The 117932-nt window shown below is 41.0% G+C and overlaps 3 protein-coding genes across 7 annotated transcripts; 1 reads left to right on the top strand and 2 right to left on the bottom strand.

Moving 5' to 3' along the window:
* Positions 1–27100: 27100 nt before the first annotated feature.
* On the bottom strand, positions 27101–32658 carry CALCB (calcitonin related polypeptide beta). Of its 3 annotated transcripts, none has more exons than XM_053448367.1 (5): positions 32620–32658; positions 31679–31770; positions 31227–31358; positions 28584–28771; positions 27101–27150 (listed from the first exon to the last, which is right to left on the bottom strand). In XM_053448367.1, exons 2-4 carry the CDS (start codon positions 31762–31764, stop codon positions 28609–28611), a joined length of 381 nt encoding a protein of 126 aa, XP_053304342.1. In that variant the 5' UTR covers positions 31765–31770; positions 32620–32658; the 3' UTR covers positions 27101–27150; positions 28584–28608. The 3 variants fall into 3 exon arrangements, with proteins under 3 accessions (XP_053304342.1, XP_053304343.1, XP_053304341.1); XM_053448368.1 differs by having other exon boundaries at positions 28584–28768; XM_053448366.1 differs by lacking the exons at positions 27101–27150; positions 28584–28771 and adding an exon at positions 29456–30055.
* Positions 32659–49733: 17075 nt separating this feature from the next.
* On the top strand, positions 49734–57286 carry LOC128466910 (vitamin D 25-hydroxylase). 3 transcript variants are annotated; one of them, XM_053448365.1, is made up of 5 exons: positions 49734–49752; positions 53272–53413; positions 54806–55438; positions 55609–55938; positions 56726–57286. In XM_053448365.1, the coding sequence occupies exons 2-5, from the start codon at positions 53407–53409 to the stop codon at positions 56899–56901; spliced, it is 1146 nt and encodes a 381-aa protein (XP_053304340.1). In that variant the 5' UTR covers positions 49734–49752; positions 53272–53406; the 3' UTR covers positions 56902–57286. The 3 variants fall into 3 exon arrangements, with proteins under 3 accessions (XP_053304340.1, XP_053304338.1, XP_053304339.1); XM_053448363.1 differs by lacking the exon at positions 49734–49752 and adding an exon at positions 51134–51434; XM_053448364.1 differs by lacking the exon at positions 49734–49752 and adding an exon at positions 51281–51417.
* Positions 57287–61946: 4660 nt separating this feature from the next.
* Positions 61947–117717, bottom strand: PDE3B (phosphodiesterase 3B). Its single transcript, XM_053448360.1, has 16 exons — positions 116800–117717; positions 77443–77493; positions 76400–76648; positions 75678–75820; positions 74563–74669; positions 73840–74038; positions 73171–73262; positions 72609–72745; positions 72324–72458; positions 70196–70307; positions 69556–69654; positions 66865–67061; positions 64384–64587; positions 63359–63520; positions 62886–63132; positions 61947–62673 (listed from the first exon to the last, which is right to left on the bottom strand). Exons 1-16 carry the CDS (start codon positions 117565–117567, stop codon positions 62444–62446), a joined length of 3132 nt encoding a protein of 1043 aa, XP_053304335.1. The 5' UTR covers positions 117568–117717; the 3' UTR covers positions 61947–62443.
* Between the last annotated feature and the right edge of the window lie 215 nt (positions 117718–117932).

The following is a 117932-nucleotide window of genomic DNA, read 5'->3' as shown; positions in this document are numbered from 1 at the left end:
CCTTTTTATCAGGTTCCCAAAATGGTTTGCTCCGTTTGTATCAATTAAGTCCTTGTAACTTGTTTTATAGCTAAAGCAGAAAAATGAGAAATGGGAAGTAGGTTGGGTGAGTGCCCAAAATGCCCTTAACATAATAATCTCAGGAGCACTAAAATTAAAATGACATTTTAAAAATATCTTTAAAAAAAAAGAGCTACACCATTTTAGAGCATTTTTAACATATTGCGCAATATTGATTGACAGTTAGTTTTCTCTAAGGTGACAGATCCTCAGCCAGCTTATCTTAGTAAAGAGTTGATGACAGAAGCATGTAAGTGAAAACATGAGTCCTAATGATTGCAAAAAATACCTTTGTTGGATAGAACCATTCTAATGGATAATGGGTCCAAAAAGTAAAAGTATGGACAGCTTCCAATACGCAGAAATCACACCATGGAATCCCTCCAACTGTTAGAAGCTGAGATCGGAGCTGTGACCTTTCCAAATGAAGTTAACGATTCAACAACACGGCTAATTAAATTCTATTAATTTTTTTTTTGTCTTTCTCCCAGACACCACAAAATAAATCTAAAAACTACAAATCATCTCTTTCGTTCTAGAACAGAATGTTCTTGAAATATCTCTAGCTGGGTTTCTGTCTTCTATGAACTCAATGAAGCTTGGTTCTGAATCTCTTTATTTTCGCCTAATATCGATTCGTTAAATCAAACATAAGTACAATGTGACCAAGGGGCATCACGGAATGGACGTGTATCGGATCAAAGTCTGTTTGTTTTCATAATCCGACCTCCCAAACTCTCTAGAAGTCCACTTGGAGTTCAGTGATTACGTCTCCTATCCTTACATTGGTCTTCTGTTCTTCTCTTTAGTTTGAGGCTTGTAGAGTAACATTTATAGATCTTTAAGTAATTTACACTCCTTTATATGATCGCTCTTAAATTTGATTTGTTAAATATTTGTTAAATAGTTGGTTTCCATTAGCTGGTCAACTCACATCAACTCACAAAGACCAACAACTTTTAATTCTAAACTTCAATAAAAAAAAAGTTGGCATCTCTTCTTTTTTCTATCAGAATCTACTCTTTTATATTTATGTTTTAAAGACGTCAGCCCCCGTTCCCCCCATTGTTAATTCATTCTTCGTCAGGTTGACATCTTGTACAAGGTTGGTCAAGCCTTCGTGTTAATATCACTCCATGAAAGTGTTCTTTGGGACATCTGAATTTCTTTATTTTCGTTTTTTTTTCTAAATTACCACAATGATAAAATTGTTATAATATAATATAATTACCACTCATGAAAATGAAAAGGGTGGTTTATATGCGCGCACTCCGCGGCACTGAGGTCACTGACATTTGGCAACAAACTGTATGGATAATTAGTTGGTTAATCTGGGAACTAATTTGAATTTACTAGTACGGAAGGTCGCTGACGTTCCATTGTTCTTGGGCCTTAATTATGCATTTGTTAAATTGGCACAAATAATATCATTATCTAGAATATAAATATGGTTCTATTTAGCCCAGAAAAAAAAAACGTATTATCTGAAATTGTGATGCGATACGACCAAGCGGTATCTCCCCAAATATCTGTCATTGGCTAATCGGTGATAACGTCCAATCTTTCACTAAACACTCATCTGAACCAATAATTCTAACGTTAAAGGGTTAAAATGGGTAATCAGTGAATAGTCAGGTTGTAATGTATTTAGATAAAAGAAGTCAAAAGATGGCCTTTCTGGGAGAGAAACCTTGAGGGTAGAAAAAAACATCTTTATATATTTTGCATTCTCTGTTAACTTTTTGTGAGTCTTATCAACACAAACTGAATTGGAATGGCCTCTTCAACACATTAACATAGTAATTAAGTAACATAGTAATTTAGTAACATTAGTAACAGTAAAATAGTAACATAGTTACACAGTAACATTAGTAACATAATAATAACAACATTAGAAACATGGCAACTTAGTAATTGTGTAACAAACAGTAGTAACATTAGTAACAGTAATATAGTAACATAATATAACATAGTAATATAGTAATTAGGTAAAATAGTAATTTAGTAACTTTAGTAACCTAGTAACCTAGTAACATAGTAATAAATCAATTAGGTAACATAGTAATTTAGTAAAATAGTAACATAGTAACTTAGTAACATTAGTAACATAGTAATATAGTAACTTAGTAATATAGCAATATAGTAATTAGGTAATATAGTAATTTAGTAACTTTAGTAACCTAGTAACATAGTAATAAATCAATTAGGTAACAGTAATTTAGTAAAACAGTAACATAGTAACTCAGTAACATTAGCAACATAGTAATATAGTAACTTAGTAACTTAGTAATATAGTAATATAGTAATTAGGTAATATGGTAATTTAGGAACTTTAGTAACCTAGTGACATAGTAATAAATTAATTAGGTAACCTAGTAATTTAGTGACATAGTAACATAGTAACTTAGTAACATTAGTAACATAGTCATATAGTAACATAGTAATATTAGTAACATAGTAATATTAGTAACATATTATTATTAGTAGCATAGTAATATAGTATTAATATTAGTAGCATAGTAACAGTAACATAGTAACTTAGTAACATTAGTAACATAGTAACATTAGTAACATAGTAACATTAGTAACATAGTAATATTAGTAGCATAGTAGTATAGCATTAATTAAGTGACATAGTAGCATAGTAACATAGTAACTTAGTAACATTAGTAACAAAATAACATTAGTAACATAGTAATTAGGTAACAGCAATTTAGTAATATAGTTGCATAGTAACTTAGTAATATAATAACAGTGATATAGTAACATAGTGATATAGTAACATAGTAATATAGTAACAAAGTAATATAGTAACATAGTAATATACTATCATAGTAATATAGTAACATAGTAATATAGTAACATGGTGATATAGTAACAAAGTAATATAGTAACATAGTAATATACTATCATAGTAATATAGTAACATAGTAATATAGTAACAAAGTAATATAGTAACATAGTAATATAGTAACAAAGTAATATAGTAACATAGTAATGTAGTAACATAGTAATGTAGTAACATAGTAATATAGTAACATAGTAATATAGTAATATAGTGATATCGTAACATAGTGATATAGTAACATAGTAATATAGTAACAAAGTAATATCGTAACTTAGCAATATAGTAACAGTAATATAGTAACATAGTAATATAGTAACATAGTAATATAGTAACATTTTGGTTGAAAAGTCCATCAAATTAAACCTTCTACCAATCCTTCCTGTATTTGAGCCAAAAAGATGGAAAAACATCCTCCCCAGGATAAAAAACTCCTTCCTTTCTCCAAAAGGCGATCAGATTTCTTCTTGGATCCAGAAGCTCTAAACGCCGATTGGAAGGATTTATTCTGAATTTCAATTACGAAATCAATATTTAGTGTTGTGATATTTGGAGTGTTTGTGCTGTTTTGTGCTCTGTCGTTGAAGCTGGAGGTCACGTGATGCTATTGTCTGGCCATTTCATAAATCCAGAAAATCAAATAAAATCAGAAGTATCACAAATATCATTTACCCGAGGAGAGCAGCCCCTGTCCTCATCACGCGGATGCTCCTAACGGTGCGTTGGAAATGACCCAGGTGAGGCACTTTAACGCTTTCAGAATAAAGTTTAATCCAATCCATTTGGCAAATGGCCCTTTATTACCCGGGGAAGTAATGATAGCCATTTACTGTAAATTACTCAATTAGATACAAGTAAGAGTAACACGCGTGTTGCCTTTTGTGACATGTCAAAGCAAATCCAGCTACACGCCGGGGGTCAAACGGCCCTAATTGTCTTATTTATGGTTGCGATGTTTGCTTTGATACTTTTTGATAGGTTGATTCTAAACCAAAAAACATTGGGGTAAATTGTTACATTTACTCTGATGGTGACCCTAGAAACATACAATCTGCCGGCAGATCGGCCCTATTCGGCCCTCATCTGGTCTCCCATTTCTCCTGCTGTAAAGACTCAAACCTTAATCAGTCGTTGGTCTCGTCTTAGATTCAGGAGCCGTATGTCTATCCCATGCATGTTTAATACCAGCACTGTATTACCCTCTACCACCTCTGCTGGGAGGCTGATCCACATATCTACCACCCTCTCAGCAAAGTAAAAAAAAAGTTGCACTATGGGAGGAAAAAATGGGCCGGTCAAACTAAACAGGGAAACTTGGAAGATATGACCTCCATGCCTTGGTATAAGCAGCCAAAATCTAAATGAAAAGCAACATTTCATCAGCATTTACAACAAATATAAACCTATTTTAAATCAAATGTATAAATTATCAGTGACAGTACGGAGGTCAAGCTACTCATGCGTTTGTCCACTTCCGTTACATACTCATATTTATAAATAGAACCCGTCGGAGGTTTCGCGCAAGTTCACCAAATTCTTCCCGGACAGAAAACATCAGAGATTTTACGTTTCGTTTCTTTAGTGCAGACGTGAGGCTTAACGATAAATGTTTCAAGAGTATTTATACTTTCTGTAATTTATTCCAATCGGTCTGACATCGCTGATGGGCGGCCGCTGTCACAAATCTAAAAAGGGTAATCGGTTCGCTGGAGCAGAGGGGTTTTAATGGCTCTTTTTGCTCAAAAAGACAAATTCACGGTAAGTAAAAAAGACAAGTTCTGTATTATACCCGTCTCATCGAAAAATACTATCCGGATCTAACCACGCGGGGGGGGGGGTTGGATAGAGCCGCTGATGTCATTTCAATAGCCCAAAATATCCAATTCCTATGTAACTAAAGAAATGGAGTTATGGGCATCTAAATCGAAACAGAAACAATAATAATTCATCGTCTTGAAGCATAAGACCCAAAAATGATTTTATTAATAGAACCCCATAAGCTTTTGCTCATTCCTTCACATATTGCGCATGGCCATTTCCAAAACACGGACAAAAGACAATCCTTGCTTGGGGATCCCCACCAACAAGCAGAAAGTTATCTACCTACACGAAATTTTAGGACCTCGTGAAGCTCTTAAAGTATAAAACTCTAGAAAAGTAACTTTCTAGACATTTTCATTCAAATTCGTGCGGAATTCATTCTTAAAATATGTGGGCAAAATGGGCATGGGCCGCCAATAGAAAGAGAAAGAGAGACAAAACAAAAAAATGTCTCTAAATCGATTTCAGATAATGATGTCAGAGTAAAGAAACTGACGGTTTCTACCCAATTTTAGGCTCGTCAATGCTTCATAGAGGCTACCAGTGATGTTATTTATCCTGTTTTAACAGTAAGGATGTCTCCCACTTTCCTTCTCATCTCATTTTTCGAGCCTCTCTCCCTTTTTCATATAATTATTTCTTCATTTTCTCCTCCTTTGGTTGCAGAGCCCTCTCCAAAACGCCGGACAGGTGTTGGTTTGTGCTTCTCGATGCCGAGGATCCAACAATAAATAATAAATAATAAATAATAAACTATTTCACGGCCGACAAACAGACAAGTCTGACAGCTAACGTCTCACGCGACATCTCTTTGCTGAAACGATATTCCTTGGGTGATTCTTGTGGTTTAATCCACTTTGGAAAACACATTCTGGACAAATATCAAATGCAGTCCGACAGCCGAGTACAAATGACAGCGGAAACGTCAACGTGAGTCAACACTCAATGTTTAACGTCAACATTCCAAGGTGAGACCGGGTTGGGTTTGTCTTCTCTTTCTATATAGAAACTTGAGAAGAATCAAAGATCGCCGGGTTCCTTGGGGGGGTAGAATTATTTTGACCTATACACTGTGCTAGACAAACTGTTTGAAAATCAAAAGGCAGTTTTTGGCCTTTTTACTGTTTTTTTTTTTAGTAGATCTCGGTTATATTTTAAAAAATAGGTGAACTTAGGATGTTTTTTACAGCAGAACTCATTTCCATTCTTCAAACTATCATTTTCATGTAATATTGTTTCCAATAATAGAAGCATAGGAAAGGCTGAAAAATATTTTTTTTAATTTTCTAATTTTCTGGTTTAAATTTCAAAATTTCAACACTTTTAGATTCATGAATTTATGATTTATTTGCACTCGCTATTTGTTCCTTTAGGTTGTGATAAAGACACAGATAATTATCTCCTGGGGGGAAGCTACAAATGAATAAACTAGCTTTTTTTTATTGTTCCGGTGAAGCTCAGAGACGATCTCCATGGGCTCCCTCGACATAAAATAGTTTCCGCCTATTTATAACGCAGCGGGTTGTTGACCTTTAGCCGCGCGAGGATATGACCCCTTTAGAAAAACGGTATTTCTGTTAATCTATATTTCCATCGCTATAAAAGATGTGGTTATTGTGACGTTAATCGATGCGTCTCCCGATGTTACAAAACACGGTTTTCTCGTTTTCTTTCGTTTTCCTGGTTCTGTTACGTCCCACAGAAACCCCTCTGTATCAACGGCCCCGAACTCGCCAGTAACACATTCATATTATCACTAAAACGCCATGCCCAGCCCGAGCCCTGGTATCATAAAAGAAATAAACTTTTTTGGTCATCCGTCATCCCAAAACGGATAAGAATAAAAGAGAAAAATTAGGAAATAATTTCCTAGAAATATGAAAATATATACAGATAAAATTAAATCTAATGGTCGACCATAAAAAACTAAAAACTAAATGGTTGGATACCCCTTCTCATTTATATATATATATATGTTCATTTAATTCACAATAGATTTTTAAAAAAATGTTTGGATGACCGCAAAATTTTATATTTTCGGCCTAAAATAAACTTTGCTTTGAGCTGCCTCTTGTGATGTCTTCCTGTCTCTCTCTAATATTTTAAATGAGCAAAGGGGGGCACTTTTATTTTTGAGGGTGTGGTTAGGGGTGTGGTTAAGGGCGGGGCATTCACAATTGTTACTTTGTAACCCAGTGATTGTTATGTATGTAACAAAAGGTGTTACATTCTGCGCATTATTCAGACTTTTACACCACTAATGTGTGTTTTCTTTTGTAAGAAGGGCCCGAAGCTAATATTTTATATGTAGCTGGATCTTAGTGAATGAATGAGAATAGTCCTACAGATGCAGTTACGTTGCTAGAAGTCGCTACAGTTTATCTCATATGATATCGTGGAAAGTTCCAGAAACAGGTGGGAGCCCCGGCCCAGCGTTCATTCAAACCGTCGGAGGCTACGCCCAGATTTTCATCAATAGAATGGAGCATCAGGGCATCTGCTTCAAAGAACAGGTGAAGGGCACGGCCAGGGTGGGCATTCAACTGGAATTCTTCTAGGAGCAGCTCGTCTGTCCCATCAAACCCTTAACTTAAACTTTGAAGCAGTCAGTGAAATGTAAGAGGAAGAGGCCAGAATCTAACACTAGAGGGTTGGAGGTTTAGATGGAATGGAAGGAAGCTTGAGTTTGTTGACAGAGTGGTAGATAAGTGGAACAGCCTCCCAGCAGAAGTGGTAGAGGGTAATACAGCGAGGGGTATTAAACATGCATGGGATAGACATACGGCTCCTGAATCTAAGACGAGACCAACGACTGATTAAGGTTTGAGTCTTTACAGCAGGAGAAACGGGCGACTAGACGGGGGCCGGATGAAGCTGAATGGCAGGGAAATTCTAGGTTTCTATGTAACATTTTACCAATTCTCATATAATTAAAATTTTGCCATTTTGTTGCTTCAAACACCTCAATAAATAAATTAGTAACGTTAGATGAAACATTTTTATAGCCAGATGAAGAAAATGTCTGCACAAATATTTTTAGGGGGTCTTATTTTTTTTTTTAATACTCTATACTGTCCCTTTAATAGCGTGCAACAATTTCTAATTATTTCATTTATTAATTAATAAATATAAATAAATATAAAATAAATTATAATAATGACTGTATTAATTATTTTATGATCAGTCCAGTAATAATTGACGTCTTCTTTAACGCGGGTCTCGTGAATGTAGGATTCCGTTTGTGTTTAATATTAATCCAAGCGTTTTTCCTCCTCTCTCGTTAGAGGGGATCGGGTCACCTTGATGATGTGATAGATAGTTATCCCCGGAGCTGACGTTGTTATTTGCCCTGGAAAGCTCTTTGCAGGCGATAGTTACCGCCAAAAGTGGTCTCCGCTTCCAATAATGAGCGTAAGGGGGGCTTCATAATTCCACAACAGATATAGTAACAATCATGAATGTGTATAATTAGCACTTTAACCATTTTACATTTATATTGTGTCTAAGAAAAAAAAAACATTTTTAGCAAAAGTTAGCAACTTATTATTTTTTATAGAATTTGGATTTGAATTTAAGACCACTTAATATTTTTTTAAGGTGGGATTTCTTCGTTAGCGAACCCTAACCCGATAACTCTTGGATTTTTTTTATTTTTCTTTTTTACGTTTAATTATTTTTTTTCAAGGCAAGTTTACATAATTGAAACAAAAGAAAAACAATGTATCATGTCATAAAATATACAAAAGAAACATGAAATCCATCTTGGCATGTCAATTACATTTAAAAAAGTCAATAGAAATTTAACCCTTTTGCTGCCACTTAGCGTGATATTGCATAATCTTATTTCTTGGTGGCCGAGCCGCAGATATATGGATCATGGGAGTTGTAGTAGCCCAAGGTTGCCTATTCTCATTCCTATCTTGATAAAATAAATGATACACTCACCAGAGTGGGGTTTTTTGTCTCACTTTTTTTCCTAAATGACGTTAAATTCCATGATAGAGCAAGTTAGTTGATGAGACGTGTTGGAAGGAACGATGAGCCATCTTTAAAATAAACTCGACCTCCTATTTAGTTGGAGTCCGAAGACGCGGCCGCCGGTGCTGACACAGATGGCGGAGCCTTTGCCAGCTACTTAGCACATGAAACATTTACACGTTACCTGGTGTAAGGTGATACCGGCCTATTCAGAACTACTGGGGCTTCTCCTTAGAGCGACAAGTCGCCAGGGACAATAGGAGCGGTCAGACGGATCATAGTATCACATAAAAGGAAGTGTGATGTCATACGCGCTCAGACGGAAGGCAAAATAGTAAAAAAATGAGTGATAAATGATTAAATGAGAGAAGTCACAGCAGAAGCAGACGAAAGCCCTGCTCGGCTGGAAATCAGACCCTCGAGAGGACTCAGAAACCAGAAACATATGTTTGCAAAAGTCTTTTTTAACTAAACAACCCAAAAGCCATCTGTTCCCTGCATCGAGCTTTGGATTGGAAACGTCGTAGGCAGCTATTTGGGGGAAAATACCTTAAAATGCACATCCAGGACTAAAAACAGCCGAGCGCAATATACCCAGAGCCGGGAGCTTTCTAAAAGAGCTGCCCCTGACAGAGCGCAGATATTAACCCTTTAACGGCCCATCGTGTGGTTTCTGTGTAGCAAATAGCAACTCATCATATGTGTTGCCCAAATGGCTCTTATACTGGTTGTCATGGAAACCTTGGCTTGGGATATCAACTATAAGAGACTGGGGACAAAAGCACCAAGTGGGGGTCTTATATATGATCACAGTGGAGGGGAGAAAAGGAAGGAGTCGGCTCCAGACTGTGAGACCCCGAGAATCTGCCCCTTCACCCTGAGATCGGGGCAAACCCCCCAATATACCCCACGTAATATGAATATCTCAATATTTATCATTCTGGAATCCCAATCCCATGTTACTAAAGGTTGCAGATCCACTGGGGAGTTTACACAGATACAATATATCACATACATCGATAGTTATATGGTTGTCATAGTTACTATGTAACTAAATTCCTGTCAAAGTGTTGCAGCGAGGCTATAAAATCAGCAGCGGTAGGACAGACAGACACGGAATAAATATACCGATCACACGGCCTGATTTCGCTGTTATATTAAAACTCTCCTAAAAGTTTCTGTGGTTTTATGTAAGCAAAACTTTTTTTCCGCGAAATGCATTCCGACCTCAGAAGTCTCGGCCGGAGCAATTATTTCAGCCGCCATTAAGTGCCTTTCCCGCAGTCACCGTCCTAAAAGGGTTTTTGGTGCCGAAACCGTAACAGAAGAGAACACAATGTTATGGGAAATGAGATAGGAAAACAGAGAGAGGCGCCATAGTGGTCCGTCTTAACCCTTTGAGGGATAGAAATACATTGTATCTAAAACTTCTCTTAAAGCCAATGTCAAAATTACTTAGAAATCCTAAAAAAAAACGTCCATTTGTGTATTTTATTTAATTTATACTGTCCAGCTCAACACAGAAACCTAGAACCTGACGGCAGATCGGCCCCATCCGGCCCGTCTAGTCTATAAAGACTCAAACTTTAATCACTCTTATCTTGTCTTAGATTCGGGAGCCGTACGTCTATCCCATGCATGTTTAAATCCCCCCCACTACCACTTCTGCTGGGAGGCTGTTCCACTTATCTACCACCTTCTTTATTATATATGTAACAAGACATGGAATCTGAATGTTTTACATTGCACTGCACTAAACACACACCAGAGCTAGAGATTTCAGGTTCTCCCCCCCCAAAAAAAAAATTAAACAAAACAGCACTGTCTGCGCATGGACAATGCTTGGAGCCCTTTAATATTTCCCCACAAAGAAGCATTGTCCTTGTAAGTTTCTCGCCCACCGATGGGCGGTGAAGCCAGCGGAGAGTTGGCAGTGAGGACGGCTTGGAATGCGACCCTGGAATTCGGAATCCGTGTTATGACGGCAGATGTATAATTGTGAATCAGCGTCTCGGGAAGTTATGGAAGATTCCAATTTTCCTGAAAAGTTACGAATAATGTTGTGTGTTTATTATAACTATCTGGGGATTATCCTATGTGCCTGGGCCATTCAAAATCAATGATGTATGATGCGTTACTTACATGAATTAAATGATGTTTCCCATAAATTGTCATTTTTACCGGTGCAGCCACATACGAGCCCTAAAAATCTCCTACAGCACACACTATTATTATTTGTATTTAATATTTCATGTTTATGTCATTAAGATTTAGGCTTTTCAGTATTTTATGCAGATTCCCCGCTGTTTCCCATGATCCCTCAGTGTGGACTGCGTCAGAATCCTCCCGTTAGCCCAAGCAGGAAGTTGTAAGCCGCTTCCTGTTCTCTCCCTCCCGTCAGCCCGAGCAGGAAGTTGTAAGCCGCTTCCTGTTCTCTTCCTGCATCAGCCCGAGCAGGAAGTTGAAAGCCGCTTCCTGTTCTCTCCCCGCGTTGTTTTAGCGGACGGTGCATGAGCCTCTAGCGCTAGAGATTGTTTCCAGCTGCGCAGGTCCCTCCGTAACGCTATTATCACAGATATCTCAGGGCGACGGGGCGATTTATACCCTGTGACGGGGGGGGAGCAAGATGGCGGCTCCCATATACAGCGCAACAGGAAGTAACAGAGGGGGTTTATATTAATACTTAAGTACGAAGGAAAAAAAAAACATAAATATTTTATATTCAGATTTACTGGATCAGCCAGAAAAAAAAAAAAGAAAAGTTCACTATTTTTGCACATTTGTTGTCATAAAAATAATTAAAATCAGTCCCCTGATATAAAACTTTTTTGCACTCACCTAATATACGCGATGATCCGTGGAGGGGTTCTGTTCGGCGGAATCCTTTTTTCCTCAACAGACTGAGGGCTGCGAACGCGACTCCTCGCTTCTCCCGAATGACTCGAGTGTTCAGCGGAGGCGCAACGTTTGTTTCTGGAGACAGCGTCCTCTCGCCAGTCAAACGCTGCATAGTTTGAGTTCGGCAGCCGTCCAGAAGACTCCCAGTTATTCTATTTCTGTCTGCGATCACAGAAGGAATATTTTCACAGATTTGCGGTGAGGCCCCAAACGCAGGCATCGCGGCCGGACTTTGAAGGCTGTAATTGGAGACTTTAAGGAAAAAAAAAAAAAAAAAAAAAGAATAATAATGACGTGAATTCGGGGCAAAATTGTCCAAAAAACAGAAGAAAAACAAGCTCGGAACACTCTGATCTATAAGAACGATAGAGCTCTTTTCTGATACCAGGAGTTAAACTTTTGGCTAGAGGGGGGCTAATTAAAAATCAACCCCCCCACAAAAAAAACTAATTTCAGAGTAAATTGCAAAAACTTTACAAACAAGCGATGACTAAATTTAAAAAATACATATTTATTTCAGACAGGTGTTTCCTGTAGACGTCGAGCCTGAATTCTCTTCTGAAACTTTCTGTAAACATTATGTTTCAAGTCTGAAAAATCTTCCTAAAATTCCATTTTTTTGTTTTTTTTTTAAATTGTGCTTCTCAAACATTCCGCTTTATTTTTCTTTCAACGAAGTGGAGTTTTTTGCGGTTTCCTGCAATAAAATATTCTGCGACTCAAACACCAGATGAGAACCTTCAAATGAGAAATGATGAGAAAACTCCAAACGCAGCTAGAAATGCCAATTTAATTTCTACATAAAAACTAAATAATGGATAATTAATAAAAATGGGGTAACCGCCAAGCCCTCCCCACTTCTAATACCGTGACATCATTCGCGATTTTAATGCAATTGGGCGATTTTGATCGCCGATTTTTTTTTGTTTAAATAGAACAATTTCTGTCCACGTAAAAGAACATTTTTAAATGCAGAACACGTGTCCAGATGTCTTTATTTCCTTGAATATTTGGGAACACCCAATCCGAGACCGGCCAAGTCTGCGAGGACTTCTTAAGTATAAGTTATGTTTGCCACATGTTCAAAGATTCCAAAGCAAAAACCCTTAATCAAGCAAAAGAAGGATTTGGCTGCCTGCGTCTCACCGCGTCTTGGCTTTCGCCTTGGAAACGGCTTCGATTACCTCTGCTTCTTCCCAGAATAAAGAAGAAAAAAATATTAAAAAAAATAAGCGAAAGGAGCCATGTTCTTTAATAGAAGTGTTTTGCCTGTAACGTAGAATAAAGTCTGAATGGCTGACTATCTGGTTAGATTTAGTGGAGCTCTGGTTCGTGGTAGTGGGGGAGGGTAAGTGAAAATTCACCGCCGTGGGGGTACGACATGGGTCCTCACAAGTATAACCCCAAAGTGCTGTGCTGCAGCCTGGAGTGGCACCCCCGCCACCCTCAGCCACCCAATCTGCAACGCCATTCCTTACTGCCAAACGGTGGGATATGCACGGGCGTAGGAACCGGGGGGGACGGGGGGGACAGATCCCCCCCAGGAAATCATGCGGGGGGGACCGATAATAGAGACATCCCCCCCAGTGCCCTCGGTGCACAGCTGCCCGATCAGCAGCTGCAGCGTGCAGGACTGGTTGGGGATTTCCCTAACCAGTCCAACACTTACTGGTGTGCTGTCTGTCACTGAGTGCCGGGCGATGGGATATGACGTTTATATCCCAGCCCCGGCGCTCAGCAGAAACAGCTCTGCGCAGCTGCACTGCACTAGAGCGGCAAACCACCAGAAGGGGAGGAGGAAGAGCAAGCAGAAAGCAGAAGAGAAGAAGAGAAAGGTAAGAGATGTGCAAAACGAGGGGGGGGGGTCTGATGTGCAAAACGAGGGGGGGGGGTCTGATGTGCAAAACGAGGGGGGGGGTCTGATGTGCAAAACGAGGGGGGGGGTCTGATGTGCAAAACGAGGGGGGGGTCTGATGTGCAAAACGAGGGGGGGGGTCTGATGTGCAAAACGAGGGGGGGGGTCTGATGTGCAAAACGAGGGGGGGGGTCTGATGTGCAAAACGAGGGGGGGGTCTGATGTGCAAAACGAGGGGGGGGTCTGATGTGCAAAACGAGGGGGGGGTCTGATGTGCAAAACGAGGGGGGGTCTGATGTGCAAAACGAGGGGGGGGGTCTGATGTGCAAAACGAGGGGGGGGTCTGATGTGCAAAACGAGGGGGGGTCTGATGTGCAAAACGAGGGGGCAGTCTGATGTGCAAAACAGTGTATATGTGTATGGGCAGTGTATATGTGTATGGGCAGTGTATATGTGTATGGGCAGTGTATATGTGTACGTGTGTATGGGCAGTGTATATGTGTATGGGCAGTGTATATGTGTATGGGCAGTGTATATGTGTACGGGCAGTGTATATGTGTACGTGTGTATGGGCAGTGTATATGTGTATGGGCAGTGTATATGTGTACGTGTGTACGTGTGTATGGGCAGTGTATATGTGTACGTGTGTGTGGACAGTGTATATGTGTATGGGCAGTGTATATGTGTACGTGTGTATGGGCAGTGTATATGTGTGTGGACAGTGTATATGTGTATGGGCAGTGTATATGTGTACGTGTGTATGGGCAGTGTATATGTGTATGGGCAGTGTATATGTGTACGTGTGTATGGGCAGTGTATATGTGTACGTGTGTGTGGACAGTGTATATGTGTATGGGCAGTGTATATGTGTACGTGTGTGTGGACAGTGTATATGTGTATGGGCAGTGTATATGTGTACGTGTGTATGGGCAGTGTATATGTGTATGGGCAGTGTATATGTGTATGGGCAGTGTATATGTGTACGTGTGTGTGGGCAGTGTATATGTGTATGGGCAGTGTACGTGTGTATGGGCAGTGTATATGTGTACGTGTGTATGGGCAGTGTATATGTGTACGTGTGTATGGGCAGTGTATATGTGTACGTGTGTATGGGCAGTGTATATGTGTACGTCTGTATGGGCAGTGTATATGTGTGTGTATATAAGGAGTGTATTTGTCTTATAGTGTATACGTCTGTGTAAGTATGTGCAAAGGCAGTGTATATTTATGGGGAGGCGTGTGTGTGTGTGAGCAGTTTATGTATGTTTGGGCAGGCGTGTATAAGGGTAGTGCATATGTGTGAGTACTGGCAAGTGTGTATGTGCAGGCAATTGCAGTGTATGTGTGTGTTTTTGTGGGCAGGCATGCGTAAGGGCAGTGCATATGTGTGTATGGATAGTGTATATGTGTGTATGGATAGTGTATATGTGTGTATGGATAGTGTATATGTGTGTATGGATAGTGTATATGTGTGTATGGATAGTGTATATGTGTGTATGGATAGTGTATATGTGTGTATGAGCAGGCATGTCGTACTTAAAGGGAAGATTATGATTCCCTGTAACACATGTTTAACTCAGGGGCACCTAGGGTTAAATCCAGGCCTATTTCTGGTTAAAATGAGTATGTGTGTCACTGTATGTCACAGCATTCGGACACAAGAGAATATTTCGGGGTGCTACTTGGTCTAGGGCATCACTAATACAAAGCACCACGAGTTAATCTAGGGGTAGGCAGAGTAAGTGAAGGATGTGTTTGCGTGTCTGGGTGTGATAGCGTATGTTTGTGGGTATGTTATTGTGCACATCTGTTTTTATGGGTATGTTAGTATGTTTCCAGGTGTGTTATGGTGGGCATGTGTCTAGGTATATTAGGGTGGGAATGTTTTGGGGTGTATTATTGTGTGCGTGTGTATGTTATTCAAGTGTTTTAGTGTGTGGATATGTTCCTGTGTGCATGACGTGTTAGGAGTCTTAGATGGTTCCTTCAATACATCATAGTAGTCTCTGTGGCCGTGTCCAGTGGGGTCCATCTGTGGTTGTAAGATTTTTCTGTTTCTGTGGGAATTTTCTCCCATTCATCCAGTAGAACGTTTTATGAGGTGAAGGTGATAAACCTTTTTGGACAGCACTATGCTTCTAACTTTGTGGGAACGGTTTTGGGGAAGGTCCTTTTCTATTCCATCATGACTGCCCCAGTGTACAAAACAAGGCCCATAAAGGCATGGCTGCAAAAATTCCCCACAGAAACTCTCCAAAATCTTGTGGAAATCGTTCCCAGATGAGTGAAAGCCGTTATAGAGGCAAAGGGGGACCAACTTCATATTAATGTCTATGTATTTATAATGTGATGTCATAAAGTCCCTGTTGGTGAAATGGTCAGGTATACCCTACCAGAAAAAATGCTATCCCCCCCAGATTTTTAGGGGTTCCTACGCCCATGGGGATATGACGGCTGAGAAGGTACGCTTTTGATGCAATGATGGCTCGGCACGGTCCTCCATGGTGTGAAAGGGCTGGAGATCTCCCTTGTAACCGACTCAATGAGTAACAACACACTGGGGGGCCTGATTGTCAAATTGGGGGATCTGCCCCTAGTTTGGGGGCAGAGGGGTTTCCACCCCCCCAGGTTTGCTGCCCTATGGTTAGAATATGCCCTGGCTGTAGCGGTAAGATCATTGTGAGTCAATGCCCAGGACCTCCGTTACAAAGGGTCAACCTCAGCGATCTCCTGCAAGAAAGCCTAAGCTAGCCCTGGGTAATGTATAGTTGAAACATTGTGATCTTCACTAAGTGCCCCCCTATAAAGCTCTGCTGTTTGATCGGTTGAGACGGATAGAACCCGTAGTCCTCACCACTTCGTCCTCCTTGCTGGAGTACTACAGGTTCGCCTTTTAAACCTCAGGTTACATTGAAACCCAGAACCTGCCACCAGATCGGCCCCATCCGGCCCCCGTCTAGTTGCCCGTCTCTCCTGCTGTAACGACTCAAACCTTAATCAGTCGTTGGTCTCGTCTTAGATTCAGGAGCCGTATGTCTATCCCATGCATGTTTAATACCCCTCACTGTATTACCCCTTACCACCTCTCCCTCGTCTTAGATTCAGGAGCCGTATGTCTATCCCGCGCATGTTTAATAACTCACTGTATTACCCTCTCCCAACTCTCCCTCGTCTTAGATTCAGGATAGTCATCCCTGTCCAGTTCAGGTTTAAACCATTTCTCGGTGTGGTTGCTGAAACATTTCCCCGTCTTAGAGGTCTGTTTTCCTTTCTGTAGCTGGTTTCTCTTCACCGCTTCCTTCCTCAGGTCGACTCACGTGGCCCAACTTTCAAAGTCTGTCCTCTGGATCACCTCTTCTGGTTAGAAAGAACGCTTCATCAGCAAAAAGCACGCACTAAAGAATGTTTACATAAAAAATAATAAACCTCAGCACCGACCAGTTAGTAACTCGTAGCTGTTTGTTATCCGATGAAGATCGTTTTATGTTATTCGGCCGTCGATGGCACCGGAGGACTCAGATTGTTATCATCCGCTGCGGACGTCGAGGAATATAGATTGTTGCACAAAATGAAAACATCCTCGGATCTGAAAAAAAAGCTCAATTTGACAGCAGACCAAACATTTTAATTTTATAAAATAATATAATTATTAATAATATTATATTTTTGTAACCTACTCAATTTTATAGAAGAATCGGTTTTATTCGCAACGTGTTAGATCCCGAGCATTTTTTTCCGAGCCATGATAATCGCTGGCAAAAAAAAATAAATAAATCTGAAGATGATCAGCTCTATTAAATCTGCCATATCTTCCCTTTATGTCCTGATGGCTGTAACAGAAAATTCTACCATTATTTAACCTTTTTATGCTAAAAGGGGTTATTTTCTTAATTAATCTAAATGGAAAAGTGTTGTTGAAGCGGGCTCCATTCGGAGCGTTTAGCGAGTGTGGTTGCATTTGAGTCATAAGAACCCATTCACTCTCCGACCAAATGCGTAATATTGTTTTATCAATCAGTAAAATCGCATTCCATTATTCTACTGACACTTATGGCAGTAAAAGCTCATTTCTTTGTGTCATTTAACAGTTTGAGTGCCGTGAGTATATATATACACAGCTTTGGGGGCGCTAGACAGAAATCCTAATCATTCGGCTCATTATGAGGCAAACACTGACAATTCCTGAAAATAGAGACATGCCGAAATATTTGCCAGTCAAAATATACAGCTCTGATAATTAATAATGTTACCGACTCGTTGACGTTCATGTAACAGGGGCAGTGGGAGAATTAAGGGTGATGTCATTATTTTTTACTTGTAATTCCATTGATGGCCACAAGGGGCTCGGGGAACGCAGATTCGCCCTTTAAACTGGGATTTTTATGCAAAGAAATGTATCATTCCTTGAAATAAATGTAGCAGTGCAGATTATTCAGAAGTGTCTGGAAAATGTTTCGAAAGACTGTGGGAAAGTGTCTGTGACAGATGTTATTGTCTGCAAGTGGGTGTAAGACTGGGTGCGACACACACTGCTGCCACTTGACTTCTGGACACGATATTTTGGAGACCGCTACCTCACTCCTTGGTCTCCAAAAATGTTCTAGGTCAAACGACAAAGTCAATTGTTTGACTCGAGGCAACAAGTAGCAGAACAAAAATATACAGTGTATAAATCTGTGTAGTTTCAGAGGACAGGGAAATGTTATACCCGTTCCTTTTAACCCCTTAATGACAAAGCCCGTACATGTACGGTCTCAAAATGCATTGTTTTCAATGGATTTAGGGACCGCCCCTTGTCCTTAAGGGGTTAAGTTTTGTTGGTGGAGTTCTTATAGTCCATTGGTGGGTTCTTTAGTTCAAATTTCTATCAATTAGTATCTTTTTATAAAGATAAAGATTAAAAATAAACAAAGAATGTCTTCCTATTTTTTATGGGTTTTTTTAAAGAATTATGGTAGTTCTTCAATTAAAGAGACATTGTTTCCAGTTGGTTACTGACCAAAGTCAGATGTCAACTTTCCAGGCAACGTTGATTATTTTCTGACTGCTTTCCCAAGATGGTGGAAGAATGTAGAATTTATGTCTCTGACACAAAGCTGAGACAACAGGGTTGGGCAATTTTTTAAAATATTTTTTTAAATATATTTTTCATATTTTGTTCACTTCCAATGCAGCCAAAATCAGTAGATTAAAATAATCTAGACAAAGCTGAGATTTTTACCATTGAATTTGGTCGACTAAGAACAGTCTGATGGCATGATAGATGGGAACCGCTTTGAAAAATTAATTACGCTTTTAGAGATACAAGGAAACGCTCTCAATAAAATGACCTTCTACGTGGTGAGTAATGCAAGAGACAGAACTGAACGTCCATCCATTCCCCAACCGAAAGAGAATCAACTACTTATTCCGAGTTAGTGGCCGGTGTAGAATTATTTACCTATTAAAATATAATTAGAATGATAAAATGGCTAGCATTTATTTTAATTATAAAACAAATACCTGTTAGAGGAAAAAAGGGAGTTTCTAGAACAAATATTAGAATGCATGAGAAAAACCTCGAAGTCTCTGAAGGATTTATTGATTATTTCGCATAGAATGGTTACTTCCAGTATAGAAGGCTGTGAAGCTCAAGAAGAAAAGGGCCAACAAACAGGAAAATTCAGTTCTGTGGAGTTATAAAGCCAGGAGTCGAAAGACTGAGAAGCGGAGACAAGAGTTTTTGTGAGTGTCATATGGTCCAAATAATGGTCAACTCCCCCAGCTGAAACCCACAGATCCAAGATGATTTTCCACAGAAGGGTCCATGTTGGGCAGAGGCTGACACAATGTATCCACTAACTGTGTCCCTTATCATGAAGGCAGAAACTACCACGTCCGGTGGAACACAATGATTACAGGGTTTGTGGGGCAATATTCAACAGTACCATACAGTCTACATCCAGTCTATGAGTTTAGAAGCATCGCCCAAGCTGAGTAACCCTGGAGCTCCCATAAAATAACTTAATTGACATCTAATGGAACATGAATATACATACGTTCATACATATCTGCATTCCATTTGGCAGGGAAGAAAGTGTGGAGTGATGTAACATTTATTTGGACAGATGTAATAGAAGGAGACTCCGTGCTGTAACATCTGAAGATTATGTTTCCTTCTCGTAAAATACTCTCCTGGCCAATGTATGAAGAATTCCTACAGGAAATGTTTGACTTTTGTGTTCATCCCGACCACCGACACTTGAAGACACTGAATATCAAAATGGGTATTTTTACATAGCTTTGATGATTTTTTTTTTCTACTCCCCGGAGAACTTGCTCACCAGGGAAACAAAAGTTGAGTTTTTATGGGAGGAAGGAAATGCCTTTTTGACAATATTGAGCAATCCATAGCAGTGACATCATTATTAATGAATAATTTCTCACGCATCACTTATATGTCTACATCAGACCTTCTTATATATCAGCCAACATTCTTACTTCTCTCCGAAAATTCATCTTTTCAGAACATAATAATCACAAAACCATAATATTAAGATTCACACTCATAAAGTCGTATAGGAAACGTCTAACATGTTTGCTGAATTAGTAAGTTTTCTTTGAAAGTTTGGTGAATTTGGCTGGATGACGGGGGGAACCATTGCCACCCTAACTCGAGGCAAAAGGTTGACGTTGACTCGCAAGAACATCAAGTATATTATTGTCTCCATTCGGAAAGATGAGGATGAAAAGCATGTAAAACTAATGAAATACACGGCCCTGCTAAGAATGTTCCTGATTCCTTCCGCACGCTGAGATCTCTCCTAAAGTCCTAATAAAATGAGTTTTCTTTATTGATCCTCCCACCGCCCGCTCCACATCTGAACAAATCGCTCTCGTGTTCGGCTTGGTGAGGATGCCTAGGTTTAAACAGATAATATTCAGTAGGCTCCATAACTTGAGAGATGGGAGACGGTGTCTGATTAATTCTTGTTGTTAGAAAAAAATAAATAAAAAGAATGCAGTCCATGGAACCGGCATCGCTGAGTTAGAGGGGTGGGGGGGGGCTGAAGATAATGGGGTTAGGGGACTTTGGGAGGTCCTGTATAAAAAGTCCCTCCATTATGTGACTGCCACTTCTAATTAGTTTTTTCTTACCTCAATTCCCCCCTCCCTGTTATTAGCAGGATGATTGAGGGTCTTCTCGTCGGTGTCACAGTGGCGGGGCTGGTCATTGTAAGATGGGGTGGAATAATGGTTGGTTAATAGGAAATTGTGTGTTTCTGGTTTGGTTGGTGGTTTCCAGCTGGTTGGTGGCCCAGAACCAGGTGTGGGAAAGATGTGTCACAGTAGGCTCTTTCTGATTGGTTGATTTTCCTGATTGGTTGACTTTATTGTGTTAATAATTGATTGTGTTTGTTTCCCATACATATTAAAATCTGTGGCCAATTTTTTATCCAAAACAGTTTGTGTGTTTATTTAGGGGTTAAGTCATGCGTTTGGTGTTCAAATGAGTATGTGTGTTAGTACATAGTGTTAGCATGAGTGTGTGTGTGACAGAGTGTGGTGTTGATGTGTATGATGTTAGAATGAGGGTGTTTTAACAAGTGGGTTTAGAGTGTCAAGGGTGAGCCTAGAGTTGGTGGTTTGAGGGAGAGAAGGGAGTGTGTGTGTAAGTGTATGGTGTTAGTATAAGTTGATGTGAGAGCGTGTTAGTATGTGCGTGTTTCAGTAACGGGAGAGGCAAAGAAATACTGAACTCAGGCACCACTAACCCTGGGCTCAACCCTGGCCCCCTGACCATAACAACCATAACATTATTTCCATTCAATAAAAATTAGAATTCCCACCTGTCCATCCCAGAAGGGCCTCATCATTCGCAGGGGTCCTTAATTTCCAGCGAGTTTTGAAATATATAACTCCTTCGAACTGAGTTACAAATTTCCAAATGTGGCTGCTGGCCGCAGGTTTAAGGGAATGCCCTTTTTTTTTAAATTGTTTATCAGGAAAGCAAGATAATGGACTTTCTGAGCGCAGGCCGTATAAACACTGATGTCAGACTACATTTTTACTTAATAATGTTAAAAGGGTCCTGGAACGGGCTTAACTACTTCGGCTCTCGCCGGGCCACCTCGTCCAAACTGATTTCAGCTGCCGACAGCCGGGCAACAATTAGAGCAAAGCAGCCGTGTGTCAAAAATGGAAAAGCCCCAAAAAAAAATGGAAAAAAAATTAAGATGACAATCATTTCTAAATAATTTCCAGAACAATGTCTTTAAAAAATCTCTTCTACCATTTAAAAATACAACTGGTTCCATTTTGTCATTTTTTGATGTGTTGTTACATTATTGCTATTAACAGAATTATTAGGGTAATAATTATTAACCAATTAATGCCAGAGGAGTATTGCCAGTCCGTGACTCTCATGGAGGTCAAGGGTCATCGACGTCTTGATGTCTGAAAAGAAAACTCTTCTGATTTAACATATATTTTATTTAAAAATTGTGTTTTTGTCTAATATCTAATGAAACGCAAATATTGAAAGAGACACTAAGAGGAAACTACCTAACAAAAATGTATCTAAAGTATCTGTATGAAATGTATCGATATTAGGCAAGTTTGGCTCTTATGAGTCTCGGCATCCTACCTGTCTTACGACTTCTCATGTTTATCTCGGGAACTGTCATCCAGTATCTTGTATTATCCTTGTTAAGGCTTTGTTACAGCGCTCATTATTTTATTTAGCCTTTAAAACAAAAGAAACTAAATAGAAGATTAAAAACAGAGCATCCATTGTGTAGAACGGCGCATCATTTTAAACGAAATAAAAGACAAAATATAGTCATTAAATTCAATTCCCGGTGAGTGGGGTGCTGACCGCCGGGTCGGGGCTTGCAACGTTCAGAACGTATTAATGGCAAAAAATGTTAATGTTTAACAAAACGGTCCAATTATGGAAATAAGATATTCAATGAATATACAGTATATATATATATATACTAATAGACCTAAGGGTTGATTAATGGATTAAAAGAGGTTAAAATAGGGTAAAAAAAATGTATCGTCACCTAACACATTGCCCAAAAATTAGGGATTAAAACTATACAATAACCTTGGTAATCTTTCGGTTGTAGATCGAGATGAACAAAACGTTGGAGTTTGTTGCTAAATAGAAATATAGAATTTCCCGGCAGGTCGGCCCCATGCGGCCCCATCTAGTCTGTCCATTGTTCCTGATGTAGAGAGGGGGTATGTATGTTTGTTTGCATATGAAGTGTGTGTGAGCATGCATGTCTTTGTAAAAGTGTGTGTGATCATGCCAGTGAGGTGAGGTAGTGTGTGTTAGAATGAGTGTGTGTATGCATGTTAGTGAATATGTGTAAGTGTGTGTTAGCGTGTGTAAATTTGTGTGAGCGTGTTTACGCGTGTGAGCCATATTTTATGTTGAAAGGGGGCAGCAAGGGGCAATGATGGCACAGACAAGCTGCTTGGGTGCAAAGACTGCACAGATAAGCTATTTGAGGTCACTGACAAACTGGAGCAAAGATGGCACAGGTAGGCTGTTTGCGGGCAGTGATAAGCTGCTTGAGGCAAAGATGTCACTCACAAGCTGTTTGGGGCAAAAGGTGGCACTGTGGAACATGTTGTTGGTAAAGTTGGGGGCCCCAGGGGCCCCTGGCCTAAGTAATATGTTTGGATGCAGTAACTCTTTCATCTTTAAAACTGTTGCTAGTGTTCTATTCTAATATTCTAGAATCACAGAAAAAACCCATTGGACTCGTCGAGTCTTCCTACTCTTGTACATTCTGTAAGAATTTGGTGACTTGATCCTTGACTTTTTTCCATCACTGGACCACCCCTGCTGAAAGCCTGTTCCGCTTATCCACCACCCACCAATCTGAGAATATAACCTCTTGTCCTTTAAAAACTTTGATTGCTTACCGACAAATAAGTGACAGCAAGCGATGCCATGCTCACAATCATATTTGGGGGGGGGGGGTTATCTTTTAGCTCAGTAAACCTGTTTTAATCATTGAGTAAGTCTAGGTGTCATCGTTCATAATCCGAAATACTTGCCCTTTAAGTAAGTTTTATGCATGGTTTTTGAGCGCATTGTTACAGTAACCCTGACACCAGTTTGGGAGGAAAATAGACATTTATATTGAAATAATTAGGTGGCAGAGAAGCTCCGGGATGACACCTGGGTCTTTAAATAGCAGAAAAGGCGTACGATACGATGTGTCAATGTTATTCTGCATCAAATCAAACGCACAATCACAAAAATATCACAAAAATATCACAAAAATATCACAAAACTATCACAAAAATATCACAAAAACATCACAAAAATATCACATATATTCCCAGATTTGCCTTTTGGAACATTGATAAACTCTGAAAGTTTAAATAACAGCAAATATTACATGTGATTGATTACAAATGGTTAAAATGACAGAAAATACCCTTTTTCATTGTGAAAACAGGGCGGATGAACTAAACAGAACTGTCATCTGCAACTCCCGAGACCGAATGATATAATTATATTTATTTTTTTATCTGACGCACACATCGGTATCCGTGTTCTCTTCAAATTCAAACTTCAGTTAATATCTTTTTTTTTTTATTGTCTTATTGTAACAAAAGCTATTACTTGTTCCCTTATTGAGACATTTTAAAAACGTTCTAAAAAGTAACATTTCTGCTTAATTATCGACTGCAACAAAAAAAGGTTTAGTTATGGTGATCGAAATCCCCCATAACATTATAATCTGCCTTTAAATACTCCCGTAATCCACCAATCATTTCTTGGGTCCTGGAATTGTGGGTACCCTCATTAGCATATTTAATGAGCTGCAGCGTATATGTAAAATAAGAATCAATTCTGTTTTCTAGAAGGGAAACAGTTTAAGGAAATAAAGTTTAAATATATGGTCCATGACATCATAGCCGTGACCATGGAGTTACAATGTATCGCTGCGGGGAAAATGTATCCATCGTCGTTGAAGGTTTTTTTTTTATAATATTCTAAATATTTTAGATATTTTTCCTGTCTACAGAAGCTTCTCTTGAAACCAAAACTTCATTAGAGATCAGAAGTCGGTATATTGATCCAAATGCTATTTGACTCGTTGTGTGGCTTTATAGTATGATGTAATGTAAGCCAATGATTTATCTCCCATGACTTCATCCTTGTACGACAGACCGCAATCCTCGTCTGGATCGGGTAATACGTCTTCATTCCGCTTCGTATCATTACAAATATTGCTTTTTTTTCACTCCAGTCAATTAGAATTTGGCAGACGCCGGGACGGACGGTAAACCTTGAGCTAAAATGATCGCATGTTTTCGCTGAAAACAAATAGATTTGTTTATAATAAAGCGGTTATTTACGTTAGCCTTTGCAGAGGATGGGCGTTCAGCAAAAAAAAAAAAAAAAAATCCTCCCCCCCCAATATACGCTTACAAAAGGTACACTTATTATTTTTATGAATTGTAATGTTTCCCAGAAAGCATGACTTGCTGAAATATTAAGTAATGATCACTTGTATGTAAATGTAGAATTCTAGGGTGGTAGATAAGCGGAACAGCCTCCCAGCAGAAGTGGTAGAGGGTAATACAGTGAGGGTATTAAACATGCATGGGACAGACATACGGCTCCTGAATCTAAGACGAGACCAACGACTGATTAAGGTTTGAGTCTTTACACAGGGAGAAACGGACTAATTGGGGGCCAAAAGGGGGCCGATCTGCTGGCAGGTTATAGATTTCTATATTTACAGCTTCCCTCCAGAAAATATAGTCATGAATTTAGTTTTCCAGCGTTGGAAACATGTTAAATTATTTTATGTAAACGAGGCTCGTAATTCCCATTTAATTATTGTTATGAAAATAAATGTCAATATTATTGCAGTTTAATAACATTTAAAAGACCAAACTCCATCACGCCCCCCCCTATATACCGATCCTTCCTGCTTTTAATCCAAAAAAGTGGCAGAAAAACCCAATTAAGCTATTTTTCTAATTTTGCAACATGGGGGGGGTCTTTCTTGACTCCAAAAGCCAATCAGATTTCTCCTCGGATCGAGAAGCCTTAAAATATTGTGTCATTTATTATTGTGTCATTTATACCCCTGTATGTTCTGCTTTTACCCCTTTTGGAGGCAGCTGGTGTTTCTGAAAGAACCCCCCCCCTCTCTGGGCGGTGGATTCCGTACCTTTACTGCCCTCACTGTAATAGATCCCTTCCCTTGCTGTGGATGAAATTCTTTGTACATTTCTGTTAATGATCGGCTCGCTGTAGAACTCTTTACATCGGCCCCGCACATATTCATACGTTATAATACCCCCTCTAAGATGTGATTCTTCTACCGTATATAGATGCCATTAATAACCGGGGGGGGGGGGTTTCAGGGCTTTTTCCGAATGCTTGCTTAGCTCTGGGGTGATTGATATCTGCTTTGTGATTCGGAAACTTTGTATCTATGAATACTGCGTGTTTTCTCCGCTCTCCGCGGGATCTTCCATGCGCGGCTCGACGATGTGATGACAGCAGACGCGATCCTTCACAATAAACTCGCAATATTCCCAAATCCACGTGTATTTTTTTATAGTGGGTGGCAATATCTCATAATAAACCTGAGCTCGATGTGATCTGAGATAAGTCAGGCTGCTTTGTGGGATAGACAGCGTCTGTTTTGAGGTTTATTTATTGTAAAGCGACAAGATCTAGAATTATATAGACGACTCTAATTCCTAGTTATGGGGGATGGTAGATCGAGCCTTGATGGATGGAGAGAATGTGAAAAAGGGGGAAAGAAATGCAACGGAAGAGCTAAGGAAGTATAGTAACCTATTTTACTTTACTGAGGAGGTGGTGGCTAAGTGGAACAGCCTTCCGGGAGAGTTGGGAGAGGCTGATACAGTGAGGGTATTAAACATGCATGGGATAAGCATACGGCTCCTGAATCTAAGACGAGACCAACGACTGATTAAGGTTTGACTCTTTACAGCAGGAGAAACGGGCGACTAGGCGGGGGCCGAATGGGGGCCGATCTGCGTCTAATCTAGTGCTCTCTGGGCTTCCTCCTCCTATATTTGTGAGCCATAGATTTACCCAAAAATACCTTCCCTGAAGCAGAAAAAAGTCTGAATGTACAGAAATAAAAGCCGCGAGAATCCAAGTGTATCTAAAATACTTTTTTAATCTTGCTGAAATTCACAATTGAATACAATGTTTAATTCTTTTTTTTTGTCTTTTTTTTAACATACTGTACAATCATGTCAGTTCATTTATTTTACGTCAAGGCACCGCACACCATCGTTTTACAGATATGCCTTGGGAGGCATCTTTTTTTTTTCTTCTTTATAATCCCAGAGATTAGTAGATTATGCCATGATCAATAGCATGGATCCTATTGCACATATATGCCGGAAAAGATAAATAATCAATAAATGCGCTCACGTTTTATTTTGAAATATAATATAAAAAAGAATATAATCATTTTGTTTTGTTTTTTTTTTGTATTATAATAAATACCTCTTTTGTACAACACATAACAGAAGTGCTTTAGCGATTTAACAAATAAAAAAATTAAAAAAAAGGGAAAACAAAATGATAAAATTTTTACGATGCAAAAAATTGTTTCGTTTGGCCTTCTTGATGGTTTTCATTCTTGGAAGAGAGTGGACGTTGATGTCTGCATTTCATGGCAATCTGGAAAAAAAATATTAGAAATTAGAAAAAAATGTATTCAAAATATATATATTATTAGACATTTTGGGAAGTGTGGCCCTCGTACCTTCGTTTTGATTGGCTGTTCATTATTTGCAATTTTAAATATATTTTTTTAGATGTGTAGTCCCAATGACCCTATTCTTATATATATATTTATTATTTTATTATATATTATATATTTTATAGATGACAATATAGTTATACATATCTATTCTTGTTACAGTTATATAAAGTTTTGCTTTTTGGGGTGAAAGATCCACTTTATCTGCTTTTCAAGGCAATCCAATTATTCGGTTGAATTATTCATACAGCCTGCTCATCATATAATTCATTTATTTCAACATTTTATCCACCTGCTTTACTGATGCAAAGAAAGTACTTTAATGTCTACCTGCCATAAACCAAGCCAAATAGTTCTTATTGGCTACCACATCGACCAATAGGAAGCCTTCATTGAGATGGAGATAAATATCCCAAGAACAGCACTTTGGAGATATATTTATAGAACATGGGATCAATTTAATAAGAAATGAAAACAGGATTTGCTTAGATTTTACGCATTGTTGTCTAATTAGAATTGTAAGAATTTAATTGGGATTTAATTTACAATCCATGGGCTTTCTGTGCCGTTTTAATTAGAGGAAGAAAAAAAGACTAATTATAAATCAACACTGGAATAAATGGATGGAGATAAAACGTCCTGAATCGGTACATAATTAACCCTTAACCTCCAGTACAGCTGAATAACCTTTACTGGATATGTAGATTTGCTGTGATTCCTCTTCGTCTCCAAGGAATACAAAAACTGCTGGGTTTCTGCTTTCTAATGGACCTTATTTTGGGAACTTTTGGGGTTTTTTGCCCCACTTGTACCACTTTGTCTCAGAACTGCCTAAGCTCATCTCATCATACTCAACAGTAGTAGGTGGAACTTCCCCTTGAAAAGAGGTGCTTGAGGGTTAGAAGTTTAGGTGCAAGGTAAGGAAGTTTTACTTTACTGAGAGGGTGGTAGATAGGTGGAACAGCCTCCCAGCAGAAGTGGTAGAGGGTAATACAGTGAGGGTATTAAACATGCATGGGATAGACATACGGCTCCTGAATCTAAGACGAGACCGACGACTGATTAAGGTTTGAGTCTTTACAGCAGGAAAAACGGGCAGACTAGATGGGGGCCAAATGGGGCCGATCAGCCAGGAGATTCCATGTCTCTATAATATATTGTTCAGCATTCAAACATTTTAAATAAGGTTATAGCCCCACACCCTACTCTAATAGCTGCCAAAACCAATTAATGGGAAGTCAAGCCATGGTCTATAGGGGGTCTTCACGTCGCTTTCTGTACAGTAAAAAACCTGAAAATGATTATCTCGGCTTTGGGGCGGAATAAGATAAAGGGCCGATGGAAGAATTACCATGTTCCTGATGTCATTTCTAAGGTTAGACGTGAAGGCTTCGTCTTCGCCTGCCAAAAGCTTTAGACCCGACGTTGGTTGGCACGAAATTGCTTTTTCCCATTCCTCCTGACCTGCTGAGGAAGTCGGCCAGGCGGTGGGTTACGCACGTCGCCGTGTTACAGGACCTCTTCTGCGCGATCACGCTGCTGTTTCAAATGACAAAACAGATCCATGAACGTTACGTCAAATTCTAAAATAAAAATCTAGAAAATGCTGGATTTCACTCACTATTATTTTGAATCATTGCTATGGTCATTGGTTATGCTTTTTGAGAATATTACAAAAAAATGGGCTGGTCTTGGTGGTACTGGATACATTGTATCATTTCCAGAATTTTAAAACAATTTCGAAAAAATTATCAGATTTATGCAGAAAAAAACCTATTTATAACATTTTAAAATTATTAGAATTCTGTTCTCTATGAGACATAAAGACATCGATGAGCAAGTAATACAAGAATCACTTCAATTAGCTGCAGTAAAGTTAACATTTTTAACAAAATATACAAATCCTGTTACAATGTATCCAGCAGACATCAACCAGAACATCTACACAAAATCAACACACAATCGATACAAACAAAATCAACACAAAAAATAATATCGATACATATTAAGAAGACAAAAAATAGTCTTACCTGCTAAAGTCAAATTGTTACATGCAATATAAACGTAGATTTCCCCGTTCTCCTTAATTTATATAAACTAAAAATACTTTCATTTTGGTTTATTCTGGACAATATTTTTAAAAAAATAATATTTTTTTTTTAAATCTACGTTAAAACGTATCCTTTTCTGCCTTTTTTTTCCTCTCAATTAAGACAACAGCTCTTATCCTTGTAGAAAAATAGGTTTATTAATTAAGTGCATGGTTTCGGCATGAAAGATGAGTTTATTTATACACAGTGTTGCCAGCGATGTTTTTTCGTAATTCATGATAAAAATGTGAAGAATCATTTTGAAATCAGAATTATTATTTTTTTGTGATCTCCCCATCCCGTCGTCTTATTCTGGTCTATAGTATAATGTATAGATATTAGGTATCAGAGGTTGTGTGTTGCAGTGGCTGTGTGCGGTTGTGTGTTACTTGTGCGCTCTGAGATCGGAGTCAGAAGTCCCTGTCCATGGTGCTGAATCGAGACACAAGTCAAAAAAGCAATCAGGTCATCATGCAACTTAATGCAAACCACGCAGGTCCTGCCTAGGGGGGGGAGGGGAGGGGTGCGATGGAGGGGTTAATTCTCAAACTGCTCCCCGTAGCTTGCGTAACGCTCATTGTCCATGTCACCCATCGCGCTTCTTTTCTTGCCAGGGGTCCCGGCACCGACATCAGTACGAGGATACGTCTGCAATTTGTGCAGGTCTTGAGACAGTTTCCCCAACACGCATGTGCTTAGGCTGGAGCAGCGTTTGGAAATGGGTCTATCCAGGCTGCAAAGGGGGACAGAAAAGACAACATGCCAAAAAACAAGCCAACACAAAGAAAAAAAACCCAACATGCGCCTCCCATGCAACCGCTTTCTCCCATGCTTTTTGAGTGGTGTGTGTGCGTATGTGTGTGTGCGCGTCTATGTTGACCTTGCGCAAGAAGCTGGTTGTGTTATAATCATGCTCAGTGTTGGGTGCAGACCATGCCTTGTAGAGTGCCAGCAGACTGCCACAGCCCTGCAGATATGCTCGGTGCTTTTCTTGCATGCTTGTTGAGCTCATCCTAATCATGCTTTACGTCAGGAATACAAAAAAAAAAAGAATATTCAATCCAGGCCATGCGCCCCATTGATCTCCCGGTGAGTGAAGTCATTGCTAAGTGCGTTAGGAGGACGGCCGGCTGATATTGATGGTTTCACTGCAGACAAACCAGCTGTCGCACAGCCCATGCCTTACGTGTGAGCGGCGCATGCAGGACGCTGACTTTGGAGCTCAGATTTGGGGGGGCGACTCAGCTGCCCCACCTACCCCCCCCCACCCCCCCCTTCCAACCACTCCCCCCCTCCAAAAAAAGAGAATTTTCATCAATTAGTGACATACCTCACTCAAATCACATCAAACCTCCTTCAAACCACATTGAACCTCCATAGGGACCTGATTTCACTTTAAGATTATGATAATAACAGACAAATCATTTAAACTATCAGTTTTACAAAAAAATAAAGGAGATTGGTACAAAAAACATGAATTATGCCATAAATATAAATGTATTGTGTGTGCATGCGCTGATGGAGCAATTAGGACGTAACTCCTTCTTTGCCATTTTTTACAAAGCTCTGACCATGAAACGATTATCTCTATTTGTATTGATGTGTGAATCCAGCATATCCACCCATGTGCTCTGCGCTGTACAGGACCGTTAACAGTGTCAGCTTTTGCAGTAATACGATCTGTAAAGTTATGTATCAGCTGCTGCTGGTATACACTGTGCTGTACCGTACATCTCACTTTTAATGCACCAATACATGCAGCATTTTACTATTATTTATGCAGTGCAATAGATTATATGATACGGTGCCTAATACCAGGTCCTGTGATATTCTCTGCGCTGTACAAAGCTCTCCTGAGACATCTGTGCTGTGTGTTTTATTAAAGAGACTGCTTTTGCCCTTACCTGTTGCCCTCGCTGGCCTGTTCCAGCTCCTCCGCTGTCATCTGTACAAACTCTTTGACCAATGCATTCAGTAATCTCCTGGCTTCATAATCACCAACAGCCACCCTCTCTGGCACTGACTCCAGCCCGGGTCTTAAATGCAAGAGAAAGAAGAGATAGAGTTCCATGTTCCGTCCTGGGTCAGCCTTGGTATAACAAGTGCAGCTCATGAAGTGTCAGCTCTTGGGGCGGTAAATGCATTACTTGCGTTGCATGGTACTCAATGAGTTAGCAGCGCAATCAAAATATTTCTACAAGGGAATTATCAATATTCCAGACAATTCCTTGATGCATGCGGTTCCCTACATGCGCATGCATGCATCTGATCAGCTGCATCCTATATTTAAAGAGACAGAAGAGGCCACAGGGGTTGGGCTCGGGGGTTGTTGGATTGGGGGGGAGAGCTTCCTTACCTGACTGGGGCTGCTTGTGAGCTATGCATTTGGCAGACCACCAAGGCAAAGGCTGCAAGTAGGGAGGAGATCTTCAGCACAGCCATAATGTCCTACAAGAAAGATTTAAAGGGACAGGGTTGGCAGACTGCCAGGTTACCCATCAGCATTACCATTCTGATATTAAAAATCAGCCCCTGGGGGCACCATTCCCATCCAAGGAGCCTCTCATCCTAATCAGCAAATCCAACTGCAGAGGCAGTCACCAGCAGTCTCATCCCCCAGCCAAGCTCTCTCTCTCTCTCTCTCTCTCTCTCTCTCTCTCTCTCTCTCTGTATATATATATATATTGTTGCTTTCTGCAGATATTCCTTTTTTCATATTGCAGAATAATTCCCATCCTTGGATTTTTTTGTATTCTAGTAACCATTTGACAACCAGGAACAAGAGGGGAAAAAACAACTCTCAGATGGTAACACTTTGCCTGAACTGCTCTGTCTCTATCACACAAGAGTGACCTCAAGAAATGTGATTTATTCCCAAAGCTGGGAAACTGAACACTAAATTACATTGGAAACATGGGGACTACCCCATGACTAAGAAGAATGTAACCATTAATCCAGATAATTCTGATAATTCAACAATGTTGGTGAAATAGTCAAAACTTTTACAGTACAATTAAAATAAAATATATATATATATATATATATATACACACATATATATATAGAATATATATATATATATACAGTATACATATATATATATATATATATATATATATATATATATAATAAACACTTTTTAGCCATTTTTTACATTTGAGAGAGCTTATTCTTTTTGGATAAAAGATAAAATAAAATGAAAAGAGAGTTGGGTTGACTGGTTCAATAGATATATGTTGGAAAAAGCATTGAGAAGGCATCTTTTGCATATATTAATACATAGTAGAGCATACTCACCAGCCAATAGGAATTCTGTGCAGCCTGTGAAATGTGTTGGGGTCCCTCTGAAACTAATGTATCCAATTCTCAATGCTTTTCAATGGCCAGACCAACCCCTCTTATATCTGCAGCCCGGGTGAGAGTGTGTAGGCGTTTATGATCATTGATGCCCAGCCAATCAGACCCAACCCAAGCTTCTTGTGACCAATCCCAAAAGAGGCATGATACCCCAACGTTCCAATGACGTCACCACAGTCACTGAGTATTCCATTCACAAAATTTGCCAGTCATTTGGCCTCCTGACAGAGTCATTTGCATTGATGTCATTGCAAAAAAAAAAAAAAAACAAACCTTAATGAAAAGTAAGAGAAATAGCCTCCAGTCATTAATAATTTATCCTTTCCTTACTTGCCTCCCCTTATAGAAAAAAAAAACTTTAAAAATACAGAGAGCAAAGTGAGTGGACAGGTCCAATCCTTATTAAAAGCGACATCTACTGCAAACCCTGCTGCATTGCAGAAAAAACCCACAGGGTGATAGGTGGGCAATGCCCCAGGTCCTGGGGGTTTTACCAAGAGGGTCTACAACAGGTGTCCAGAAATAGAAGGTTCAGGATGTGTGAGGCAGGGGCATTAACAGACAGAGGCACTGACACACAGACATGGGGGAACTGATAGGGGCATTGACACACAGACAGGGGGCACTAATAGACACAGACAGAGGGACAAACAGACAGACAGAAAGACAGGGGGCACTAATAGACACAGACAGAGGGACAAACAGACAGACAGAAAGACAGGGGACACTAATAGACACACCGGGCACCCCGGCAATGGCTCAGATCACCTGTACAATGTGTCACTCTCTGCTACAAAGTTACGGCTATAGGAGATCACAGCGAGAGAGGATGATGGAAGATAGATGGGTAAATGATGATAGATAGATAGATAGATAGATAGATGATAGATAGATAGATAGATAGATAGATAATAGATAGATGGATAGATAGATAGATAGATAGATAGATAGATAGATAGATAGATAGATAGATAGATAGATAGATAGATAGATAATAGATAGATAGTAATGATAGATAGATGATAGATAGATAGATAGATAGATAGATAGATAGATAGATAGTAATGATAGATAGATAGATAGATAGATAGATAGATAGATAATAGATAGATGGATAGATAGATAGATAATAGATAGATAGTAATGATAGATAGATAGATAGACGGATAGATAGATAGATAGATAGATAGATAGATAGATAGATAGATAGATAGATAGATAATAGATAGATGGATAGATGGATAGATGATAGATAGATAGATAGATAGATAGATAGATAGATAGATAGATAGATGGATAGATGGATGGATAGATAGATAGATAGATAGATAGATAGATAGATAGATAGATAGATAGATAATAGATAGATGGATAGATAGCCCATTTTGCAGACCAGACTGTAATGTTAAATGTAACACAATTAGATGAAGTACTAACCAAATATTAGCCTATAAAGCATTTGACAATAAAACTCCACTAAATCCTGTGCATGTTGTCAGGAGATCATGATGTCTTCATTAACCTGGAGTCCCATTCACTGGATAAAAAATGGGTTTCCCTAATCAGACCCCCCCCCCCCCAGAGGAGGAAATCTTTTCCAAACACAAACAAACACTCCCTTTGTTCAGCTAGGCAGTGTACACACTACTCATTAAATGCACCCACTTCATGGCCAGTGGGCAAACATTGAAATGGACCTGATTAATCACCTGTCCAAGGGAGGTTCTGATTCAGCTGAAGTTTGTGTTATTTTCCTGTAGGAGGTGGACAAGTGATTGGGTCATAAATTCAAGGCAATTACTAATGTCACCTCTTCCATCCAGGACACTTGAAGCTTCTGAAAGCTGCAGTAATGCCTATGGAGATCTATCTTCCCCCTGCCTCCCTCCCACTGGTGGAGTGGATGCAGCCCACGTGGTGGTGAAGTCAGTGTGTGCTGCATCAGGGATGTGGGTGAGACAACAGCAGAGCACTAGACCCTGGGTGTGTTTGCACACCTGCTCCTTATGGCTGGAGAGCTGGAGGGACATCAACAAAAAAGAGGGGTCCCCAGGCTGACCAGGCTGTCACTGCTTGGTGGATTTGGGTTTGGGTCTCATTTCAGGTGGGTGCAAAATCCTTTTGTCAACAGCCATGGACCTTTTACTTTGCAGAAATGCAATTGCTATAACCTCTTGAGTGGCAGAGGTTGGTTCTCTGGCACTCAAGGAGTTACAATTTTTGGGAAGCCTTGGCATGCTTAGGGGGTAAGTAAGCATCCTTCTGCACAGCTGCATCACAAGCACATTGACAGAGGGCAGCAGCCCAGCTGCTGTGGGCTGAAAAGGGTTGGCTGAGCATGGTGAGAGTCGCAGAAGCCCACAGCAGCTGAGGGTTGCCTTGACATTTATCAAATTACCCATTGGGCTAGAAGTTGGTCTTCTACAGGTGGTGTGTGGGGTGCATGACCCTTTTATGAATATGTTGTGTGTTTCTGTGTGTTATTTGCGTGTCTGGTTGTTGTGTGTCTGTGTGTTGCTTGTGTGCTTTGTCTGATTTTATTACTGAACAGTCCATAAAATGCATTAAAACCTGTAGCCACGCAACCCCCCCCCCTCCCAGCAATGTGGCCCCTTTAGATCCCTTTAAACCCCTCACTGCCCTGTCTGTGTATTGACTCAAACAATGATTTGAGTCCTTATTAACTGTATGTTTGTCTGTAAATCACCCTAAATGCTGAGGCTGAGACATTTTATTATACAGCTCCCCAGGGTGGGATACCCAGGAACTACAGAGTCATCCAAACCAAATGTGACTTCATCAGCAGCTCTTCTGGATTATTATTCCTGCATCCCATTTATGTCTAGAAAAACAAGACATTTATTTTCTAAAACAATTAGAAAATAATCAGCTCATCATAGACAATCCTATAAAGAGGGACTTGGTTGTATAGAGTGATTTTTTTTCCCCACCTGTCAGAAAACTTGATAATTTTAAAGGACTTTCCACAATTGGGATGGTACCTTCATCCACTCCAGAGTCTGTCTCCAAATTAATACTTTAATTAAATTCTATCTATAAAAATGTTACATTCATAAAATTCTCCAGCAAGTTTTAATGCTATCACCACTCTCTCGGCAGGCTGAGGTTAATGGGAGTTATCCAACACCCACTGACTTGCAAGTTGCAAATATACATACATTTCGATTGTCTATTAAAAATATTATTTAATGGGTGAAAAGTGGGAGTTTTGCACAAAAAAAAATAGCTATTTCATAAAAAAAAATTCATTTATTTTGTTATTTGTAAATTGGATAACAATAGATTTTGTAGGATGTGTTTCATCTGATATAATAAACCATTCAAAATAATTATTGGTAATCTGTAAGGATTCGTTCTGATCTACTAACAAATACTGATTTCAAATGGATAATTTATGTTTATGCTCAGTTTCACCCAAAATTATAACAATCATGACAGTAAAACGGTTAAAACCGAATGACACCTAAATTTAATAACACTTTAAAAAAAAAAAGTTTATATGTTTGGAAATTTACTGGTTAACTAGCATTTCAACAAAATGGTCTGTTAAATGAATTTATGATTCCCTGTCCATGTCGAATTACACCAAAAATTACAAAATAAGAAAAAACGGGACGCATTTATGACACAGAGAGGGACTGAAACTCTGCTACAGGCACAGAGGGTGCTATGGAAAATGCATATATCAGGGCTGTGTCTGCCTCTTATATCTTGCCTGATTACCCAGGAAAAGCATATTTTAAATATATATATATATTAAAATCTGCAGAAAAAGAGATGTTAAGAAAAATAATCTATTACATTTAGAACTTTCCAGTTTACAAATTAAAATAGAATGTTTACAAATATCTTTTTTTATGAAATGCTATCATTTCGGGGTTTTTTTTTTTAAAAAAAAGGAATCCAATTTTTATTGTTTTTTTTATTTGAGATCATTTTGTAGTTGTGATCAGAAATGCATAATATGTATGATAATATTAAGAGATGACAATTCATATTTAAATAAATACATTTTATTTGCCTTTTTTGTCTATTCCTTTCCTCATCTTTTATACAATGTAACCCCTTTTCACTTGCAACATTTGACACCAGATAATCCTGCTTTATTTCTGATTTTTTATTTGCTTTTGGTTAATACACCGGCCTTTACAAACAGCAAGTTAACAAAATATTACAATTTAAAGGGAAACACACACACATCTTATTCTTACCTTGCCATTCTGACACTGAAATGGGAAATGTTTATTTGAAAAATGTTAACATAATATCCAAAAGTCATGTTTAATAAAAGCTGGGTGAATGTTTCCATTTTTTTCAGTGTGTTTTTGCCTCTGTATATTTCATTGTTGTCCAAGGAAAGCTCTATTAATGTAAATACAAAAACAATAAAAGAAAAAAACAGCAACGGCGCCCCCCTTAGATGAAAAGGCAGTCGAATGAATTGCACCCAGAGTTACTAAATCCATTGCAAGGTTGTAAGCAGCTTCTTAAGGATTATTGTACAAAGGGTTGGGAAAACAAAGATTTTATAGAGTTATTACTGTCCAGGGTCACATTATACTAGAGTGTTGATAAAATACCAGGGTTGGGGTAACCTTAATACTCCATTGCCCTGAACAATCAACAGATTTAATAAATCATTGAAATGCCAATAGAAGGAGGGTGGAAGTGCTGGTGATCAGTTAACATAATGATTAAATAACACTATTTAATTAATCAAAAACCTAAATCAAAATCTAAATATGTGCAGTTGGGTTCTGTATATTGAAAGTTTTTTGGATTACTTTAGGCAGGGGTCATTTTCTTAGACCTCTCTATATTTAAATTGTATCTCTTAAACAAATTTGCTTTAAGGGGGGGCATTTATGGGACTCTAATTACTTAAAGATAATTTGGGGGAGATTTGGGAGTATTGTCATTATTCTATCCTATTCTTTCTATACTATTATTTTCAGGAGTAAAAAAATTTTCTTAAGAAGACAAATACAAATTTAGAACTATGGTGACATCAAAAAAAAGGAATGTATCTGATTGGATGATTTATGTCAAGATCATTTAGACATTTTAAACAAAAGCCTTTAATGATTATTATCCATCTTTTTTATTAAAAAAATTAATACATTAAAACACTGGGTTCAGATTAATATTTTCTTAGTAAACGACTTCCAATTTATTTCCTGCTGTTTCCTTCCAAATACTAATTTTGTAAAGCACCGATACGCTGGATGTGTCAGTGGGAGCTGCGTGTGAGACTCGAATCTCCTTACCGGAGTAAAATATGAACGATTAGTCACCAAATGAGGAGCACTCAGAATGAGTCATCAGTAATTGGCTTTAAAAATGTCTTACGCTAACACGCTAGTAATAGGATAATGGCCGAACAAATCAAACCTATTGATAATACTATTCATTATATTCAGCAGACATTTGTTTTACAAAGTTTCATTCTAGATTTAGGATTTTAATAGAAAAATCCTCTCTGTCACTTCTTGTTGTGCTGAATGCGGGAGCCGCCATCTTGCTGCCCCAGCACATGGTTTGTCCCAAGATATTTGTGATAATAGCGTTATGCGAAAACAATGCGGGTAGGAAACAGGAAGTAGCTTACAACTTCCTGCTTAGGTTGACGCAGGGAGAGAACAGGAAGTTGAATACAACTTCCTACTTAGGTTGATGCAGGGACAGAACAGGAAGTGGCTTACAACGTCCTGCTTAGGTTGACGCAGGGAGAGAACAGGAAGTGGATTACAACTTCCTATTTGGGCTGATGCAGGGAGAGAACAGGAAGTGTATTACAACTTTCTGCTTAGGTTGACGCAGGAAGAGAACAGGAAGCAGATTACGACTTCCTGTTTGGGGAAGCAGGAGGATTCTGATGCCATCTGCACTGAGGGGTCATGGGAAATTGAAATGTATTGTCACTCGTGCTTTTATTTGTGGCTGGACTGTAGAGGCAACTCTGGCACTTTAAGACCAGCAGCCACCTCATGACTTAAGTGTGACTTAAGTGTGAGCGAGGCTCCACGCTACCTTAAGTGTGAGTGAGGCTCCACACTACCTTATTATGTTCACGTAGTGTGAGGCCGGGCATGTCCAGCTGCTGAAGTGGCAGATCTTGTGAGTGTGGCTCTGTTGGCCAGTGGTCCATCGGGCACTTGTGTACCAGATGCCCAGTCCAGGCCTACTTTTATTCCACGGAAAACCGAAACCTCCACGGAATTAATTATTATTATTATCATTGTGCAGGAAGGTAATAAAGGTGACTTGTTAGTTTCCTTCAGCAATCCAAAGTCAACTTAGTTACATTTTAAAGACTAGTAAATAAGTTAGACGTTCCCCTTCTGAGAAAGAGCGAATTTGAAAGTTTGAGGGAAAATTGCATCATTGAGAAAACACGTCAGTCCTTGACAAGCTTGGCCTGGGGAAAGTAGAGCCCCCAAGACGGGGGGTAAAAATTGGGGGAATTTGGTAAAACAACATTTTTTATTTTTTCTCTGAAATTCCAGACAGAGCTACAGATAGATCCTGGGAAATGATTCTATTGCAAGTCATTTAAGGTGGACCAAAAAAAAAAATCTCATTAAAGTATCTTTAAAACCGCTGAACCAGTGAAACGATCACGTAACATATAAATAGTTTTATGCTCTATTGATTAACGGAGGGTTGTTTTCAGGTGACAGATCGGCTTTAAAGAGAAATAAAAACCAGACATATACCTATTAGCTTAATGAAACCATCGCGGCTTCTTCACTCCGGTTACAAAGTTTCTTTATTGAGAAGAAATTCAATCAGTCAGTAACCACAATGGTGCTTTTGGCTTTTTTTATATATTTATAGAATTGTAGCGTAAACCCTGAATTATCCTTGAGTTTACCCCAAAACAGAAATGTTACTGACTTTGACCAGAGCATAAAAAATATGATTTTTTTTTTGGGGGGGGGGGGTTCTGGTACAGGGCATTGGCGGAAGGGGCATAAGTTTGGATACTTTTGGTGTTATGTTAAAACTCAAAAGCAGTGGAACATTGGAAGCCACAAGCGATTAAGTATGATGTCACAGCAGTAACAGTGAGGTTATCCAGTGTTCTATAGAGTTTGTTTGATAACAAAATATTTGTTAATGTTTCATTATAGTCGTCAACACCTGGAATGTTTCCATCGGCTGAGGAATTAAAGGCAAAAAAAAATCCATCTTGTTTACTTAACACAGTCACCTGCTGGCAGATCGGCCCCTTCCGGCCCCCGTCTAGTCTGTCCGTTTCTCCTTCTGTAAAGACTCAAACCTTAATAAGCTGTTTGTCTCGTCTTAGATTCAGGAGCCACCTGCCTATCCCACACATGTTTAAATATCCTCGCAGTATAAACCTCTACCGCTTCTGCTGGGGGTCCATTCCACTTATCTACTACTCTCTCTGTGAAGTAAAACTTCCTTCCATTCCATCTCAGCCTCTGACCCTCTAGTGTTAGATTCTGGTCTCTTGTTGTAACTTTTCTCCTCCTTTAAAATAATCTTCCCTCCTGTCCTTTGTTAAATCCCTTTATGTATTTAAATCTCTCCGCTATCCCCTCTCTCTCTCTTCTCTTCTCTTCTCCGTCTCTCTTCTCTACTCTCTCTTTTCTCTCCCCAAAGCCAGACCTGTTCAGATCCCTTTGCCTTAATCTTAACAAAGTAATAAGAAGGATAACTGCTGATGAGCTTCTCAGGACAAGGCAGGAATAAACTATCAGACGTGCAAATGGGGCAAAAAAATGTTTTTTTTGGTTTGTATTTGGCCCATTCGTTTTCAGGCAAAGAATTTCGTTCCCTGCCCAAGCTCCGTTATTTTGGCCGAAGGTCCTGCCAGGTTATGTCCTGCTAGGTTAGACAGCAGATTGAAGAGAAGATGGAAGATCCGGGTGGAGATACATTTTAAATGAAAATATCCTATATTCCAAACCGACATATTATTTGTTGTATTTTTATGTATCAAAAAGGGGTCTTCTCTATGTCAGCGCTAATTGGAAACAATTTCAGAAATAATAATTCTCAGGTTAGAACATATTTTCAAGGTTAGATTCAGAAGAAAGTTCTATAGACCAACATCTTTAGAGTGTAAAAAGTTTCCGATCGTTTGTAACGTATTTCGTAGAAGCGCCGGACTCGCCGGGGACTTCTTGGTGTTGACAGAGGTCAGGGATGAGTACCCAGCATTCGGAATCAAGACATTTCTGCATAAATTCTATTTTCTTTCCCAATTCAGGAAAATCATAGTTTGAGAACATAACTATTTGAGAGCTTTCTCTATTAAATGCAATGTTTTCTTTAACCATCTTCCAGAAACATTTCAACCAACATTAAGCTTTAAATGAATTATTTAAATTACTGAATAAACCCAAACAAGTTCTAAGAGCTTCTTCATAATCATATCATCATCTGGAATAGTGATCATATATTCTAAAAGGTTATCTATAATCCGGAATTTGGGATCGTATGTTCTGAAGGGTTATCTAGAATCTGGAGTAAGGGATCATATGTTTTGAAGGGTTATCTAGAACCTGGAGTAAGGGATCATATGTTTTGAAGGGTTATCTAGAATCTGAGATTATGAATCATATGTTTTGAAAGTTTATCTCTAATCTGAAATAGAATAAAATATTTTGGCACATGGCCAACGATATAATTTCAGGGAAAGCAGTTAAAAGGCTGTGATCCCAGGAGGGAAAGACTTCTCTATCCAATTCTCTAGTCCTAGAGATAACTCAAGGATGGTGTAGATCCTTACCCAACTTCTCGGCGTACCGTCTGCCATGTGGCCCAAGATGGCCGACTCGAAATTAAGCATTCTGACCGTATCGCATGATACGTCCACGAGGAGGGAACCCGTTGTTCAATGTTATCTGTTTCGCAAATCATGGTTGAATGTTATCAAATTGGTCAAACTCAACATTACGCACAACGCAGGACTTGGGACATTTCGGAGAGTCATGGAAGTGAGAGCGGATAACGTGGCCAATGAGGACGTTCTTAGAAACACTTAAAAGAACAACGTCCATTATTTGTTTTAAAAAATACCATTTAAGTACAATCACAGCATTCATTGATATAAAGTAACTTTTGGACCCCTGCAGATATCCTGTTTTATTAAAATGTTATCTCCTGGATGGTATTTCGACTACAAAATGATTGTGTTTATCTTTATTTGAGCCTTTTAAATGCTGCGCATGGAAGGCAAACCTTTATACGCTGATATAATTATAATATATGTTGGTAAAAAAAATCACATATTTATGATTTATCTGGAGGAGGGCAAATAAAAAACGTTGAGATTCTATTATTTTGTGATTAGATCAGTTCATTTTAATATTGTTAATAACGTTTTTCACATCAATATTGAAATTCGGTTGGGATTACGACACAGGAGGGACGGAACCTTAGTGACTTCTTATCAAGTTCAGTAGAACACGGGAAGCATCATCATAATTTCTACAGAATCCAACCGATTTCCCGCGAAGCACCTACTCGGTTGTACCGTTGAGTGAGAATCCCCACTTTTTGGGTAAATTCAGCCTATTTTTTGGCTTGGCCCATAGACTGCCGGGGTCTCCATGCCTGATTCTAGTTTTCTCAGGACCCCAGAATCGTCCTCCTTTGAAGGCATGAAATTTGCGTCTTTCATTTCTCCGAGAATCCGTCCTGTGATCCCTTTAAGCTTTTTTTTGTTTCCAGAAGAGGCGGGGAATGAACAGAAGAAATGAAATGTATGACTCAACTGACTTATTTTAGAGACCTGTCATTGATTTTTATTGATTTTAAGTTTGCAGCCAATCGCGGCGATGGAGCGCGCGGGGAACCACTGTATAATTTTTAAATGAAAGATGAAACATCCTTTTTGGCAGGAGATAGCGGAACGCTTTCTGAATTACAATGAGCGGCCCTCGCAGGAAAATACTGTATTGAGCGCCGGGGACCTTTCAATTTAAAACCAAAGTGCTATTTATTAGGCATTATGACGGTCTAGCTTGGGAATTCTAACCCTTTGACAGCCAAAGAGGAGGAAAAAAGAAACCCTTTGGGTCATGAAATTAACATATGATGTCATACGCAATCGTTTCTTCCACCCGGTGATTTCATTTAAAGGTACATTTAAGGTCTGGTGGCTTTTTTGTAGCCGGGGGCTTTGAAAAACCCTAAATGCCATCATTTCTTTCAACGATATATAACAGCTGATTAGCAGTCTGAAACCCAAGGACTGTTACGCAGAGCTCACAATCTTTCTGCCATCATTGGGGCCGGTGGCCAGTTTAATGCAAGCATTTGCACGTTGACCGGTGGCCAGGACTGTCCTTAGGTTACCGCGTCCATATCAGCTGATCCCCTCCGAAGTGTCGTTCCTAATTGCTGTAACCTGACATTCGGTTTTAACGACAAAACATTTATTTCTTGGGTTAAGTAGATTCCAGAACGCTGGCTCGTTATTGGTTCCTGCCGGAACAATCGATACATTACAGTAAAGGCATAAGAATGATTAAAGTTGTCGCCAAATGCCCTGGGTGCAGTCTTCAGAGAGCGAGTGGCTTTGGACCAAACAAAAGGGTGACCTGATTTTAATTAGAGACATTAGTAGATAAAAAAGGAAAATACTTAATAAAGAGTAAGAACAACTTCAAAGCCGGTAAATAGAATCTGAATTAACAAAAAGCCAATGCTACAATATAAAAGCATTAAAAGAGCCGTGTGACATCACAAACATCCAACGTAACCCGTTGGGAAGAAGATTACTGCCCTCCGTTATATCCCTGTATATTCCTCATATTATATATTATATACTCTCCGGCCGTATAACTAATCCCGTCCTTATAACCCGTTATATCCCTGTATATTCCTCATATTATATATTATATACTCTCCCCCGTATAACTAATCCCGTCCTTATAACCCATTATATCCTGTATATTCCTCATATTATATATTATATACTCTCCCCCCGTATAACTAATCCCGTCCTTATAACCCGTTATATCCTGTATATTCCTCATATTATATATTATATACTCTCCCCCCGTATAACTAATCCCGTCCTTATAACCCGTTATATCCTGTATATTCCTCATATTATATATTATATACTCTCCCCCCGTATAACTAATCCCGTCCTTATAACCCGTTATATCCCTGTATATTCCTCATATTATATATTATATACTCTCCCCCGTATAACTAATCCCGTCCTTATAACCCATTATATCCTGTATATTCCTCATATTATATATTATATACTCTCCCCCCGTATAACTAATCCCGTCCTTATAACCCGTTATATTCCTGTATATTCCTCATAATATATATTATATACTCTCCACCCCGTATAACTAATCCCGTCCTTATAACCCGTTATATCCTGTATATTCCTCATATTATATATTATATACTCTCCCCCGTATAACTAATCCCGTCCTTATAACCCGTTATATCCTGTATATTCCTCATATTATATATTATATACTCTCCGGCCATATAACTAATCCCGTCCTTATAACCCGTTATATCCCTGTATATTCCTCATATTATATATTATATACTCTCCCCCCGTATAACTAATCCCGTCCTTATAACCCGTTATATCCCTGTATATTCCTCATATTATATATTATATACTTTCCCCCGTATAACTAATCCCGTCCTTATAACCCGTTATATCCTGTATATTCCTCATATTATATATTATATACTCTCCCCCCGTATAACTAATCCCGTCCTTATAACCCGTTATATCCCTGTATATTCCTCATATTATATATTATATACTCTCCAGCCGTATAACTAATCCCGTCCTTATAACCCGTTATATCCCTGTATATTCCTCATATTATATATTATATACTCTCCGGCCGTATAACTAATCCCGTCCTTATAACCCGTTATATCCTGTATATTCCTCATATTATATATTATATACTCTCCGGCCGTATAACTAATCCCGTCCTTATAACCCGTTATATCTCTGTATATTCCTCATATTATATATTATATACTCTCCACCCCGTATAACTAATCCCGTCCTTATAACCCGTTATATCCCTCTATATTCCTCATATTATATATTATATACTCTCCGGCCGTATAACTAATCCCGTCCTTATAACCCGTTATATCCCTGTATATTCCTCATATTATATATTATATACTCTCCCCCGTATAACTAATCCCGTCCTTATAACCCGTTATATCCTGTATATTCCTCATATTATATATTATATACTCTCCGGCCGTATAACTAATCCCGTCCTTATAACCCGTTATATCCCTGTATATTCCTCATATTATATATTATATACTCTCCCCCGTATAACTAATCCCGTCCTTATAACCCGTTATATCCTGTATATTCCTCATATTATATATTATATACTCTCCGGCCGTATAACTAATCCCGTCCTTATAACCCGTTATATCCCTGTATATTCCTCATATTATATATTATATACTCTCCCCCCGTATAACTAATCCCGTCCTTATAACCCGTTATATCCCTGTATATTCCTCATATTATATATTATATACTCTCCCCCCGTATAACTAATCCCGTCCTTATAACCCGTTATATCCTGTATATTCCTCATATTATATATTATATACTCTCCCCCCGTATAACTAATCCCGTCCTTATAACCCGTTATATCCTGTATATTCCTCATATTATATATTATATACTCTCCGGCCGTATAACTAATCCCGTCCTTATAACCTGTTATATCCTGTATATTCCTCATATTATATATTATATACTCTCCGGCCGTATAACTAATCCCGTCCTTATAACCCGTTATATCCCTGTATATTCCTCATATTATATATTATATACTCTCCCCCCGTATAACTAATCCCGTCCTTATAACCCGTTATATCCTGTATATTCCTCATATTATATATTATATACTCTCCGGCCGTATAACTAATCCCGTCTTTATAACCCGTTATATCCCTGTGTATTCCTCATATTATATATTATATACTCTCCCCCGTATAACTAATCCCGTCCTTATAACCCGTTATATCCTGTATATTCCTCATATTATATATTATATACTCTCCGGCCGTATAACTAATCCCGTCCTTATAACCCGTTATATCCTGTATATTCCTCATATTATATATTATATACTCTCCGGCCGTATAACTAATCCCGTCCTTATAACCCGTTATATCCTGTATATTCCTCATATTATATATTATATACTCTCCGGCCGTATAACTAACCCCGTCCTTATAACCCGTTATATCCCTGTGTATTCCTCATATTATATATTATATACTCTCCCCCGTATAACTAATCCCGTCTTTATAACCCGTTATATCCCTGTGTATTCCTCATATTACATATTAAATACTCTCCGGATTCCACATCTTTATGGCTCTTACTGTAAATAAACCCTTTTACTGCTTTTAGGGGAAAATTAAAGTCTGAATGGATGACGTCTTGTTAATTAACAGGTCATCAGAGAGCGTCTGGTGTATTCCCCATATGTGTTTGTATAAATGACATCATATCTCCTTTTGTTAATGTAAACAAATTGAATTTGGGGAAGTCAGCAACCCTATGGAGTTTAGCTCCTCGGGGGGGCTGAGTTAGTCCAGGTATTGAAGGAGAGTTTTCTTGAAACAGATTCAGCCAAATTTAAGATCAAACTATCAATGAATAAGGAATCTCCTGGTGGAATTATATGGGGCAGGAACGGCCAAATTTCCCTGTCAAGACCCAGAAGAGTCAAAGTACCTAACAGAGATACAGAGCTGGTTGCTGCATCAGAGACATCCAGAACCACTGGCATGAAAAAATACTGGTTCTCACCAACAAAAAATTAGGTAGGTCATAAAATGTTATTCCCATGCTCTAAAAGGGTCAATGACATACGACGACTGTAAAACTTTTCCCAGGTTAAAAGTCAGTTTTAGGAATATTGTAAATATAACCTTTTGCACCGAGATAAGAGAACGCCAAGGATAGAGCAAATTGTATTGTACTGGAATGGGACTGCACAGATCCCTGCCACCGGCATATTTAATACTATCCCTGATGATGCAGAGCTCTGGGAAATAACATCAGATGCCCATGTAACAGAACAATGGTACATGGTAGAGAACGGTTGGCAAGTCAGACTTCATGCTTCACCATGTCTGATGAGTTTGCTTGGGAGAAGCCTTTGATTTCTCTAAACGACCCAATGCTCTACCCCAACTGGTCCATGGACCTTGTTGGACCTCGGCTCCCCTGTGCCAAAGTAGTCACCTAGCTAACTAACAGCTGATGCGCAACTGCTACATGTGATATAATATGAAAAGGTGGAATGTCACATGGACCTATGCAACAGAAATCAGAAGAACCAGATGGGTCATCACAATTTTGTTAATTTTGTATGAATGTCCGGGAATGAGGGGGGATCCAAGCAAAACAAAACAAACAAAGCAGAGAGCTCAGAATTTTCATTTGCATTTCATTTCTTTCATTGCTCTCCTACTCTCGCTCTCACACTCTTACTCTCTCTCATACTCTCTCACAATCTCTCTCAATGTCTCCCTACCTTCTCCGCCGACCGCTTCCTGTCTCTTTTTCCGCATTTCCGCTTCTTCTCTTGCAACTTCTTGATCTTCTGTCTTCTTTCTTCATCTACTTCGCCCCATTATCATCTTCGTTAACCAGGCCTCCCGGAGCGCTTCTGCAAAATGGGAGGAAAAAGGGAGAGTTTGTCCCCGTGTGGCCCGCTGTGGCTCCGCCCTTTTGCAGAACAACTCCAGTAGGCCAGAATATTGCAGACAGAAAGTGAAGCGTCTCCGCACCTAGATCCATCTCCATTATTCTGGCTTCTTGGAGTTCTTCTGCAAAAGGGCGGAGCCACGGCTGACACCACGAGGACAGCTTCTCCCCAACAACTCCAATCAGTGGAGAGGGCGTGCCCAAAGGCTCTGCCCTTTTTGCTGGAGTGCTTTGGGAGGCAGAGCTGATTTCGGGGAGAATGAGAGTGTGAGAGAGTGTGAGAGAGCATGAATGAGAGTGAGTGGCAATGAATTTAATTTCAAAATGGAAAAGGCTTTCTAAACCGAAAGGGCAGGAAATCGTTTTTGGTCCACGTACACAAGTCTAGTATTTTCGGGGGGGGGGGCGTTTTGCCCATTTTCATGGTAAATTGGTAGATTTGTAGAGTTATTGGTCTCAAAGTGAAGGAGCAGATTCTCAGGGATCTGGGGTACAGGGGCAGATTCTAGAGACTATGGTGTTAAGGGGCAGCTTCTCAGGGGCAGTATGATAATGTTTGCTGTCTATATTTTCATGGATTCTTAGGCCCTCGTTGGCAAAATACTATTATTCTACTTTTAAAAGCTCGGTTACTAATGAAAAGACGGATCTTAGAATTCCATTTATTGTGAATCACTCTCCTCCGGTCTGATTGAATTATTCCCCGATTAGACGTCGAATATTGATATATTGTAGCAAACTGATTAGGACAGATCTGTTACTAATTGATGGGATTATACTGTTAGTTACTAAAAAGAGTATCGGTAAAGATTTGTTGTATTATATTGAGAAGTCTCTTTCTAGGAAAAATCATAACGCTCATAAAAAACCATAAAACCATTAAAAAATATTTATTTTCAAATGAAACTTTTTATTTGATGGCAATTTTATTATTATTTTTTTTTTTTAAACGAGATGCTGCATCTTTCTGATCTCATACACTAATTGTGAAATGAGTCAATAAGCGGAAGGCTCCTATTGGCTGCTGACTGATCGTGGAGACATTACAGCCAACGACATGCAAAAAGGGAATAGATTACCCGAAACCATCAAAAAACACTATAAAATTCTGTTTAAAAATACTTGTTTAAATATTACATACACACATTCATTTTCCTTTTTTGACTTATATTGTCTGATAGACAAAATATAATAAAAAAACAGACTTTGGTGACCATTCTAGAGTTAAAAATTCTGGAGCTTGTGCTTCCCACATTTTTTTTCTAACATATAGGAAATTTATTTAAAACGTGGCCTAACAATACCTACCTTGGTATTAAGACCTTCAGAACACGAACACATGATTGAAGTTAAGTAAACACGTGAAGGAACGTGGAGGAATGTTGGGAAGGATAATTATATTTTATATTCTTAGATTATAATTATTATCTAATTATGTAAAATGGTTCTTTTTTTCATTTTGAAAAAAGTTTGTTTTTCCGGCTAAATGTTAAGTGTGACAGTGTGTTTACAAGTGCTACAAATCCCTCATTAACTTGTGAGACCCCGTTGTCAAGTAAGAGAACATTTTAATGGCGATAACTGCGCAGGCGATCAAGAACAAAGTAACAAAGTAATAATGCCTTATTAAAGATATTGTTAATACAGCTGAGTTCCTGGGTTCCATTGGGCCCTTGATGAAGCTGGGGCCCCTATTCATGCCTCCCCCTTTGCTTTAATTGAGTGCCGCCACGCACAGTCATTCGCATTTAATTATTTGAGTTACTTTGGTAGCAAACATTAGATATGGAGTCTAATCGAACAGATTTGAAAAGGATTTATCTAAAAAACTGTAGAGGTAGCTTGGCATCCTTCCTCACCCCGAATAAATAGCAATTATTTATTTATTCTTCCTCTTACTTCCCTTCCGTCAGCCCAGTAGTGTTACATCAGGCAGGGTGTAAGCGCAAGAATGATTTCTAGGTATGTCGTAAAAAAAATGACAATGCTGGCTTTGCCTCCAGTTAGCGAAGCGACCGCATTAGCACCGTGTAACCGGCTGCCAAAAACATGTTACAGAACACAAGACAAATGAGATTCCAAAGTATTTCTTCATGCTTAAAGTTCAGAAACAGATTTTTGCAGATCAGTGAAGCAAATCACGAGTGAACTGAATGAACTAAAAGAAGTTTATCCTCTGCACGCCACGAGCGATGATTACTTCTGCACCCAGTGACACAAGCTCTAGAATGGGGGGTTCAGCATACACCTCAGTGGCACCCTAAGGATACATATGACATGTATGACTTTTTAACAGGCTTGGAGATGATGTCATCAAAACAGTAGGAGCCAGAGACTATTTAAAGTGGAAAAAACTCTTTTTCTTATAGGTTTCTATATAGTGTCACATACAGGAATGTAGCACATCACACTTATTGTTTATGGCAGTGTTAATGAAGTCCATCTTATGCTAATTAAGTCCTTTCCCCATAGACCTCATTAGTCAGAGCTTCCCTCTGGGTGATTAAGACTGAGATGTTCTATTGCTCTGAGCCATAACTGTGGCTCTTGGCTCCTAAGGAAGGGGTCAGCGTTCCAGCCCTTTACTGACATCACATCCGCTTCTGGAAACGGAAGGAAGGACAAGGAGGCTCAAAGTCACTGCAGATGATTTTAAATTAAATGTAATTTTTTTTTTATTGTGAAATAAGGCTTTGTCAATTAAATAACTAAAGTAACTAAATTGCAGCTTTTCATGTGAACATTCACGATCATCAAACCTCAAACTAATGCCAAGATAAGGGTACTGGCCCAGGGACCTAAAATTAGGGGTTACCTCCAAATTGTGTATTTTTCAGCAAAGAAAAAAAATAATTATTTATTAAATGCTGAAGATGAAGGTCAGCAAGGATTTTAGAAAAAAAAACTTAATTCTGAATGTTTCATAATTGCATTTAATATTAATATACAACCAACAGACGAAGTAGGAAACAAGATATTATTTTTTTCCTACAATCAGAAAACTTTTTATTTTTTTATGTAATTTTTTTAGACTTTGCCAAGCCCTTTTCAGGCATTTTATGTGATGTTAGGGCTGAGTGCCTGGAGCAGCCAATCTTTGTACAGATTCTATATTTTATTTTTAAAGTTTTGAAATATAGTTTTTCCCATAAATGAACTTTGTTTAGCTTCTGCAATCATACTTTGTCTTGGAAAAAGAAACAATCAGAATTTTTTTAAAAAAAATGTTTTTTTTCATGTTTGTATGAAAAAAAGGATAAAGTTTACAAATAATGTATTAAAATAAATATAACTACTTTGTATATATTTTGTCTCCAAGTAAAGGATGTTTTGTGTGCAAATGAAGCTTTTGTTTGAAGTCCACAAACTGTTACATTGTTTCTGTGGAATTCTCAGAAATGACAGCTGGGCGGAACTATGACGCAATCCAGCAGCTGTCACACAAATGGCATTGGCCAATTACAAGGCAGATGGGACCAAACTATGGACCAATTAGGGAGTGGAGGCTGAACCAGGAACTACATGTTCACACAATAAACACGTGGAAGAGTTTTTTTTTTTTAAGTTTTCAGCTGGGAGGAGGTGCTATGGAGGGTGGGCTGAGTTGGAGGGGAAAGGATGGGAGGGGGTTAAACATTAGCAAGAACAGGGGAGGGGGTGGGGGCAGCTAAGAAAGCCCCAAGTGGGGGAGGGTGGCTTTAAGATCTGGGGATGGCTAGTGACAAGGTGTGAGATGGCAGAGGGGTGGTGGTGGGAGAAGAACATGTGGCCCCTGGGGGGTCAGTGGGCTCAGGGCTTGTGGCCCCTGCCTCAGCTGGTGGCAGTTGTGACCAGCTGTGCTGTGCTGCTGCTGGCTGCCTTCATGGTCAGACACATCTTGAAACAAAGGAGACCCAAGGGCTTCCCTCCTGGCCCCACAGGTTTACCCCTCATCGGGAACATCCTTGCCCTGGCATCTGACCCCCATGTCTACATGAAGAACCAAAGTAAGGTCCACGGACAGGTATTCCTCAGTCTATCCACATACAGGACATGGGGGGGGGGTGGTTTGGACACTGGGCTCACTGCACTTTCTGTCAGATGCTAAGGGGTTAATTTGTTGGCAGGGCTGTTGTTTCTGCAGGAGGGAGGGGGTATGTACATGCCATGTCCTGTTGGCAGGGTCATTGTGTCTGTATTTGCCCCTTATTTTCATGGTGGGCATTAGATTGGAGAATGAGGGCTGGAGAATGACAGGGTGAGTGAGGGGAGAGCCCAGAGTGCCCGCTGTAGAGAGTATTTTGGGCTTTTAAATGTCCTTTGGGTTCTGAATAAATAAAAGTGTCTGACATTTAATATTATGGGCGACAGAGATCTCATTGGGAACAAAACTGAATGGCTGTTGGCGTGAGGCTGGGGGGTTTATGCGGGTAAAGGGGGCCACACTTTGTCCCTTCATTCTATAATCTGTAGGACTCTCCAAGAAATTAGGAATGGGCAGAAAGTGTGGCTTCATGCGACGTCTGAATGGTGAACTGAAAGGGTTATGCAACGTCCACGAAGACTGCAGCTCCTGCTTTATTGTACAAAATAATATAATTTACTTATCGGAGCAGCAGGGGCTCCGACGCGCTCCTTTAATTCATTACAAAATGTTCTGATTTCACAAATTACTTTAAAACGCAAAGAAAAGAAAATACATTTCGTGTTTAGAATGCAGGGGGAAAAAGTGAGTGTGTGACATCGCGTGACTGGGGAGCGTGTAATTTGAGGAGAGGGGTGTGAGATCCTAAATGTTCTCTTCTGAAGAATGTTCAGTCCACACAAAAAAAAAACAACTATTTCTATACAGCGGGGCTATTGTGACCCTGTTTTATTCGTCCACAGAGAGTTATGGGGAAGAAAATGCATATATTAGTGCTGTTTTAGATAAAATATTGATTTTATATCTGCATTTTACCCTTGTGTATTTTTATTGTTATAAGGCTTTGATTAAAACGTATTATTATTAAATGTTAGTGTTATGATTATTATTATTAGTGTATGTTATTGTTGTTATTATATGTTGAGGTTATTATTAATAATATTTATTATTATAATAATAAGAATTATTATTATTATTATTATTATTAAAGATTAGAAGCACCCACTAAAGTATCAACATTTTTAATATGTGGGGATAAAAAAAAGAATCTGGAGAGAAACAAATGTTCAGGAATAAGCGAGGATTTCCACCCATTTCCTCTGTGATCATCGGCCAACTTTTCAGAGGCTTCCACTGTTGGAGTCACCAAGTTCACATGTATCACGACTGTAATAATGTAACCAATGGACTGTGCTGTCTTAAACTGACACCCCCTGCCCAGCAAAAATGCAGATTAACTCACACTCGAGTTATATTGCTTTATGGGGTTCGGGGCTGACTTTTTTTTTTTTCATTTCTCGATAATTGTTTTTTTTGTGCCGTAGTAGGATCTACAATTTAATATTAGATCTAAAATGTTACCATCGGACCTTTAAAAAGTTGGTATTCGCAATGTGGTTTTCCTTCGAAGGAAGTAGCCTTGCCCCGTTGAGTGTTATGTGAAGTGATTAGGTACACGAAGCCCATTTCTCTGGAAGTTAATGGATGTGTGCGACTTACTGTCTAGTTGGCCGGCGTCACTTTTGGGAACTCTAGAACTCCCCGCAGAGCGTTTGGGTTCTCGGGGCAGATCCATCCTCCGTAGATGTCCTCTATCTCCATCACTCTTTGACCCTTCTTGACTCGCCATTGATAAATTCCCACCCATTATATAGAATAGAATTTACTCCAGGTGTCTAGAGTTACCGTGTTGATATATTTTTCTTTCTGCTCCCAGATATTCAGCCTGGATTTAGGAGGAATCTCTACCGTGGTCCTGAACGGATACGACTCGGTGAAAGAATGTCTTGTTCGCCAAAGTGATGTGTTTGCCGATCGACCTTCCCTTCCGTTGTTTCGCAAGTTAACCAAAATGGGGGGTAGGTTGCATCTTTTTTTTATAACTAGTTTGCTCTATAAATGACCTTATCAGTAACCAAGGCTCTGAATCTTCTCTGTTGGTGGTAAAAGAGATGAAATCAAAGGTTAAATGGTTTTATTATTATTATCTCTTATTTATATAGCGCCAACAAATACGCAGCGTTTAATACAAAAAAATAGCCTTACAAGTCCCGGTGTTTTTATTCAAAACTATTATTCAAAAGGTAAAAACTGAGATGAAATAAACAAATGCGCTTTACATACGGACACAAAGCTCAAAGTGTTCAACGTAATCGGGGAATTTAAACATCCGTTCTGAAGGAGTCTGGTGATTGCGAGCCGGTGAGTCTGACATCCATACACAGTGTAGGCAGCCTTAAAGAAGAAACATTTTCTATAAATTAAAACATTTTTTTACTTGGCTTTCCAAAAAAAGGCAAAATGTTTGAAATTGGGTGGGTAACAACAGTATTGCTCCAGAATGCCTGCGAGGAACCCTATTGTTCAAGCTGCCGTTAGTATATTGATATATAAATCTTTAGGTCTTTCCAAACACCATTTGGACCAAACCACACATCCTAAACAAAAAGTTACATGTTTTATAGAGAAGAAACTTTTAATTAAATTAAGAGAACCGATGAGTTTTTATTATTTTGATAAAATATACTAGGGATTTATTACGCCTACATTTATTACCCTGTTTTTTGGAAATATTACGGGGCGATGCGGTGTTTGTGTTCTACCAAAGGAGAACATTATGTCCCTGGTGGGACATATTAATCGGCCGGGTTCTGCCAGTAACTCCGCGATGGGCGATGACGTATCACGCGCTTTATTTTCTGTCTTCTGCCATATCCTTTCTATCTGTGGTTAATTGAAAGAACTTCTCTCTAAATGACAACAGAAGACGCTAGCAGAACCCATTAAGGATTGCCGTCGGATTTTTAACAGAAATGAACGCGCGTTCGGCCAAAATTCTGATAAATTCACGCTGTACAGATCGTTTCGTCGGTAGTACATTCAGTGTTCATCTATTAAAAACGTTATCGCTTTTAGACTTTAGGAATCTCACAGAAAAGCCAAAACAACATTTATTTTATTAGAATTACGACTAACAGAATTATTGATCCGAAGGCAGTGTTTGTTCCGGATACTGGAACAGAATGGGCAGAATATCTAAAATTCCTTCTCTTCTGTATCTGCGCAATAGGCCAACTTCCCCCCATTATGTGAGATGCTTGAAAACGATGAAATAAAACAGATATTTAATAAATATAAAAAGTGATCTTTATTGGAGACAGCTGTTAGAATGAACATTGTTGCCACTGTCTTTGGAAGATGTTACTTTGTAATCTTCAAAAACTAATAAAGCTTTCTATATACGCCTTTAGGTCTTCTCAATGCCAAATATGGTCGTTGTTGGACGGAACATCGGAAGTTGGCCGTGAGTTGTTTCCGGAACTTTGGCTACGGTCAAAAGTCGTTTGAGAATAAGATCACCGAAGAGTCGTTGTTCTTCCTCGACGCAGTTGACACCTACAAGGGCAAAGCCTTCGACCCCAAGCACTTAATCACTATAGCCGTCTCGAACGTCTCCAACTTGATCATATTTGGGGAAAGGTTTCGATACGACGACAATGAGTTCCTGCACATGATCGAGATATTCAGTGAAAATATCGAACTGGCCACCAGCGCCTGGGTCTTCCTGTACAACGCGTTTCCCGTGATAGGAATTCTCCCGTTCGGAAAACACCAGCAGCTTTTCCGGAACGCGGCGGAGGTCTACGACTTTCTCCTCCAAATCATCGAGCGCTTCTCCGCGAACCGTAAACCGCAGTCGCCCCGTCACCTCATAGATGCGTACATGGATGAGATGGAGAGGAACCGGTCTGACCCAGACAGCACGTACTCCACAGAAAACCTCATCTTCTCCGTCGGGGAGCTCATAATCGCCGGGACGGAAACCACCACCAATGTCCTAAGATGGGCTATTTTGTTTATGGCTCTTTATCCCAACATCCAAGGTGAGACAAAACATCTGAGGTGCCTACAAATGAGTCTGGTTTATGGGGGCAGAGAAAAGGCAATAGAACCTCCGAATCTGCCCTAGAAGTTCTAATAGTACGACGTCCGTACCTCGCCTCCAATTGCGTCCTAAATTGTATTCCCTAACCCCTTTCTCTCTGTTCAATAGGACAGGTACAGAAGGAAATAGACTTAGTTATTGGACCAAACAGGAGCCCGACGTTTGATGAACGATCTCAGATGCCCTACACCGAGGCAGTGCTTCACGAGATCTTAAGGTTCTGCAACATCGCGCCACTGGGGATCTTTCACGCCACTTCTAGGGACACGGTTGTCCGAGGTTATTCGATCCCTGAAGGCACCACCGTGATCACCAACCTCTACTCTGTGCATTTCGATGAAAAGTATTGGGTCGACCCAGAAATCTTTTACCCAGAGAGGTTTTTGGATAGCAGCGGACAGTTTGTCAAGAAAGAAGCTTTTGTTCCTTTTTCATTAGGTAAGAAATTCACTTTTATTTTTAGACAACCCTTGTTTCCTGATCATTCCTTTTGGAGTAAACATTTTTTTTTAATGAATGAACGAGTGAATGAATTCATAATGAATATTCAGAGGTTTCTCATTTGTTTCGTTGGGGGTCCCTCCTTATTTTCAGAGATTTTTATGAATGCACAAATTTAGGTAAAATTTGTACAAATCGGTATGCTCAACACTACTGTTCACCAAAACCTGATTTTTTTTTTTAATATATTTCTATATATATAATGTGTGTGTGTGTGTGTGTGTGTGTATATATATATATATAATGTATATTATACTCCGAGCATCCCCTGATATTTCTTTTATTCAATAATCCTCTTCTCCTTGACCCCACATTGAGGACATTTAACTCTACCCCATTCCTAACATCCCTCCTTCTATCTTTGCATGCCTTTTCTCGCCATTCATTATAACCCCGGGCCCGTGATTTAATACAACGTATACTTGTTGCAGCTGCAGTGTTTTCTTGTATCTATCTATCTATCTATCGATCGAACTGCTGCTACAACAAGTTGTTCTATAAGAACTAGAATACATAGTGTCAGATTTGCCACGTTACGAGATCTGTAGGCTGCCGGCGGCACAAAAGCTTGACGTCTGTAATTTGCCCGTAGAACCGTCTACTAACGGAGTCCGGGGTGAAATTGTAGAATTTTAGCAAGACCCTTTATATTTGTAGATAGATCGTTTATAATGGCAGATATGTGAGCTTTGCAACGTCAGTATTGTCGTTCTTTTGCATCTAGGTCGAAGACACTGCCTCGGGGAGCAGCTGGCCCGCATGGAGATGTTCCTCTTCTTCACCTCTTTACTCCAACGCTTCCACCTCCATTTCCCCAATGGGTTTGTGCCAAATCTCAAACCAAAACTGGGCATGACCCTCCAGCCCTATCCATACCCCATCTGTGCCGAAAGACGATAAGACTGAAAAGCTCAAAGATGGCCGGAGTCCGCGATGAGACGGAATGGGCTCGTTCGGTGAAACTCTACCTCGCTAGGACTTAAAACATCGATTTCTTTAGCTAAGGATCCAAACTAATATTTTGCCAAATATCTAAATATATCGAGGGGTTGTGTGGTGGAAAAAAAAATATTAAATATACATTTTCCCGTTTATATGGGATGGGGATAGATGGCGTGGGCTGGGCTTTTTTTTTTTTTTTTTTGGCCTTTTTTTTTATCCACATAAGAACCAAGGTTTCTATATTATGTAATACGGTGGGAATTAGTTGTTCTTTTTATATTTATAAGTATATATTTTATATTAAAAAATAACTAGTTATTTCCTAATTTTAATGTTTCATGCAATAAAAAATATATATATATTTAAAAGGTTTTTGTCATAAATGGGTTTGTCGCTTTTTGGTGGAAATTAAACAGTTTTTAATTTAGTAAAAAAAAAATGTCATTCTAAAATTAACAGTTAATTGACTTGGCATAATATTGTATTTTATTACAAACGGTTCCAGGGGTCACCTGTTGCCTGCTTAGAAATTAAGATACCCCGACATTGAAACAATGTTAATAAACCCCCTTTATCTGCAGAGCTGGAGCCGCCATCGCTGTCAGTCATGTGATATTTTGGGTTTTCCCGGCTCAAACACCACACTGAGCTGATGCTTTATGGCAATGCTAATGAAGTCCTTTCCTCCATAGACATTCATTAGTCAGAGAGTCCATCTGGGTGATTAAGACCAAGCCATTCTATTGTTCCCCACAGGCAGTATGATAAGGAGTCGGGGTGTTTAGTAGATCGGGGCTCAGATAACAGAGCGAGAATCATACAAATGTCTTATATGCAGCTGCCTGAAAACATTACGGGGCAAAAACTACAACCGGGAAAAAAAAAGAAAACAGTGCAGGGTTCCCTTTTAGGGACGGTCACCCCAAATCAGAAGATTCTCCTCCCGACAGCTTTTACCCTACGATTAATGATTTTGAATGCTTTGGTAATAATACCATTCAGAGGCACGATGGTAATGGGAATATCTGGACGTTTTGCAGAGTTTTTGTTCTTGTTCCCCGGGTTGGATCGTACGAAGAGACTTCAGTAACAACCTGAAACAGGCAACAAATCAAACAAAGAAATCAAAATGTCTCCGCACATCTATTCCGAAGAGCAAAGCTCACAAAATACAACGTTCTGAGATCCCATTAGAAAATTGGCTTTTATAATTTACCCTGTAATGATGCTCGGTTGAATTAAAAAGAAAAAAAAAAATGCTAAATTGCCATTTGAGGCATCGCTGAGTCGGCAGATAAACCAGGTGATGATGTAATGGGGTTTTATGTTGGTAAAAACAAACAATGTGCCAGGTTTACTCAGCCGGCACCTGCCAAGGAGAGATCCGTCGGCTCTGAGCATAAAATGATCAATGAGATCTGCGTTAAAGGCACAGAACGCGGGGAAATGCATGAATCATCTTTTATGTTAAAAAAAATTAAAAAAGTATGTATTTAATAATAAAGCGGGTGGTGAGTGCTTGTGTAATAGACGACCCCCAACCTCAAACAGTACTTACTTGGACAGAGTTGTTACTGCCGGACGGAAAATCTTTTTATTCTTAGTATCCAATTAAAATTAAGCTTAAAAAAATATTGCTCTGGTTTTTTGGGTTTTTTTTTTTTTTTACCCCAGTTGTAGTTTTTGCCCCATAATGTTTTCAGGCAGCTGCATATTAGCTATTTGTATGCGTTATCACTCTATTATCTGAGCCCAGTCTAGAAAGGCTCAGTCTTAATCCCCCAGTCGGACTCTCTGACTAATTAAAGTCTATGGAGGAACAGACTTCATTAGCATTCGGGAAACTCACCCAAATATCAAGCTCTGCAGATAAAGGGGGGGTTTAGAAATGCCGGAAAATTATTTTTCTCGTGCCCCCCCCCCTTTAATATATAGATTTTCAGTATTGTGTGGTACAGGCAGGCAAAGAAAAGGCATTTAGCCCAATGAATGTAAAAGATGGAATAAAGTTACTCTCACATACGTCACCGACTGATTTCAGTAGAATCTGAAGACCATTGTGACAGCTGGAGAAAAAAAAGTGGCCATCCCAAATCAATTTCGGCATAAATATTTATATCTGGAGGATGAATGCCTGCCTGCTGTTACTCTTCTCCTGGCACGGCCAACAAACGCACGCCGATGAATAGGAGTCTCGAGTGACCGGGAAAGTCTTCATCTCTGCAGAGAGACCACGGAGGGCCCTTGAAGTGACGCAACTTTAATTCTAGAATCCCCCCCAAGATTAAAACCATCACGGGTAAAACCCACATTTGCTCACTTATTACTGAACATTGGTGAGATTGGAAAACTAAACCCAAAGACTTACGAGACATTACGAGAAGTTGTAGTAAATAAAAGAATGAGGGTTATGTGTATATATATGGTGCTGGTTGGACCATACCATCTGGTTGGACCATACCATTGTTCACAATGGTGATAAACCTTGAACAAACCTTTAAGTAGATTCCCTGTGAGCAAATTCACAGGGCATGAGCTAAATCTGGGATTAATATAGATGTTAGCCCAAACCACTTAAATACGTTTAACCCTTTCAATATCCTCACATTATGAAACGCTAAATGAATGCAAACCGATGTGCTCTTGTGGGAAGAGCCTCATCCACCCGTTAGAACCGGTTAAACACGTATTATTAATCAAAAAAAAAAAATCAATTTATTAATGAATGTTTTATCAGAAAGGTCTAGAACCCCATCCATCTGCAAACACGAGATTCATTCACCGAAGCTGAAACAAATAATGGAATGTAAGAATCCGCAATCCGTCAAAGTCCGTTTAAAATGGTTACATTTTATTACCGGTAGAAAGTTTTTGGGAGCTTATAACACATCGTGTGGGTTGGGGGGGCAGCAGTGATTGAGGCAGCGGGGGGGCATTTGGCACAGAATATTCTAATAAAAAAAAAAAAAAAAAAGGTGTTTTAGTTAATTATCAAACCGGGTTTTACCAAAACGTCAAACGTTAAAGTGTGTAAATACCTGAAACTTGTATCCGCCGGGGTGCATCACGCCTTCTCTGTCTAAAGAGCATATAGTACGGTGACCAAACGGCACCAAAAAAAAATTCACATCGTGCTCGGTAGAGATGATTTTAACCCCAGAGTATACATTTCTTATTAAAGTTCCTGGTCGGAGATTTTTTGGGGATAAATCAATATAATAATTAAAAAAAAAAAAAATGATAGGTGAAAATATTTTCCCTGTTGCTGAATTCCCTCATTGCTGAAATATTTATTTAATCGGACACGGTCAGGTCAATAAACCCCCAAAAAAGGGTAGTTTTTCAGCATATTGGCTAAGAGTCATGGGAGTTTTAGTACACAGGCTTAACAGTGATTCAGTTTACCCTTTAACGAAACAAACTTAAAAGGCTTGTAGGTTGTAAAGCTTTCATTTTTTTTTTTAATGAGTTTTTTTTAGTACTGTATCCTGCATGATGATTCTTCCGCTCTTCGATTGGGCGAAATTCATCTAGAAATATTAAATTTATGCATAATGCATGGGCTGACTTCTCACGTAACCTTAAAGGCAGAAAAAGCATTTTATAAAATGCTTAATTTTGGACAATTACTATAAGGTTAAAAGGGAATCGTTCGCTTGAAACAAAAGACATTTTGATGATACAATAAAAAAAAAAAAAAACTAAAAAGAATTGTTGGAAAAAAAAAAAAAAAAAAATCACTAAATTATTAATTCTCGTTTTCCAGAACAAATTAATTTTCAAACAACATTTCTTAAATTGGCGTCGCTCGCGCTCTCGCGTATAAAACAAATTCCAATAAAACATTTTCTGCGAAATGCTTACGACTTCGGACCAAATAGCCTTAGCGGAAAATACATTTCCGTCCTAAACTTGGACATTCTGTAGAAAAAAGGGTTTTTACCGCCATAGCAGCCAGCGGAACGATCCAATCACCTCGAACATTCTAATGGCTGCTACATCGAGAAGATCCCTTTCCACCAGAATTCTATTTTAAATCTACAGCCCCCTGCATTCTAAGACTAGGAGAATAAAGACCGGGGGTGAAATAATAGCCTCGTTACCAACCCGTCCTCTGCCTCCCACACTCTCGACCCCCAACATTAAAAAAGAAAAAAAAAGATTAACCCTTTCTGTGCAAGAGTACGGGAGCGCCTGAATGCCGCGCACCTCCAAACCCAAAAGGATTAACGTTTTTAAGCTGAAAGTGATTTTTGACGCGCGGTTTATCCGTTGGGCCGATAACTGGACGTGGGGAAGTGGTTACCTTTTTGCGACGTGTGAAATGCGGAGTTGATTATTTGGTTTAGGATAGAGCTTTATCTCTTTGAAAGTCCTTTCCAAAAACATGCATACGAGCAATAGGTTCCCTTCCAGGGGTCCCTTCCAGACGACCTTCTTTGCCCCGTTGCCCCCTTGCACGAAATGTTTTTCTCGACGACGCCGGGAAGAGATGCATGTCTCATTCCAGCTTAAAGGCTCGATCCGGACCTGCTCCATCCCATAAAATTATTATTATTTAAAAGTGTGAGAATTATGTTCGTTTCATCCGTTAACATCTGACTACTTACAAATCCTGAGTAAGAGTGGAAAAAAAAAATATATACAATCGGCTAAAATAAAAAATCCCTTCATTGCTGTAACACTTAAAACTTGCTTTCTTTTCCATTGTTTTGAGGTCTACCACAGAATCACAACTCAAAAACAAAAAAACGGGATAAAAACTTAGACACGGTATACCCGAAAAGAAAAAAAAATATCTACAGGATGAAAAACAAAAAAAAACAAAACCAAAAGCAAAGTATACACAGCAATAAAAAGAAAAAAAAATGCATCGGACAGAGATGCATTGGGGGAAATTCCATTTTTTTTTCTTTTTTTTTTTTTTAAATGGTAAATCGCTGAAATTTTAAGAAAAGTTTAGGACTAATCAGCTATTTTTTTTTTTTTTATATATCCCACAAATAAAAAAAAAAAAAAAAAAAAAAAAAAAAAGAAATAGTAGTGATTTGAAAAACCTCAGAAGGGTATCGTGTTCCTCCAACTCACAGTCTATTCAAAAAAAGCGGTGGCCACTTTGGTAACAGAAGTCAGTGTTTTTTTTGTTTTTTTATGATCGTTAAGTACCTTATTGAAAATAGGAGCTCTGTATTTCGGCAAAGGCAGCATTAGAACATGGTAAAGGTTTTACCAAATCAGGGCACAAAAGGACTTTTGCATCAAGGTGTACAATAATCAACGTCTGAATATAAAGTCTATATATCCCACGTAGTGAAAGTGCATAGAGTTGGGGGGTTAGCTGCGAGGGCAGCATGGATCCTCTCACAGTATTAAGGCCTTTCAAAGTTACAGTATGTGAAGAGCACAGAGAAAACAGGGTTATCTGCTCCCCTTTATACACTCTTAAAAAATATATATATATTATAATAATAATAATAATATTAATAATAATAAAACGTCCTCAGCATTTTTTCTCTTCGCCCGACTGCCGTTCCTCTTCTTCGTCCGCTTCCTCGATGACCTGGATCTCGTCGGATTGAGGTAACGAGGAATTCTCGTTCTGCTGTTTGTTTGTCTCTGTTTTGCTTTTGTCCTCCTCTTCGATTATTTTTTTCCAGACTTTGTGGTTCTCCCGCAGGTGGTGCATCAGAGGCGAGAACATCCGCCTTCTAGACTTCCTCCGCTGTTGTTCTAAAAAAAACAAAAACAAAAACAAAAAAACAGTAAGTCGCGGTCAAAAAGGAGCCAAAACCAAACTAAAAGACCTTTCTTTAATTAACCCCCTAATGGCAAAGCATTGTCTTCAATGGGTTTAGGGACCGCCCATTGTCCTTAAGGGGTTAAAATGTTATTCGGTGTGTCCGAGATGTTTCTGTTATATAAAAGCGAGATTTGGTACTTACTCGGACTTGCTTCATCGTCCAGGTCTTCATCTTCCGAATCCGAATCATCACCCTCCTCTTCCTCGCTTTCGATGACCTCGTCGTCTTCGTCGATCCACCTTCCCGGCAGCAAGCCGGCCGCGTCGTAGGAATTACACAGGGGTCCCACTATATGGGTTATGAAGGATTCCTGGAGTTTTGCCAACTGAGGAGAAGACCGGTCCATGAACGGGCTAATCGGAAGTCCGAGACTCGCTTCTTCATCGCCCTGGGATGTAAAAACAAACGGTTAGTAGAAAGAGAATGTGTCTTATATTTACAAAAGCTTAAAGTTTATTTACCATAAGTCAAAATTCCAACATTTTTATGAATTGTAAGAAAAAAACCCAAAAACAATGCCGTTTTCAAAAAGTTGATTGCCGCCTAGACTAAAAACATAGCTGTGACCGGGACTGCATTTCACGGTCGGACGGCTTGTTCTTTTATTCACGTACCTGTTCGTAAAATTCATTGACTATGCCCTCCGTCCACTTCAAGTGCAAGTCGCGCGTCTTTGCCGGGCCGTTGATGTCAGCCAACTTGATGCAAACTTGGCAAACCAAGAGCCGGTCGTTCTCGTTACTCCAGTCTATGCCGTTACTGTTAACGTCATTCACCTGGAAGACGGGGGGGGGGCAGAACGTCAGCGAGAAGACTTCGTAACAACGACTTGGTAACGGTTGGGGATATTAACAGCAACAGGTAAAGGTTAAAGCTCCGCGACCTCGCTTCTTGGGATAGATCCGGCTCATTGCCCATCTCGGATGTTTCCAATCTCTCTATTACTAATATATATATATATAAAGCTCAGATTGTTTGTACACCCCTTTTCTCAACGTGTCGAGGCAACAATTCACCTTGCTACATTGTAGGCAAATCCAGATGTTATATTCAGTCATGTGATCAAGAGGTTATCGTATAATCTAGTTTTCAATATGCCTTTCTTATGGTTGTTTTACAGAACTTCGACCACTGGCTGTCACAATCTAGATGCAATTTTGTAACCTGAGATTCTGATCTGGATCACATGGGTACCCACATTATATATATATATATATATATATATATATATATCTTCTCGATGTAGCAGCCATTAGAATGTTCGAGGTGATTGGATCGTTTAAAAAAATCTTTAAAAAATGCAATTTCATTTCTGTAACAGAAGTAACCACATTATATATATATATATATATATATATATATATATATATATATATATATATATATATATATATATATATAATGTGGTTACTTCTGTTACAGAAATGAAATTGCATTAATTTATTTTAATTGTTTCTCCAAGATTAAAAAGTTAGACCAGGCTTAAAGTGAACTTTAATAATAATCGTAATTATTTTCCAAATGATGATGTATATTATAATGTTTCCGAGGCCGTTATGCATATTAGAGGAAGTAAAAATAAATAAAATAAAAATGAAGAGAACTCTATTAAAGGATAAAGTAAGCGCGGGGTACGAACCTTGGCATTAAACTCCGCGAGGAAATCGAAATGCTTTTTTAGGTCCGTAGCCAGGATGGCTTCGATGACCAAGAAGCGAAAACGTTTGAACTGCACGTGATCCAGATACGAAAGAAAATTGTAATCCGACTGAGACAGGAAGAGGTTCCAGGCGGACGCCGCGTGATGATTTTCCAGGACGGATCTGTCGTTGTACAGAACGGCCTAAAACAAGATTAAAAACAGAGAGTGGAAACGCGGGGAGACATTCAGGACCGAGGCTCCTGGCTGGGCGGCTCTAATTAGGACCATTTAATGCCCCCCCCCCTCGCTGCTTCATATGAAAAAAAATTAAAAACTGGAGGTTTTCCAGTAAAGTCCATCAGAAAATTGTTTGGGAAAGGGACTGATTGTCTAAATTCAGTTTGCGATGAATGCTCGTTCCGACTGGAAGCAGAACATTTCTGGTAAAAAAAAACGTCACGATAAGTAAATTACAAGAAATGTTTCCACTAAAATTAGAGGCTGTCCGCTACCCGTCTCCCACAAATTCTAATTTCCAGGTTACGCTACGAGACTGGCACCACGCGTTCCCGATCCATGATTTAAACGGCGGACATGCGATGATGTCACATGACCCACGTGTCAACAGACCAAGAAGGAAGTGCATTAAACTATTATTATTATTATTTATTGTTTTATATAGCGGCATCATATTCCATAGCGCTGAAAAATAAATTTGTGCCACAAAAAAAAATCTTTAAAAAATCTTAATTAATCCTAAACATAAATCTCATTTGATAATTTTCATGCACTACATGTTCTGACATCATAGAATTAATAATAAAATATTTTATAATTATTATATTTATTATTCTTAATAAAAATAATAATTAATAATAATAATAATAATAATAAATGATACATATACACTTTATATCTATATTTATCTATATCCAGGAGGGTTGTTTTCAGGCACATTGCAATAGTTATTCTAAACTCTACATCTCTATAAAAGGGACTTGATGAATTCTCTTCATGAAAACAGAAGAAATAATCCCAAAAATATAAAAGCACTAATAACAAAAACATATTTCTTAGTCGAATAATTCAACGCTAAATCAATTTAGGAGCCTTAATGTCTGCCCTGAAAAATTTCCCAATCTTCCCTCATAGCCCCTGTCAAATCGATCTTTATAATTGGATTAAAACTCCACTCAGCTGATACACTGTAATCGTATTATACACGAGGGTGAATTCTAATCAACTGGAAACGAACGCAGCACCGGACATGCCTCTTAACAGAAGTTTGGATTTCCCGTCTGATTAGAAAATCTTAAAAAGTAGTTAATAAGGGGGGGGGTCAAGTTTTAGGACAAAAAAAAATGCTTTTTCTCAATCTTACGCCACTTGACTCATTGGGCGCCAGACTAGCGAGGTTCTGGCATCTAAAAGGTTAATAGACATCACTATGTTCTTGTAATCTGCTGTAACAAATGTAACCCATGCAGTGATTCCTGGAAGAGAATAATCAATCTATTTCCGCGTATATTCAGCTACAATAAAACACGTTCTATAGGAGGACGGATCGGGCGTCCGACCCCCCCCCGTGAAAAACAAAATTGTCCATTTTGCTTTTTTTTACTACTTTAAAGTATTTATCCAATAAATTAATGACCCTGTTGTGTACATTGCAGTTTAATCAGTGACATCTGATGCACTGGAATGAACGCAACGGTTCAAAACTTTGGGGTCATTTCGAAATGTCCTTGTTTTCGACAGAAAAGCACATTTTGGCCATTAAAATAACTATTGTATACAGAGGCCCTTTCTCACTCCCATCTCTCCCGTGTCCCAATGGCCCTTTATCACTCCCATCACTCCTGTGTCCCAATGGCCCTTTATCACTCCCATCACTCCTGTGTTCCAATGGCCCTTTATCACTCCCATCACTCCTGTGTTCCAATGGCCCTTTCTCACTCCCATCTCTCCCGTGTCCCAATGGCCCTTTATCACTCCCATCACTCCTGTGTTCCAATGACTCCAAACTTTGGAGCGGTCGTGTATATAGAACAGCTAAAATAACCTTACCTGACCGCCCTATGTATGTCATGATCTCTATCAATGTTCTCTGTATTTTATTTTAAAATAATTTTCTTTTTAATGATTTCCTTTCTTCTCTTTTGGCTTCCGACAACCCCACATCGCCCCCTGCTGAGGGCCTCCCAAACTGCACCCTACAGCTTTCCCAGTCTATTTCCCTGCACCGTCATTAAGGGGAAAGTGCTTGCGTGAAATCGCGAGAACAAACTACAAGGCAGAACTCATCTGGAAAAGAAGTCGTGGACTATTTGAGAGGAACATGCGCCATAAAAAGGAGAAAAATAAATATTTTGATTGGAGGATTTTTTTGTGTGTTATTATGTTATTTTATTTTTTGAAGCAGCAAAATCCTTTGTGACTTTTTTCCCCCCCCAACACTACAATGGGAAGCGCTTATACCTGGGGTGCATTTGTGGCCACAAGAAACGCGTTGGTACGTCCAGGGTGGTCATAGTCGTGCATGGCAGCTGCCACGTAGAGAGCCATCAGCTCCAGCGCGGGGATGTTTGCAGCTATGCAGCCATAACTATCATCCATGAAGTTACAGCTCCTTGAAGACAGGTAGACGTGCGCCGATCCGCCCTCGTTATCTGGATCTAGAAGAAAACCAAAATATATGAGAAAAAAAAAAAAACAGCTAATATAGAATTTAAGTTGAATTTATAGGCACCAAAACACTTAACGTATGTAATAACGTGAATATCGCACCGATTGGAGTCGGTAAATTCTGACCTCTTCACAAGGGCCGGTAACAATGGGTTTTTTTTTTGTTTGTTTTTTTTTTTGTCTATGTCATAAAGTTGGCCAAGTTCTCCTGTGTTTTGGAACACGATTCCTCGCAACCCACGCAGTAAAAATAATCGCTGTGCTTGTATTTATTTTTTAACCAAATTCCAAACAAATGCAGAAACACAGACTGATATTACTAAACGTGCGCGATAACCTTCTCCGTCACTACGATCAACCAAGCAACCGCAGCCAAACGACTCGGAATTAGAAAAGCATTTCAGACACCGGGACAAGAAACCTCCCGTCCGCCAACGAGTAGCTTTTGTGCCGCGTATCCCTCCTTCTCTTCTCTGTCTTAGAAGCGCTTCGGGCGGCCGTACTTCCGCACGCAGATGCGGCCCCCCATCCATCACCCAATGGTGACGCCATCCAAAGGGAAGACCTTTTCGCTCTACGGATGTTTAATATTCTGCATGGAAACCGTGATGATGTAATGCGGTAACAGCACCGGACAGCCAACGAGAGTCCCGGAAAGGCTTGTGAGAGACACGGCGAGAGGGTCGGCCCGTTTGAGCTTCCACCAGAATAAATCCAATAAGACATCAGAATTCGTAGACCGCAGCTACGAATTAACATCTTTAAAGCAAATTATGTTGGCTTTAGGTCTTTCTCCGCCCAAAAAAATAAAAAGTTATATATATTAATAATAATTATTATATTAATATATATAAATAATATATATAATAATAATAATAATAATAAAAATAGTCATAATAAATATATATTAATATATATGAATAATAATATATATGAATATATATACATAATAATAATATATTATATGAACAATTGGACAAATGAACAATTAGCGTAGCAAACGACGGAATGTTCCTGCTCAAACTTCTACAATTTGGCAACATAGTTACTTTTTCTATATCACTGATCAGAGAGGATACCTGAAGGAGGTTCTGGATATATATATATTTTTTTTTAAGATGTTATCAGGTCGATAGGAAATATCCATTCGATGGCGGATTGTGCTCTCTGGCCAACAAGACTCTTAAATCTCGCATTTATTAAAAATACAGAGAAAAAGGCGTTTCCTCCCCCGCGATATACAAACGGGATTTTGCAAATCGATTGGCCGCGATACAAAGTTTGCCTCTTTTCTGGCCAAGATAGTTGCAGAAGAACCCAGAGAATCCTGCGCAGAACTGCAAAACCAAGACTTGGAAGCGTCTGCGGCTTTAATGGGTGCCCCGCAGGGCATCGCGCCAACTGCCGGCATCAACCGCAGCATAAGAAACATTATCGTCCTATTTATACGGCGCCGATAATTAACGTAGCGCTTCTTACAGTCCTTACATTCCAAGGGTCTGACAACACTAGAACCGACCGACTAGATTGTAAGCTCTTGCGAGCCGGGTCCTCTTTACCTAATGTATCGGTTTATAGATTAAAAAATATATATATATATTTTTTTTTAAGCAAAACTAGGGTATTTGAGGCCGGAGTTATTACAAGCGATTACCGTTTCTCTCTCTTTTTTTTTTCTCTCTAAGCTACTGCAATCAAGTTGAAATGGTTTAACCCGGAGATATTTTTAGTCCGAGATGTTTAATTTGCTAATTATGTAAAGAAATATTAGCCTAATGTACCGCAATAGACGGAAACCTGCTGACTCCGGCACTCTCTATACTCATCGGTGTCCAGAAGAGGAAGCCGGGGCTTAAGTGAAGCCGCTTTCTTGGCAGACGAGAAAGAAAAAGGTCAGCATTTCCTCGTCATTTCGATAAAAAACCTTTTCCGGTGACAAGCTGAGTGCGCCTGTGACACACAAAGGGTTAACCGGACCCAAGTAAGGCGATTCCCTATAGTAACCCCGATCCTTAGCGGTCTTCTTGTTGACACATCGTCCCACGGATTCGGAACATCGATCATTTGACTGCGTTTGTTACATCGTAGGAAATCTTTACAGTGTTTTTTTTTTGTTGTTGTTGTTTTTTTTTATCATAAAGAAAACTTTTTTTTCTGTTGTGAACAAGAGAGGCTCCCACCGGCTACCTATATCCGCCTTAAACAGCTCTCAAGGGCCACGAGGCTAGAGCCCCCATTATCCCCATTATTTGTTTTGCCATGTTTAGCATTTTATATAAAAAAATATATAAAATTTACTAATTTTCAAGTTGATGGATCAACCCTATAGAAAAATTATGGAATTTTGCAGCCAACAGACTCATTTGGTAGCGATGTTTTCAGCACATAAATATTCCCATCGACAATTCTTACAAAATGGTAAAAACAACAACAAAAACGTTTTCCGTTTTAATATCGCTTGAATCGACGACATTAAATTATTACCTGCGTCATCACAGGTGAGTTCCTGAAACCCCGGGATCGGCCTCGTTGTCATGTACCACACCGCGTGAAGGACATCGGTAGCGTGTATACGATTATGGTCTACAAAGGACACATTGTGACAAGCGGTCAGCAAGAAGAACCCAGCAAGTAACGGGTGCAAGACTTTTTTATACAGTTAACATGGTCTTAACGAATACAGGTTTAGAGGCTAATACAGTGAGGGGGTTAAACATGCGCGGGATAGGCATATGAATAGATAAATGGAACAGCCTTCCAGCAGAAGTGGTAGAGGGTAATACAGTGAGGGTATTAAACATGCATGGGATAGACATACGGCTCCTGAATCTAAGACGAGACCAACGACTGATTAAGGTTTGAGTCTTTACAGCAGGAGAAACGGGCGACTAGGCGGGGGCCGAATGGGGCCGATCTGCCGGCAGGTTCTGGGTTTCTATGTTTCTGTTTTTCACTATGATGTCACTATCGCAGACCTGTCATCACCCGCACAGCTAATGATGTAAGGATGTTCCGGTTTGTGTTTTAGTCCCTAGGCCAGTAGGGTTTTGGGGTAACTCTGACGCTCCAAGGACGGAACCATCCAGATAACGTCAAGCGTTAGAGCCTCGCCGGGACGACTTACATGGAATATCACGATATCCGGTTTCTAAAGCTTGGAAGAAATTCCGAAATTTGTCTGCAGGGATCTTGAAAATTTCAAACAACCCCGTATCCTGAAACAAGGTAAACGACACCTGGACAAAAAACATAAATAAAGGGTTAGAAATAAACATCGCGGGCAACAATCACATAATATGATCCTAACGGGCTGTGCTGGGAATTATTTTTACCTTTCTTACAAAATATTTTGCTACCCTCACTAAACAAAAAAATAAACTCAAAACGGGCTGTCAACTGAGCTTAATATATACAAACTGTATCCGTTGAAATAACATGAAATGGATCAGAAACCCAGCGCAGACGGGGTTAATGCTGTAAATTACTATTGTAGCTGGAAACGGCTGATTTTTAATGGAATTTCTTCATAAGCGTACAGAGGCCCTTTATCACTCCCATCACTCCTGTGTTCCAATGGCCATTTATCACTCCCATCACTCCTGTGTTCCAATGGCCCTTTATCACTCCCATCACTCCTGTGTTCCAATGGCCCTTTATCACTCCCATCACTCCTGTGTTCCAATGCTTTATCACTCCCATCACTCCTGTGTTCCAATGGCCCTTTATCACTCCCATCACTCCTGCGTTCCAATGACCCTTTATCACTCCCATCACTCCTGTGTCCCAATGGCCCTTTATCACTCCCATCACTCCTGTGTTCCAATGGCCCTTTATCACTCCCATCACTCCTGCGTTCCAATGGCCCTTTATCACTACCATCACTCCTGTGTCCCAATGGCCCTTTATCACTCCCATCACTCCTGTGTTCCAATGGCCATTTATCACTCCCATCACTCCTGTGTTCCAATGGCCATTTATCACTCCCATCACTCCTGTGTTCCAATGGCCCTTTATCACTCCCATCACTCCTGTGTTCCAATGGCCCTTTATCACTCCCATCACTCCTGTGTTCCAATGGCCCTTTATCACTCCCATCACTCCTGCGTTCCAATGACCCTTTATCACTCCCATCACTCCTGTGTCCCAATGGCCCTTTATCACTCCCATCACTCCTGTGTTCCAATGGCCCTTTATCACTACCATCACTCCTGTGTTCCAATGGCCCTTTATCACTCCCATCACTCCTGTGCTCCGATGGCCCTTTATCACTCCCATCACTCCTGTGTTCCAATGGCCCTTTATCACTACCATCACTCCTGTGTTCCAATGGCACGTTGTGTTCGCTGATCCAAGTTTAAGTTTAAAAGGATAATCGATGATTAGTTTTGCAGTACAGCCTCATTCATGGGAACACTTGTCATGTGACACAAAAGCACATATTGATGGGCTGTTGCCATAGCAACTGAAAAATGTAATGTGGTTTTTATGTGATTAAACTCCCAAAGGAAAGAACATAACGAAAGATCAGCTACAATTAATATGTTTAAGTTGAGCTGCAGTTTTGAAATTGCATTAACCTCTTATAACCCGTGACTCTGGCTTAAAAACGGTTAAACGTGAGCCTCGTGAAAGAAGTATTCATTAACAAAGTTATCGTGTTTTTCATCTAATTACTTCCCCAGGTATCCTCGAAAGACCTCAGATTACTCATTTCAGAATCTCAGAGTTAAATTACTTCATCGCCACGGCGTTGGCACGAAACCTCAACAATCTACTCTGGCAGCTTTGGATCATTTTGTAGAAAACCTTTTTATTGGAAGACAGCGCTGCCAAAAAAGTTACTTATTGGTTAAAATTTTATTTTTTTTAAAAAAGCCGTCATATTGATAATGACATAAAGTGATCGATGGTCAGGTGCTCGGCGGATCAAATTTAACTAAACTTTAAACATTTTCTGGGCAAAGCTTTTTTCTGCGATATTAACATAAACCTTATGTAGCGGAATTCAAGATAATTCCAATTACCTGACTTTTTATTTATTTTTTAATCAGAGGGGAGAAAGTTTTTTTTTTTTTTTTTTTAAATTGCTGTGCAAGATCAGTACTTTTTGTCACAAAAATACAAAAAATTCCAATTTTGAGTAAAAATTCTAAATTTCAGTCTTCCCCTTAAAAATAACCGGATGGATCATGAAACGTTAGTCAAATACTGTTTGATAATTTTGTATCTCCTGCTACGAAATAGAAGCCCACCTGGCTCAAGATTCTTCCAGATTTCCCGCCGGTTTTCTCCATTAGATCAAATATTGGGAAATTCCAATTGTCCAATTTTTCCAACAACGCATCCTGATCTTCGATGAGCAGGTCAAGCGACGACTCTTCCTTCATCTATCGAAGGTGGAAAAAAAAAAAAAAATGGACGTTGATAATTATGATGGAAATAACTCAAAATAAAACCAAATTACGAAAATAATCCTACGTGTCACGTGACGCGACCGTTTCCTCGCAAATCAGAACCGAAACACATTTGGAACTCACTTCTGGTTCTTGGTTGCTGCGCGTCTCGTCCGCGTGCTGCTCGTGATTTCCGGATAATCTTCTGGAGTCTTTTTGCAGCCATTTGTCCTGGTTTTTGTCCACATGCGCAGATTCTGCCGCACCGCCGACATTTTCACCTGTTTTAAAATAGACAAAAGTGCCATTTTTTGGTCCTAACGCATCGTCTTTACTATTACCCTGCAGACCTCCCCACGGTGATTACCCAGATGTACGGTGTTAGCGTGAGTGCATGTCTGTGTGTGGGATGTGTGGGTAATTTAGGTTTTATTTACCCCGTTTAATTTATAAAGCCGTTCCCTGCTGTTTCTATACACATTATCGGGGCTTTTGGGGCTGTAGAACCCTGCGATCCCCTCATACCCAGCAAATACTCCGACCTCCTAGAAAAGAGGGGCATCAGGGGGGAGAGAGGGGCATCAGGGGGGAGAGAGGGGCTTCATGGGGAGGAGAGGCAAAAGGGACTGGCTAAACTGACCAGGGACATTTGGGAGGTAGGTTATAATTCCCCAGACATGGAACATGGTCTTCACGCGTTCCCCACCTGGTTTCCTGACTTGATATTCTGCACCAGACAGAGAACTGTTTTCTCCCATTTCAGAGTTTGAGAGAGGCTTAAAAAACTGACGACCACAACTGGAAGGTAAACAAAAAAATGCAAAAATTTAAATTAAAAAAAAACAACAAATTACATGACGCGGATTATATTCCCTACTAATAAACGTCACCAGATTATTTATACAATTCCCTGGAGGTCTCATTTAACCCCCGCAGCGCGTTTCACCGCCGACCTGTCACAAAGTAACTACCGGCCTTCGAGTCTATGGGGCTCTGCAGCACTGGAGCTGCAGCTTCTCCTAAAAGATCAGGTCTTTGATTTTTTTTACAGATTTAATGAATAGACAATGCATAAAAAGTACATTAATATGCGTTTCAGTGGTGAGGCCGTATGTTATAGAGGGATTTCTCCAGGCGAGGGTTTGTCTCAAAGGCTGACAATCATTCATTTAACCCAGATTTTTAGCCCAATGAATGATCTGCTTTAAGGGATGAATAAATAAAATTTTTATTATGGAAATCCTTATTTGATCGGTATAAAGAATTAAAATTTATTTGGTCTCTCAATGAAGGTCCGGCCAAGCGACGTCACCTATTTGCAAATTATTGATACGTATTCGAGGATAAAAAGGGGAGATTAAAGCAAACTCGTCACCTGTTACAAATATGGCTCGAAGTTGGTCTGAGTTGCTGCTGGAGCTCCTGAGAATTTATCGCATGTCCCACAGGTTTATGTAAAGTAACACTTGGCTTGGTGAGAAAGTCGGCCGTGTCCGGGAACTCGACGGGCGATCGGCTGAACGCGGAGGATCCGTGGCTGGGAGAACTCACAGGACTCAAACTCGGAGAGGTACCTTAAAAAAAGGAGTAAAAAAAAATAAATTATTTCACTTATGAACCAAAGAAACAACCTCTTCCCTTCATTAAAAGCGCGGAGACTCCTGTGAGCCAACGTGGGCGGCTGCGATATTCCGAGAGGCGAATAAAAAGGCAGGATTTTACCCCAATTCAGAATATAATAGAGCTGAAATTATATTATTATGAGTTTTTTCACATAATTTTATATTGGAAATTCATAAAAAGATCGCAGCTGCTTATCCTAGAAACCAATGAAAGGCGCCGCACAGTACAAAAAAAAAAAAAAAAAAAAAGGGTATTTTTCTGTTTCCGTCACAGCAAATGTGATTTATCTTCTGTTTATATAAAACGCAGGTGTCAGGGTTCCCTATGCACACCATATTATATTTGGTAGTCTTGTGCAGTAAGATTTGTGCATTTCTAAGCAGATAACTTTCTTTAATGCTCCTGCCGCCGGTGTCACCGGATGATGATGTCATAAGTCAGTCTCTACAGGCAGCAGTCAGTATCGGTATCTTACCAGCTCTCCTGGGGCCCATGTGGTGCGTCAGGGTCACCGACGATGACCTTTGCTTTGGTATTGTGAGCAGGTTAGAGCTGAAAGATCCATTGGGATAAGATCCTTGGCTGGTTAAATTAAGAAAATAAGAGCATATTAAGGAAAAAACAACAATATATTACAAAATGACAGGGGAGCGACAAATCCCAGAAAAGATTTACCTTCTACTTCACTGATACCAAAGAAAATATTAAGCAGGAATTAGAATTAAAAATATTAGTATTATTTCTTGTTTGAGAGGATATTTCGTCCACCTTGTAACCGTCGTCACGGACCAATCCATGACTACTAAACGGTGCTCGTTAACGAGGTTACAATGTAACGAGTTCACTAATAACAATGCTGTGCAAGGCTGCCCTCTGCTGGCCAGTCTCACACTTACAGCCCGGAGATTTTCCCCACTGGTCGTCTCCTGGACCCCCGACACGTAAATGTTTGGCTCCAAAAATTATACGGGGAAAGAACTTACTGCCGAATAAACCGGCTTTAGTAGAAAAGGTCACAGAACTACCGTTACTATTATAGTTGTTGGTGCTCAAAGGGGGTGACCTTTGTTCTACCAGTACGGCCCTCTATAGTCTCGTCATTCCCCTTGAATATGTATTGTAAGAATTGCTGCGTAAATTGTAGGCCCTATATAAAGAAAAAATAATAATAAATACAAAATAATAATTATAAATAATAAGAATAATAAAAAGAATAATAAAAAGAATAATATGGACCCACCAAATATACCTGTTATCTAGTAATATAGTAAAAATAATCATAAAATATCTCAGATGGACAGAGTAACACCAAACTATAAGAGGACGGAACTGCAGCTTTCATACAGCGATGGTTTACGTTGTGTTTGCGCGACCCTATGTGGTCTGCCGAGGAGAAATGAGAAGTTAGCTTTATGATTCCTCTCGGACATGGGTTGTGTAGGAATGGTGGGAATCCAGAAAAAAAAAACATTTGGTGGAGATTCCATCTTCTTACTGTCTCACCTCCAAACATGTACTTTGCCTGTCGCGTTTTATGTAACAATAGCGATCGCTCCATTGAAATGAATAACGAGGAGCCCTCAGTCTCACCTTGAATTACTGTAATCCTGGTAAGGACGTTTGCCGTTGCTTCGCTCCCACCGCGAAGAAGCAAGTTCCATGGGTTGCAGGCCAGAAATACCCGAGCTTCGCCGGAGCTGGGGGGTCGGCAGGCTGCTCCGACTGTTCAGACCCTAAGCAGAGAAGACAAGGCGAAAGAAAGAAGAAACAGAAGAAAGAAAGTCACATTAAGGAGAGTAAAACCTCCGCGTATCTTCCAACGAGTCTCTACTCGCGCCCCCGACAAATATTATTCAGCAAATAAAAACCCAGATTCATTCAGAGAGAAGAAAGAGGGAAAGAAAGGAATTTGAAACAGAATCTGTGATCAAACGCTTAAAAGTTGTAGCCCAATACAGATCTCGCAGATCAGACGCTGAAAGCCAGAGCCATCGTTGTCCTTCATTAAGCCATTGGGACTAGTATTATAAGTTTTTAAAGTATTAATGGGCCAATGGCTTTTTTTCTCCCCAATATGTCCTCTAAATAAAGATGATACATAAACCCCTAACGGCAGAAATCTGTGGGATGGAGAGAGGAGCTTACAGCGGAGAGCATATAGAGCCGTGTTATCCATATGACTAAGTGGGGGCATTGCTGTTACTAAGTATCTCAACTCTTTGTAAACCCCCTAAAACGTAACTATTATTGTGATGCAAGAGCCCCGGTTACCAGCGGCAGCCCCTGGATTACGATCTTTGTAGATGCTTTACCTTGTGGAACTTTCTCTCTCCTTTATCCATCGGATCCTCCATTTCCGTGCACGGGTAGAAGCCCGGGAACGGGGTAAATGGGTTTACTTTGGGTCTGCATGAACCTGAGAAAGTCCCCATCAGGCTGCTAATGCTACGAAGCGAGGAGACAACTTGCGGAGAAAGGGTCGGGTCGACCAGAAGATCAGAAACCATGTTCCGGGCTTCGTTCAAGACTGAAAGGTCGACCCCGCTTCCACCTCCAGCATTCTGGAAGAAGTCAAAGGATGCCAGGGGTTACACGATTCGGAAAGCGGCCCAGCGTGTCAACATTAATAGAGTCCGTACTTAGTCCTCGGGACCCTATGAGGGCCACCAAATTACCAGAGACCCATTGTGTCCTTGTAGCCCATCAATTAATGAATCCAGGACACGTGGATGCCATGGTAGATCTGGCACATCTCTATATTTAGTGAATAAACCCCTCTCCTTTCTCTGATATCTCTCCCCTTTTGCTCACTTAAGGGACTTATTGCCTTAGACGTTATAATTTGAACCCATCCAAATTCAACAGACCCCGAAGAACATGGGCTTATTTGGTGTGGGGGTTAATGAAGCACAAATTAGTAAAAAATAAGTTACATTATTCAAATCAAAGGTTCTGCAAAAAATAATGTAAATAAACGATCTTAGAGTTTTTCCATCAAGTTCATTTTCCCCTTAAAGCAGATCGGCCACAATTCCCAATCTCTACATTTCTGGGAATTATATACAATATTTAAAGGTCACATGAACACCACGTGAGCAGCCATATTAACACCCTGTTCTCAGAATCTGCGTGGTTATTCCTCCCCATTAAGTTATTTCTCTTCTGTTAAATTGCTATTAAGTTCAGGCAGCCTTAGTGAAATTTAGAGAACTTCAGGACAAAAAAAATCTTAATTCCACATGCATTAATCCCATGATCCATGACAACGACGATCAATTTAAATAACTGAAATAAAAAAAAAAAAAAGTTTTAGAAATTTTTTTTAGAATTTTTTTTTGTTATTTAGAATAAATACCTGATACTGGGGTTTGTACCACTGCTTTAGATCCCAGTCCCAAAGAATCATCTGGTGAAGAAAGAAAAAAATAGGCACATGTTATACCTTGAAACCAACATACAACATACAACATACATGCTGCAAATAAAAAAAATATATATATAAAAAAAATTGCATTGGTTTCTGATGAAATTAAAGCGACTTTCAGTGTTTAAAGAGCTACATAGGAGCCGTCTATCTGTTCAGATCATAAAAGCCCTCAGGTGCTCAGCGAGTTAAACCAAAATATTGAAACAATTTTATGGGTTTTTGGGTTTTTTTTTACCGTGTATTCAGAGCGAGGGGGGGGGCTGCGGGGGGGGCATAAATCTGACCTCATTTACAGAACAAGATGGAACAAGATATTGGATTGTATGACACGCGCATGACTTAATCTCGTGTAACTTTCATCTGGGTGTAGACAGCGGGGAGGTACAGAATAACTAAATTAAAACAGTGGCACATATATAACCATGTGTCCCGAATGCTTAGGGTCAGTCCTGATAAAGGTCATCTAACTATAAATATTAAAAAAAATATGACGGCGCCTTCCCAATCTTTCAAAACGGCCATGAGCACCGTGATACCCTCACACCCGACAAACATTCTGAGCTCCTAGAACAGAGGGGCATCCTGACTGTCCCTCATAATCAGGGACACTTGGCAGGTATGCAATTTACAGAAGTTTGTTGCTTGCGGTTTATAATGGCTTTCAAGAGATTTCTTGCAAAGAATTATTTAAAAAAAATAAAAAAATAAGTACACCAATGCTTCGGGGTTATACGGGGTCTGCGATAGACAAGAGAATCGCTAAAACCACAGACGAGGCAGCGGAGCGTCAGCAGCCGACTCCGAAAGATCAAATCTTCCTCCGTGACGTCAATCGGGTTCAGCGCAGTGTTAGATGTGCAAGCAGGAAAGCAGAGACACCAGACACCCTGCCAATTCCGCACCACGGTTCACTTCTCTCTCTCTCAAATTACCCCAGCCAACGGTTTGCAAATCCGATCCCCGTTCTTTAAGCCCAGAACCCTTAACCGACAACGAGAGGGAGAAGATAGAACGTTCAGACAGACGAGACGGTCGCGGTACGAGGGATTATTCTTCCCGTTAAAGTATATGATTTCTGAAGGACATAGATACACAGCGTATCCAGAAATAAGAAGCTAACAGAACGTCTAACGACGATGACGGCTGCAGCCTCCGAGACGCATCATCCAGAGATAGAACCGAATCTAGAACACGAGAACCAGTAACACATTCTAACCAAGTATTAGGAAGCAGACCCCCGTGAGACCTCACAGATCCACGGGCGAGGAGATCTGATGACATTTCGCAATGACCCTTTAATTAATAATTAATATTCGAGGGTAAGGTAACATTGTAGCAGGCTTTGGAAACTGTATATGTCATGGAACGAGCCGCGACACCCGGCAGATATCCATAAACCATTAGAAATATCATTGACACATTGGCCCGTCGGGGGTTACGCCCGTAACGTAGAAGAATAACCACGTTTTCCGGGAACGCCGGCTGCCGCGGCACTTTAGCTCGCATCACGCCGCGTGTAACGAACAGGCAGTCTGGGAGATGGAAATCGGACCCGGTAGCTTTGCGTTTCCCGACAATTTGTTTTCTCCGTCTTTGATGGAAATTCCGCTCGGCAAAATTTTGTTGTTAAAGGGAAACAGACCCAATACATGAAATAAAAATAACTGAACCGACCGCAGGAAAAACGATTACTTTTTGTACATTTATACGTTAATAAAATGTATTTCTCCTGGCCTGACGTCCATTCAGTGCCCAGCATGGAAAATTCTCTTCAGTGCCCACAATCCCCTATTGAAAATTGCGTTAGAATTCTAGCGGCGATAAGAGCAGGAAGTTGTAACCAACTTCCTGGACTCTACTTCCTGGAACCCTCCCCCTTAGTGCATAAAACTACTCGGCGTTGGTCCCGACACCCAGGGTGTTATAATTTTAGTTAAGGAGCTTCCAGCAACTGTTTAGATTTTGTCTTATTGCGTATTTTTTGAATTTGCCAGCTTTATTATTCTTCAATATGGCCGTTGGCACCTTCTTATCTCTAGGACTGGAGATGGGAACTGGCAGGGACGCGGTAGTCTAAATAGCGCAAAGGCGTCCAAGCTTCGTGGCCAAGCTGTGATCTCCGGTAAACAACCACTCGCTGACACTTCACCAGCTCCGTCGTCGCCTGCCGTGTGTTCGTATCACGAGACTGCGGGACAAGAAGACATTCGAGCGAAAGCAGATCTCAAAACACAATGATAGGACGTGACATAACCCAGACGAGGGCCACATGAGCCCGCCGACAGGTCCCAGACACCGCGTTCACAATGATAGTACGGGAACAGAATATGTTATCACAAAAATATAAAAAGAGAACTTGTTTTCAATACGTGGAATTTGGGGCATGAAGCCGGTTCCTCGTCATGTTGCTCGGGGTCCATCTGATGCACAGAGTTTTACTTTAAATGGAAATTCCAATAACGCACGTCAAACCTTCTAAAAAAAAAATATGTCTCTTATAACTAAAGGTGAAGACGCCAGCGGAGCGGACAGCATGGCAGAAAGGTCAAGAAAATCAATGGGAGTTGAATTTAAGTTGGAGTAAAGACAAGATCGGTCATAATCCAGTGTAAACATTACAGTGTCATCCAACGTCCATGCATCAGAACTCAAACTAAAACCTTACACGATAGAGACAAAAGTATTGGGGCACCTGACCATTCCTCCAACAGAGGCTTTGATGACATCGCATTCTAAATACATAGACATTAATATGAAGTAGGTCCCCTCTTTGCAGCTATGACGGCTTCCACTCTTCTGGGAAGGATTTCCGCAACATCTTGGGGAGTTTCTGTGTGAATTCTCGCCCATTCATCCAGCAGAGCATTTGTGAGGTCAGGCACTGATGTTGGACTGGAACGGAGATTGTTCATCCCAAAAAGTGGACAATGGGGTTGAGGTCAGCGCTCCGCGCGGTCGATCAAATTCTTCCAAACTCATCCAGCCGTATCTTTATGGACCTTGTTTTGGACATGAACCCACAACCTCCCGCAGACACCATCTTTAGTGAATACGCCAATATAAGAGGTTGTGGGTTGATGTCCTCATTATGCAGCCATCAATAGCTAAAAGGTCCTGCTGATTCTTTGAGGCACATTAGGCATCTTCAAACTCCCGTCCTCCTGTATGTATTTTTTGACACAATGAATTTGCCAGTTCTCAATATGGCCTTTGGCACCTCCTTATCTTCAGGGCTGTGGACACCGAAAATTGGCAGGGACACCGTAGTGCGACGGCATCTGAGCTTTGTGGCCAAGCTGTGATCTCCAGTAAACAGCCACTCGCCGACACTTCACCAGCTCCATTGTCGCCTGTCACGTGGACCGCGGAACAAGACCTTCGAGTGAAGCATGTCTGATACAATGTGGCAGAACACGACATAACCCAGGCGAGGACCATATTATTTCTAACAGCTTGTAGAAAATAGTAGATATTTATTGTCCGTTCGGATTCCGAGAGCCTTCTACGCATTTCAGGAGATACCATCAGTATTTTAGAAAATGTGGACATCCTAAAATTGTTTTTATTACCCAAAACAATTACCAAAGCTGCCTTATCTATGGTATCGCTGCGTTTTCCCGCACAATGGACGGACATCTGGTTAATGTCTTTTTTCCGCCGTCATTGGGTTAATCTGACGGTCCGCCCCTTTTTTTGTGAGCTCATGTTTGTTCGGTCTATTCGTTTTCCTGTTTAAATGATCTGTTCCACTGCCCCCGAAACATTTAGGAATGGTGCATTCTAGAATCTTGGTCTGTTCTTCCACTCCCCAAGCTGGAGTCCAGATACTCTCGATAACTTTTTAAACATTTTTCTTTGGACGTCACTTTGTTTCTGTTTAGAAAACCTCCGTTGCCTATCGATGTTGGGGGCTCCAATAACATGGAGCATACTTTGTATCAATATCTCACGCTATAGTTAAATAACGAAAAACATTACAATCCACCCAATTTCACGCTCTTAGAGGCCAAGCTGATGTTGTCAATGCTCATGCCGGCCAATCAGCTCTCCCCAGGTCGGTTAAGACCCCTCTATTGAGTAATTGTCATGGAAAGTAGCTTCTAACTTCAAAAGTGCCAGCTACTTTCTGAACATTTCAACATTAAAAGAAAATAACTTCCTTGAAAGATTTTTTTTTTTTAATTTAGAGACTGCTAAACAATTTTCCAATAAAGTAAGTGGAAAAAAATACTTAAACACAGAGTTATTTATGCTTTTATGGTCAATGCAAGAGTGACTATAAACGGATAAAAATGGAATTTTAGTCTAATCTATAAGATGCTTACTTTAGCAATCTAAAAATGAGAGCCTAGGGGCCCTTATCTGTCAGCAAATTCCACGCGTCTCCATTAAGTCGCACAGTTGAATATACATTATGGCAAGGTAGGCAACACGTTGGCGACCAACTAAGGTGGCAGTTTGTTGAGCGGCATTCACAGGTACGTATTCACCTGCCCAGACGACAGACGAGAAATCTTAATGCTCCACTAGATGGCGCTGCGCACCAGAACCATAGAGCGACCCACGTGGATTTCATCGAGGGGTTTCCACGAACAACGTCCACGTATATTAAACCTTCGTTCAAGCAGCTGTTTTGCGCCAGCAGCCCTTAACCCATTGCACACTGGAGAGAAATGCACTAACCCAGCCTGCTTGACCAAGGACCATTCTCTAAAAGTAGTTGGCTACATTCCAAAATTATTTTACAATATGTTCCGATTAAGCAAATAACTTGCTTTCTGCTTCGTCCAGGGAACGGAGTTGGGATGAACGCCCGACGGCTGCTGGGAATGGCGACCGGTGTCATAGGAAGACCGAAGCAGAGTCAGAACTGGACAGATAACAATATTTTTACATTACTTTGCTATAAAGTATCACATCGGACAGCTTGTTACATTATAACATTTTTATGTTTCTTTTTTTTTTGTAAATTTTTTTTTAAATTTAGTCGAAAATCTGAATCCTGAAATCCAAAGTACGCCTGCCGATGCTTTCTACAACCTAAAAACCATATTATTTTACATCATTTAAAGGAGCAGCAATCCCCCCCTTTTTTTTTCCTTTCCAATGATCGGAGAAGCAAACAGATGCTCCGTTCTCACGTTCTGTAGCTGTTGAAAAATAACCCCCCCCCAAAAAAAAGATTTAAAAACAAAAAAAAAATACTAAATTGAAGCGGGTTTTTTTAAATGCAATAAATATATCTAACGTTATCAGTCATAACAATCCCATCAAACCCTTTTGATACGTCACCCTAAAATAATATACCTGTATATAAAAAAAAAAGAAAAATGCATATATTTGAGCTTTTTTACCCCGCTTTTCTGACGAGGGCAGAATGTGACACAAAAGCCCACAACGTTCCCCTGTATTTTGACCCGATGTTATTTACGTAATTGCATGGACGTGTCCTCGGATTTTGCTTTCAAAAGTCAGGTCGGTTTATCACAAGGAAGAGACCGCGAGAGGATAACAAGGGAACAGATGAACCAAGCTGAAAGCTACCCCCTTTCTGGCTGGGAGTGCTGGGCTTGATATAAGCATTCAGTATGTGGCCATTTTTCATACCCACAAACTCCATTAATGTGTCCCTGTTTAGTTTGGGCATTCTCTCTTTCCCCCCCAAAATCCTTAATGCCCCTCTCTCCTCCCCTGATGCCCCTCTTTTCTAGGAGGTCAGAATGTTTGCTGGGTATGAGGGGATCGCAGGGTTCTACAGCCCTAAAAGCCCCGATAATGTGTATAGAAACAGCAGGAAACGGCTTTATAAATTAAATGGGGCAAATAAACCCCATTATTCTTCTTCTAAATGCCCCACTCAGATACACAAATACCCCGCCCTCCAAACACGCCTCTAACCACACTCCCTAGAACAAAAGTGCCCCTCTCTGGCCAATAAAAAGCGTTACGAGAAATGGGCTAATTGTTGTCCTTTAAGTAGAAATTACAAAAACAAAATAAACGCACGGCGGATAATTTAGAATCTCCGTTTTATCGCAGACCCCAAATACCAGGGAAGTCATTCGACCGAGTAATGTGTCCGGCTTAATATATCATTTTGGGGTGGAACGCAGGGTTATTAGTTCCTCCGTAGTCACTGTAATTGTTGGGTTTAATATGGGCTGCTTCGTGATTCCTTCTCTTTAAATATAGGTTAAGCTTTACTGAACGCAGGAGACGGCGCATTCACGGTATTTATTAAAATTACCGAGAGGCATTAAGCACGGGGGGGGGTCAGGAGAGGGTGCACGCAAATTATTTATCAGGGTTATAAAGAAAGATATAGATATAAGAGCGACGTAAAACATTGGGGGAAAATAAACACACACACTCATTCATACACACACACACGCATACATACACACATATGTAAAATGTTGATGTAGTTCTGGGTTGTCTGCCACAGAACCACATTGGGACCCAAAGGATCCTAAAGCGAGGCCTAGTGCGTCCCCTCCACGCTGGCCGCGCATTTTAATGCGACTTATTCCAAAACGCAGTTCCCACGGACCGCTATAAACACCGCCTGCTATTCTACGAGGGGTCACGATGTGCTCCATATTCACGAAGGCAAAACTGGAGCCGTCAGAAAGAAGACCTTCGTTTCTATGGCAACTGCTTGAAATCTAGCACATTGCCTTAGAAGCGGACTGTTTTCACCACGAGCCCACAGTCCCCTCACGAGCAGCCAGGAGGCCGCTATTTTCACGCTCCGGAGACTCGGCCTCCGTTACCGCTGCACATTCGAGGCCTCTTATTGATCAAATGATAAAGAGCCGGCCACAGGCGCATCTGGCTGCCAGCGTCGGGCATTAGTTCTGTAAATAAGCATTTCCATGGTAACCCAGCATAGAAGTAGACAAACAATGATATTGGCGCCATGGCAACGTGATACAGATATCAAAACTGCGGGAAATCCTTGTTTCAGGGGTGAAAAAAAATATATAGTCCTGACACCAAATAATCATGAAGGATCACAGAGCTGCCCCGATACGTCAGGGGACGCGTGAGAAATTTCACCGACATTCCGTGCTGGGTCTGTTCGTGCATCGCGGCTTAATGTCTGACCCCGAAAGGCATCGTGATTTCCGGGGAATGTTTACACGGGGGCACACGTACCATCTGAACGGTTTTACCACAAAATACCTGAAATAAAATCTACTCATCGCATGTCCTACTCCGCCATGACTACCGTAAAGATACCCAACTATAATGGAGTTTAGATGTTGAGCTAAACCTCGAGACCATCCAGTCCATGCGACCCCCGTTCCCGGCCATAAGCAGCCGGTTTGGTTTGGGCTACAGAATCTGGATTTGGGCTTTTTTGGGTGGCCACCGCTGACCAGCTTCAATACAGAAAGGACCAAGGTCCAAGACCTGCGCCACCTAACGGGAAGGACCCTCATGAAAGGAACGTCATATCTTTTCTTACTGCCCACTTATATGAAATGCTAAAGTCTCCAATGGGGTTTTTTTTTTTGTTTTTAGTTTTTGTTTTTTTTAACGAAAAACAGATTTGCCAGGCGGCCATGGAGGACGGAGCTACTTAGCCCCAGAGTCTGGCAGACGGCACACGAGGTTAACGTCAGGACGATCTCCCATCCATGTTCAGAGCAGGGTTGTTGAAACCGGTTTGAAGGCCGCTTTCCTATAAGTGTTCTGGAATGGATTGTGAATATCCCTGAATAACACAAGAATTACCCTAAAAACCCACAGAGCAGCGTGACCAGAAATCCCGCTTTTCAGGAGGCAGCATGCGAGGATCAAAGCTTCTGTCCCCTGAATTTTCAGAAATAGGGTGGTCTTTCGCCATCAGATATATTTACGGTTACCCAATTCTAATATTAAAACAATGTATCAATATGCTATTAGAATTAAAAGAATATGTGAAAATTGAGCAAAAGGTTAGATTAAGAAATATGGGTATTGGGTCCAATCGAACCTAGAATAGAATATATGAACCTTAAATTCTAATATAAACAGTGTGTTTTATTGAATATATCCCATAACTTACCAACGATCAAATTGCATCATAGAAAAGTTCCACATTCAAGTAAAATTTGGTTAAGAAATATGGGTACCGGGAGGAGGGCAAACATTCTGTCCAAAGATTCTAGACGGAACCCCGGTAAATAAAATATATATTAAACCAGCGCTTTGATTTAGCTTTCAGAGTCTGGTCAGCTAGCCTGATAGCCGCTGGCCCTCGAGGGCTTGTCGCGGACAGCCTGGGGGCGAGCGAGCTGGAGAGATGAAGCCACGTGGAAGGCTGGGCGGGGTGTCCCCGATCGCTCATTGAAATTCAGTTGGCAGCTACAATTATGTAAATCATTTTACAGCCAAACAAAACAATACGAATAAACACAATATATAATACAGCGGGTCATTCCGACGTCAGCAGCGGAACACGCCTAGAACGTTACGACCTAGACAGGATATTAAACTCCACAACGCAGAGCAGGGCAGCACTACGGCCGCTTGGCTGGCCAGGCTTCATGGGAGTGATTTACACAAATGACCTGAACAATTACTCCCCTATCAGACCATGGGCTTTGGATGAGGGACAGAAATCCAACGACCCCCCCCAAAAAAAAAAGTTAAAAAAAATTTCTAGAACTGCGCTATTTCCAAACCACTGTACACTGTACACGGTTCTAGATCGGCGCAGCCATCAATTTTGTGTAAATGCCAATTATTTGTATAAGCCGGAAATAATTATTATTGTTGCATATTTTTGTAACAAGATTATAAGCTCTTGCGAGCCGAGCCCTCTTCCTAATGTATCAGTTAGTCTTAGTCTGTTGGTTCTAGTTTTGACAGACCCTTTGAATGTAGGGACTGTACGGAGCGCCACGGGAATTGTTGGCGCTATATAAATAAAATAATTAGATATTATTATAAACATGCACCATAATAAGCATCCCAAGCCACTTGACAAAATCATCAAAATATTTTATGGATGGGCCAATCCCTCTTTCCTCCCCCTGATGCCCCTCTATCCCCCCTGAAGCCCCTCTTTTCTGGGAGGTGAGAATGTTTGCTGGGTATGAGGGGATCGCAGGGTTCTACAGCCCTAAAAGCCCCGATAATGTGTATAGAAACAGTAGGAAACGGCTTTATAAATTAAATGGGGCAAATAAACCCCATTATTCTTCTTCTAAATGCCACACCCAGTTACACAACCCCGCCCACAGATACCTCTAACCACACCCCCTCGAACAAAAGTCAGTTCGGAGGAACGCGTCGGGTCGCCTGTACATAAAACCATTGGCTGCCGCTACATGACAGTCTGGAGCCGACTCCATCCTATTCTCCCCGCTGAGATCATATATAAGAGACTCGCAGTTTACGCGCCCAGTGTGTTATGGCCGATATCGCTGCTTGAATGCAGGTGACTACATCAAGTGCATCTTTAAATTGACAACAAGTCAATTTTTCCATGACCACTGGTATCAGAGCCATCTAGGTTACGCTTTTGATGTGTCGTTACATAGAATCCTTATGATGGGGTATTAAAGGGTTAATAATTTAAGAGTCTCAGGGTCGGCTCATTTAGAGAGTTTCCAGGTATTTAGGTTACCCTTTGAAGAACAAAAAAAAAAGATAAAAACCACCTGACTGCATAAACTCTCCTTAATTTTGTGATGAAGGCGTCTCCCGTTCACCTATTAGGAGGGTCTTTTCCAAGCTGGATTGTCGAGGGGCTTAATAAGCCCGAGAAGACCTTTCGCACATCGCGCGTCCCTCCTGTACGGGGATCGGAGAGCTCGAATGTAAATATTTTGGTATGTTACGAGGTCGTACTTCCCACGGGCTGCCTGCCGGCGTCACATTCCTCCGATAACCTTATTAGGAGATTACATTTATCTTTGAAAAGAAATGCGTCACAAAAAAGTAAAAAAAAAAAAAAAAAAAAAAAAAGAAAAAAGAAAAAAAATAACACAATGGCTCTTTGTGCCCTCAACGTGCGTCTCAGCGACGCGGAAAGGAGATTCCGCACACAGGATCAACGCGTCGAGATGCCGTCAAGAGTCATCCGCGCGGCGGGACTTTACGAACGAGAGCGCCAACACGCCGACATTTTTATCGAGGATATTAGAATCAGGAAGACGTTCCTGAACGTCCCTCAACTGAGAGCAGGTGCCTCTCTACAGCGACACAAAATATTACATTCTATATATAAAGTGATAGTAAAATATTTTATATATAAACAAAAAGTAAAATAAAAAAACGGTACAAAAAGGAATAAAAAAAATAAAGTAAAAAAGCACAGAGCCTGGCGGAACGTTTCCGATGCTCGTGGCGTTGCACGTGGTGGGCGCAGGTTTAAGCAGCGAAGAGACGGGGGATGTGAACTCGCATTCTTAATCAGGCACCAGGCAGTCTGCTTCCCCTCGGCCGGAGCGCACGGCAGGCCTTGTAAGGAAATCCAGATCAGCGCAGCCACGGTCTGCGAGCCGCCACGTAATTCTATTATTTGGGGCATTCTGACAACCTTTACTTTGCTTTTTTTTATCCTTCGCTGATTGGAGAGATTCAGGGTCCTAATAACCCCCCGAGAGATTTCACCAAATGTTGTGTTTCGTTGTGGAGATTTTGGGGAAACTTTGGGTTTAACCCTTCGAGTGCGGAGTTGCTGTAAAGACTCAAACCGTAATCAGTCGTTGGTCTCGTCTTAGATTCAGGAGCCGTATGTCTATCTCATGCATGTTTAATACCCTCACTGTATTACCCTCTACCGCTTCTGCTGGGAGGCCGTTCAGGCTTACAGAAACAAAAAAAGGCAAGGAGGGCCCTGCTCAAAAGGAGCTTACAATCCGTGTTGGGCTTCAGGCAGTAGGGTGATGTCACATACGATCCTATTAGCGTGATAAGTGGGGGGTGCCAAATACTGTAGGAAAGCCCCCGATTATCTGCAATATTTACGTAACGAGACAATCTTGCATTTTGAACGCAAAACGAGAAAATTTCAGGTACCCAGAAACCAAAAAATCTTCTGCGTCGATGGCTGAACAATGGGGGGGGGGATAAAAAGGGGAGCTGGGATTGGGTTACTGAAGCCTTTAGCATTCAAAGGGTTAAGAAAAAAGTGAGCAAACTCCATACGAACACCTCCCTTTAGAGCTGAACACCTCCCTTTAGAGCGTAAAAACCTCCGAGCTTTAAATTACTGGGTGACTGCAGGAAAGGGGAGAAAGAAAAAAAAAAAGGCAGCGCTGAGAGAGGATTCCAGTCGGACCAGTTTCCGGAGGCAGCAGCAGCAGCAGCCGCCGGCCGGCGATACTCCTCACAGATTAAAGTGGAAAATCTTTTCTGTCTGCGTAATGTAATAATCACCGCGTGTGACGCTCCGGGGTCCCGGCCGCGCAGGATGCTGCGGGGGCAAAGGTTTAAAAATGCATGTGACTGAAGTTAAAAGGGTATTAAAAAAGGCGGATTTAATAAATAAATAATAATAAAAAAAAAAAAAACTATAAAAAGGTTTTTTTCACCTCCGAGTGTAATTTTAGATTTCATTCAAATGGGACCTTCAAGGGCCGGACCGACGGTGGCGGGGCGGCCCTGTCACTTTAAGGCCATCGGTCTCCAATGCTTTATGCTCATGTAGTGTGCGGCCAGGCATACCCAGCCGGTGGGCTACACAACAGCCCCTGATCTGCCACCGGAGCGTTAAATGGGGTTAGTGTGTGGTGCAGTCGGCCAGCGGCCCCCCATGCATTTGCCCACTGCAGCAGATGGCCTTTTAACCTGTAAGCAGCATTACACAGATTTATTTAGGGGCACGAACTGTAAAGAAAATGTGGGGTCTACAAAAAAATTTGAATGTTAAATAAATTTTTAAAAAAAATGTAAAACAAACAAACAAAAAACAGATAAAACCAAAAGATACATTGTGTCTCCAGAGGAACGCACGGCCGTCAGCATGTGTTACGGCTCGGTTTGTAAGTTGGCTCGGTGCCAATGAGAGAGAAGAAGAAGAAAAAAGAAAAACACACATAACGATGAACACGTGTTTGCGTTAAAACCAAAAAAAACACCACAAGCGAAGGAAGGTCAGGATCTCTACGTCAGAATTGAACTTTATCACACAATAGCACATTTCTCAGAAAAACGAAACAGACATTTTTTAACCTGCCTGTTAGATTGTAAAATAGCTGCTTAGATTTTAAAATAAATGTTGAGATTTTTTTCACATCGTTACATTTTTTTTATCAAACTTTTTTATTGTTTTTGTGGATTTCTCCCAATTACCGTTTTAGAATGACGGACTATGTTAAAGAATCATTTTGGTGACAGGGGCAGAAGAACACTTAGAATTATTTTCTTGAGTCCCACTCACTTACTCCACCCTTTAAAGCTACCAAAGCCAATCTGCTTTAACCAAAGGGGAGGGGGAAACCCAACAGGAGCAAGTCATGTGACAAGCAGTTACAAATACTGCTCCTAATGGCATCAAAACAACTATACCCAAGGAAGAACCAGATTTTCTCTGGAGATATCTTCTTATAGGATCCTTGGGGGAAGGTCTTGAAATGTGGGTGTGACTAACTGTAACAAATAGCTGAGCATCATGGGAGCACTAGCTCAAGATCAGATGTCACCAGCTTTGCCCAATGTCCTTAGGCTAACTGAACACTGTTAATGGCAGCATGAAGGTGCCCACCACAAGGCACTAAGTCTCGGGGGCTCAAAGTACCACCAGTGGGAAGCTCGACGACACTTCAGTGCAGGGGCGGACTGGGCTGGGGGGCAGGGGAGCAATTGCCCCCCAGTCCGCCCGAAATCTAATCTAAACGGCCGCTGGGTGCTGATGCCGCCGGCCGGCGCTACTTTAATACTTTTTTTTTAAATTTAATATGGCAAGCCAGATTGGCTATTAAATGAAACAAAAAAGTATTAAAGCAGCGCCGGCCGGCGGCATCAGCACCCAGCGGCCGTTTAGATCAGTTTTCCAGCAGTCTGATGGCCGCCAAGTGATGGGAGCAGCGTGAGGGGTGAAAGCTCCGCCCCCTCACACTCACCTTTCACCCCTCACGCTGCTCCCATCACTATGCGGCCATCAGATTGTTGGAAATCGAATCTAAACGGCCGCTGGGTGCTGATGCAGCCGGCCGGAGCTACTTTATAACTTTATTTATTTTTAATATGGCAAGCCGATCCGGCATATTAAATAAATAAAAAAAAAAGGATTAAAGTAGCTCCGGCCGGTGGCATCAGCACCCAGCGGCCGTTTAGATCAGTTTTCCAGCAGTCTGACGGCCGCATAGTGATGGGAGCAGCGTGAGGGGTGAAAGGTGAGTGCGAGGGGGCGGAGCCACTTCACTTGACTTGCCCCCCCAGGCCTTAGGCTGCCAGCCCTCCCCTGCCACAGTGGTAGGTTCCCAACGGCCAATCAGTTGGGTCAAGCCTGGCCCAGCTCTTAAAATGAAAACCCAAGAATTATAAGCTTATCAGATGTTCCTGGGATGTTGTGAGATATCGGCATGTATGTGACGTGTGATTTACATGGGGGGTTTGATCAATCCATGATCCCCTAAAGGCCACAGAAACCAGCGTGTCACTGAAGAAAGAAAAATGTAATTGAATTGTATTTGTCATGAAGATAAAAAGTTACATTTTAACCAGATTCCAGAATAGACCTTTTAGAAAAAATGTCAAAAAACCACTTTGATGCCTGTAATCTGGCCCCTAAAAAATAAAATTAATTAAAAACATCTATATTATTAAAAAAAAAAATCAGTCACACGTGAAGTACAGCAGAATGCACGGGGTTAATGGATTACTGCCGAGTTAAAAGGAATGTTATCAAAGCCAATCTTAAAAACCCTGGGGAAATGGGGAAAACATTTCAGAATTTAAGAACACCGTTAGGTAGCGAGACAAAACCCTAAGCGCACGATTCCTGCTGGAGATGGAAATTAAGTGAGGTTTGTAAACCTGGAGGGTTTTTTAATAGATAAAATTTAAAAAAAATGGGAACGTCAGTAAACAGGTAGTTTTTATTATTATTATTTTTTTTATTTTTTTTATTATTTTTATTTTTTTACATAAAATGCTGCAAAGATTGGAATTTTGCCAACGAGGCATGTAACATTACAGACGTGTAACACGCAGCGGGACGTCGGGGGGGGCGACGTGGTTTTCATACCCATCACGGGTTCTCAAATTACCGCAGAGGGAGGGGAAAAGGGCAGCTTTTCATAGTAATTTTGCAGATTCAGTATATTAGATTGTAAGCTCCCAGGGCGCTCTTTTCTTTATCAGTAGTTCAATGCTGTTGCTAGTTTTCTATATAAAAGTCAAGGACTTGCTCGAGGTGGTACCGCCAAACGGGGGGGGGGGGCCCTGTAATTTAGGCTTTTTTTTTTTTTTTTTTTTTTTTTTTAAACAAAAAAGCCAAAAGAGAGATTGTATGGGTGATAGAATGTTTCTTGTTTCTTGTTTTTTTGAAGACCAAGCCTAATTTTTTTTCTCTCTCTCTTTATTAAGACCCGAGGTTCAGTGAAAACAAAAAAGGTGATGGTGCCCAAAGGGGCCACGGCAGCCAACAAATTCCCCAGTTTTAGTCTTTGGGGGTGGCACTCCTCAAAGAGTACCACCCCCGAGGAGAGAGGTCTGGATCTTCATGGTTCCACCATGGATGTTTTTGGTGAATAAAAATTCAAAAACACGAGTGCCATCCAGTGAAAAAAACACCGGTGCAAGGAGGCCAAACTTTCCACTCGCCGCAGGCACTCGTTTGATTTTAGCCAAAGGCCGAGAAGCAGATCCCGTCCGATATTACACCAGGAGTGGACTTCCAAGGATTGTTGGAACACAACTCCCATCACACGGATGCCATATACCGTACTGCTTGGTGCAAACCGAGGCCTTAAGATGGAGAGAAGATGGAAAAAATAATGGGGAAAAAATAAAATAAGCCACAGGGTTGGTTGAGGCAGACATTGAAGAAGCCAGAAAAATGGTGCAATCGGTGAACGAGTCCGTCTCCAACCACTAATATGACTTGTGAAGGTCTAGTCCAGGGGCGTCCAACCTGTGGCCCACCAGCTGCTGCAGGACTACATCTCCCATACTCCCCACCCAGCCCCGTAGCTGAACGAGCATTATGGGAGATTTAGTCCTGCAGCAGCTGGAGGGCCGCAGGCTGGACACCCCTGGACTAGTCATTACGATCTAAACAGGTCGGTCTATAGGTTGGACAGATGCCATCAACTACAGCAAGATATATAAAATAAAGAGGTTACTGATGTAGACAGCAGTGGAATTCCTGTCTGCTGATCCCTGTACCAACTACCTTCTTAACAAAAGGAAAATAAAAATATTTAACAAGATTCATAAAATTGTACATTTTCATTATCCTTTTAGTAGGAACGTGCGAGGTGTTGCTGGTGGTGACCTAACACAACCTACATTCTTCCGGCAAAATACCCAGAACGCGCTGAGAACGGAACGCGATCATTATGGCTTCCACGTTACTTTGTTACTGTAGCCGGACCACGCCGCGGTGATGCCGGGGGGGTTTGTGACTTTTAATTGTTATAAATAAATGTTGTTTTCTTATGTGGTTTATGTTTATTAAGGAAGACACTTGTAGGGGTTAATTTTTATTCCCGTCGAGCCAGAAAGTTATTTCGTTTTGTGAATCATTTACTAGGTTATGGAAGAAAAAAAAAAAAAAAAAAAAAAAAAAAGCGAAAAACATTGTTGAGCGCAAAAGGAGATCGACCGCTTTACAGAAGAAGGGGAAGTGTGGCTGGAAATCAACGGGGGAAAAAGTATTCCAAAAACATAAGTAAAAATAAAAATTAAATAATTACAAGTACGGATCCATGATAAGTTAACGAGGTTGGAGAGCAAAGTTAAAAAAAAAAAAAAATTAAACCACCAATTTGAAATGAAGCCACCGTGATCTCGCTCTCAACAATAATCTTCTCCTTCAGCTTCTGGGTTATTTATTTTGGCTTTTGCTGGCGCATTGCGGCCGAGGCGGCTCGAGAGCCATTATCTCAAGTTCGGAATAAGCGGTTAAAGTTTCTGTGCGATAAGACTGTAGTCCAAGTGTTGTATAAACAGGGAGTGGAGAGATATCAATCTCCAGGCTTAGACGTCAATTTCTGAATATCACGACAGCAACTTGCATAAGCCCCAGGACATTGTTAAATAAAATAAAAAATAAATAAATAAATAAAAAAAATTTATGGAAAAGGTAGATAAACTAAGGATGCGCGACAATACCTGCCAAATTATAGAACTACTGGAACTTTAATGACATCATATTGGTTTTGCTAAAAGCTGTGAAGTTGGGGAAACGTATCCAGTGCCCGGATATCTTTAGCAACGCTCCATGTAACTATAACCATTGGTGGGAGAAGTGGGATTTCGCCAACCCCGAGTTTAGTTTTAACACAAAGTGACCCAGTGATCCGGCTCATCCAAAACGAGATGAGAAACAACAACAACGATGTCTCCGTAATTCCAGGACTAAATCACTCAAAGAATTCCGCCCGCAGCCATTCATAAACTCAGACATCGTGCCAAAGTATGCCGTCAATAAATGGACGTTCCGACTACCAAGCAAACGTCATGCGAAGTCTCGAGGACACAAATGCAAAAAAATGTTAATTAATGGCCAAAAGAAATAGATAGATAGATAGATGATAGATAGATAGATAGATAGATAGATAGATAGATAGATAGATAGATAGATAGATAGATAGATAGATAGATAGATATAATAGATAGATAGATAATAGATAGATAGATAGATAGATAGATGGTGTATTGAAGACTGGATGCTTTGCAGAAACTTTTCCTAAAAAAATAATAATAATAATAATAAATAAATAATAATATAAAAGAAGAAAAAAAAAGAAATTAAAAACATGTTTAACCCTCCGAATGCAGTAGTTTATTTCACATCATGGAAAATTCATACCTCTCTGTCTAGGGTTAGCGTTTAGATTGTCAGCCCCAAGGGGGTGCTGAGAAAGACACATGGGGGACACAGGGGGGGACACTGTGACCCTTTAAACCCAGCGATGCTCTGCGCCGTTACATTTCAATCTCTGGCCAACTACCTCTAAACTCTTTAACTAAGAAGAAAATTCTATAGAATTCCACCTGGAATATTCGCGATCGTCTCAGCGAAATCACAAACTACAGGATAAAGCGCGACGGACGTTTCCACTCGCGAATCCAGAACAGAGTCCGTAGCACCGATAGATAAAATGTAACGATAATTAAAACGGGAGCCAAGCTTCTTGCGCAAAAACCTCTGAACGTTTTCAGTTACTTTTATAAAAAATAAATAAACATAAGCCATATTTTATACGAGACTAAAAAACGTGTTTTTTTTATTTCACCGGTAATATACTTTTTTGTTGAATAAATGGCACAAGGCCGCGGAGACGTGGAATGCGATGCACCCAGCCGGTTTTGTTTTACGCTGCTGGTTTTTGCTTTCTTTTTATGTGGCCGGCTTTGTGTCTCGGCGTAGCAGGCGAATTACGTCAATGGATGTGTTGGCAGAGCCAGGCTGCGTGGGGAACGGGGCCGAGGGTCATACGATGCCTTCGCTTTCCAAACTAACCGCGGAGACGAGAAACCACAGATCTGTCCTAATGCGTGTAAAGCTAAACCCAAGGCACACAAACGGTTAAAACAAACAAAATAAAAAAGACACCAGACGCCCCAAGTCAATTCTAACCAAATTAGCATTAAAAGTGGTTTTATTTTATTTTTTCGGTGGTCGGTCGGCGTGTAAATTGCACTTTTTGTAAGAACGAACCATTTAAATTGATAACTTCTGCAGCTTAAGCAATATCCTGGGCTTGGTGGTTGCGCTCACAAAAAAAAAAAGAAAAAGGTTAAATAAGGATAAGAAAGGCAAATTCTGAACAGTAAAAAAAAAAAAGTAAAAGTATTATATCTATATATATATTCAAGAAAAAAAAATGCCTTTGTTTTGAAGCAAATCGCAAGATAAAAATAATAAAAAAAGGCCAAATATTTCTGGATCTCGCTAAAGGGAAAACTTACATTTTTTTTTTATAAAAATTTGATGCAAAAAAAGTTCTGATTAAAATATTGATTATAACAAGACCCGCGTCCGCGAGATTTCAATCTCCTCGGTCTGAATAAGAGTCACCAAAATATAGAATGGTGGATAGAAGTGGCAACCGTTACCGGGAATACGGCCACCAACGTTGCCATCCAAGTGGACGAGGAAGATGTTTTTTTTGTTTTTTTGAGTTAAGAATGATGAAGAAGCGTGTATTTTCTCTCGTCAGGTGGCGGAGATAACAGATCAGATTTCAGTTCCTGCAGAAACCGCATTGACGTAGAAGCGGTGACTTTAAGAAGAAGTTGAATAGTTTCGGTGCAAAGCCATCGAACGGTCGAAGAGACGCGCCGCCGCCGCAAGCCCTGACAATATTCTGTGCGAGAGATCATTAGATGCAAAGCAACGCCGAGAGCCCCAAACCACAAGACCTAAAAAGCCGGGTAATTTATATAAAAGAGGTACTATAGAACCCAACTCTCCCCAAAACATTAATAAAAAAAAACATTATGATGCCAACAGCAGAAGTGGTAGAGGGTAATACAGTGAGGGGATTAAACATGCATGGGATAGACATACGGCTCCTGAATCTAAGACGAGACTGATTAGGGTTTGAGTCTTTACAGCAGGAGAAACTGGCGACTAGACGGGGGCCGGATGGGGCCGATCTGCTGGAAAATTCTATGTTTCTATCTTAGATGGTGTTTTAATTGTCTTTCGCTCCCGGAGGTTACGGGGGCAGCTGGTTGTGCCCCATATCACCCCCGCTGCTGGGCAAGTGGAGCCGGTTTACCCCGTGTAATACCCGTGTACATTCCGTGTTTACACGAAGCACATCTGCCCGAGTGAGAGACATTTTATGGACGGAGGGAGAGCGGGTGCGGAGGGAGAGGCCGCTCTTAAAAGAAACAGATGTTTATTAATCAGACACTGGCCACCGAGCCCCCGCGGTTTGCCAAACTGCAACTCCCATCAGCCGCGGCCAAACCGGACGGTAGATTCGGCTCGCTGCAGCTTCAGTGCCATTTTAGACCCAATCTAACGGAAAATGTATCGGACGTTCACGGGTGGTGTGAAGCTACCTGCCCTCCATACAGGGGCTGGGAGGGGTAAGGGGGCATTTAACAGAGGATAAGGGGCAGACTGCGTAGGGTAGGGTGGGGGCTGGGGGCTTAAATATATTCCTCCCATGCCTGAGGATTTAACTTCTGGACCTTGGGTCTGTCCTTATCTGCCACTTTTGGAGTCTGGGGGGGGGGGTTTATCAGAGAGAACAGAGCAGGGGGGGGCATAAACACTTACTGAATTCAGCCCCACCGAGGTCATGGGGGGCAAAACTCAGCAGGGGGGCAAAACTCAGCAGGGATTCAAGGGGAGGGCAGGGGGGGGATGTGGTCCTAACACTCTGGATTTTTAATAAATGGAGAAAACAGATTATGATCACAGACTGAAATCTATCAGGGGAAAAAATATATGTATTATATATATATTTACAAAGTTATTAAAAATAATATAAAATGGCAAAGAAACGTTTTTTAAAACAATAAAAAAACCTAAAATTTACGTTTTAACGAAGCTCCTAAATATATTAGTATTTTAATGTTTTTTTATTTTTATTTTACAATAGATATTGTTGGGTACTGAGAAGTGTTTTTTAAATTTTTTTTTAAAAAAATTTTATGTGAAAACACACAAAAAAAACCTTAATAGTTTTCACTTCTGGGACAAAAAAATCCCCCGGACACAAAGCGTGGATGTGCGGCGGCGGCGGCAGCGAGTAACCGTGCCCTTTGCGAGGGTCTGCACCCCGCTCGCTCGCAGACACACAGGGCTTGTTGTGCTAATCAGCGGCTGACGTCAGCAGTAGCCAAGCAACAACATTCAGAGCAAAAAGTTGCAGAGATGGAAGAGTTTGAGGCCGGAGAGAACAGGGCCCGTCAGTCGGCTTGGCCGGCAGCCTGGGGTGGAAGCAGGGAATTAAAAACACAAACACACACAAAAAAAAAAAGCAATCTCTCTTTTCTCTCCCCAAAATACTTTTAGCGGAAAAGAATGTTCTCGTGCAAACGGGGGGATTTCATCGCAGGAACGACAGCGCTGCTCGTTCCAGGAAAGCAAACGTTGAGATAAAAAGTAACAATATTTGAATTCTGGAGAATTCTTTTGGGGGATTTTTTTCAGATCTGCATTTTTTTATAACGCTTTTTTTTTTTTAATTTAAATTCCGTTTAATCAAAAGTTAACCTTTCATGACAAAAAGGTAAGACTTTGTGGCGCAGAATTGCCTCCTGGAGGCACGTTAGAATTTCAAAATAATATATTTTTTTTCAATGGTTAAAAATAGCTATATTTTTGAAATTGAGAAAATATTTATCCTTTCGTTTAGTTTAGAAATATCCAGAAGTTAAATATTTTCCGTTGCACGGCACAGCCCGGCTCCAGTCTACCTACGCGATCAGGATGACAAAGCGGCCCTTATTACGCTCGATGACCTCTGCGTACAACCTCGTGAGAAGCAAAGCCGTAAACAGATTTATCGGAGCCTTAGCCGAGAGGAAGCGGGCGGAAGGTCATGTGATTACTAAACAGGAAGGAAAACAAAAAATTTGTGAAAATATGAAACCGTTCTACGTAACGGAGGGAAAAAAAAAAAAAAAAACACTCTTTCAAACAAGAGTCATAATTAAGAAAACTAATATATAAATATGAAAAAATTGAATAAAAAATATTAAATAAAAAAAAAATTCTAAAAATTATATCAAAGCATAAAGCACAATTTTTGCTTGAGAAAAAAATTCTAAGCAAACCAGACGAGGGAAAGCGGGCATTCTGTGCCTTGGGTTTTGCTGCTAAAATACATCTTGAGGAGGCTCCAGGAACACGCGGGACGAGGCGGAGGACCGCAGGTTAATGTGCTGGGAACGAAACGTGCAATCTTGTGGATTCCGGATCCTCAGCCCTCTCAGACTGAATACAGGATTCTGGAAACGGCCCCCATGACCTCACCTTGTGACCCGGCTTATCGGCCTGTAATTACGTGAAAATAAAAAGCCTGCCTTGGAAGGCTCCGCTGGGCCGAGAAGCTGCCAGGAATCCACCTCGGAGACACACAACCCTTTTACTTATCCAATTTAACAACGCTCTCGAGGACGCGGAGATAATAAAACCTATAAACAAGCCTAATTGGGGGGAAAAGGGGCAGAGAGGGAGTTAAAAAAAGGGGGGGAGGGGCAAAAAAAAAAAAAAAGAAGAAGAAGAGCGGGGCAAAAATCAGAGAAGAGTAGAAAAGTTAGACGCGTTCCCCAAAATCCAAAAGCTTATTCAGTTTTCATAGTTTTAGTAAAAACTTCCCCAAAAAGGAAAAAAAATGTTTATATTCAAGTAAGTGGTGGACACTACGGCGAGCGTGAGAGGAGGCGAACGTTAAACTTCCCATAATGAGCCATGTTCAGAACACGCTAACACGTTTACACAGAGCACAGATGGTGACAGAGGGGGGCAGTTAGAGAGGGGGGGGGCAGAAAGAACCGTTTGTTCATCCAAGACCTACAAGGGGAGTTCGACAAAACCCATAAAAATGTTCCTTGGATTATATGCAGTAATGGGGAAACCATCAAAAAAAATGTTTTCTTACTTAAAAACACAACTACGGTCGCCGACCGTTCCGCCCGTCTCCTCATTCCAAAACTCGGGTAAAAACGGTTTATAAACATTGAGTTTGGGGTATATCCATCCCTAAACCTTTACCGCTGGGCCGGCACGAGGGATACTCTCTTATCATCACACAATCGCGTAGGAAGGAGTACAAAATGATGTTTTTACAAATAAAACGCAAGTATTAAGGACACGGTGCGTCTGCTACAGTGTAACGCGAGAAGAAACGCGCCGATGTCCGCAGGATCCCCGTCATTTAGAGTTTCACGCCTACAAGTCACAAAAAAGTAATGTTAAAATAGAAAAACTTTTTTTGCAAGTTAAAAAAAAAAAAAAAAAAAAAAAACTATAAAACAAGTCACAGTCCCCACACTGTGTTCTTAAAAAAATAAATAAATAAATAAATACATTTAAAAAAAATTACCACGCAAAAGTGCCCAGGGCAGGTGCGTCCTAATTAAGATTTCATTTTATTAAACTTTTTTCCATTTTATTTTTACAATTGCATTACAACATCGATGCTTTATTTGTAAAAATAAAAAGCCACAGAATCAGTTAATAACTATAAAAAATAATTAGGTGCGGGCTGCTGGCCCAGAGGCCACGTAATGCTTACAACAATAGGGCAGCAGCAATTCAATCCGGTCACGCAAGACCTGTGACCCTCGACTGTTATTTTTACCACTTGTAAAAAAGGGCAACAACTTTTAAAACTGTTGAAGCGGCAAATAATGGCCTTGTTCACCCCAAGGCGTAGCAGTTAGCGGCCAAGCATGCGCCGCGCTACTTGAAAAGCCACAGAATAGTGCGTTTCGCTCCTTAACCAGAGAAACGGTGAGCTTTAAAACGCAAAGTGCGGCTGGTTACAAAGGGTTCCAAAAACCTGAAAGATAAAGGAAACTTGGGGATCACTAGATTATATTTTTATTATTTATTTTTATTATATTTTTTTATTATATAAAAATGAATATAAATAATAATAATAATAATGTAAAAAGAAATAGTAATTATAACCTGACCAAATAGGAAAAATATATTAAAATAAAATATATGATGGAAGGATTATGAAAGAAGCCAAGAATCTCTCCAGCATCTCCATAAACCCCAGAAGAAAACGACCGGTGTCCAATTCTAGAATTCCATACAGAACACACAAACTAGTGCAGGGGCGTCCAACGTGCGGCCCTCCAGCTGCTGCAGGACTACATCTCCCATACTCCTCAGCCTGCTCCTTAGCTGAAAGAGCATTATGGGAGATGTAGTCCTGCAGCAGCTGGAGGGCCGCAGGTTGGACGCCCCTAAACTAGCGCATGACGATGGATCGGCCAACGCGTTCCACATGCAGCTGAATGAGCAAAGAGGACGCAGCTTTCCCACCTTCCCCGAAGCACAGTTCATCATCATTGAGAGGTTTAGGTAGAGATACATTGTCTCCCCCTCGCCTCGTTATCCGATGGCCGGAGGTTGCACCGTTGGAAGAAGATTCTTGGAACCTGAAGAGATCTCCGAGGTCCAGAAAGCTTTTGGAATTTTACATTTCTTTTTCTAGGTTGTTCCAGCGAATAAAAAGACTCCGTAACATTCGTTTGAGGGGAGATTTCAGAAGAATTCTTCTTGCATCAGGACCGCGGTGAAGGATACTTAGACACTGGGAAGCGATGATCGTCTGGCCTACAGCCTTGGGCAAGATCTCTGCCCCTACAGACAAGACCACCGCACAGATATATAGAGAAATATAGAGGTGAAAAGAACCCTGAGAGGGTTAAATGATAAATCCAGGGAAGCCAAGAAAAAACTAATCCTTTCCTTTTGACTTTTTTTACCTTTTTAGAAAATGTCCTGCAGACACCCAGGCTGGACCATGCCCGGAGCAGACAGTTCCTGCCCCTCATAGCACAGGGGGCAATAAATTTAATGATCTCATCATGATGAACTTTTCAAGCAAATCGCCGCCATTACCCATCCTGCCCCAAAAAATTAAAATAAAAAAAAGCCAGTTACAGCAGGACCGCTTCTTCGAGTTGGAAAAAAATGGACTCTTTCCTCCCCGTTTTTATGGACTTCATTAACGACGAAGCCCAGACCTCGCGGAGTAAGCGGTTAATCGCATGCGGCGTGATTTACTGCATATAGAAATATAAATATTTATGAAATAAATAAAAACATTGCATGCAGGGGGAGTATTTACGATGACGCGTCCATCCGTCATAACCCGACATCAGTAACAAGAGAAGGGAGGATATTTTAAACATGTACATATACAGCTGGAATTTGGCTGAGAATGATAGGAATTGTAATCTAATCAGGCAGTTAACCCCAGGGCTTTAAGGACAAACGGCATTGCTCGGCTTCCCATAGTACGCGACACAGTTTCCTTCAATTTCCGTCAATGCGTTACCACCAAGCAAATAGAGGATATATACACCGCAAGATTATTCCTCCCCAATAAGCCCTCTCTCCTGTATGGTTAAAAAAAAATACTCGTTTTGTCAACTATTTGTCACAATTCCCAAAGGGACGAACCACCCAACTCTGAAGCTGCAGCTTTCTTCCTACGCCTTGCATTTGTATAGAGCATTAGGGTTTAAAAGGATATCCAACAAATTGCAGGCTAAATAGGAAAAATTGAAAGCTGCAGAGGGTTTTTTGCGCATGCGCCAGAGCCACACTAGCAAGCATACCAAGGACTCCAGGAGTCACCACGGAGAAACAATGGCGTAACTACAGGGCGACCCCTGCTACCCCTTGTCCCTGTCTCCCCGTACCGGTTCAAAATAGTTTAGAAAGGCCTGCATTGGCTATTTTGAACCGACGCGGGATGGAGATTGCCCACACAGAATGCGAGCAGCCCGACAGAAAGCTGCAGGAGTGGCGAGACGTAAGCAGGTGGGATGTGTTTGGGTTTTTTTTGTACGTATGAATGAATGTGAGGATGAATGTCAGTGTGTGAGCATGAATGTGTAAATTGTGTGGGCATGAATGTGAGCACAAACCAGCTGTTGAGGTTGGGGGGTGCTGGGGCAATTTTCGGACCAGGCCCTCCTGGTTTCTACTTGCACCCCTGGTTGCGGGAGCACGCCCTACTGTGTGCGGGGCCAACATTAGCGGGGTCCATGCTTCCCCACTGTCCAACTTTGCTCTGTCTAGAAAAGAGTCAGGATAGCAGGATTCTGCACCACAATGGCGATTTAATTCTCCTCAGACACCAGAGAATGCACACTGCGCATGTGCAGCGTTGCCAGTGACGCTCACATATCACGCAGTCAGGCATACTCAGCATTTGGCCAGCGGACCAGATAGCCGGTCCGGGCCTGGCATGTGCGCATGCGTGTATGTGTGTTACACGAGTGCACGCTTGGAACATAAGGAGGAAGATATCTGCTTTCACGCACGGGGAGGGGATAACAACAAGCAGAGTAACCGGCACCGGATCCCAGGACTGAGCTCCAGGTCTCGCCGCAAAAGAGTCAACTGGATCAATACCCCCCCCCCAAAAAAAAAAAAACGGATCCATAGAAAACAAAAAAAAAAAAGTCTAAGACCAATAGCAGCGATTATTATTTATTGCTTTATAAAGCGCCATCAAATTCCGTAGCGCTGTACAACGGGTATTTATTGCATTTCTTTCTGGTATTTACCTCCATTGATTTATTTATTATACATGCACTGAATTCAATTTATTTTCAGAGAAATATACTGCGGCATTGAGTAACTTTAGCGCCATATATATATAAAATATAATATTTATAAAATATATATAATACTGCGTGAAATGTTACGACAGGTCTGCCCCGCAGAATGCTTATATTTAATGTATACATTTTTAGAAATAAATAAATGTTGCCATTTGGCGCCGCCGGTAACATCGTAACCGCTTTATCTCCTAATGGTTCTTTTACAAGTTAGAGGAGTTAAGCCGTGCGCAGCGCCCATCCCCCAAACCATCTAACAGCCTGAACCAGGGTCGGGATTTTTTTCCCTCCCGTCTTTAATGCAGCCAAGTTCAGCTGGAACTGCTATCATCAGAAATAAAGAGCTGGAAGCTAATTGCCGGTAGGTATGACGTCAGCGGTTGCCGCGGTAACAGTCAAAGTTCTGGATTGCTTGCTCTAGCACTTCCTCGTGTGTTTGCACTGGCCGAGGCAGTCAGACGGCGCAGTCCCTGCATCCTGTTCCAATCCGCAGCCGGCCCCGCGTGCGCGTTAACCCTCTCACGCCTGCATGCCATCACGCCGTACAAAACCAGAAACACGTGGAAAGTCGGGGGGGGGGGAATAAAAACAGACGCTAATTTGTTTACAAAATATAGAACATTCTGTGATTGTTACGTACGAAGGAAAACATAACAGTAACGTTAGGATCAGAAGCCATGAAAAAATAAAAAGGGAGTCTTAGATGTAAGAAGGATTTACTTTACTGAGAGGGTGGTAGATAAGTGGAACAGCATACCGGCAGAAGTGGTAGAGGGTAATACAGCGAGGGTATTAAACATGCATGGGATAGACATACGGCTCCTGAATCTAAGACGAGACCAACGACTGATTACAGCAGGAGAAACGGGTGATTAGACGGTATCTTCCGAAACAACATGGACACCGTCTACCGACAAAAGGCCTGCGGACAAACAGAATCAGCCACAGACCTCACCCCGATCGCCACGACTGCTCTTCGGGAGATCATTCTAAGCACACGACGCTAAGCAATTTATGTATAAAACGTCCCAAAACTCCCCAAACCGCGCCGTGGAGACGTTACAAGAAATGCATCCCTGACATTGGATCAAAATGTCCAGAAAAATGATTGTGAATAACAAATGAATGTAAGGAAATTTCAGAGCTTCATTTGTGGCTCAGAACAGAATCATGTAAAATTGTCATGTGACATAAAAGCAGGCACGGATAGGCTGTTGCCATAGAAAAGAAAATAAAATCTTCTAAAAAGTTTATGTATTAAGCCCTCGGAGGAAATAATAAAATAACAGATCCGCTGAGAGCTTTTTACTTTGCGCACCAGAGAGCGTAATGAATATTTTGTCCAAGTGGGACAGAACCTTGAATTATTTCCCCTTAATGCGGCCGGGTTCTGGAAACGTAACGGAAGTAAAGCGCGTCGGCAGCAAACCGATTTCTACTCCTAATATTTGTGAAAAGCAACATTTTTATTTATAAACAGACGCGGAGATCCGCGGGGAAAAAAAAACAAATATTTTTTTAAGCGGGCGCTGGCGGAGGCGAGACGGAGTACGAGGCGGCGAGGGGGGGGTTCGGATTGAAGGTTTTTCTCCTAATCCCACTCTTGATACTATTTATTAGCCGGCCCGGGAAGATCCGCTACGATGTGCCTGAATATCGAACGATTCTATAGGAGACTCTTTTTAAACAGCCATAAAACGTAAAAACATTTCATTTTTTTGTGATGGGCAGATTTAGCGGAGTTTAGAAGTTTTTTCATTATTGCAGTCGCCCAGCGAGCGTCCCGGCGGTCTGCTGCATGGACTTTGCCTGCCGGCTATCGGGATAATCATCTACCCAGGCGATCGCCGAGTATATCCTCCCTCTGCATACGCGGGTTTTCACTCACACGCACACTCTTATACATCCATACACACACACATACACTCTTATACATACACACATACACACACACACACACACTCTTATACATACACACATACACACACACACACTCTTATACATACACACACACACACTCACTCTTATACATACATACATACACACACGCACACTCTTATACATACACACATACCAACTTTGTCCAATAAAAACCACGGACACAATATATCCATGCAAACAAAAAAAAAAAAATACTACAATAAAAGTTACAAATTTGTTTCCTGGGTATTTTTAGGATAAAGTTCATAAAACTTAGGAAGAGTTCATACCAAAAAAAAAAATTGTCTAAAAATGATCACTAAATAATAATATCTCCAGCTTTACAAAAATAAATATAAATGCACACACACTGATGGTATACTATTTATGTGAATGCCAAATATTATGGGAATTACAGTATATAACACCCCCCCCCCATATCTTATGTAGGCCTTGGATAAAGAAACACAATTTTTGAGAATTTGACCCACTAAATTGCTCTAGAAAATTAAAAAATATATATATATTTTATTTGACAGAGATGGCGAGCTTTTGTGTAACTCGGACTCTCATGATTCTTGGCCAGCACAGAGCCGGCCCTATAGGACAGAGGCAATATCTGGTAAGAGCGAGCGCCCAGCCTGGCTTAGCGACGCTCGCCTTTACCTCCCTGGAGTTTCTCCGAGGAGCCGACACTCAGCCCTTGGATACAACACGAGAACATAAAACCGCGAAGGGCAGGCGTTCAGAGACGGGACGGTCGCTAAGAAAAAGACACAAAAGACAGCGGAACGCCGTCACGGAGCAAGAGAGTAACAATTTGGTGGGGGTAACAGTTGAGGGGCGCCCCAGAGCCACCCCACAAAATATGGATATGCACCGCGTCCAAAAGAGAAACCTTCTCATATAAGACTATTAGGAACACTTAACGTATGGCGGAACCGTAAGTCATCAGGAAGGACGAAGCGCATCGAGCAGCTTTTAAGGACACGCAGAGACGGATGCACTTTCACGCGGCCAATCGTAACGCGCCCTAAATAGAAGCGAGTAACATCGTTAATATTGATTACTTCCATGTCAGCAACTCCAATGACGGCGTCCACTCAGCTGTTTAACCCTCGGAGTTCTGCACGTGGCAAGCAAAGAGTTAACCCTGATTTCCATGCCTAGGACATGAAAACGGATAATAACCGATATAAGAAGGAAACCGATCCAGAATCCAGAAGCGGAACAAAGATGGGTTTTAAAAACACGGTTACAAAAAAAACGTATATTAACTACTTCACGCCCAGCCCGTGTAGCACATACACTTCCCTCATCCAGGTCACCGGCGCGTTCCCGAACCGACACAGGCGCGAGACGACGTAACGAGCGACGGAAGATAAAAATCGTATGAAGACTCCTGAAAATATTTTAATAAAGAGAGACCGACGCGGACATAAAAATGAAAAAAAACATTATATATAATCGTATTATTTCAGCCAATTGGTGGCCAAACTCATGGAAGCGGCACAGAGTCCCGTGAAAAGAAAATGAACGTTTAAATACAGCTCCGTACTCAATAATGGAATTTAGCGTTGGGGAAAAAAAGCCGATTTTATCTCATTTTGCCCCAATAAACTCCCTTTATCTGCAGACCTGGAGCCGCCGTCGCTGTCAGTCATGTGATATTTTGGGTGACTTTCCCGGCTCAGACACCACACCGAGCTGATGCTTTATGGCGATGCTAATGAAGTCCATTCCTCCATAGACTTTCATTAGTCAGAGAGTCCATCTGGGTGATTAAGACTGAGCCATTCTATTGTTCCCCACAGGCAGTATGATAAGGAGTCGGGGGGGGTTTAGTAGATCGGGGATCAGATAACAGAGCGAAAATCATACAAATGGCTGATATGCAGCTGCCTGAAAACATTTATATTATGGGGGCAAAAACTACAACTGAAATGATTTTGAAAACAATTTTTTATCTAATGCGAGGAATAAAAAAAAAAAAAAAAAAAAAAAAGTCGAGTTCCCTTTAAGACTCCGGAGTTCGCAAGCAAATGGGACTGAGTGCTGACATCAGCCTGGTTGTGACGCGTCGGTTATTTGCCTTTAGTTGCTAGGATTCAGTGCACCCGTTTACCTTGACGCTTGGATATTAGAAAGCCTTTGATGTTTTACATATACCGAGGCGGGGTGGGGGGGCACTTCTACGAGCGCATTGTGAGCTTATTACACCAGACGCGCTCCAAGTCCCCAGCGCTGATCTGATGGATTTTGCAGGACGGGGCTTTTGTGCCGTTACGATACGTTTTGGACACAAAATCGCCCGAGTTTAAGGTCGCTTAAAGTACAAAACGACTCTACGCCAATACCGTTAGATTTCACAATCCGGCCCTCGTAGCCGTCTCATATTCACCCGGAGAGACAGAGAGCCGGCACATTACGCAACCGCCGGACCACGGGTGAAACCTAATGATATCTCGGTTGAGGTCATCTGTTCCACCTCCGTGACGTTAGTAAAAGCTCCATCGTACCTGGAAGCCGAGCGCGGCAGCCGCTGCACTTCAGATCAATAGCCATTAAGACTACGCGCTCTATGTAGACATCAGGCATGTTTGCCGAGTCACGTGAGACCTCGGGACACGGGTTCCCGGTCCTGCTCGCCATCCCACGCCTCTGCCTTGGGGTGCGCAATAGCTAACGGGCAGAAATAAATAAAATTAAAAATAAAAAAATAAATATAATTTTTTTTTGTTTTTTTTTTAATTTATTTATTTTTTAACACCTAAAGGTCACGCAGGACAGATTAGCGAGATATATTATATATTCACCGGCTCATAAGAAGGGAGGTCGGCTTTTTTTCTCTCGTAAATTAAAAAGAAGGATCAATGAACGTTCGATCACCAGCGTTGTTGCGCAAGCGACTCCGATCCCATTATTGGAAATTATTAGTGTACCGTGACAAACCTTCACGCCGGATATTTCACGTTGAGATGCATTATGCGTCACATGATAGTTATTGCCGGTGGAAGACACTTTCATCGCCTGCGATAGGCAGTCTAACCCGAACCCCGGTAAATCATTTTTAGTCTGGGAATCCATGAAAGCGCTTACATTTAAGGGACAAAAAACCCTGCCAGGTACCCATATAATACCATCCTTTGGCGTTTTACCCAGGGGCGTTTCCGAATAGTCCCATAAAGCATAAACCCGCTGTCCGTTTTTTGGTACAAACTGAAGAACCGAATGTATTGGTTTAGATAAAGAATGTATCGATAGCATGGAACGTATCAGTATAGACGTCTGAAGGATCACATTAGATACAGCTGGAACGGGTTAACGAGCCATCATTGGGCCGTTCGGCTGACATAACCGTTATTCTGAAGTCTATTCCTCGTCCCGTTAACCGCACTAAAGTGGTCTTCATAAAAACAGCTTTTTGGGGGATAAAAGGCTATCGCAGGTAAGCTGAGTATTCCATGTCATGTAGCTTGTAGACCACCAGAAGTCGCATCACAAAGTAACCCTCCAACCTTTTCTATCCTTTTAACCTCCTTCATCGCTAGCATCTATATCTCCGCTGGCGTTGATTCCTTTCACGGCAAGAATTATTAATTGTAACTTTTATTTCTGCAGCTTCTCGTACCAGACATGCGCGCTCGGATACGACACGGACACATTTTTCATTGTGTTTTTGGTCCATTCTTTTTGGGGGCAAATAACTTTGTATCCTGCCCCGTCGAGGGTTTTTTTTTCTCTCTCCCTGCCATCTCCGCCAGCGGCTTCTGTGTCTCCCCTTCTCAGGAATCCTCGTTCTTTGGGACAGCCTCCGTCCGTTACAGTATCGTTCCAATCCGCTCCCTTCCCAGCATATTTTTTCTTCCTCCCCGCTATGCGATTGGAGGAAAGGGAGAAAGAGGTCGCTCCCCGTGGGGCGCGCAGCGCCGTCATCGTTTGCGTCGGAGAGGCGAGAGGAACGTCCCCGACGGGGGAGACGCGGAAGAGGATGTCGGAGAAGATCGGGAGAAACAAAAACTTTTATTTCAATAGGAGATTTGGAGCTTTTTCCCTTCGTTTTCGTTTGATTTCTTGGGTCTCCCTCCAGAACTTACATTTGTACAGCATGTAATCGGCAACACGGTCACACAGGCATGTCGGGGGAGTGTTTCTGCATCATGTAAACATCATGACACGCGTGTTATTGCAGCCGTTAACGTGTTTCAGATTGCATGCACGTGAAATATAGAAGGAAATTCTGCCAGAGGACGGGAAGGAACTTTTACAGACTATGCAAAAAGCACAAAACGTAACAAAAACGTTACAAATGAGCACAAGGGTAAAAAAAAAAACAAAAAAAAAACGGCCGGATAAATAATGGATTTACGCTAAAATCGGGAGCGGAGGGAAATCGCCTGCCTTTCGTAAACCTAAAGTTTTTATTCGCGTGCCGAGTCCCTTTAGGATTTTCCCCAAAAAGAACCAATTTAAATCATCTGATGTTCGGAGGTTACAGAGAACGTCGCCGCGTGAAATCAGACACAAGGAGTATAAAAAGAAAACCTGTTTCCTGAGCGCTTGTGGGTAACATGTCGGATCATAAGACCAATCACGGGCTTTAAACCTCCAACGGGTTCTTTAAAGGGCAGCCCTGGAACTGCTCTGAAAAAAAACAATAAAAATGGTATATTTTCATCGCGCCCAACATCTCAAACGATCAAAGCGGGACAATCCAGGACAATCCGGGCCAAGCTCCTCGAGGGAAACCTGGGAGGAATTCTCATTCTCTAAAAAGGACTCCGCCAGGTTCTGTCGGTTTCAGAGCTCCCCATCTTATCGTAACATTTAGATTGTGAGCTCCGAGGAGCAGGGCCCTCCGTGCCCCCGTTATACATCACTGCAGAGTTTCTACGGAGATGGGAAGCGAGGAATTAGAGTAAATCCGTTATTTTGGATTAAGGTTTTCAGCAATTTGAAGGGATGGTAAGCGTGGACGTGAAGAGGCAGATGGGTACCTATGAAGAGGTACCTATGAAGAAGATATCTGGTTGCCCTCATGGTATGCGACTAACAAGCCAGCGCATGCCAGCACCGGCATCCACCACACAAGTTACCCCCAACTTCATGAAAACATCAAGAAGCTGCCTGGGCATGCGCAGTCGTCTGAACTTGGCTTGCCCAGTTGGTTGCCAACACTTTCTGGCCAAATGCCCTTCGTACGGGCAAAGCTTCGATGCGATCCAGGAGAATGGGTTATAAGGAAAGGATCGCGCCACATAACTTGTTTACCAGCAAAGAGAACGCCAGGCGGGTATAACGAGGAGGGAGTTATGGAGGAGACTGCGAGAGACCGGCGGCCAACGTCACTCGGAGAACATTAACTCGCGAGCGGTGAGCGCCATGCAAATTGCTACCTATCAGGAAACATAAATTACGGGCTTCGGCATTGATTAAATGCAAATATGTTTACATAAATAGGGAACGATACGGCGCCCAAGAAGAAAGACGCGTTCACAACAAAACATCGCAGGGAAAGCAAATAGATTTACATTTTCTGTATGAAATTCTAAAGAAGGATGCTGGGGGGGCCTTTATCAGGTAAAGAGCGTGACGCGCAACAAGCGGCCCCTCGTGGACAGTGGAGAAGGGGGAATGGGGGGGCCGTACGGACGTTCCAGATCGAAGGTGATATCAGCTTTTACGGGGTCATCATAAAAAAAAAAGTTTCACGGTAGAGAAAGACTTTCAGTTCCTTTTTATTTATTTTTTTTTTTTTTTTCTTTAAACAAATGAACTGGAATGTAAATTTCAGGTTTTTGTTTTTTTTTAAAATTACAGGCGACTTGCAGGGAGCCCCTGAAAGTTGATCTTTTTGCCGCATTTTCACAACAGCGGAAAACCGGTAAATATATCCAGATCAGCGAGAAGGCCAATAGAAGGAAAAAAAAAAACCCACACATGCGCAGGGTTCAGGGTCCAAAGCTTCTTTAAATGAAATATTAAAGCCCCTTCCCCATCACTCCCTGCGCAGCGGCCCAGAAGGGTGGCTTTCGGGGGCAAAAACCCACAAAAATAAAGACCCAGAGAGCTTATTACACAAAAACCACTTGATATACAAGACCCCACGGGTGACCGAGAGGAAGAGATCTCGCCCGGATCCCGGATAACGCACCGTACGGAAGAAAGCGATGCGAGAAACGGCCAGCCAAGAGCAGCCACCTTTTAATAGCCCCTCTTACGGGACGGCGGCCATTTGGAAGCTTCAAAAATAACTCGTGTTATTAGAGAAAAAAATATTCCCCGGGGTCAAACAGCCCGACCTCCGCCATGTTTTTATATTAAAGAGGAAACGTTTCATCACATCCGAGGTCACGGATACTCAGGTTTATTAGACTGTTACACACGAGGCGCTGCTTTTACCGAACTCCGTTGGGCAACAACAAGTAAGAGGAGCCGCTCCATGTTTATACTAATAAAAAATAAAATAAAATATTTATTTATCCCTATAATGATAAATCTCCCGCTCTCAGATTACGTCAGCATGTAATATTCGGCAACATATTTCAGATTTATGGATACGCACAACTGGTGATTAAATGCTTCAGTGAATGGGAAGGATAATTAAAGTTTATATAATCTAATAATATATATATTCTGATAAGGAAAGACCTAAAGATGGTAATAAATACAAAGTTGACGTCTGCAAACAAATTAAAAATTAAAAAAAATAATTTAAAACATATAAATAAATGTAAAAAATAAATAAAAGAATAACAGTCCATGGGTACTGGGAAGGGAGAATCCCAATTTGCTCCCCTAGGCATAATACGGCATGAGCCCCCAGAATTTGGGAGAAATCTCGAGACAGATGTCAGGTTCCGCGGCGAGGATCTCCGGTAGATACTCGATGGGCTCCGTAATATCCCGGCCCTCGTGTTCAAGGGATGGCAATAAAAACACAGCTTTGCAGAACATAACATGAGCTATAAACCCGACTACAATTATTGCTTTACATTTTTCTTGTGGGAGGGAAACCAGAATTGCCCAAGGCTCATTTTTTCACAGACCGCAATTAACCTTTAAACGGCAGACTGGTTTCTCGCTCGCCCCGACGCACTTCGCGGAAGGCATGGCAGTCGCCGACGGGGTTAATGCACATTCCCATCACTCCCGTAGTTTCATGTACAACAGAAGTAAACAAACACAAAACACTTCTCCCGGCCAACACAAGTTTTACGAGACTTCACCGCAAAGCGCACAAAACATTCCTCGCGCGATCTCACGACAAGAGAGTGACATCGACATCTAGAGACCCACCAGGTGGGGTGTCACCGGCCCTTTAACCCCGTCTGTGACTTGGGGGTGTAAGACAAAAGTTTAAGAGGCAAGAGCCATGTATGCTTAGCTACATCGAGATCCAGAAAGAATGGACAACTTTTTTCTTAAGGAAACCTCAGAAAATATTTATATATAAATTTTTTAAATCTTATTTTTGTCTAGAATTTACAAATAAAATTAAACAAAATAAAAAACAGGATAAATGAGTGTTCTTGAGATGAGGTCACCGCAATATAGGAGAAACGCAAATGTTTTCAAAACATTTTTCTGTTGGAATGTCCATTACTCTCAGAAATTCAAACTTTTTGAAAATTAAAGAATATAGGCAGAAACACAAATAAAAGGAATTTCAACAAAAAGTATATTTTGGGTTCAAGGCAGATGACTTGAGGCACGCACAAAAATCTATAGGATACCGGTCACCAAGAATTTACCTAAAAAAATATATTTTATATAATACCGATATAAAAAAGAAAATACAACAGCTGTAACATTATGTTTCAGGTGCATGATGGGTAATATTCCCATCATGCACCTGATCCTTTCTTTCTGATTGGTTGTTGATCTTTGATCCTTCCAAGTCTTTGAGACAATTCAGGAAGATTCTCTTAAAATAATTAAGGACAAATATAAAAAAAATATTATTATTATCATTATTATAATAATAATAAATAAGAAAAGACAGATTCTATTTTACATGGGAAAAAAAAGCATTCTGAAAGTGTTAAAAACACCACAAGATAGCGACTCATGCAAAGAATTCTTGTTTAGCCGACGGCTGCTCTCGGAAATATCTGGAAGGCTAAATATTTGTAATCCTGTAATATTCACAATACAATCATTAGCAGAGAATTATCTGGACGCCGGTTGAATAAATAAATAATAAACTCCGGATCCTGGGCCTTTCGTTAATCCGATTTGGGGTCGGAGTTGAACTACCTGCATTCCTGCAGACGCTTTGGAGTGATAAATACAACGACGAGCGAGCCTCTCCACGCCATTGGCTTAGGATGATAGGAGTTTAAGTTTGATGTATGGCATGGGATGACCATTATCTCAAGTAATTAAATCAACGTCACGAAAAGTCAACCGAAAGCACAAGTTGTGCAGAATTTTGTCGCCATTTGTTCCTGAAACAAAACGTTTAGCGATTTCACAACACGCTTTACCAACTGCAAAATTAAATAAATAAAATAAATAATGTAAAGACCAAATTCTGGGTACCGGGACCGGCTCCTGGAGCTGGCGAGGCTCACCGGCGACCTTTTCTAGAGGAATGCATTGAAAATGTTGCCCCGTTTATTGCTTTATTTGCAACTGTTTGTAAGCTGGGAACGGTGTAGTTACTTTGTTACCGGGGGGGCTCCCCGAGGTCGGGACCACCTGCCCCCATCCCTGCGCAGGATCCAGATTCTCGCACACGTGGCCAATTCATTAAGACGCATGAAAATATCAACGACAACCTGAATAACAGAGCGCCGGCCACCTGTGCGGAGATCCTCCGTATCTAATCATACGCAAACACGGAGCCGCTTTCATCATCCAGGTTCAAAAGGTCCCGGAGAGCGTGCGTGACGTCCTTAAACGCAGTACGAAAACCGTTTACCCCAAAAATACTTTTAGATGTCCCATGCCAGAGCGGGTTGTGCTGCCTTTTAGTGAACCGGTTCTACGCCCAGGGGCCGCTCATTGTGGCCTTTTGCAAACTTTGCTTTATCGAGCTGCCTGTTTAGACTGATCCTCATAATCAATCGAAAGAACTCATTATACTCAATATATTTGATTTGACGTGCACATAAAAAACACGCATACAGAAGTGTGGGAGTGATAAAGGGCCATTGGAACACAGGAGTGATGGGAGTGATAAAGGGCCGTTGGCACACAGGAGTGATGGGAGTGATAAAGGGCCATTGGAACACAGGAGTGATGGGAGTGATAAAGGGCCATTGGGACACAGGAGTGATGGGAGTGATAAAGGGCCATTGGAACACAGGAGTGATGGGAGTGATAAAGGGCCTCTGTACGCCTATGAAGAAATTCCATTAAAAATTAGCCGTTTCCAGCTACAATAGTCATTTACAACATTAACCCCGTCTGCGCTGGATTTCTGATTCATTTCATGTTATTTTAATGGACAAAATTGGCTTTTCTTTCAAAAACAAGGACATTTCGAAGTGACCCCAAACTTTTGAATGGCAGCACATGCATTATTTCTGACACAAACACCCCAAAGCATGAAATGTTAAAACTCGCATATGTTCTATCGTTTAATCACCCCATCACCGTTGGGATCACATGGTATTTAAGAGGTTAAAACACGGAGAAGACACTATTACTTAAAAACAAATAACAGCAGAACGTGAGCCAAGCACATCGAGGCCCCGGCCATGGCGAAACATTAACACGGCCCCCCGGCAGACTGGGACCTCGTGACCCCGCGCTAACAGGTGATGGAAGGGAAGCCAATTAGACACCAATAGATTCAAAGCGCTTTTCCGCTGATCATCGAAGGCAGATCCCGTTAACCCTTTCCAACCCGAAACCAGGAGCTTTAGGAAAGCTTTGGGATGCAGGATCTTAAGTTATTAATTTGCTCGGGATCCTTCCGATAAAAGCAGGCGATAAATACACGGCAAAGCAATCAAGAAGAGAGGAGGCTGTCGCCATAGCGCCAACAACAAGCCAAATGGGGCTTTTTAACAGTAAAAAAAAGGGCTGTAAGAGTCTTTAAGGAACACATTTTGTAAAAAGATTCAGGAGAATTTGGGTAAAAATCACAGCAACGGAACTTATTTTAAACGGGTAGCAGGTGCCCCGTCCAATAATTTTGGAACATTTTGTGAGAACCAGATGGCAAGGTTTCAACTTCCACCTGGAATGCTTGTTAAAATCTTATAGGTCAGGGCTGTTTAAAAATAAATAAATAAAGCCGTTCGGGATGCACCGTCCCTCGAGAAACAGACTCTGCCGGCAGATCGGCCCCATTCGGCCCATCTAGTCTAGTGTTTTTCCCGTTTAAGGACTGAATGAAGCCTTAATCAGTCGTTGGTCTCGTCTTAGATTCAGGAGCCGTATGCCTATCCCATGCATGTTTAAATCCCCTCACTGTATTAGCCTCTACCATATTTGCTGGGAGGCTGTTCCACTTACCTACCACCCTCTCAGTAAGGTAAACATCCTTCCATTCCATCTCAGTCGCTGATCCTCTAGTGTTAGATTCTGGGCTCTTGTAACTTTTCTCCTCCTTTGAAATAAATTCCCTCCTGTCCTTTGTTAAAATCCCTTTATGTATTTAAATGTCTTCTCTCCTCCAAGCCAAATCCCCAAATCTTTCCTAATATCAGCCAGTATACAACAGGTTAAAGGAAGCCTAGTGACAGTTTGACAGCCTATCAGGAAGTGCATATTCTAAACTTTATGATTTAAATGCAGTTTTATTTAGCATTTAAACACAGAAAAAAAAAGGAAAATGGGGACGAGACAAATCATCGTCGTCGCCTTTCAATACATTTTATATAAATTTCTCGTTAGACGGACTGACTGCCCATTCTTTCTATATTTTATAAACACGCGGAACAAAATACCCACAATAAACACTCAGAGCACTCTCAGAAAAGTTCATTTTAAGGGAACTGAATGTTTTGGCCGGGATAGGGTTAAATTAATATAAATGGAGATTCTGTAAATAGAGGACGTAAATTAAAAAATAAATAAAAATATGGATTTTATAAGAATCACAGACCTATTTGAACATCATTTTTCCTATTTCAGTTTCGCGTAAAAAAATTTCCTACGTGATACAAATAACATCACCCGGGCCCGTGCAAATTCTGACATTTCTACGTTTCAGGGGGGGGCGGTAATTCTATGGGGTCCCAGCTACTTAGATAGGAAAATAGAATATTTATCATCAATCCAGACAAAATGAAAAACTAGTTAGTTTTTAAACAAATTGACGCGAACACAACTTTAGCAAGGTTTTTTTTTTTACATTGTCCAGAAAGGGTTAAGCTGTCACCCATATCCACAGATTATCTAAAAATCATAATTACAGCACATGGGGGGGGTCACTTATATAAACATGCACTGGGCAGGGTTCAGGTCAGGCAACTTTTAGGTTCAGGTTTTCCCCAAATATCATACATGTCACACACATGTAAACACTGACTGCCTGAGCAAAACATGCCTAAAACCCACCCCTCCCCCTCAAAAAAAAGACTACTAAAACAATTCTGCCAGTTAGGATGTTTTTTCACAAAAAAAAACAAAACAACTTATTATAAAGTAAAACGAACCTGACGAAAGGCAGCAAAAGAGGGGCAACAATAAGAAATGCGGTTGGGGGGGTTTGGGGAAGGAGGTCCGCTTCCCACCATGAGCAGCCCCGGCGCTCGGCAGGCGCAGCGCCCCCCTTCCCTGTTTGGAACGTTCCAGCGGAAACTTTGTATCAAACACAATAAGTTTACAAACAAAATGTATCCAAAATGTATCCAGTTTGACTCCCAGGAAGAGCCGATTAACCCAGATCCGGGGGGGGATATTTCTGCCCCGGCCACCCCACAGCTTGAACCCCCATCAGCCCTATTGCCCCCTTACCTGCTCCCTGGAGATGCAGGGCAACGAGGGTCTCCGGGACATCTTGCCGCTGCCATAGTAAGTGGACGAGGTCTCTCCCAGGGACACGCAGCTGGACCTCCTCCGGGGTCTGATCACCGGCACCTTGTCCTCCACCGCGGCGACCCGCGGCTGCGCCTCCCTGATCTGAAAGAAGTGCGAGAAGCCCAGGGCCAGCAGGGAGCCCAGCAGCCCCACCAGGCAGCCCCCCAGGGCCCTGACGGCTTGGGGCAACGAGCCGAGGCTGGTGAGGGACACGAGCCACACCAGGCTGCAGAAGCCCAGGAGCAGGACGCTGTGCCCCAGGCGCAGGGCTTGGTACAGGGTCAGCAGCCCCACCGAGGCCAGCACGGCCAGCAGCCTGGCCAGCATGTGGGGCCCCAGGAGCGCCCCCAGCAGGTCCCCCGAGGAGCAGCACACGGGCAGCGCCAGGGGCCACCAGGGCCCCCCGTGGCCCCTATGGCATCGGCACAGGTAGCAGGTCAGGAAAAAGAAGGCGCAGCCCAGGCTGAAGAGGGGGCTCAGGGCGTGCGACAAACCCAGCAGCAGCGACTGGGGGGCCGCGAGTAGAGCCCAGCCCGTCCCGCTGGCCAGCACGGACAGGGCGGCGGCGGCCAGAGCCGGGGAGCGTAAGCGGCACACGCGGCAAAGTGTGCACAGAATGCCCCGGGGAGGGTCCGGTTGCAGGGGGCTGACGCAGCTCCGGACATAGCCGTTCCTGGAGCCCTCGGGCGCCTCTGGGAGCTTCATGCTGGGATCTTGCCCAGGGGCCCCTCGGGGGTCCTCATGTCGCGCGGGGCCCCTGGCGGCCGCCCCCCATCGCTCTCCTCTCCTCGCAGCCTCTGCCTCCAACGCGAGCGGAACTCGCTGCCGCCTCCCAGCTCTCGCCGGCGGTAACAGGTCCCGTCCCTGCCCATTTATTTATTTATATTGTCACAAAGTCAAGAAAAAAACTGCAGCTTCCCCCGGCGGCCGCGGAGAAAATCCACGCGGGGCCACGAACACCCACCCCCGCCAGCAGCCGGGGCACAAACTGCCCCCCTGCACCACGCACATCGCGTGACACGGGAACATGCTACATACATGCTACATACATGCTACATACATGCAGTGCC

Source organism: Spea bombifrons, chromosome 10 (assembly GCF_027358695.1).
Source record: "Spea bombifrons isolate aSpeBom1 chromosome 10, aSpeBom1.2.pri, whole genome shotgun sequence".
Taxonomy (NCBI): Eukaryota; Metazoa; Chordata; class Amphibia; order Anura; family Pelobatidae; genus Spea; species Spea bombifrons.
The sequence above is the reverse complement of the archived record's forward strand: the minus strand, read 5'-3'. Positions and strand labels throughout refer to the sequence as shown.

What these genes read in the sequence shown, in the direction of transcription:
- LOC128466910 (XM_053448363.1), top strand. Translation starts at nt 51,165, where the DNA reads ATGGCAGAGGGGTGGTGGTGGGAGAAGAACATGTGGCCCCTGGGGGGT. An exon ending in AAAGTAAGGTCCACGGACAG is followed by an intron (nt 51,435 to 53,271) that starts GTATTCCTCAGT and finishes TTCTGCTCCCAG; the next exon opens with ATATTCAGCCTGGATTTAGG. An exon ending in CAAGTTAACCAAAATGGGGG is followed by an intron (nt 53,414 to 54,805) that starts GTAGGTTGCATC and finishes ATACGCCTTTAG; the next exon opens with GTCTTCTCAATGCCAAATAT.
- PDE3B (XM_053448360.1), bottom strand. Translation starts at nt 117,567, where the DNA reads ATGAAGCTCCCAGAGGCGCCCGAGGGCTCCAGGAACGGCTATGTCCGG. An exon ending in GCAGCAACCAAGAACCAGAA is followed by an intron (nt 72,459 to 72,608) that starts GTGAGTTCCAAA and finishes CACCTTCGATAG; the next exon opens with ATGAAGGAAGAGTCGTCGCT. An exon ending in CGGATATCGTGATATTCCAT is followed by an intron (nt 69,655 to 70,195) that starts GTAAGTCGTCCC and finishes TGTCCTTTGTAG; the next exon opens with ACCATAATCGTATACACGCT.
- CALCB (XM_053448366.1), bottom strand. Translation starts at nt 31,764, where the DNA reads ATGGCTGTGCTGAAGATCTCCTCCCTACTTGCAGCCTTTGCCTTGGTG. An exon ending in TCACAAGCAGCCCCAGTCAG is followed by an intron (nt 31,359 to 31,678) that starts GTAAGGAAGCTC and finishes CTTGCATTTAAG; the next exon opens with ACCCGGGCTGGAGTCAGTGC. An exon ending in CAGGCCAGCGAGGGCAACAG is followed by an intron (nt 30,056 to 31,226) that starts GTAAGGGCAAAA and finishes CCCCCTTTGCAG; the next exon opens with CCTGGATAGACCCATTTCCA.